Source organism: Synchiropus splendidus, chromosome 12 (genome assembly GCF_027744825.2).
Source record: "Synchiropus splendidus isolate RoL2022-P1 chromosome 12, RoL_Sspl_1.0, whole genome shotgun sequence".
In the NCBI taxonomy this organism is placed as follows: domain Eukaryota; kingdom Metazoa; phylum Chordata; class Actinopteri; order Syngnathiformes; family Callionymidae; genus Synchiropus; species Synchiropus splendidus.
In genome coordinates this window covers 14,906,038-15,047,863 of record NC_071345.1, presented here as the reverse complement: position 1 = coordinate 15,047,863, position 141,826 = coordinate 14,906,038, and the positions used below count along the sequence as shown (strand labels likewise).

Below are 141,826 nucleotides of genomic sequence, written 5' to 3'. Positions count from 1 at the left end.
ATGTGAACATAGAATTACAGACGACATGCAGTTAACCAGAACCTTCAAATAAAGCTTTAATTTAGCACCTTAATCAATAATAATAATAACAATAATAATAACAATAACAATAACAATAACAATAACAATAATAATAATAATAATAAAACAACAGCCCGGATTCGAACAAAATGTTTGAGTACAGCGCCATCATGTGTGCTGTGATTGCAAGTGTGCGGCTTAAAAATGGTCATGAATGGTCATAAATCCGGCTGTGAGGTGTTTGTGCTTATCCTGTGTCCTTTATTTAGGCACAAAATATTTGACCGCTGTATCGAAATTATTCATACATTACTATGGTCCTGCAATTGTATTTGTCTTCGGACGCTACCGTCAATAATGCATCAGCAAAACAAAAAAAAACAAACCTTTGACTCAAAAATACTTTTAGACTGTGTTGTATCGACACATCTTCACTCTTTTAAACATCTTGTAATGTTGAATTACATCTTGAATTACTACAAGGACAGCAGTGAAACATGCAGCAGGTGGCGCTGCGAGCTAAGCACTGCTGCCTTACTTGTGCACTTGACAGTAGGATATGTTCTATATCAGTGAGATAAATCTTTTGTCACTGTACAAGTTCTACTGCAAGTCAGACTGCAGTTTCTTCTGTCCAATGTATGTTTTAATGCTTTGTTTACACAATGATTTAGCCAACCAAATCAGTATAGTAGCACTGGGCTGTGCGGTTGCGAGTTTCTCCAAACATAACCATGGAGTACTGTCTTGATGAAGACAAACACATGAGTTTCTTGTAACTTTTATTTCTGACTCATGAAGCAGAGTTACAGTTGCCTCTTACTTCCACCTTCCACTGATGGGTCAACCTTGAAAACACACCAACATGGAGATGGATACAGCAGTTATTATCGTGCTGAGCCATAACAACACATCTAAAGTGGCGGCGGGAGGTGAGAGAGTCAGGGGGGCACACAGACACGAATACTATCACCGACCGAACGTCTCGACTTAAAGGAAAGACAGATAAGCTCAGAACACTCCCAACACTTTTTCGTTGCTGCCTACTGAAGACTGTAGTAGAGCTAAGGAATGTGATGCTTCAACAGAGAGAGGGACTCGAGTGTAAAAGAGAACAGTGGGGGGTACTTTGGGTGGTCCCTTTTCTAACATCCTCTCCGGACAGGAAGCCTCTACTCCCTGGAGTGCATGTACAGCAGGAGGTCAGCAACACGGTGGCTGTAGCCGAACTCATTGTCATACCTGGAGGTAGAAAAACAGAGCAGGGGTTGAATGGATAAGACCATGCTGCGATTGATACATAGAAACATGTTCCGATAACTGACCAGGAAATAAGCTTGACAAAGTTGTCGCTGAGGGAAATGCCAGCCCCGGCATCAAAGATGGAGGAGTGGGTGTCGCTAATGAAGTCAGAGGACACCAACTGAGCAGCAACAAAACAAGTTCATTATTAGACACGTAAAAAGTTGATCGTCAGCTCTGGAGCTGGAGTATTCAAACATGAATGTGTGTGCATCACCTGTTCCTCGGTGTAACCCAAAATGCCCTTCATGGGTCCCTCTGCAGCCTGTTTCACGGCGGCCTTGATATCAGCGTAGGGAGCAGGCTTCGACAGACGGCAGGTCAGATCCACGACGGAAACATCAGCCACTGGCACTCTGAAGGCCATGCCAGTCAGCTTCCTAGAAACAGGTCACATGTCATGGTCCAGCAAGCCGCCTCCTCATCTGGTCTGTAGACCGATGTGACCCACCCGTTGAGTTCAGGGATGACTTTGCCCACTGCCTTGGCTGCGCCAGTGGAGGCTGGAATGATGTTGGCGTGGGCGCCACGGCCATCACGCCAGGCCTTGCCACTCGGCCCATCCACTGTCTTCTGGGTGGCTGTGTAGGCGTGGACTGTTGTCTGCACACAAGAGCAAGGTGTAAAGATAAGACTTAACAGAGTCAACACTTAAAAGACATGACAGTGACCAATCATCATGATATTATTATGATTATTATTTTGTCTTTACTCACCATGAGTGCCTCCTCAATTCCAAAGTTATCATGGATGACTTTGGCCAGTGGGGCCAGGCAGTTGGTGGTGCAAGAGGCGTTGCTAGGAACAGAAAGATTGCCATGATCATTCATGAGGACCATAAAATCACCCGTCTGGCGGAGAAGTCTAACCTGACAATCGTCATGAAGCTGGGATCGTATTTATCCTCGTTCACTCCCATGACGAACATCGGTGCATCGGGGGACGGTGCAGACACCACCACGCGCCTGGCTCCGCCTTCAATGTGGGCCTAATGATGTGGACCACACAGAAAGATGAGCAGCGAGCTTGGCTGAATTTAGATTTAATTCATTATTTTTTTTTTTTTATGGGAGACATACGCTGGCCTTTTCCTTGGACAGGAAAACACCGGTGGACTCAACAACATACATGGCCCCACAGGCGTTCCAGGGGATCTCAGCAGGCTTCATGCTGGGGACAGAGTAGGAGGAGAATTATTTCTGGATTCATTATTCCCTTATTAAAAACGACCATTTTTAATAAGGTGAATGTCATGTTCTTCTTGTCAAAAAGATTTTAAAAAGTGTATGTCTAAAAAATGACATACCATTTGTATGTGGCGATTTCCTGGCCATCAACAATAAGCGTAGTGCCCTTATGCGAGACCTCTCCTTTGTAGCGCCCGTGTGTGCTGTCATACTTGAACATGTAGACCTAACATAGAGGAAAAAAGTGAGAGAAGTCTGGACATGACTGAAAAAGAGCGACAGCTCATGACAAGTTCTGAAGATTAGCAAATGTTTTGCCAGTTCCATACACCCAAAGCACTTCAAAATGGCATGCACTTAAAATGCTTTATTTTCTGTGTGAAATCAAACTGACCATGTAATCTGGATCGATGAAGGGGTCATTGATTCCCACGACTTTTATGCCTTTTTGAAGGCAAGCCCTCAACACCAGCCGGCCGATACGACCGAAACTGTAAAGCGAGAGATGTTATTCACTACCATCAGAAGACACACATTTTAGTACGTGCACTTAAACATGTAAAGTAAACATATTGAAATTAACACACTTGATTCTGTGATCAGGAAATATTTTTTTGTATCTCGACCAAGAGAAGGGAAAAAAAAGCAGTTTGAGTCTGTAACTCACCCATTGATTCCAACGCAGAGGTCTGACATGGTGATAGCTTCTACAGTGGATTGGATTACCTGCTACATACACACAAGAAACAACAGACATTACCACAGTGATCCTCTTTCATGTGCCATAAAAGAACTTATTCCACTTGCAGGGCAAAACAAAGGCAATATTGTCAGTCTGTCCAGATGAAAGTGACTTATTCAGTTTGTCGGTAATGGTGGAAAAAACGAAGTACTTGGTGGGAGCACGTGTGCTAACTTGTTCCGCAAACTATAGCATGGCATTTTATGAGAGAGAAACAGGTATATAGATCATCCACCAACTTGTCAGAGGAGTCAGGCATTTCCTTCTGCCCTCCTCACACAAACTTCCTCTCTCGTCTCCGCCCACTTTTCCTGTCTCACCCAGTCATTCTGTCAGCAAGTCCTTCATCTTTAAGCTCCTCCTTGCCACCAGTCAAGAGTTTTCTGTGCATGTCACAACTGGGAAATATGACTCACTATGTTCTTTATTTCAGCACAATAACATATGTCACATCTTTAAAATGCAACTGCTTTAGCAAATTGGAAGCCAACGCAGTTTGTGTTTTGTGTCTATAATGCTGACTTGCTGTTTCTTTTGACCTTGCCATCAGTCCATAATCTGTTAAGCTTCCCTTACAACCACTGTATTGTCTCAAAACAGTGTCTCACCCTTGTGGTCCCTCCATGCTGCTTTGTTTTTCCTTTTTCCACCACCATCATCTGACTTTGTTTTGCCTTGTGTTTCATGTACAATCAGTGCAGTCTTTATGGGTTACCACAGTTTTCACGGCCGATACTGACTACCATTATTCTCATATTGTAACAACTTACAGGGCTTATCGGCATTAAAACAGCCAACAAGAAAAATGCATTTCACTTTGCAACCTGATTTAATCAGTGGGAGCGGTGCTGTACGTGGGGGTGTGTCGCTCACAGGTAGAGGCAGGCATTCTAAATCACCCTTCACAGTGGTTGCCAGTAATTTTAGACGAAGGTAATCTCCTTATCTGCTCTGTATGTGTGCATCAGGGTGCGCTCACTACAAGTCACTTTCAAACTGCTTAAAGGGAGTAGCCAGATCATTTCAGTGTTTTGACACTACATGCTTTTAACAGTGCTTCAAATGATTCTGATCCACTTGAGCACCCAGTTCGTTGACAAGTACACAATATCACAGCTATGAGGCAGCAGTGTTTGGAGCTAAGCAATTTTGTTAGCATCAGCCTTCAGTCTGCGGCGACAAAAAAAAAGAAGGGTTGCTGAACATGAATGGTTTTGCAAGATTTTTGCTTGTGGTTTCACTTGTGATTTACTTTTGCACACCTTCCGTGCCACACTCTAGTTTGTCTGTCTGGTCTCTTACTGATCCCCCAAGTTGACAGACTTCACCTTCAAATCAACTCATTGTATTAATAGCTATCGTTGATCCAGATATCGCCTGATCTGGTGCACACCTCAATGACGCACATGTCCCAGTTCCTAAAAATGACAACGCAAAAGATCTGATAGCTGCAGGCATCAGAGATCTAAAAACCTGACTGAGGCGGTGATTATTGTTAGTCTAGCAATTTTCTGACGTTCCTCAATTTAAATATTTAATGTGGCTCCTGAAGATGCATATGTCTTTTTAGTTTTTTAAGGGGATAACAATTGTATAAACAGTACAACTGTATAACAATGTTGTACTGTAAAAATTATTCTAAGCTAATTCTGTGCCTGTAGAATCTAAATTAAAGCTCCAAAACCGATTAAGAAAATTTAAACCGATCATTTAAATCTATCTATCTATAAAGGCTCACAATTTAATTTACACTGAAACCTATAACTCAAGCATTATATTCACTTTTGGCATGTTACTCCTGAAACATCCTTTGTACAAGAACCTATGTCTGCCAGAGTGTTGTCGAAATATACAGTATAAGGGATTTATTTTGTAGCTCAAACACGGTTGGGTTTATACTACTTCTTTACACTTTCATCTGTTTAGTCAAAGATGGTAATTTGACTCCTTCCTAAGCCTGTTTTTGAGCCTTGGATCAAACTTTTTTTTCATTTTACAACTGAAAACGGATCATTAAAATTCAGCGGCTGTCCCGCTTCTGTTCTTTCCCTTCCATTGTCTGGTCCGACTCATTAAACACGCGGTGCCTCCCCTCTGAGCTGCGACCCAGTTTGCACAAGCCGGCATCAGTGGGGGCACAGCAACAGGGCATGTGTGTCCTCTGTGTCGAGGAGCGAGAGAAAGAGCATGACATAACATGCCTCTTCTGGCAACATCTTGCTGGCCTCCCCTCTACGGAATAATAGTAATTTGAAAAGTTTGCCAAATATGGGTCCGTTTAATGGCAGGCATTCATTTATCTACTCGACAATTTAAAAGTGGTCAAATCTAAGCAGTCAAAACGCAGCATTTTAACACTGCTAGCATTAATATTCCCCGTCTTCAGCCATTTTAAAATGAACTTGTTTGCACTCTTCAAACTTTTCCTCTCCGCTCTGTGCTTCCTCCTCGCTGTCTCTCCTTCAGACACTCCCACTTTTCTAAACAGTGTTTTTCCATTGCAAAGGGCTCATTGGAAAGATGCCAGAGTATCCAACTGAGTCACGGTTCCTGATGTGGCGTCCTCTTGAGGAAATCAGAAAGTCTATCACGGGAAGGATTTAGTTATACTGGACACATATATCCAGCAGACACATATGACATATGTAAAATAAAACTACTGCCAATATGAAAAAAATAAAAGCATCAAAATGCAGTAGTGTTACATCACTACAAACTGGGACATCTCTCAGCAGACTGCTAGTTCACAACAAGGTTACCTTTCACTTATCAGGTATCAGTCACAATGGGAGTTGGCAGTCACAAGGCCCGTTAAATGTTTTTTTTATGAGCAGGATGTTTATCCACTATAGAGGGTTTGAGATGGTGATGCTTTTGCATGGTTTCAGAACATATATTCGACATACATTCTGGCGATATGGAGTCAGTTCACAAGTGTCACTAATACTAATAATCACCCTTTTGTAGCACTCAGCTATTTGACTCCAGTAGAAAGAAGCAAGCCCTTGACAATGAACTAACAAACAATTTATACCCCGGGGCAGTTACATCTTCTTTTAGAAGTCTTGCTGAGTCATTCATTGTCTCTGACACAGCTCAGTGCAGTCACGTATTATACGTGGCATCTGCAGGAAAAAAGCGGACTAGAATTTAGTCAGTAAACTTGTGAATAGCCGTCTGCAGTAAGAGGACCTTGTTGAGCTTCAGTTTCTGCCTCATGACAATAATTAGAAAGTCACGAGACCATGCAGGAGCGCTTCATGTTATTCACCAGTAATTATACTCTACTGCTCTGAATACCGAGAGCTGTGTATATTGTACCTGAACAATATTGTAGATTGAGATTGATATAAGATGTTTTAGAATCGTCTTTATATACATTGCTGAGTCATACAACACATCTGTGTTTCATGTACTAAAGTTGCACCTCTGCTTTAAATGACAGTAATATTTAATTAAAATTAAATATTAAATAGTGTTTAAACTGCGATCAACAGCGCGAATGTTGTTAGCATCAGTGCAGCAGCTCCAGGCCTTGGCTGGAGTGATGACCTTCAACAGTCACACTACATCTGTGGGAACCACACCTTGCTGGCGTGAATAACGCATAATACAGAGGTTGAAGACTTCACCCAGTGACCGTAGGGTGCAGCAATTGACACGGTTGATACACCTACACCGTGGAAATGGTCTTTACAAAGACCATCAACAGGTTCGTCGAGTTCAACTGCAGCAGGATACTGCGACACTGCGCCGCCTCTCTGCCCTTCACAATCACGACACCCCCAGTTTCTTTTTCGACATGAAATACCTCTGATGTAAGAGCTAGATGTATCGCTTCGGTACATCTACTTCTCGCATCGAATATTTCAAAAGCAGGTTACGATGTCATTGCGTAACCGTCTTCATCGTGGAGACACTTAGCTTCACCTCCATTCACTAACATCCTTTCATTGCGGCTTTGCTGCACGATAACGCGCTGCAGAAACCCCGGACACGCAGTCCTAACTATCCTACACTGCTTTTTAGCGCATATAAAGTCAGTTTTCACAAAGGGAGGCAGATTTGTACTCGTTGTAATTTCGGCGAGGTTACGTAACAAGCAGCCTAATCCACTTCCGCAAAGATGCTTCAATGGGAGCTGCCAATGTCACGTTACCCGCTCATACAATCCAGACTAAAGTTGAATGAAATACCCCCCGAGAATTACACAGAACTATTTCAAACTCAAGTACTTCAGCATAGGAAGTCTTTTTCAGCCGTTAACGTTCCCGATTGTGGTTGAATTTCGACATTCGATAAATGATGCAACAACGTGCAGGTTATAAAACGAGGAGGTTCGCACAGCGAGGCCATGTCCGCATCCATTCTCATCCGGTCTCTTTTATAACCCACAATTTCTGAATTTTTATAGCTCATATCTAGCCATTTTGTCGCCGCACTACTCGCAGAGGAACTATATCTTGTACCTGCATTCCTCCCTCTGCACCAGTGTGTGTCACTCCGCCGCAGAAAAGAGCATCTTAAATAACCGTGCTCCTTACACTCCTAACTATACTCAACAATATACAGTCAAATAAGCTTGGGTTATAGTCGCATTATATAGAAACGTTGGCTCCATGTGTTAAGTGCATATTTGGTTGAATGGCGAGCCATTTGAATAGACTATTAATATCAATCTAGTTGGTACAAAAAGTTGTCGCCGTAGCCGTTAACAAGGTGTAATTCGGCGTGAGTTGGCCGCTTACCTCTCAGCGGATGCTTCTGTCGTCTGTGTGCGCAGTTCCCTGCACCGCCTTCCGCTTATATAGCAGTCACGTGCCTCGGGGAGCCTGGTCACTATGGTGACGTGACGTGGCGCCATCCTCTGCTGCGGGAGTCCATTCTGGACGAGGGTCTAGTCACGGCTGCAATGGACGGCAGTGGAGCTGAACTTCACTGTTTCCATACATATTTCTCAGGTTCACATGTGTTTCTTTTGACGTAATCTATGCTGTCGGCGTGGAGACGAGACATTTTAAAGAGCTTTTATGATGCCCAAATAAATGTTTGGCATCGCTGGTCTTCGCATGTCAGCGTTGTGTAACTTTTCCAGGGTGAATTCAAGCGCCTATAGACACACCATGCGTGATGCTGTTCGGTTAGATGCAGCAGGATTATGTAATAGGTCATGACATCACAGAGAATCGCACAGAACTTTCTCCGTCTATGGACCTCCGCTTAAAGCATCGTCTCTTCGCACGTGCCTGATGAGAGCAGGTTCCGTGAGGCAGGATGTCACGTACACGACCGCCACGAGACAGTCCAGCGTCCCTCGCCTTCATTCACTCCTGGCGTTCATTTACTTTGTTTTAAAAAGAAAAGAAAGTCGATTTTCGATTAAATTGCACAGCTGCTGTGCAGGAAATTTAAATGCACTGACAGCTATCAACCCTATTTGAAAGACAAGTTCATTTCCTTGTATCAACTTAGTGGCATCCATTCAGCCGCCCATCGCTACGCCGCCATTAATCGGAATTTGTACGGTGCTGCCACCTAGTGGACATATGACTTTCCTACAAATGTTTTGTGTCAAAACATGACAATACTTTGCATAGGCGTTTTGTTTGGATTAAAAAACGAGTATACCGTGTATTTTATCTGTTTTGAAAAAAAAAAAAAAAAAAAAAAAAAAACTATTCTAACTGAAGCATCGCATTCAAGAACTTTTTTTTTTTTTACCAGATGCCTACCCATCTGGAACCATTGGTGTATGGTGTATTTTGGTTGTTCTTTAAAATAACAATTAATGAATTCCATATTATCTGGTAGGTGGTATGTCAGGTGCAATACAGACTTGCAGGCAGTCTCTATTTGTCTAGCGAGGAATGACTCAGCATGTCCTCTGGAACAGGATGACTCCAGTGTCTATTGTTTATTTATTCATGGACAGGTCGATGCTTCTGCAGCATTTACAGTTGTTTTTTTCAAGTAGAATCATTTTCAACATGCTGCAAAAAAGGATTGTAACATCTTCAACATATTAGTCGTGGAAAGGGTTTTTCCTACTTGGCTGGTGAACAGACGATGCCAAACGATCCCGTGTCATCAGCATTTCATCTTCCTGAGAACAATTATCTAGGGTTGATCAGGTTTCACCTATCAGTGTACTAACTTTTAGTGGCCACTAGATGGCACTGTCTGCTGTTTAATATTTGACTTTGAACAACTATTTCAATGAAACCTCGCGTCATTTTTAAACCAAGAGCGCTACCTACCATCTTCTATTAAACCTCGCCAACCCAGTCCCTAGTACAGACCTGGGCAAAGTGCGGCCCTTTGACTGTATTTATGTGGCCCTCCTGGAGTCAGATTGAAACTATAAAATTGACATTGTTGTTGTCCCTGACATTTTTGTGTGTGCATTGTTTTTATTCATTATGATGCAACTGAAATATAACTTTCTTGACGGCCCCGCTCAACGGTCACAATATATAACCTGGCCCCTGAGGAAATTTAATTTCCAACTTCTGACCTACAGTCTTCCACTGAGAATAAAGATTTTTCTTCAGAGATTCCCAACTGGTGTTTACTTACGAGCTTTCCCTTGGGAAAATAAATAAATAAATAAAATCAACATTTATCTGATTACATTTTTACTTGAAACAGTCATATTGTGTTATTTTCATTTTATTTTCCAATATGTATATTTAACTGAATAAAGTTTGGGTTATGGCAAGTCATAATGAGGTGATGACGGATCCCAAATCATATCCAGTTGAGAACCATAGGTTCTCACATGACTTCAAGTTTGACCTTCAATCTGGAACTGGAACCTCGCAACCTCCCTTCACTCTTGAACAAGACTTCAAAATGTACCTTCCGTCCCAACATCGAGATATACTGCCTGACGTTTTGAGCAAGTTCTTCAGTGTCCACCAGAGGGCGAAGTTGTCCATATTACATGATGGGGATGTGGAGGGTCGAAATTGCTTTGCACTCCGTAGAATCCCCAGAATATTAATTAAAGGGAATATTTTAGTAAAATTGGATAAACATGTTTTATTTAACTAAACCTGTCTAATTATTAATCATTTTTATTCTTGAACAAATGAGATTATTTAAGTTTATATGTCCTTATAAACATTATATGTCCACATAATTTTCCTGAAATACATAAGAATAAAGGATGATTATTTATGAAGAGGTGAAATTTCTTGCAAACACTCGGCTTAACGCAATGACCGGCTACACGACCAGTCACTCATGTCTCGCACCTAACAGGAAATGAAGGTATGACTGGAGGTGTGTGGGCGTGTAGACGTGGATACACTTCAACTCAAGCTTCCCTTTATGCAGAATATAGAGAAAACAAATCATTTGTCATTATAAGTCAAACGTCTGCAATAATTTCCACATGTTCCACTTATGTAAAAGATGTAATAGCTGCAACATCATTCCGTAATTTTCACGTTGACATGACTCCATAGACCCGTGATTAGATTTCAGCTCGTTTTTCTTCACTTGCTCTGCTCGCAGAAAGTGATTTAAGTCGGAGCGAATGCTGTGAGCTCGAACAGTTCAACACACCAGGCCTGTGGTGCCATTAAAACAACCTCCTGACCCCCTCAGGCAGCGAGTCGGCCCTCTCCGATAATATTTTCATAAGCTGTGAATTATAAGTGTTTAAAGGGGCACTAATCACAAACCCACTCTGGTGCCAAAAGCTGCTTTGGATCAGCCAACCACAGAGTCTGGATGGAAGAGCGGTGAGTCCGATTTTAGCCAAAATTCATTACGTCAATTATTTTTTTATTGCATATCTGCCTTTCAAGGAAGCGCTCAGTGGAAAACAGAATGGTTCATATGAATGATTCAACAGTTTTCTATGTAGCAGCTTTAAAACTCCAGACAACACTCTAGAATGGTAACAAACCAGAAGTTTACTAAAGTCTTGGCTCAACAGCTGGTGGTTGAAGACTAGCAGTTGCCAAAATGTTAGGAAGCTCTGGCTTGACTTCCTGGGCCGTCTGGGTGAGTTGATCCAGGGAAAGTGAATTATTTCTGTGTTGTGAACATTAAGATCCTCGACAGGATGCTACGTTTCCTCCAGGGGTGTAGCTCAAGGGCCAACTCTTAAGTCTGTGGTTGGATAATAAAGTTAAGAATGTATGGCTGCACTGATAGGTTTACCTCGGCTCAGGACGTAAAGGAAACACTGATTGCAAGTCCATGCTGCTTGTCTGCCCTCCACCTCCAGTTAGGAAGCAATTTCTTCGTATTGACATGGAGTTGTAATACATATGTTGATTTAAGAGTTCACTTTTTTGTCCTGTAAGTCAGAAGCTATTTTTGAAGGCAAAACTGTCCTGAACAGACCACAGCAGCCTGTGGGCCACATGACTTGTCCCTTTGACTATATTTATGTGGCTCTCCTGAGGTCAGAGTAAAAAGTATGGGGAGAAATTGTAAAAGTGGTCTGCTTTTCTTTTTCTTTTTTCTTTTAATACTAATCATTAGTTCAGTCTTTTTGTCTTTTCTTTTCTCTTATTCTTGAAAATATAATAATAATAATAATAATCTTCTAATGTGTGCAGTCATAAGACTGACTCCCATTTGTATTTTTTAGGGGTGGGATTCGATTAAAAAAAATATATTAAAAAAAATAAATATATATATATATATATATATATATATATATATATATATATATATATATATATATATATATATATATATATATATATATACATATATATATATACTTAATTAGAGAATTTCTGATTAACTAATCTCAACTAATCGCAGTTTAATGGTATAAGAATATTTGCCACATTAAGCCACATTTTTCAGTTTGAATGAATTTGGTATATTACTGAATGAAATGATGGACCAATACATACAGTTAAACAACAAAACAGCACAATAGCAAAATAAATCTCGATGGTGGCTATATTCAAGTTTTTATATCACCTTATTTAAACTAAAGCTCTTTTAATGTCTTGAAAATATTCTTATAAGAATTTCAATGTTATAAGAATTTCAGGTACTTTCAGAGTAGTGGAAACTCTGGCCATTGTGTAGTGAAAAACATCCCTGAACAAAAGCAAACAGAAGCTTTTGTTTGCTTTTGTTCAGGGATTCCTCCATGTTTGTTGTTGTTGTTGTTGTCATCCGAGTTGCGACGTGTCTTGTGCAGCAGTGTGATCAGTGGACCAGGAACTCCTGCACTTACTAAGGTTCTTTGTTGTCTGGAGAGCAAACTGTTAAATAAAATAAAATAAAATGGTTTTTTGTTGTAATTAATTAATCGTAATTAACTCGTTCACCACAATTTTTTTTTATTTAGTAATTTTATGTAAATTAAAATACCATTAAATTGATATATTCATCATATTTGACTGCTTCATGGTGCTTAAATAGCAGGAGTGCTATAATTCAGAAATCAATCTGGGAATAAATTAGGAAGAAATAAATATAGAGATCACAACATATATAAGTAAATACATTTTAAATTGAAAATGATTATGTTAACTTATATTTCCATTGATTTGTCCTTTTATATTGCCACATTTTTGTTCAAACTTTGGCACTCCTGGTATCGCTATTGTGCTGTGCATCCACTCCTGTCCGAGGCTCAAGGCAGACTCACACACTTCTCTCAGGAGTCATCATTCACCAAGTAAAACATAATGTGGCAGCAAAGTGAAACAATTATGTGAACAATAGTTTGTGATCTTAGATAACAGAGTATTTTTTAATTTTGTTTGGTTTTGGGTGTTGCAGTCAGTGGCCCTGTCGTGAATTCAGAATGCTCTTGAAAGATTAGAACATCTTACTTCATGTTAAATTCCGCTCTTCTCCCGGTGGATCTCCTGTGAGCACTGTATGTCTTATGTCTACTGCATCTTTCACTTGGTGTTTACCTTGGCTGGGCAAGGAGGAAGTGGAAGTGTCACCTCATCACAACGGAGTCTTGTTGTCCTCGGAGGGTCAGAAGGATGTCTGTTAATCTGATCTGAAATCCTCCACCTGGATCTGGCAGGTTTTTACAAACACCGCTGGCTCTGCCTTGACTCCAACAGCTCGGCCTGAAAGTTCACAGTGACTGATAGACGGCTTGTATAAATGATCCGGGCAGCCTGGCCCTTATTGTGGAACGGCCCCTGCAAATACTCGCCCATAAATCTTTTACTCAAATTCCACTGTGCTGCCACGGTGATGGATTTGTATTCTGGTAATTGGATTCAAGCACATTGACTCGATAAACGAACTGCGCAGTTATGAATATCAATCTTTAAAATATCAAATTAAAGAACAAAATGGAATGAAGGGCAAAAAGAAGAAAAAATAATTTTGAAGTATTAGATAGAAGAGTATTTCTTTTGTGAAAACCCAACAAACAAGCTTTTGGGTTCAAGCATGGATCAGCAAAATAGTTGGCCTTTTTGAATGTGGGTGAAGTCATGCTGCACTGATGCTCATCTCTGTGTTCTCGTGTGAGAAGAGCACAGAGGTGATTTATTACGAGTATAGTGTGACATCATCACACATCGCTCTCCGACTGTAGAACAAAGAGAACTTGTTTTTTTTTAAGGGGTGGGGTTATCTTTATTTTTCAGTCTCTGGTTGCACATGTGCTGAAGTGGGTTGGAGGAAGGTAAGGTAAGGTGAGGTCCAAAAGTGAAGGTCATTTCATCTTCATGAAACATCAAAAAGATTAAGTTAATTTATTGGCTCACATTGACCTAAAAATGCATAGCCCCCCTTCACTGTTTTTATTGTATTTATTACAAATTGTGTAAGACATTTATTTTTAATAAAGCCACTGAACTTGAAATGCTGTAGACCTTTTACTTACAAGATATTCCAGATTTCATAGTAGTCCTTTAGTGTGTGATCAGACGCAAAGCTGTCACTTGCTGCATTTACATGGACTACTGTGAACCTGATCTGGATGAAAATATTGCACATAAACACGTCTTTCTGAATGAAATGAGTTTCGTTGATCTGGTTAGTGCCCTGGTGCAATTTGATCGTCTCTTCCTCCCTGTGATGCCCACTGAATTTGTCCTCCGTCACAGCGATCCCAGCAGTACGACCCTCTCCAGATCTGCCCGCCTTAAAAGCGAATGCACCACAAACAAAACATCTGGTGAACATTCATTTCAAAATAATGCAAAAAAAACAAATTTATTAAACAAACTACAGATACCAATAACTTGTAATGTAACATTCTTGGTGTGGCTAAGTTATGGATAGTGGTTTGTTATAAATGGATTGAGAAAGTGGTGTGGAAGAAGCTATCATTCATGTTTCATTCTGATTTAGTTGGATGCAGTATTGAGCCCACACCTCTGAATATGAATCAGAATACTTTACGATACTATCACCCATTTTGTGTCTGTTCTAAATGAAGCTTAAAGGAAGTGGTTATCAACACCAGAGTGGTGGTTTCCTCATGCAAACAGTTGTTTACTAGTACTGATAAAATCTTTAAGTTGCATTCAAAACCGATACGAAATGTGTGATTAATTTGCCATTGATCACAAGTGAACTCTTTAGTGCGACAAATTGAGATTAAAAAATCTATCAACAGGCCTCACAAAAATTATTTGGTTATGTATTATATTATTTCCTCCAGAGCACAGGTTCGTACAGAAAAGATGAATATTGACTTTTTGAAATTTAATCAGTATCATCACAGCTCTAAAGAAAAACATACATTTTATAACAGAAAACAATTAGAAAAATAATTGGGGTTAAGGGTGGGAAGCTTCTTAAGTACGTGTCCAATAGCTTTGTGTCATTTTTGGTCATGTAAAAAAAAAATAAAAAAATTTGAACCATTTGTTTTGCTCCTAGTTATATCTTGGAAACATTCAATCTGATTTTGAATCAGAGGATGCATGTCGAGTTTCGGTTTTCACCGTTTGACTGTGACTTGTCATTGCACTTTATTACTTCCTTCTCCTTCAGCTTGCCTCCTCAGTCACTCCTTTAATTCTTTATCCTCTCCTTTTACTTGATTTCCTGACAATCTTAAGGCAAGAAGGGTCAACGAGAGGTCACCCACAGTCTCCAGTCTCATTTGTGTCCGCACCATATATCTGTATGTGCTCCTGTCAAGCTTCCTGCTCTGTAGTTTACTGATCGTACCAGTTATATTTATTGTTTGTCTTTTTTGTCTAGGTTTTGTTAAGATGTAAAGCAAGGATACATACATCACACAGCGGTGGGGTGAAAGGTCAAGGCTCAGCCTTGTAGAAGGATGTAAATCAGTGGACACGCGTGTGTATGCGTGCGTGTTCACTCTGTCAAAAACATCAGGTGGCTCCCTGAAGAGATGAGCAATCCTTTGGATATAGTGAGCTGGAGGAGGAGGAGAGCGAAGGAGGAAGATGACCAAACTCTTACCAGAATAGATAATCATGACTGACTGTGTTTGTGTTTCAGATCATTTAAGCGTCAAGGTAGCATAATGTTTTCATTTTTCATGCCTCAGTCCTGGTAGTAAATAACACCGTCCGCACTTCTGGTTGCTCAAACTCAGATCCCACATCAGAAGAAATTCATCACTGAATTATTTGTGTTTTAATTATCCGATGACATGATTCCTGAATGTTGTCTGAGTCAGGGACGATCTGTTTTCCCAAAAATGCCAGACGTTTCCACTTAAATCACAAAATACTTAAGTGCTTGTGTTTCTTTCATTTAACCTTGAAAAACGGTGTCCAGCTTCAATGTAGCAGAAAGAATTGCAACCTTGTCGGAGTTGGGACTAAAGAAAAATGTATTTTCCATGAAAGGAGCCACCGCAGGAAGGAAATGCTTTCTCCCCCTTTTTCAAATTACACTGTACATGTGAGGAAAGCGCTTATTCTACCACTTTATTGTACTTTAAAAAATGGCTTTATAAATTATTGTCCCTTGTAAAAGATAAACTGGAGCATTAAATATAAAAACAAATTACATGTTAATGACTGAGTGTATGGGATACAGCTCCCAGAAGAGCTGCAATTGACGATAATGATGACTTAAACACACTTTGGTTCGATGGTGGTGGCTTTTCCTACAAATCCAGGCCATTTCTTGATGATTCCGATTGTGACTTAAGAAACTCTTGGTTTATTTATAACTTAAAATCTGTCAAACTTACCAGTAGTATAAGTTCCAAGAAGCTAATATCCCTGAAATGTTTTGGCTATATAATAAGTTAAGTTAGCATCATCGATTCAATTCAAATGACCTGCTTTGGTCAGAAGGTGGCAGTAGAGTCGCGGAACTTGCTCACACACAGTACGAAAAGATGGGTACAGCAAGTGTTAGGTGGTTCTTTGTTAACAACTTTCACACAAATACAAATAGAGCCATTTACAGTCGATGTCATAAAAAGATATACAGCGGCTAACGCAGAGCATTATTAATTTAGCTTGAGTTAAGCAATTGAAGTAGTTTCATTTAATTGAATGCTATTTTTATGAAGACGCATATAAAGGTTGGAGGTTTGCGCTGTCCTTGTGCCTTTGTGGTTGAATTATTGTGGCATTTTTGGTTTACTCTTACAGCTATTTTTGCTTTAGTTTGTAGCAATTTAGCAATCAGACTGATTTCTTTTTTAACTATTTCATTTATGTAATTTTATTTCATCATCCTTTTTAATAACAGCAGACGTTCACACCTCCCACTCATTCTTTCTTTCATTTCATCCATGCTCAGGCCGGCTTGAACCCCTTTTCATCGTTCCTCTCCTCATCCTTCCTTCTCTCTCGTCGCTATCACATTTGCCAGTAAGCAAACTCCAGGATTTGTCTGGAAACATGCCACGCAAGAGACGCACTCCTCCTCTGAAGGCTTTTATTATTTCTGTTCCATGACACATTTCCCACCTTTTCATCCTCTTTCACTTAATTTTTTTCACGGTTATTGTAAATGTCAGACACTCTGTCTCTCTCTCACTGACGTGTCTCTCTTTTTTCGACATGCAGATGTCATATGTTTGTGTTGGACCTCTTTGGGCTCCTTGACATGTATATGGGGCAAAACATATGATAATGTTTGGCCAGACTTCCTGCTTGCTTATATGTCCAACTGCAATATTTCACTCTTTGAGTTGCAGAGAGCCTATTGGCTTTACATGGGAGACAGAGTGAGTGTTTTAGATCCTGTCGGTGCTCATACCTGCCAAAGCAAAAGCCTTCACACTCAAAAATATATTACAGGTTTGATATTTCCACAGGTTTCTTACCATTATTTCAGACAGAACACTGAAGAGGTTTTGTGAAAAGTAAAAGGTAAATATGATGCAATAGATGTCGAGCTAAAGGCCAGCGGGCAACATCTCACCATGACGTAATGGAAAAGGCACTGTAAGACCCATAATGCACAGTAACATTTGAGGTTATTTAAATAGGTGTGAATCATGATTCTTGTCGTGAGTGAATATGAAAATTTAACTAGAAAAGCACTCAGAGAGCGCAACCTCCACAGATAAAAAAATCCTTTATCAAATTCCTGCATCCAGACGGTGATCCATTACTCCTAAAAAGAGAACATAACCTTCATAGCGGAAGTAATAAATGTTTGGCTTGAGTTGTGGTCACAGTTACAAGCCAATAGTGATCGTTCAGTAACACCCTCTGTGACTTATTTAGAAGTCCATTATGGTCCACTATGTTGACTAAACGTAGATCGCCTAACTTTAAAACGGCTGACCGCCTGCTCGGTGTTTTGTTTACTGTGGAACTAACATCAAAATTTGCACAAGAACTCGCACGAGATGGTACGCGTTCTTCAAAAAGACGACAGTAAACCTGACCATAAGTATGAAAATAATGTTCAAAATAGCACCTATGATCTGCTCGAGGGTCTAAGACTCATTGGTGGTCAGCATAGGATGTAGCCGGGAGCTAGACCATAACATGCTTTAAAAGCTTTTAGTAGAAAGTTACAATAAATCCAAAAACACACAGGAATCCAGCGCTGAGAGGCTAAATGGGGAGGAGGCCCCGGAGCGGACCCAAGACACACTGTGGCTTGAGTGAGATCACTGCCCTTGGTTGTCCCTGAAGTTGCCCATGTTTCTCAGGCAGTAGGAGTCTGACCCATGACCATAAGCTGAATGGCAGGAGTGTAGAAGGCAAATGTTAACATATAAGCTGAAAACACTAATTGTAGTAGTGCATCATTTAAATGTCAATGACCTTTTGCTTTCCTCCAGAAAGGGATGAATCTGGCTCCTGGTAAAGAGACGTCATGGGCTCTGTAGTCTGCTTTGTGTCATTGAAGGACCCACATGTCCCTGCAATCAGCAGTCAATCTATCTGACCGTTTAAACACGTCAGACTTGTCCTTGAATCGCTCCACATAGTGTAGTATTCGAGCGCCAAACCACCAAAAACAACAAATTACGTTCATTAACTCAGAGAGATGATTAAAATTGCATGTAGAACTGACCAGAAGCCACATGATACGCTTAATTCTAGCAGCTCCAATTATGTCTGGGCTCATGATAACGCTACACAACTTTGCTATCTGGCGAGAAGATTGTGGTTTATTTTAGATTCTGTCACCGTGATGCTGTGGTTTTGTCCATAAACTCAGTGTTCATCATCTGTCAGCACAGATGATGAACACTTAGTGTCGACCAACAACTTCCTCTTGCTGCGCCGCACATCACCTTGTTAGTCTTGATTCTAAACACTAAACCAAACCTGGAAGTTCCATCTGTGTGATTCACTCCAAGGTTGACTGCTGGATCAGGTTGCTCCTGTGGCTTCCTCAAGCATATATGTTTATGCATGTGTGTATTTCGTTGCTTGCACGCTACATGCATGGATGTGTCTACACACGTGCACGCTGTGTTGTGTACGCACACGTGTGTGGCTATGAACTGTTGAGTCTGCGTGGGTTTGCGGGTGTCTGCTTTGCTGAACGAAGGCCAGGTATGGGTTGAGAAGAAGGATTGATGGTCCAGCAGGGACTCGGCAGCTGGAACAGAGAACACCAGACAGACGGACGGATGAAGAGAAACGGGGGAATAAATCACACGCAGCAGGAGAAAGGAAAGGTGACTGGAAGTGTGGAGAATGGGGTGAAGAGAAGAGACGCTGGGGTCGAGGTAGAAGAGCCACGGGATACAGGAAAGGAGGCCAAAGCAGCCAGGAAGGTGAGGGTAAAAAAAAAAAAAAAAAGATTTGGTCAGCTAAACAATTCTTTAGAAATGATGTGATGTAAGATTTAAATAATAGCACAGTAGGCTGAAACGTGTGCTGTCATTCAGAGATGCCAGCAAACCATAGGAAATATCATATAATACTAATGTACCTGACCACAACCGTTCCTGACTCCTGACTCTGCTGAGACACACACAAAACCACCTAAAGTTCCTCTTCTGTTCCTTACTGCCACATCCCTTATTTTCTCTATCACACACACCCGCACACGCGCACACACACACACACACGCACACACTGCTGACCACATCCCCTCCTCACTCCTCTCCTCCCAACCTCAGGTCGTGTGGTAATGAGTGTGTGATGGAGCCTCGTGGCCAGCAGACTGGCAGAGGTATTTTTAGCACTTCTGGTGGTTTCCATCACTAAATACGCTCCGACTTCATATTTCAAGATTGAAACCAAACCTCAAAGACGACCTCAAAAAGAGCGGATCGTCGGTCGCAGTTGGTTTAAGCCATTATCCATCGCTCTTAAATGTAGCAGGGACTCGTGGATTGACGGGGGAGGAAGGTAATTGGTGATAACTGGAACGAAAACAACATGGTTTGGATGAAGGTGACCAGACATTAAAGTAGCAACATGACCTCAATGTCACAGCTGTGCATCAACAGAGAAAGTAGCGAGTGGAAACATCACCACATCCAGTCGGGTCAAAGCAAATAAAATTCTGTTTTTGTGACAACTGCCTGTATTCCGAGCAATTTAACACGCTGGAACAGAAAAAGGAACTCAATTCAACCTGACAATTGTATTTGAACTGCCAAGGCTGTTAAAATCAAAATGGCTGGTTGCATCAGACATTGAGTTTTACGGCACAAGACTCAAAAACCTGTTTCTTGCCAAGCTTCAATTGCCAGTCACGGTTGCTGCCTTCAATTAGGCTCAGGTGATTATTTTACTACCACATTAAATGCGTGAATCATTGCATTTTTTTTCCATCTTGTCGGGGGAAAACAGCACTTCTTTTTTACTAGTATACAAGTATCAATTTTGTAAATATACTTTATTTATTTATAGCTTTTTTTGTTGCAATAATTGTTTTATTAGTGAAGTGAAATAGAACCTCTTTATGTCACTAAACTAAAGCATGAACAGTGAAGTCATTCAATTATTTGTTTGGCATTTAGTTGTCTTTAAAGTTACCCTTTGTATTGTACTCTTACTTGTGGCTTTTTAATTGATACTAATGCAGGGTTTATCTGCTTTTATTTTGAAGTTTCCGTTTATTGCCCACCGTTTCCTGTAATAGGTAAGCGCGCAATTAACAGGTAACAGACGCTAAAAGCAGGAAGAACATGCTCGTGAGTAATGGTTGTTGTGCTATTTTTGCTCAATAGCGCTTGTTTTACCGGATTGGCGAACGTTATGTTCGTTATGTAAATTATTCCGCTAATTTGTAGATAGCTTCCAGACATGTTGGGTTATTCACTAACAATTTTAACTCTGTATTCATTGAAAACGTCTCTTAAATTATCACTAGTATGACATCCATGACCTTATTCTCAATGACTGAATATAAGTATTTAAAAAAATATATGTCATTAATGTAGCGTCACAAATATAATGGGTGTCTGTAAAGTCTCTTGGCAGGTTTGGCAGTTTACAATGAAAAGATAACTTTAGTTCTAGTGTATTCAGCGTTTATCAAAGTTTGGAATCACATGTGCTAAAATTTGTCCATTTTCCTTCCACATGGGATCAATTACTGCAAATGTTTACTTCGACCTTTTGACTGAAAATGTAGCAACATGACCTTCAACCAACCATCATTTTCATCATCTTGGTGACTGCATATTTGTCAGTTCCATTGATCAAACATTTCCCGACGGGTGGATGTTATGTTTCTCTCTAAAATACAGGAACAGTCGAATTGAACTTCCAGAGAATCTTTTGCATCTGTTTCATTCAGTTGAACGAGGGTAACACAACACAACAACACAAATTAATGCGCGGTTGAATCACACATACGTATGATGCTGTATTAATGCATAACAAAAAGTAGTGCTTTTTAATGAACTAAAAATAATATGGCATTTTTATGAATACATAATAGTGGATTTGAAGGAATGGGACGATTCCTTGGTCACCACGTCCGCCGGATATCCCTCCTTTGTATTTCTTTCTATGGGGTTATGTTAAAGATTTCATGCATGGAACAGATGCAGGACACCACTTACTTGTAGCAAAGTATTTCGGATACCAGAACAGATGTCTGCTACAGCAAACATGGCAAGAAATCCAATACTGTCTTGATGCGTAACTAATTGTGGTAACCAAATAGGTAAATAAAGAAATGTAAAACAATAAAAGACAATTTAAGTCATCATGTCAATGTATTCCAACTGTCAGTGAGTACATCTCTTTCTGTCACTGCAGGTGAGTCACCCTCTGCTGAGCCACTCAAACCTACCAAGCAAACGTTTTGACATTAGTTTGCTGAGCCAACTTCCTGTCAGCTGTTGTTATTGTGCTGCTGCACCAGCCCACGATGAACATGTCAGATCAGACCTCAGCCATGAAAGGTGAGTTTCTTAACCCCCTGATGCATTGTTCTTGGTTGTTGACTTGTCCAACTATTTATGTATTGAAAAAGCAGGTCTCACTCACACAACTTAGACACAATTTCCCTCTAGTTTTGTTATTTTAAGTGATTTTTCATCCTAGGAATTTGAATCCTCATCACCAATGTGGCCCAGATCATTTCCGTTGGAGGAAAATATTGAAAATAAATCTGATCATCGGTGCGCAATGTCCAACAGAGCGCTGCCGTACTTGTATTGCGTTTCATCATCTTGTGTGGATAGTCACAGCAATCTGTGCGCCAGAACAAACAAAACTGTCCGTACTTTCTCTGAGGTTATTACAGCTCTGCCGTGGTCACTTGCACTGATTCCGCGATTAAAAAAAGAAGAAGTCCAGCCTTAACCACATTTGGTGCTGATAACAAAGCTCGTCATGCATTGCTCACTCAGTTTCCATAATCATCCGTCAGCTGCAGCCACTAAACAGTATATTTAACTCGCACGTGCCGAACAGAAAATCCCAAAACACAGCCAATGCTATCCCGAGAAGAATAGTGATAGAGATTTTCCGAACATTTGTTTTTCCACTTTAATGCAGATTATTGTCTTCAACTATTCGAGCTGACTTGTTAGATCTGAGTGGCAACTCGGAAAACCCCAAAATTTAGGCACTGACAGACAAAAGTTGTACAAAACTAACTTTAAATTGCCCATGACGAAGAGGTGACAGTTTAAAATCCATACGTGTTTCTAGTATGAGCACCCTGACTTTGTTGACCCGTACTTCAAACCAAATTTAATGACTGAGAGAGCTGATTTAATTTCCTTTTATTGAAGGATGAGGCATAAATTTCACTTAAATGCTTGAAGCAACATTATCAATACACTATGTACTTATTATGAAATGTTCCATAAACACTACAGTACCTGCAAGCCAGATGCTTGTTTTTTAAAAAAATCTTCAAGAGTAACACCACCAATAAATTTGAAATCTTAGCATGGTACCATGCTTCCTGATCTGCTGCATATATCCAGCATGGATTATTAATACCAAAAAAAGAGGTTTTGGGACTGCATTATATACCAGAGCCAAGATCTAACTCTTTTATTTTCGAACTTCCACATTTTTCCTGCGTGTTCCATCTTCTTCTTTTCTATTGCTCCTGGCAGGTCGGCATTTTTCTCCCGGAACATCTTTCGTCTCTCACAATGGGCCTCATTGTCTACAGAGGAGACGTTTGCTTGATGATGCGTTCACTGACAAGTGGCACAGGCAAGTACAGAATGTTTTATTGTTTCACAAGTGTAACCAGAAGCTGCGTTTTGAAAATGTACAGTGATCTCATACAAAAAGTGGTGGAAAGTACATGTCAACAGCTTGAGTTCTGTGGGATGCACAAAGGTTGCTGTGACTTTAAAAAATCCAGACAAAATAAGTATTTTATTAAGACTTTTATTCTTCAGTTTTCAACATCTTGACTGACATGGAATAGAGATCTGGCTGCATGCGGATTTATTTTGGGGTGCACAAGTAGGTGCACAAACATACTAGGGATGTAATGGCTAACAGTTAAAGATGGTTTACCGCAGTAAAATCCCAGACGGTTAGTGTTACCAGATGTGAGTCTACTGTTTTTTGTTCAAACATATCAAAATATATCAGAACTGTGAGTCAGTTGGAATCCAAAATACATGTGAATTTAGTGTTTTCTCAAGTCTCTGTGCTCCACTGATCTTCCGCACCCAGTGGTCTCTCCTGCAGGGGTCCAGCCTAACATTACAGCTGCCAGTTTAGCTCCTCAAACACAACATTTAGGTATTAAATCAGTCAACTATATACTGTTGAAACTACAAAAATCTCAAGTAAATTTGGGTGTTGTTGAACACAGCTTGCATGATAAAAAAAAAATCTACTGCTGTTTTTGGGCTGTTTACTGAACTTACACGAATCTGTCTGCAGTTGAGAGAGCAAAGAGCAAGAAAAGAAAGCTTCAACATGCAAACTATATTTTCTATTCATTAAGTGAAAACTTGTAGTCAACCATTTACAAACTCTTAGACTGGTACGGCTGCAGTTCTAACTAAACATCATCAATGTCAAGATTGTGATACTTGATTCATTACTGAAACACATAAACAGCAAATCGCCTCCAATAAACGTGTATAAACCTCATTAATCTTCGTCCAAATAAACAGAGTTTGTGGAGTCCGTGTAAGTCACAATGAGACCTCACTTATCATGCCTGAGTTGTCAAACAGCAGGCTGAAGCAGCTTTCATGTTGAATATACATAATGTCGCTGACAATCTTCTTGTCAAAGGGCTTTTGTTAATGTGTCATTTCACAATGGTGGGTATCTGTTCTATCCCTAAAAGACAACAGGCAAGCTGACAGTGAATGAGTCTGAGTTCATATGTGACAACATGAAGGCTTGTTTGTAATGCCACCGTTCTAATAAGGCAATTCTGGTAAACGAGAAGAGCATTTTTGGGGCGAATATAGGACCCTCCTCTTCGATGACTTCTGCCTCAGAGTAGATTTGTCTCTTCAGTTAGCTGGTTTTTGCGTTGAGTTTCTTTTGTACTGGGAGCAGATGGATATATTATCAGTTTTTTCTCCATTGTACCTACAATCTATATTGTTTAAGTGGTGAAACAGAGTATTTGTCCGATCATCTCTTGTCTTTCTTTCTGGATGAACACGGACCTCTGCACAAACCGTGGTAGGGCTATAATTGCCCTCTAAATTAAAAGGAGGTGGTTACGAAGCAGCACCCAAGCTCCACAGGGTGTGTCCAGTTGTTCTGGTCAGCTGCGGCCAGAATGGTATATTATTTTTCTCACACACACACAACATGGGGGAATTGTAGAGCAACGACTGCAGAATAATTGACAGAATTTTGGCTCTTTCCCCGTAAGATTGCAGCAAACAATTGCCGATCGTCTTGAATTTCACATCTCCGTGTGGAATATACGCTCGCTGTCTACTTAGGTGGGCTACTGACACGGATCTCACTCTATAGGTCCTGAATTATGGGTTATGTAAGAGGACTCCCAAAGTTTCTATTTCATTTCTTGTCTTTTTAGATTTCAGTTTGAATTGTTTATGGAGTGGTCTATTTGGTTCCAAAACAATTGGTGATACAGCTGGAAATGTTTGAGAGAAAAACACCACACAGCTGCATATACATTTTCTACCTTTAACTACCAACTTGTAAATCAAAACCTATAATACTTTTGGTCCTCATGTTTGCTGTGCAATGATGCTAGCAACTTCTTGTGACATTCACTCTGCCTCATAATGGTCATCTACCCTAGCTTTGCCACTATACCACCACGTCTTTGATTCGTGTGAAGGCTAGGAGGGGGAATATCTCAATTCCTCTCTGCACTTATGAAGTGCAGACAGTCCTGTATGCTAAATTTCCAGCCTCATTCCTCAGACTGATGCCCCTTTTTCCACATGAACGTCAGCCAGAGCACAATCCTGCTCATATTGGGGGGGGAAATGGGCCAAGATGCCCATAGTAATTCACTTCTATATTTTAAAATGGAAGATTATTATTCACCACCGCGAGGCCTTGGATTTTCCTCAAATAAACTTTGGAGCCCAGACTTCATGCTTTTAGGCTTCTAGATATGGTGTAAATATTTAAAAGATTTCAATCAATCTTTGCTCTGTTAACATTTTCTCATTTATTGATTGGAATATACACCGTACATGTTTGTTTTCTGTAGATGGGATGAAGATACACATGACACACTCGAGGGAACTTTTGCCAATCATGACCATTCACTTAGAAGTCAATTATGATTCACTAATTCCCCATGTCGTGTGTGTGTGTGTGTTTGTTTGTAATGCCTCGTGGAGACCAATCCTTGAAACAACACTATCCTCGTGGGGACCTTATGTCTTTGTGGGGACCTTTTACCGGTCCCCACAGGTCTAAACCTCAATTTGAGGATGAAGACTTCAAAACAATGATGTGATGGTCTCAGTTTGGTTCAGAGTCCTGGTTAAGGTTAAGCCATGTGTTTTGGAGGGTTAAGTTAAGGGTGAGAGACTGGGGAAAGCATTATGGCAATGAGAAACCTCACAATGTCCCCAATAGCAATACAAGCATATGTGTTTGTGTGGCAATATCACTTCACTCAGCCAGATTTTGAAGAATAAAATGTGTAAAAATAATAATGTTCTCTGTGTGCTGCAGCAACTTCACACAGACATGTTCGCTTTATTTTTTATCATAGTTTAATCCCATAGCTTCGTACTAAAAATATTGCTTAGAATCTCTCCCACCTCAAGCCACCCCCCCCAAAAAAATACAAAAAAGAAAAAAAGATATATTTTTTAATTGTACATGTACATGATTTTCAACTTATGCTTGCTCTCATGAGTCAAGAAAAAGCTTGCGGGTTCTAGACACATTTGGATCTCAGCATGATGCCTTGGATTTGAGGCTTCACTTTGGCCCTATTGTAGTAGCCTCTCGATTGAGAACAGGTGAGACGGTAGTCAGGAAAGTGAGAGTAATTGAACTCGGGTGTGATAAACCACAGATAAGTTTCTCACACCTGAAGACTCTAAATAGAAGCCGAGCGCTCGATTGGTCTCTCCTAACTTGCCGTGCTGCACACCCTGAAGCATGTGATCTGTGTTTTTAACAAGTGTGTCTTCGACACTTGGCACCTGTTTTAAATTCGACTCATAATCCCAGGCCACTAACACATTACTTTCACCCCCTACGGTGCCACTTCACGCCTCAGCCCTCGCTGCTCCTTGGGCTGTCCCATTGTTTACTCACTCTGCACAGCTGGCAGCACCATTGTTTGTCTTGAGGAGTTTTCAAACGTGAACATTTTCCGTACGGTGCAGACATCTAACACCAGTAGTGTCACTGAGAGATCGTCATAAGAAATTCTGAGTGGAGGTCTGCCATGGCTTTTACAGAATGATAAGAATTTTAAGACCGATTTGGGTGAAAGTGGGTGTGTCAGTGGTGTCAAACCGGTCCTCAAAGGGCAGCAGTGGGTGCAGGCTTTTGTTCCAACCAACCAAGGTTACACCATCTCACCCATCAGGTGTCTTGTAATCCGGTGCTGTTTCAGCTGACCCCTCATTGGTTCACCTATATGTGCTTGCAAGGTTGGAACAAAAATCTGTACCCGCTGCGGCCCCTCTGTGGATCAATTTGACACCTGGCCAATGTCTGTTTTACCCCCTGCTGTGCCTTATCACACCTCTGTTTTCACAGCTGTCTCATTTTTCCAGTACTCTCTCCCACCAGCAGGGGATGGTATACCTAGAAATATGTTTGAGAGATGAAAGATGAGTAGTCACCTGTGACAACTGGCTCTGTCGTTTGTTGAGTTCCATCGTCCGAGACAGTGTCTTCTATCCTGAACAGCAATGGACAGGTTAAACAGACTGTTTCCCCTGACCACAAGCCTGGTTCCTTTGTGTTCAGATCTTGGATTACAGAACCAAACAGGACTTGAATCCATAATGTCAAAGTGAAAGTAAACATTCCCATCTTTGCCATTGATTGTTTCTGCCGGTCATTTCTTGTGCTTTGCGAGTCACTGTCTTAGGCGAATCAGTTCTGAGCCAAAGCCTGGTCCATTTGTTTTCTTGTCAAAATGTTAGACCAAGCGTGCTCTGTAGCACTCGAAGAATGAAGATCTTTGTAAACGAATTGCAATGTGATGTAATATACTGAATGAAATACCACCACCAATGAGGTTAGTCATTTAACTATGTTTAATCATTGACATTGACTTGAAAGCACATGGATGCACCTGGACCTGGCCATAATTTGTGGCTTAATAATTGTTGACACATGGTAGGGGGTGTAGGACTTGGTGTTCCAAAGATGACATCATCACAAAAGCGATCAAAAGTCGACTTGTGGGCGGCCGCATAAAGCGTGCTTGAGAATTGAAGGGTGTTTGAAAGTGCACAGTGCTCTAGCAGTGACCACAGACTTCCATCATTAAACTGAGAAAACGTCTGAGAGCATGACCAGCGATGGCTGAAGTGGAAGCAACTGGGTGATCATGACGTTTTGCAAAACTGGAGGACCTCCAGTACATCACTCTGGTCAGGCTTAACCTCAAAGCAAGTCAGGAGGAGCTGGAAGGGAATCCGAGCTGAAAGGTTTGATTGATTAGACTGGATCAGGTGAAGACACTGAAATGCTGGTGGCACGCTGAACTGCTCAGACTTTACAGTGAACTAAGGAAGGAGCACCTGGTGCTCGAAAGGGTGTTATGCAGTGCAGGTGTAGGCTTCGTGCCTTCAGTGAGCAACTGTGGAGTCATTCCAGCTGCCTATACAGCATCAGATCGAATGGTCGAAACCACATTATTGCTCCACTTTACTGCTGGACCGAATCTCACTCCAATATTTCCATGGTGACTGGTGTGTACGTGTGCAGACACATACACACTCGCATTTTACAAAAGACAAATCATGCATAAACAATTAGATGTGCAGGAGGACTTCCAGCAGGCGCACACGCTCGTGAATCACACGCGTGCAGTTTTCGCTCTGATATAAATCGTCTGCCCATTCTTTGTTGGAGAGTGGAGCAATCTTCCAAATTTTCTGAAAATAATCTGCCGCAATTTATAGTTTGTTTTCCACCGGGGGCCATGATACTGAGTCCTGGATGGAAGGCGTTGCACAGCCAGGGTTATTTTGTCTCGCTTCCACTCACACTATCGGGTGATTTAAGGAGACACAGAGTAAATTTGGGATTCATTCAAATGGTGTGAACGTGTGTGTTCCTATTACTCACATGTCTGAGAGGTTGTATTCTGTGTTTTTATTTGATCCTCTCTCACAAGTTGTTGCTTTTGTTGATTAAACCAGGCTGCTTCTGGTCTCTAGGGTCTGTTCGAAAACAAAACAAAAATATATGGCCTGTAATTAAAAAGCATATCTGTTGTGATCGCGGCTTCATATTTTACTTTTCCTGCTTTGGTGAGTGCCCCTTGCTAGTCACAAAAGAAACTCATTGGCATGGACGCATTAAATGTATAGACTTGTGGGACGTAGCCAAGCGATGACGTCATGGCAGTCGCAATATGATTTAAAAAAAAACCTTTTTATGGATTAAGAGAACTTCAAATGAAGGATTCAATGGCTTTCCACCACAGTCAAGACAACTGCATTAGCAAAAGACTATGTATGTCAAGAAGATCAAATGTTGAATGTTGGAAATATATGAACTCTACTGACCAGTCCCGGCATGTAAACCTATTAGAATCCAGGTTTGATCGTAACGTATGCAGAGGAATAGTGTATCACCAAAACTTTGATGTGAGATTGAAGAGGTACGTCATCATAGCTGTTAAGAATTCAGGACCCTCCCAAGATCTGATGGACCTAGAGATGGCAGTATCCAAATCTTTTCTCGCTTTCAATACACTTGCATAGTGGAGGAGGGCTACAATTCTGTCTCATTGATCTCCTATGTTTAGGTTCCATTGTCACAGGATACACGCACAACAATAGTCAGGCTGTTTATGTCCAGAATTTGCTCCTACCTGACAAAGGATGGGAAGCGTCAAATTATTTTATCATAAATATATTCAATATTTACACTTACAAACTTTGCTAGAGCTGACTGCTCCCAACTTGGACATTGAGGTGGAACAGAATATAACAACAATAAAACAGTGTCAAATGCAGTTCTGTCCTCGTCTGTTCTTCTGGTTGTCTGGTCAGCACTTTTCTTCACACATACAAAAAGACTTGATCCTTTCGTCTTCCTTAGCATATACAAATTCCAGATCCACTGTTGTAGCAAATTCTTCTCTGTCAAATCGTGTTGCTTTTGTGATGTTCTAGTGGGCCCAGATTGCTAAGGAGGCTCGTTGATGAGGCCAAAGTTCAGAAGGGTGGACACAAAGCAATTGAATCCATCCTCAGAAGTAGAACACTTTGTCATTAATGATAACTACGCCCAACATGTGCTGCAGGAAGGATACCAAAGATATTTCCTTCCTGCAGCTGTGTGACTTAATTACCATTATTGTTAACAGTAGCCACTCACAGCAAAGAGACAGTTTGTTACGACCGGTAACAAGTCAGTTCCCATACTTTGTAATAGTGTCTCTGTCACGCATGCCACGCCATCTTAAATTCATAACAACACATCTACTTTCAAAGCCTTTTTAAAGCCTTGCACCCTCTGCTATGGCACTTTGAATTTTGACAGCCATCTGGGAGACAGATGTGGCACAAAAGCTGTGAACAATATACTTAAGAAGATAGCTGACAATATTATATAAATATTGAACAGCTCTATTAGTAGGGGAAATACCCTATGATGTTCACAGCACTCATATTCTTGTATCCCGTGAAATCAAGTCCGTCACGTTTTAACAACATTTTAACTACTTAAAAACCGGTGACGCCATGTCTGAAGTCATAAATATCTATCCAGACTTAAAGGGGCCGTGTTTTAATAATGAAACATAATCTTAACCTATTATTGGAATTTATCAATAACTTGAGCCAATTCACTTGGTTTTGCCCAAATTGATCGGACTACAACATTCCAGAATTGATGGAGAATGTAACCCAGTCCAAGGATTACTTAAAACTCGACAGAAATTGTCTCTGCTTCTGTATTTTTCAGAATTTTGAGACTGTTTTTCATTGCAATGGCTTGGTGGACTCAGCAGTCGGCAGGTTTGACTGAATGTGAGGTAATCCCTCTAGCCGTGTACGAGACTACAGTTAACTTAAATTATTTTTGTTCAGTCGTCGGTAAGTGTAAGCTGAGTCTTTTCCCGTACAGTGACAGCTGCCACTCAGTGGGTGTTAAAGTGTTGCTAGTCAGTCAGCCACTCCATCGCTCATTCTGTCAGCTGTGTTTGCCAGCTTGTCAACAGTCCAGTGAGCTTGTCAGTTAACCAGCCAGTTGAAAATCACCACAGTGGTGAGTCGGTGAAATCATTTTCACCTCCTGCAGGTTGGGACACTTTTCCTGAAGGAAATCTGATTAAGCATGAAATAGAGAACGAGGAAAGTGGAGGGCTGCATGAACCAGGTTTATACAAATCTGTGCATGAGTGAATAAACATAGATATGTGTCCGTGTGTTTTGTGTGTGCACGCAGGCAGATCCTGGTGTTTTTCTCTGTAATACCCCCAGTTTCATTTCAGGATTGGTTGGAGTCCAGGTGGTTGGCTCTAATGTAGTCCAGATGGAAGACGCGGTGCGCAGAATGGCCCGATTTTTCCAGAGTTTTTAGTTGAACCAGGGCTTTGCTAATAAAAGCATAAGAGATTTTCACAGTTCCGCAGACAAAACCTTGCATTTTAATTCTCGAGAGGAAACAGAGACCAAGCAGGACCGCAGTGTTGTACTTTGTTTTTATTAAAGGGTGTGATTGACAACTTGGAGGGAATTTTCCAGCATTGAAGCAGTGGTCTGATTGGGCCGGACAGAGCTCAGAGTGCGTGGACCCGGTGTGAAGCAAAGCAGCACCCTGGCATAATCCAATGGACTTCTAAACTAACCAAAATTTTGAGATTATTTTCCCAGATCATATTTTTGTTCTATGTACTTTCCATACTTGCATTTCTATCTTCGCGCAGATATTAATAAAAGGTTTGAGAATATTTGATCTATTATGAGTTATAAATAAAGCTACACTTATAAAGACCAACCACAGCGAAACCTTACGTTTGTCATTGCTGCAAGCCTGATGTGGAAGTTGGATTTTAGGGCACAATCACCTGCAGAAGAGTCACCAGATATGTGGTTTTCTTTTGGTTGGCTAGTGGGTTAATGTCTCGCTCTGTTTTGTATCCCAAACTGCATTGAGCCGTTATGTCAAATAGAAATCTCTTTAGCACCCCAGGGACGTAAAACTATTAATTCATTTCTCTCAACATTCTAAAGAACTTTCTGGCGTTCTGCTTTTGGCTGTTGACGGTGTGTGAGAAGTGCAGCAGACAGTGTATATCTGGCCCATGTTTGTTGCTGGAGAAAAAAACAAGTCTATTTGGTATTTTTAGCTGAACTTAACAACACACAAACTCCAGTCATGACAGCTGTGTCTGGCTGACTTCCAGAAATCTGATGGCATTTGGATAAGTCTGTAAATGTGGAAAACATAATCAAGGATAGTTGCTTCTGCTCACAATGTTCTCATCTGACAGTTCAAGAAAAACAGCTTTTGTCGATCCCGCTGTTTTTCTCCTTTAAACCCTTTTTGATATATGAGACAATGACGGTAGTTTGAGGTTTAAATGAGCTCTTGTATATCCATTGCTGTATTGTTGGGCAGTTGTTCAAATAAGACCCTGGGCACACAGAGACAAAGTCAGTTGTAATCTCACAAGGCCTTTCATCCACATGAACATGGCTTTTTCTGTCACTCCATCCGATTGAAACCAGGCACCAGAATGTAAAACTATGTCACCTTCTGTACAGCTTTTTCTGCAACTTTCTGAAAAAATATGTGAATTTACCGTCCCAATATCAACAGACTATTCGTAGTGCTGCTTTTGTCAACAGAATAGTCATCATCGTACCTCTATCATGTGAAGGACGAACGGACACTAAATACTGTATATGATGCACTGATGTTGTTTAGAAAATAACTAATACCGGTAACTAATGTTTTGTTGACATTGACCTTGTTACTTTATTTTAAAACCAACAGCAGAAGATGCATACATTGCAATTGATTATTTGCATTTTATGGAAAAACAAAATCTCATCTGACAAAAAAAAAGGCATCCGCTTATTTTTTAAGATGCAAAGTCACTATATTATAAAACAATTTATATTTCATCCTCACACGTTATCAAACAAGGTCTGCCATTTATTGGAATCACAATCACAGCTTAGCATGTGAGTCGCCATCATTCTCAATAGTGAACTCACTTAGGGGACTCAATGAACCCTGATGCTGTGCAATCCGGTCAACTGATCACAGTGGTTGAGCTCTACAGTATTTTTACAGGCAAAAGAGCTTTATACCACCAAGATATTGTGCCTTATCACATCAGATCAATGAAATTACAGCTTCTCGGGTGTTGTAGCTCTGCCTCTACAAAGCTCTGGGAACAACAAAGAAGTGGCAGAGGAACCATGAGGTTCAAAACAGCGGGCTGAGAGCTTCAGTGTAAATAAAAGTGGCGATGACCACTGAACTAAAAACACTCACATAAACATGAGGACACGCATCCCAGGCAGTGACTTGTGAAAACAGCACAACCCCGACATCATTCTCTACTAGCACCTGTTTCCATGTTCTGGTTTTTATGCTAGCTTGTTAGGCGAGCGCTCAAGTCTCTTCGGTGGAAACGTATGCGTCTATATGTGGACCTAGCCGAACTACAAGCTAACACACGCAACAATTGCCTCTCACAGAGAGGATGTGGTGTAGATACTAAGTTAGCCACTCAAGAATCCTCTTCCTAAAGACTGCTAATAAGCGATCTACCCGTGGATCAAAGTGGTCCTTATGCTGGTCTTATTCACATCTTCCAGGTTTTTAAAACTGACTAGCAACAAAGTGCTGTTATTCAGATGTCATGGTACTAAGGTGCTGCAGTATTTACAGTAGGTCCCTGACCTGAAAAGAGTCATCATCCATAAAAGGAAACACAATGCTGTGCTCCAGTGAGACTCATGCCTGGGAGTCCAAAGCTGTCCATGCAAAACATGTACTTGAACCCTTTTGCAATGGCTAATTCTTTAGAGAAACAATTCAACTTCCTATGGAGAACCTGGCCATAACTCCTCTTGTTTGTTGTGCATAGAATAGATGGGCCTTAAAAAAGACACCCCACCCCCCTACTTCCACAGCACTTCCTGCTATGTCTCCTTGGGAATGTGGGGAACCGTCAAACGCATGACTTGATGGTCAAACTCCCATGACCCTTCCTGAGTTAGCCCTGAGAGTAAAACGTTTTGCGATGTCCATGAAATTAGACAACAACTTCTTTGTTCTTTTAAATCACGCAGTTTACCAATTAGGAAGAAAAAAACAATTCAAGCAAGCAATTGTGGGAGTAAATAATAGAAGACAGTTCATCTAAGCAGTCAACATGAAAGATTACTGGTCACACACTTGTGGTTTATACTATCATTATATTGGTCTTTTGGTCACTTTGTAATTACTCATAAGTGCATATTTTCCAGGCATGTATTAATACTGAGTCTAGACAGCAATTAAGGGAAAAGTCTCACAGAACAGAACTTGTTGTGTGTCATGCTGAAACCCTCTCACCAGAATCACTTTTGCTGCACGTTGCCACCTCACAAAAAAGGTTATATGTAATCCCTATAACAGAACAGGATGCTGTTGGCTGCAAACCAGGACATGCTGAAGTCATACTCAGAAAGAGAATAAAAAAGTTTGCTTGTTTGTTTTCAGCGGAGGCTTTTTCTTTGATTTACTCGACTTGAAATGTATAAGTTCCTTCAATATGTCTGACCTGCCAGTAGAAAAGTATAAAAACTCAAGAAGTATTTAGCTTGACAGTTAAGAATGTCATGGATTATGGATTGAACAACCAAAATAATGGGTTCCTGCATTAGTTGATTGTCAAAGGTGCTGCCTCAAGATCTGAATAGAAGAACTTACCTTCCAACTACAAGGTTATTTCGGCTAACAGCTACAAAATTGAACCTCTGGACTAGGTTTTGTGTTACAATGTCACACGCCCCAAAACACATACACACTCACACACACAACAGCAGCTCCCACGGTGGTATCCTCTTCAGGAGGAAATGTCTTTTTAACAACCAATTAAAGGTGATCCCGGCTGCAAGCTAACAAGACAGGAATGTTTTCGGAGGAGCTGTCTAGGGGGAAAGGTAGCGAAAGATTCATTGCCAAGGGACAGAGATGAGATTGAACACGGGAGATGTGGATGCAGAGCTCAAGTTAAGAATTTGGCACTTTCACAGGTGTGCTCAACAGGGGGTTTGAAGAGGAAGGAGCTTGTGTACATGCACATGTGTATGTGTCTGGTCCGCGCAAGAGTGTTTGGAGCTGCCAAACTGGCCACCTGTCTTTCCCTCGTTGTAGTTTTAGTGTTTCCTTTCATCCGGCCCTCGGCAGCACAGCTCCCACTTGGAGCAGTTAGCCTCCCGCCGTGTGTGTATGTGTGTTGGTATCGGGGAGAAAGCGAGTGTGTGCTTCCACAGATCAGGTCCCAGATGGCTCAGAAAGACGAATGTTCCTTAAGGTGCGTTCCGCTCTTTCCTGTTCATTTTATATCTTTGTTCTTTTTTGTTTTATTGAGACAGTTGAGTGGAGGCAGGAAGTTGGCCAACCGGCCGAGAGCAGGAGAGCTCACCAGAGGAAACTCCTGCTCCAGTGTCAACAGGAGGTCGCAGTTCAGGAAAAGCTCGGCTACTATCCATCTTTAATTAATGGACCTTGGTTGCCTGGGTACCATCTGACCTGAAAGCGTAGATAAGCTGACAGGACAGGAACAGAACAGGACAGCGCAGGAAGAGCTTCTGTTCTTTCTGATTTACAACTACTATTATTGATTCACAACAAATCCACACTCGCGACTAGCTAACTCGTGAGCTGAATGGTGTTCATTTGTAATTGAGGTCACTGAGGGCTGTGGCCCATCCCAGCCACTTTGGGGTGAGATGTAGGGGACATCCTGAACGGGGTCGCCAGCCTGTCGCAGGGAACACATAGAGACATTCAGACTCAGTCACACCTATGGGCAATTTAAACTCTCCATTTGTGTACGTATGTTGTTGCACTGTGGGAGGAAATCGGAATGCCCGGAGGAAACTCACACAAGCAGGGGAGGGACATGCACAATCCGCAGAGAAAGGATACAGGTTCGGTCCAAGAGCTGCCTGGAGGTGGAAGTGGACACCCTCGCTGTGAGGCTGCGGTGCTAACCACCAGGCTTCTTGCTGTTTCCCCTCTACCCTATTTGAAAAGAGTACCGAGTCTGGTTCACTTATCACTTATTGACTTATATATATCATGAATGACATTTAGTAACTTAAATACAGTATACCTTTATACAATAATGACTTTGATCACACATGCTAAGCATAGCATTGCACCACAGCAAAGAGAACAAATGGAACAGTGGAGCAGGGATGCGCCACTAGTAATGCTTTTATCAGCTTATCTTTTTTTGATTCATATTCTCTCATGCCACTGTGGACAACAGTGGAGGAAAAATAGGGCGCCCTCAAAGCATCTTGCCTAAATCTAGGGCCTCCCATCTTCAGTGCAAGGCATCCCGGGGGACGCCCGACTAGCCACTACACAACCTCACACCTCCAGTAAACAGTTCAGTTCAGAATTTCACTGCTAAGTCATCTCAACCCATAGTGCCTAGTGTCCTGTTGGCATGAAGTTGTTTCCGTTATCAGCCAAGAGAGCGAGCATATTCCCTCAAGACCTGCATGAGCATATTCATTATGCTCTAAGAATCTTTGGCAAAGTTATTTCCAGTCAGATCCCTTATAATGGGATGAAAGCGGAAGTGCATGGCTACCAAAAAGAAAGTTCAGATGTCAAGGGGTTAAGCATGTCATTTAGGATGCCCTTTGAATTGCAACCTGAAAATAGGCAAACCTCCCACAGGCACATCGTGGGGTGCTGAACCATTTATTTTGATGAAGCAGTGAAAAATATTTGTTAAAATCAGCTATCAAAGTAGTCTATTTGTGTGCTCCTTGTGCCATGGTACTTCACCACAGGTGATCCACCAATCTCGTGTAACATTGTTCAGCATAGAAATAATGATAAGAATATAAGAAATTAACCCTTTTTGTGGTAAAACATCACTAGCACATAGTAGAATGTTCCCCGGATTCCGAATATTTGGAGAGATTGTATTTCCACATTGACCACAGTCAACATTCCATTTTTTTCGGATTGACCGCTCAGTCATGAAAAGTCTCTTGTTAAATGTGGTGACATTTCCTCGCAGGTTTTCACCAGCTGTTAATGTTTAATCTTGTTTTTTTAAATGATTATTCACTCCACCGTCACTTTCATCCATTATGTGGATAGTCAATGTGTTTAAAACTGAAGTGTGACTTCTGCATTTGCTTTGTTACATGGATGAAGGTTTCAGTTTGCAAACAAACTGTGCCTAATTACAAGTGCTCTTTCTATGAACTTTAAGTGGGGGGGGCTTCCGACATTCTCAGCTGCTTCAATCTATCACTTTGTGACAATAAAACAACTTCCCGCTGACCGAGTCGCGAGTGCATCCCAGTTACATGTCTACAAGAATTTGAGGGACCTCATAAAATAATGTGAACGGAAGGAGCCGGGGCGTGTCCAGTATAAAGGAGAGGATCAAACGTGTATTTTTATGAACCCTGCGATGGGTCAACTCAGGTCCAGCTTCAAGAACAGCTGGAGACGCTGAACGAAGAAAGACATGACCTGAACTTCTGCCATGAAGCAGGTGTGAACAACGGGAGGTTGTTGGTACGATGAAGAGATGTTTAATATTTGATGGCATCCCATCATTTCTGATGGAACACTGCCTGAACGTGGAGCAGCTATTGTGCTCCTTTAAAGCCAGATTTCCATGGAGGCATCCTCATCAGAGACCGTTTTATTGATAATAAGTCTGCTGATGGTCCAACCTCCGGTTCACCTAGGTCCAAACCGCCCACTTAAATATGCAAGAGCAGTCTACCCCTCAGCTGATCTGTTTTCATCGATGTAAAAGACAGAGCTCATTAGACAGCTAAACTATAACACAGATCCTGCGCACATGTGAGTGCACGACCGCACATGTCTGTCTATCCGTGCATATGGAAGTTCATCACTGCAGGAGTGTGTAAATGGTCATCTGTGTGTGTATTAAATTGTGTGTGTGCGGAGGCGTAGGGGAACCTGATCTGGACTGTGTGGGAGGAATGGTTCCTTTTTCCCCGAGCCGAAGCTCAGACAGACGGCCTGCTAGAAAGATCAGACTTTCAGACTAACCGGACTGAAGTCATTAGGACACACTAGACACACACACTTATTTGAAGGCACTAGCTTCCTTTTTAAAACCTCTCAACAGTAAGATTATCTATGTCTCATCGGCTTGCAATAGAATTAAGATCTGTGAAACAAGACGCACGGCGCTTTTTAATCCTCTGTGTCAGGAACTGGGAAGCAACTGGGACCATTATGCCGGTTCTGTGCTGCAGACTCAGTCTTTGATTTTCTTCTGATTCTTCTCTGGGGGAAAATGCTGATTTTCAGGTTTAATATGCCACAACTGTGCAGACTTAAAGAGGGAAAATGGAAAACCGCAAGTGCTTCGACTGAGTCTAATATGAAGCCTTTGGTATCCCTAGATCACACACCCCCGACTTCATTAGACAATTTCATGTTTTGAGGAGACGGATGGAAGTATAAGAAACGGCCTATAATCTGACCTTAAAACATCCGGAGCAAGTGGGACATTTGTTAATGAAGATGTCTTTAGAGTGCAGAAGTGGTGGTTTGCTATCCTGTCATTAGTCTGCGTCAAAGGGAAGGAAGCGCTTAAATTCCACATCTGAACTGTGTGAAAGAATATGTCCGAATTCGACCGCCGATTGGATCTGCCAAACAAAACAAACACTACCTAGATGAATGTGACGCTCACTGGGAGGATAATTGTTGAATAAATGAAGCTTGAATGCACAAAAACAGTGTGTGCTTCTTTAAAGTGATCATTTGACTCGCAGCCCCTAATTTAATGTAATTCCATTGGACAATTGCATGAAGCTGAAGCAGCCTCACTGCAATTGCAATGACAATTAAATCCTCGTCTCACAGTGTTGCAACCCAACTGGCCTGTCATCATTCAGTCATTGTCTACTGCCTCAGGAATGTCACTGGGAGCTACTATTGGTGGGACACACAGGTCACACAAACACTGTCAGACAAACAAGAGGCATCAACTAGTTACTGTGGGACTGCTTCCACTAGCCGCTGCTTCACCGTGATGTGACGCCTCCAATTCATATTTGTGCTTAACAAAGTGGTAGACTCATATTTCACATGATATGAGAGTTGAAGTATGATGTGTCACATCATATCTGTAACCGTTTCTTTAAGAATATTTTGTTTTGCTTCAACTCAACCATCTTCCATCCACTTTACTACTTACTTGTATAGTAGTAACAAGATAACACCATCCTAGCCTTCAGATGTTGGATGACACATGTCAAACATTGGAGGTTATTGGTCTACAGTGCCAACAAGACAAGAATACAATGCTTAAAAATGACTTGGATTTATTCCTATGGTACTGGGACATGGAACTGCAGCCAATGTGGCAGTCCTTTCTTGGTAAATATGACCCATTCATATGGACCAGAATATATGTGATCGACAAATGTTCATATTTACCGCCATCCTTGAAACTTTTTTTGAAGTCACATTAGCCAGCAGAAATGTTTTCCATGGTCACTGGTATGAGCTGACCAAGTTATGTAAGCCAGGGTAAGGTTGGGTAGGGGTGTCTGGCCTGCAGAACGTTGCGCTCACTGCCTGCTGTACCATGGCATCATATTAGGTGGGTTCTAAGTGGAGGCTGACAGAGTATGTTCTCTATAAAGATGAACGAATGTCAGTGAATACAGCAGACTTGGCAGTGCTTTGAAAATCCTCTTGAAGCAGGCTACACACGCTGGTGTTTTAGAAAATCTCCAGAGATGGTTTTTTTTCATATCTGTCTGAGACGGATTGATAGTAATGTGGTGCTGATAATCTCAGCACACCACACACACCAAGATCTCGTCCCAGCACTGATCAAGAACCTCATTCTCAAAGCCAGAAATCATGCTTCATCATGCAGGAAAATGGGGGGCACACATCGCAACACAGAACAACAGCAAGTAGAGGGGATGATGGTGGTCAAGGGTGTTTTAGCAGAAAAGTCATAAAAACCAAAGTGAACATAGGTGTTGCCTTGATATTCACTTCTCAGGATTAAATGGGAGTGTTTTTATTCTCATCAAATCAAAACTCACCCCTTTGCTTCCTTGTTTCTCAGTCGACTCACTCCTTGATTGAATCCACTCCGTTCCACATCACAGTTTAGATCAGACGGCCACACCGACAACACTTTTAATAGCAAATATTGACTGTTTACTGGGTTCTGACCATTTTCGGATTCCGATGTCTGCATCACAAACAATCTTGGATTTATTTTGGTGCTTGTTGCATTGAATCAGCACGTCAGTCTCTTGATTTAAGTATAAGAAAACTGCTGGTGTGAGTAACACCACATCAGGCTCGATATTTGCTTTAACAGCAACCCTTTTGATGACTTCACGACAAGGACAAGCCAGACATACTAAGCGACAGAAAGTGTCGCTGGCTGTTTATGAGCTCTGGTGTTTGTGAAAACACACACACAATAAATCAGCTGTACTTTTCTGTCTCCTGTTTCCACTCAAACCTGGCAGGGGTACGGTGATATATAAACTTTTAGCGGCTTGATTCACTTCAACAGGCGCATTAATGGAAAAATATCCCAAATTGGCAAAGCTGTAGCAAAAAACAGCTTGGTTGCATTGTTGAAAAAAAAAACACCATTTGGAAACATCAAACCAGTGCAGAACGGGTCATTTACTTTTTATTCTACGTTGGAAAATAGTCGAGATTTGAATAGGAACACTGCTGTTTTTGTGGTTTTAAATCACGGATTCAGGAGCGTACTGACTTCACCAGTTGAAGATGAAGTCTTTGAAAGAAGACCACCATTCCAACATTTTGGTTAGACTTTAGAATGGGCAACACATATTTCCACAAATAAACTGCTTATTCCTATCTGTATTTGCAACATATTCACCTCTGCTTAATCATTCTAAAATACAGATTAGTGTTTTATTAAGCCTGACCATATTTTACCCAGGAATGGTTTCTGATCATTCACTCTGGACAGCACCATTATTAACTGATTATTAACAGTCAGTTAGCATGTAATTAGCTTTTTAATAGTTAATACGTAACAAGTGTTACCAACAAATTGTGGAGTTACAGGGGGCCAAACAAATTATATTTATTTGAAATTCAAATTTAAATTAATAACACTTTATTTTATGATATTAATTTCTACTACAGTAAAAGGAGAGCAGTGAAAAGCCTAAGCCTCAAATAATATTACGACCAGAGTGTATTTTCCTGTTTCTGCACGGACTGAAAGTCAAGATCTGTTCTTTTTTCTGCAAAAAACAGGTCATATTTTGCTTTACTTATTTGTAGATTTTTTTAATTTTTTTTTTTTTATAATCTTTGCAACATCAAATGCCCCTTTGTCAACAGACACAGCTCTGATTGACGGGACGGAGAGAGGGGTCTCCAGCAAACACCCTGGAAACTCATCACCATCCCAGACCAGGCAAGTGGCACTCGGGGGAAAAGAGAGGAAAAGCCGAGCACATGAGAAGAGAGAAAGAAACGAGTGTGTGGAAAGGTAAGAAAGAGGACAGCGAGGGGACACAGGCAGATGTTCAACAATTCATACCTGCAGATTCACTTCACCAGCGCATCCTCTCCTCAAACCCCTGGAGTCGCTCATCTTCTACTCTAATCTTTCCAAGACTTAAAGAAAGAATGCAGAGATGAAGCATGGGTGATGGAGAAGAGACTTAAAAGAAGTCTGTGTCGTTTCAGAGCGTGAAGCTAATGAACTCAAAAACACTCCAAAACATATGAAATAATTTTATTCTCAGATATACAAACAATTCACTTAACCATTTTGGCATATTGTCCAGCATAAAACATCAGAAAATAAACACTCCAGCATTTAGGTCTTTGCTTGTCCCAAGTGTGACAAATCCCTCTGTGTGTGAGTCGGTACCAAAATAACACAAGGTCAGGAATGTAATGTTAAATAACATATTTTCATTATATAAAGTTATGTCACATAAATACACATTTATATTACAGTTAACACATTAATAACAACAACAGAGCTCTTGATGAGTACAAATGTGCCATAATCCTTTTTTTCTTTTTTTTTGTTACAATGGTTTCAGCTTCACGGATGCTTTACTGAATGTTGGAGTTGAAGGTGAAAAAAAAAAAAATTCATGTATAGTGCTTGTGTAGAAAGATATTTTTGATAGTCCTGGAAATACTGTTGAATAAAAAAAAAAGAGGCTGAAAAGTCCAATGAAAAGTCTTCAAGTTTAAATGTAAAAATATGAAACATCACAGCAACAGCAGTCCCCTTGGTGTTAACTCCTGATGGCTGTTTTCCGGTCTCTGTCTTTGTTCTGCAGAAGAAGGAAATGTCCTGTTAATGTTTTGCCCAAAGTCATTTTCATTGTCTTTTTCACTCAAGCACAAACCGAGCAGTTATAGATACCTGATTTTGTTTTCAATTTTAAAACTCAAATTTGACTGCTGCCCTTCTTTGTTTTGCGGAGGAGTTCTTGGTCCCGATCTGCACCAGTGTTGTTGTCGGTGAGCGATCCTCACTGTGTGTTTGTGGTTGATTTTAGCCCTCTATGTGGGTGGAAGCCCTTTTTGTCAGGCCGTCTGAAGGCCAGCTTTTACCTGTCAGCCTTCTCAATGTTGACATATGTTGGGCAAATGAATGAACTCAGCGAATGAATGGACACCGTCCATTCATGTAATTAGAATTACAGGCAAAAGTGCATATGTTTTGGTACCTTTTAAACAACGCTCCAATCTGTCCAATCTTTTTCCTCCTGTTGTGGGCGTAAAGTTTCCCCAGAAGTTGTTTGTGCTGCCAAGTTTGTGATTCAGGAATGAATATAATAGACCAATCAGCAGCCTTCAATTTCTCTTCGGAGCAACTCTTCGCCAGCTATTTTTTCTTGCTTCCTATTTTCATTTCGTATTCACTCTGTTTTTTAAACCCCCCAAAAACAGGAATCCATGAGCTACATTGTTTCACTGTCTGGCCCAGGGTGGATGGTTCATCATAAATCTGTGCCAGATGTGAAGCACCAAGAAGCTTTAGTCCACATTGAATCCATCAGTGTCTGTTTCCAAATTATTAAATAAAATAAGTGTTATTTTTATTTATATTATTTGGTTGATTTAAAGCCAATCTGACTTTTAAAGAAGTATATTGAAGTCTCTTATCAAAACTGTGATAGTCCGCTGCACCCCGATCCGCTCTCTGAAGGCCCCGCTGTGAGTCGCCCCAAATCACCTCTTGCTGCGTTCAAATGTGTCAGGAATCCTCCTGTTAAGTCATTCATTCTCACTGTGAGATTACCCAACGCTTCTTTCATTTCAGGGCATAGTGACATCATAGGCTGATGCATGCGACATCAGTGCTTCCCATTTATCTGTGGTATCAGAGCAGCCGTGATTTTCTGGCTGGTGGAGAAACGCTCTGTATCTGGCCAGGAAAATAACATCACATTTTCCCTCCTCACCTAACCTCCGCTACCATTCGCTGTTCAGGGATCAGATTGGGATTTATGGAGCAGACCACTGAGTGATATGCAACACATGTCATCTTCCCACTGCGAGGTTTCAGGAGGATGTCGATTCGCTCAGTCATCCTGACATATGAGCTTTTTTAATCTCATTTGTTGTCACCTGCCTGCCAACGAACACAGACAAATATGACTTCATTTGTCTGTAACCAAAGTCGCAAGTTAGGTCATAGAAGTAAGAGAAACCGATCAGTGCCCTCTCCTGAGTTCTCCCTCATATCCCCCCTCTCGCCCACGCCCTCCTCACCTTCCTCTCATCAGCCCAACACCTGTTCCACATTTCCTCTCAGACGCAGCTCAAGGTGTAGGTGTAGGAAAATCTTTGACTGACATCGATAAAGGTGGGCTGATATTTGGAGAGGTATCCAGAGGTAATGAGAGCGTGAGATCATAGGATTTGGACTGAGTATGGTCCTCCCACAGAACAGACCCAGAAGAAACACAAACTACTATTGCCGATCTTTACTCCAGCTGGAAGGAGAAGCACCGCTCATTATTAGTTTGCAATTATCTCGACATGCCTTTGCACTTAAAACAAAAAATTGTTTTGCTTCTTCTGCCAAGAGGGTTATGTTTTCAATGCTGTTTGTTTGTCAAACATAACCACATTTGGGAGCCATGGTGTTTAATTCTGTTTTAATGGAACAGACAAAAGAATTCTTTGTTTATTTCCACTGTTTATTTCTGGTAATTTACACTGGCAAGGAGCAGAAATAATTTAAATATTTGTACTGAGTCTTTCCCTTCACTTCAACTGTGCAGTTACCTCATTCTCGATTTAAGGTGCAAGTTACAGTTGCTAGCATTGGATTGTGGAAATTCTACTTCCTGAGTTGAATAGAATAATGTAAAGTCTCTCTTTGTTACAATTCGGAGCTCCAGAGTCAAAGTGAGCGGAGCTACATGTTTATGTGTATAGGAAGACGAGAGGAGTGAATCTAACCTGGAAGACAGATGGATAAAAACACGGAGACGGCTTTTGTTTTGCTATATATAAAGGTGTTCTGCAGGATATAAATGCAGGACAAAATAGCCATATTGGTCTCCTCGTGTCATCGATTAAAAATGAAGCTAAGAAACAATAACTGTATTGTATGCCATATTTTTTTGTTTCATTTTGGAGGGGTCAGGGGGTGATAATAGATGTTTAATCTCAATTAATCGCTCTTAATCTGAGTTAACTTGCGATTAATTGTAAATTATTATTAATTTGTATTTGTTGTAAATGGAACTTATTGGTAACAGAGTGGTAATGCTTCCCTCGTGCAAACATTTGTTCACTACAACGACTCAACATAACAGATACTTTCAAGGACATTCTTGAGAATAACCTCAGAAGCATTGAAGAGGCTCCACAACATGCTAAAAGCATAGCATTGTAAGGACTATCGGCCACTCTTGTGTTGATTACATTTTTAAGTTACAAATTAATTTGCATTAATCGCGAGTTAACTCATCGTCAGTACGATTAATTTAGATTAAAGTTATTAATTTATTGACAGACCATATTTTTTTATGGTGACTTCTTCCTGATAAAAAACTGTAGCCCCGCCCACATCTGCCTCTGTACCTGCAGCACTGCAACAGACGCTCGGAAAACATGGTTCTATGGTCCTGCAGCCGTAAAGTTAAGAGGATATTAAGTATAATGAGCTATTATAGAACAATACATGATGTACATGTACGTATTTGAAATGGTATCCTTGAATCCAACATTTTAAATGTCACAGATAAAGGAATAAATGTATGAATATATAACATGACTAGCATTACTGACAAGAACAAGTGCTTAAAAAGTTTCTCTGTGCACTTAAAGCATCGTTGGAGCACTTCCACCCTGATGCTTAAGCTGGTGTGCACAAATACAACTTTCATTTGATCATCCTGGTGTCAAATATTGAAATGTTATGAATTGCCATTAATTTTAATACATTATCATTATTGTTATTTTTATTATTATTACTTTTTAAGGAAATTTCCTCTTAGTATTATAGAGACAGAATTTATATTGTAAAAATCAAAGGCTGAAAGGCAAAAAATGTTCAGCTCAGTAAATCATGGTTCACAATTGTCTATGGGACACCCCTGTTTCCTGCTATAGTACAAGCGATTGGTGCATTTAGGTTCAGTGGACATTACAAGACTGCTCTGCTAAAGATGATAAACTATCATCCAGTAAAGGTTTTTACTCGGTCACTCATCTGCAGCAGTGATACATGAATCACCACAAATGTCTGCTTATTTCTGAATCAAAACCCAAGTCACAAAAATAACTTCCTGCCAGTGTAACAACTTTTCTATACACAGCAGTCTTGGCTGTCTGTGGTGTTCTCAGAATGAATGCCAGAGTAAATTATTACGCGTAGTCTGGGCTGACGTAAGTGTCGCCCCGCTGCTGAAAAGGAATTAAGAAGCCATGATGAAAAGGAAGGTGTCAGACGGTTTGATCGTTTTGCGACGAGTAGAGAAACCTGAGTGAATCATGTGGCGGCGCTTCAGCTGAGTGGCTCAGTCAAAACAGAGGAGGGGGTCTTCGGGCAGTCATAACAACGGCTGCACGACTAATATGATGGAGTCGGGTTTAAAGACACGTACACCCCGCGGCCTCCCTTTGGGCTGATTTGTCCGTCACTAATAAGATTACCTCAAGACGTTTATTTTAGATTCCGTGGGACGATATTACCACGCTGGAGAAATATTATTGTTTTCCGACAGTGACAGAAGCCTTGAAGGTTTGTATAAAGGTAGCCGAGCCTTCCAGGGACATCTTTTCATCTCAATCTTTGATGCGACTTTCCTCAAACTCACTACACTAATAACTTTATTTTCCAAGCTCTCCCTGTCTTTCTTCGAGTGTTAATCTGGTCTGTCAAGTATGAACATCTAATTTGGTTTCAAGCGGGAGAGAAATGACTCGCTGGAAAAAAAAAAATTCCACTTGTGTAATGGTCCACAGACCGTTGAAGCAGATCGGCGTCCAAGCATTAAATGAAATTGAGTATGTATATTTCATCCATCGGCCAAGAATGTGGCGTCAGCATCTAATGCAAGTTGTAATTACCATCATAAATAATTATTGTCTGCGCATACATTGAAATGGTGCAATGAATATCACATCAAGTGGCATCCAGACTTTTAAATGAAGCTCACTTGCACACTGAACACGCCTCAGTCTGCCATTATGTGGCTTGGACACGCCAGACGTGTACTTTTTGTTCATTGTGGTTTCATCACGGTGACTGCCTAAAAAACACTTGATTTTGCTTAGACTCACACGAGCCGACCACACTCAATAATGGCCCGCACGTTTTATAACCTGTTATAATGATGTTGAACAAGACGCGTGTCATTTTTTACTGATCTCAGATGACTCAACTCTGCCGTGTTGCTCCTTTAATAGCTGCACCTTGCACCAGAAAGCTTGTCGCCAGCTACGCCAGGTCGTCTTTTGAGCTGGCAAAACTTTAGTGTAGGAAAATACAGACGTCTAGCCCCTTGTGATATCTGAATACTGCGACTAATGATGGTGTTGGTCCAATATAATGAGAAGTCAGGCAAGATCTACTGTATTTGTTTTATCACTAGGTCAAAAACAATTACATCTACATTCGAATTAACTTCATTAAATAAGGTCGTGCTTAACTTGGAACAATAAGCTTTTGATGTTTTTTGACGTTATCAATTCTAACATCATGCCCCTCTATAACATGCTAAAAAAAGAACCCCTTTTAAATGGCATGAAGATTTGAGTTTCCAGACATTAAATTTGTTTTTTTTTTCTATTTATGCATTGAGGAAAAGATGCAGGAATGTGAGGCTATAAAATATCCATTGTCCATACAGAACGTGAACAGGCAATGCTGTCCTTAAACACCTCTGCTTTAGTGACTTAGAAAAAAGAAACTCATGTCAGTTAGTCGCTGTTGTGTTTGTAGAAACAAGTTAACAGTAGCATCATCATTGTCTTTATTGTTGTGCATTTTCGTGATTTGACAATGAATCACTTCATAATATTTATTATGACTGACTGTGTTCGTCAAAATAACTTTCTTTTCTACCATGTCATAATTTATTTAGGTAGAAAATTTTGACCAGCTGTTTTGTTGCTAGCGGGAATGATACGTTTCAGCAATGAAACGTCCCAAAACATGGAAAGTCCATGTAATTTGCGTGTCAAGAAGTGAGCCCAACTATTTCTCGTGTTATACCAAGTGGAGTCACCGGGTTTAGCATTTTGGCCCCATATGTAATCGAGTTTGCCACACCTGCTTCATGTGATGTCAGAGTTGGAAAAGCTATTCACCCATAAGCTACTCATTTTAACATGTATACAGCATCCAATACCCAGATGTTTGTGCTCACTATGTTTTTCTATTGGACTTTTGGTTTTGTTGTTACTTTAGAAGGATCATTGGAAACGTACATTTTGATAGGAGTTCTGGGTTTGGGTACTACTATCTTAAATATTTGTCGATTTTTTTTTCACGTTTTGTCAACAGTAATATCATTATTAATGGTTGTTGTTTTATGGTTCTGAAACAGTTTCAGTCAGCTGAATTGAAAGCGAAAAGGTATATGGCAAAGCTGTGATACTAATATCTTTGAAACCACTGTAGGAGTCAAGGGGACGCTAACCTTTACCAGAGGTTTGCAAGCTAAAAACCGTGTCTTGTGGACGTAGCCTGAGCTCAATATGCTTTTGTTTTAAATTGCTGCGCGAACTGAGTTTTCCCTGAAGAGTGAATGACAACAGAATGATGGCTTTGCTAATAGATTTTGTTAGTTATCTGACCCGACTCCTTCTGCTGGTGTTAAATTAGGCTTTAACTGCTTCCATCTGTGCTGAAAATATACAGACAGATCCATGCATGACGGCACACACAAATACACAAATCCGAGTTAACACAGACGTGGGCAAGAATATATTGCCTGAATTATATTAGGTATCTTCGATTCCCTTCATTAGCATACCTCAACATGAGAGGGAATGTGGCCCGCTCCCTGGCTCACCAGCCATGTAACATTAACTCCAAGTCAACACCAGCATTATCAATGATTTGGAGTCATCTGGTTGTCGTCCATGACCTTAAATCTTCAGGCACAAGTGATGTCATGGACTTTTCCACCAAGATCGCACTCATAACCTGAAGCCTGAGCAAACCACAGTTGGTCATTAGTGTGCCTGCACATGTCCCATCCAGCGTTTAAGCCTTCAGAGGTGCACGCTTCACTTGGTCTCTATAAAGAGGCAAAGTGAAATTTCGGCACAGTTGAAAACCAAATGTCCAAACTGGAGGATAAATAGCAGCACTGATTAGTAGCCGGCAATTTTCTCTCCCTCTTTCTTTCAGTTTCCACGACTTCCTCCCCGCCATTATTTCACCGAGTGTTGAAAGCCCGGTCCAGGACTCCCTCGCTGACGACTGAAACGTGTTTTTGTTTTTTTTCTCAAGGGGTTAGAAATTGTCTGGCTGAGAGGAAAGTTCTAAAATGACATGGTTTTGATAAAAGTCTGTGACTGCGGTGGCCTACACGCCCTGCTGTGCATCTATGGCCGTGCGTGCGTGCGTGCGTGTGTCATCTGTGTGGGTGTGAGTGTGTGAGAGAGCCGGGAGGGCGTTTCACTGCCAGTGGTTTCCAGGCTTCTTTAAAATCTCCATCAAAGCTGAAAGCCAATGTGTTTCTAATAGTGGCACTCGAATTAAACACTGGCTGCTCAGGCCTCAGCAGAGGATAAATCATTTACAGAACAATTAGCTCATTTGTTGCTTTGTGCAGTGCTGCCAATGACTTCCAGACTCTCACACACACACTCGCTGTGTAGCTGTGTGTGAACTCAATTTGCATGGTCAGATTGGAAATATTGCGCGTTTTATTTCAAAGAAAAACAATATTAAACGTATTGGATTCCACCTCCCCCACCCTTTCTCTTGTATCCCCTCTTCCACGTGCACAAACACACATTTTCGTTCGTGCAGAGAGAGATAAATCCTTTCCACTTGCACGTTGCAGTTTTACTTCAACTGTTTTTCCACTGCTTCCCCCCATCTAGTTTGTTTTCTACTGCACAGATATTGAAGTAGAGTTTGTCATGTCTATGACCTTCAGTTACATTTGTGTTATATTTAGCCAAAAGCCCTGACCCTCATCTCAGTCTTTTCCTGAATCCGATCTGGTCATTGCCGCTCTCTGAATGTCCCTGATGTTCGAGTCAGAAAAAATGTGCTTTTCGTTTTTCTGGAGCAAATACTTTTTTAAAAATATATATATATAATTTAAAATAGTTTTCAGAGGACTGCAGTTTATATAGATCTTGTATAGATCCCTCAACTGACAGTAGCTGCTTGAAGGCAACAACGCCGCCCTACTGTCACCCCATCTCATTTACAGGAACCACATGGGCGGTTTTATCTTGCAGAAATAAAATTTTCAAATAAGCTTCATCAGGATTCCAATATTGGAAACTCTTTGGCTTAAGGAACTTGTCAAACGCAGGTCTTCAAAATAAAAAAAAGTTTCAGCTGAGTGCTTTTATTGGCAAATCACCCACCGTATCTGTTTATGCCAATGAACGCACTTGACACCCGTCCATATCTCCTGGCCAAAGGAAATAAACGGAGGAAGCCATAAAAATCCGCCGAGTGATCCTGGGGTTCGACTGAGGCCCCCACATACGAAGCAGACGTACACATGTGTTTCAAGCGAGTGCAACAGCAGATGGCTGTTGACTTGTGACGTGGAGATAATTTAAGGTTCTGCAGGTTGAGTAAAGACACCTGACGGTACAGAAGCAGGATGTGCGCGTCAATCTTTCCGACAGTGAGGGGATTTGAGAAACCCACCGCTCACCCTGATCCTCCACCTCATCGTCTGCTCATCCCATTCCCAGATGGAGCTATCGTGGGACATGTCAATGAGACTGTCATTCGTGGGTCTCTGCATAGGTCTCAGTCGCCCCTTCGATCCTTTCTATTGATAGTTCAAGGTTTCACAGGTGATCACCTAATGCAACATTAAAATTATTTTGAAAATACAACCCAAATATACTTCACACCATCACTTGAATAATCATTAAGAATAGAAATTGTTTAAGTGGAACTAGAGACCAATTTGAACAATATATATGAGAAAAATACTTTTCAATTATTCAACATAACACCCGTGATGTGTGGACGAATTAGACTTCAAAGTCCAGCACCATTGTTAGTCCGCTCTGCTTTTGACTTGTGAAGTAAGACTCCGTTTCCCTCTGTCATTAAATCAAGAATAAAGCCGCAGTGGTGCAAAAAGTGAAATGTGAACCTCCTGCATCAGAGGTGGGACATCATGATGATGCTTAGCAGCGCGTGAGGTTTAAAAACCTACTGCATGTGAGTGTCCTAGGTAAATGACAGTTTAAGCATGCTGTAAAATCCCGTTTATTTTTGTTATTGCAGACATAAATTCTTCAATATTTTCTTGTCAGTGGTTTAATGTGAACAGTATTTCAATTAGTATGTGTTTATTACATCATGAGCGGTGGCTGTTTATAGAAGACGGCGTTATTAAGTGTAAGGTTTTCGCTGCGTAATCTCACTGCACCAAAGGCCAAACCAAGCCAAAGTAAATGCTGTGTCTTATTCCATGGCTCCTTCAAATATAGGAAAGAACGCTATAATGACCCTATTTCCAATCCCACTGAATATTTAATATGATATGGATTAGCACGCTGAGCTGTGGTCATTACCACTAACAGGAGTGTTTATTTTGAAACTGCTATACCGTGTATGCACATAATAGGAGGAAATGAGGGTATATTTTTCTCACTTTTCCACCTTACCACATTGGAAATAGCATAATTGGAGCAGTTGCTCTGGCTTCACCTGACAGCTGTGATGATCCTCTGTGACCAAGCAAACACAGGAGGAGAGCTCTCAGGACACCAGGGCTCACTTCACCTTCACCATCGTTTCCTTTGGATAATAACTGTCCATCTGTCCCACTCTGAAACGCCACTTTCACGCGGAAAAAAGAAGCGAGGCTCGGGTTGTAACAATCAAGGATGAGCTTATTTTTCACTTCCCTGTATGACTTTTAAATCGCCTGCATTTAATTAAAGTTACCCTGCAGTTACAGAAGTCAATTGTTGATTTAAAAATCTATGGTGTCACCTGTATTAATAGGGTGGGTTTGTAGGCTCATAAACTTTTTATTATATTAGTTGTTAATAGTTCGATTTTCACAGGTACATGTGTTTCAAGAGTGCACACCACAGCAGGTTTTTTAAACTTACATCCTTCATCATGGATGTTTTTGGTTCGGAAATCATATTGTACCAAGTGGTGCACCTGGAATTGACACTTGGAATGTTCACTGTGAAATAAATGTTAATTAATGACTATTTTCTGTTAGCAATTTATCAAAATCATCCCCGAGAAATCTGTTCTCTTCCAAGGTTACAGCCCAGTATGTTTTATTTTATTATTATCAGTATGTATTTGCTATGTCAAATTCAGGATAAACAAAATAAGCTTTAACTCGCGAGAAACAAACTCTTACTGTGGCATTAAACCAGAGTTAAAAAGATATGATTTATGTGCGTGCTGTTGCGACGAGCAAACCACATGCAGCTGAGTGGATATTTCACGATATTGGGTTCACAATATGAACTATTGTTTAAGGCACAAATGCTCTTACTTGTTTTCATTTTGCGATGAATCTTTTGCTGCCTTTTGGTGCACGGCAACCATCAGGTCATTTTTTAAAAATCGATAATTTCACTCTTACATTAAGCAAACAAGTCACATTGGTTTCTCTTTAAAACCTTTACTTTTTAAAAATTTGTCATGACGTTGTCACCCCATAAACTTTTTCCATGTTCATACTGAGATTAAAGCTAGTAACTTCACTGGTAAATAGCGTTCCAGAGGCCTTTTAGAATCACTGCAGATGATATAAAATGCAATATTTGTCTAATAGTAAAACTATTAAAAAATAGTGAGAATTGTGTATAAAAGCATAGGCAAAAGGCTAATCAGTTAAAAGTTTAGAAAACTAAGGAGGTCAAACTTGCTATTTTTCTAACCTTAAAAAATATTTCTATAAATGTTTCTGCTGTATCTCCTTCCTGTATGTCCCTAAATTGTCAGGGAATTGAACCAGGTGATGGTTAGATGTCAGAACTCGCATTAGCACCACATGGAGAAGCTAGAATATGAGCACAACACAAAACGCCTAGTGGAGTTGACTTAAGTATTTACGTGTGTGACTCTGACACGCAACAGCTCCAAAAAACTGTTATCTGCGCAGCAGGCGTTTACAGGTCAGTCATGCATCGGCAGCTGTGAGTTGACAGCAGCAGATAGTATTACAGCTTTCCTACTGACAGTGCTGACCTCCACGCGTCTGATCGATATGCAGATGCGCAGAGCTGAGGGAGCGGTGGGAGAACTAAGTCGGCTTTGGGGAAGAGGTGTAACAGAGACATGGGCACGAGAGCCGGGGGTAGAAAGATGGATGCCAAGGAGGAAGGAGACAGAGGTGGTTTGTGTTGAGAAGCAGGCTAGTTATCTCTGAGCAGAAGGTGTCTGGGTTTGGACACCGAGGACGTCTAGACTTTCACTCTCAGGAGCAACAGGGAGGAGGGGTGGACGCTCACTGCTGAGACTCAGGTTATCCCCCTGCTAAAGGGTCTCTGGGTTTAGACACTGAGGAGAGTATTAGTTTTCACACACTGCTGGGGTAATGGGGGGGACTGCCAGATGTCAGCTCTTTACCCATAAATCCTGCTAAATGGGCAGCGGCTGTAGGTTCGAGAGGGAAAACTGAGTGGACGTCAGCTCTCTATCATCCATGCGCACAATCTGAGGTCACAGCTGGAGTCATCCAAACTTGCCGGCCGAGCCTCTTCCATGCCTGTTATTCCTCATCACAGGGACAGCTCTTCTACGCGGGGACTTCTCCATTACGTCTGCTTCCTGCTCTGAATCAATCAAATATGAGTTTGACTGTTATGCGCTCATCACTGCGACAACAGTGAGCATCTCAAGTGAGCCCATGAGGGATGCACTTCATATTTGTGGCCTTCATCTGTTTAATATTGAAGTGAATCTTTAAAAGGTTGGATATTTACTAGCTGGATGACCTGTGAATGTTCATATCCCTCTGTTTTTTGCTCATGTTATTGATCTAGAACAAGGAACACTTTTCAAAATGCATCGTGCTCTTGGTACCATTGTGTTGTTCCCAATCTTGTGGAGTTGTAATCTTATTTGTTTTATTACTTTTTAAAAAGTAGTCTACAATACACTTCAGTGGAAGTATTGTAATACTAATGTGAATTTTCACTTGGTGTTTAAAGGTATCTTGTGATTAAGCAGGCATTTTAAATGGAAGTCATTGACTCATAAACTTGCCCCGGCTGCATAAACACACTCGTAAATCTAAAACCATATTTGAAAAAAAAAACTGAAATCAAAATTTGCGTTTTTTTGCCTGGTTTCGTTCCGAAATACCCCGAAGACAGCCTGACCCTTTTGCACTCATTACTCTTCTGTGCTGTCCAGCGACTTGTCGTATCCGCCCTGGACTTTCAAGCCACCTGCTCAAGTAAATCTAACTCCCAGCAGGACAGTAATACAGAGTCCTTCACCCCCCCAGAAGAGAACTTTAAAGAGGTTTTGTTTTTAATGTCCCACAGGGCCAGTCAGGTTTACAGTCACTGATCTCACTGCAGCTGTAAACACCAAATTGACCTGACAATAACCGCGCTGTTTTCCAGAAAGAAGCTCTTGTGATAGCCGTGTAGCATTGCACCTTGTATTCAAGGTTTTTTTTTTTTTTTTTACATTTCATTTCCATCCAAATATTAGTGCATTTTGGGGTCTGCTTACCATTTTTCTCTGGTTGCTGAGGCAGAATGTACAGATGTGCTTTGGCTGCGCTGATTGGTCAGATCCTCTTGTGGGGGAGGAGTTAACGTGAAAGAAAGGTGGCGAAGGTGCGTGACACGGCTGTCCATCATGTAGCCCCTCGCCCAGGAGCAGGACGTTTCCCAGATGACTGATGTAGCTGCTGGCCAAGCGGAGCGTTTCGATCTTCGACAGCTTCCTGTGAATTTATGGAAAGAAATTTCCCTGTTTAGTTTTGCATCGTCAGATGAGCTGTATCCGCGGATCTTGCTTATGAATGTATGGAATGGTGAGGTCGGCATACCTGTCCGCTGGCTCGGTGGGGATGAGCGTGCGCAGCGCCGTGAACGCCGTGTTGACAGAATTGGTGCGATCCCTTTCCCGCGCATTGGCGGCCGTCCTCTGGCGAATCTCGGTCTGGGGCGCTGAGCCTTGTTGGCCGAGTCGCCCCATGATGGCGCCGACAGTGGCGACCCCTCCACCGTCACCGCACAGCTTCCTCTTCCTGTTCACCTTGATGTGAAAGGCTGACGGAGACGAGGAGGACAGTCTGAAGTTGGAAGAGTTGGTGCGCTCGTCAGAGCCGGAACCCTCGCTCCCGTTCTCCTCGTCGTCTTCTGAGAGAAGGGCGATGTCACCATACAGGAAACGACCTGCTGGAGGTGCCGTACGCAACATGGCGAATGTCATATCTACCAGTGTAGCAGTTGGCAGCTAATTGTCAATAGCAGAGGAGCTAAGCAGTGCTGAACGGTAGCTTGACAGATAGCTCTGGCGATGCTGAGACAGGGTGCAGCAGTCAAGAAAGACGTCCTCCTGGCTCTCTCTTACTTCTTTAACAGCTTGGTAAGATCTGTTACAAAATCTGACATTCAGTAAATGTCTACGATCCTGTGTGACTTTACCCCTGCTGTGGTGACCGACAGGTGGCTGGAGCTTCCACGTCTCTTTCTCACTTCACATCCCAAGCATCAGCTTCTCTTTGGGCTAAATCCTCTGCGAGTCAGCGATCAATCTCACTAGCATGATGAAGTTCAAATGTCCACCTCTAAACCTCGTCTGTCCTTCAGTCCCAACCACGTCCAGCCAGTGGCAACAGTTGGCTTCCCCAGTCCCTCCCTGGCTTTTGCTCCACGTGTGCCTTCTGTCTGAGTGTTTCCGTCTGCCCCCCTGTTTATATTCAGTAGGAGGGCCTTAAGAGTCTCCTGCTCCTCCTTCTGAGCGGTCAGGCTCCCCCGGCTGCTGTCGAGAAGCGAGCCAGGGAGACCGGAGGCAAGAGGCAAACCATCAGCAGAAGTTTGTTTTGGCTACGCCATTCTGTGTGTGCTTCTGGGGAAATCCACACTTAAACAGGACTTGCATCACCCCTGTTTACATGGTGTGTTTGGTGCTCACTGTCTCACACACACACACACACACACAGGCTGCCACGCGCAATGACTCTCATAGACTGATCTCCCAGCCATTTATATCCATTAGGTCACTAATCCAGGAGTGAAGTGACATCATCACACGAACTACCTAATTTATCTGCTTTGTTTCTACCTCCCTTCACGAATGTATTTTGATTAATAGCAGTACTTTAAAAGTCTTAAACTTCAGTGCGTAGCAGCGGCGTTAGTTACGTGCCATGGGGTAATTGGATCAGCACCAAATGGGGGCATTTTTCTACTTCACTTTCAAAGCTTTTCAAAGAAAGTAGAGGGCTGTTATAAGTTCATTTTAAAGTACCCACATCAACAATACACATATAGTTTCTCACGAGTCCGACCGTGTTCATTTATCTATGTCTAATCTGATAGATTAAATTATATTCCACAACAGACAAGACGTTTTTATAAGATATTGTATGTATTGTATTTTTCATGTGTTGCTATAAACACATACAAAATATTTTCAACACTTCACTGAATTGAACCCGCTGTTGTTTTCTCATCATTTAAGGAAGACTTGCATGATTGAGTAAAGGTTAGTTAAATGTAATGTTGAAGTAAAGAGCAATGGTTTGTGACCACAAGCCATTTTTTTTTCTAAAATAATTTTCATGTCTTTATCTGTCAGATATGACTGATTTTATTTATTTGTATTTTGACCAAATGTCTGACAGCAAGAAGCTGAAGCTTGAGTCATGAATCAAGGCTTTGGCTTCCCCCTCATCCTCCCTGCTCTGCCCCCCACCCCCAGCTCTGGGCTGTTTATGTCCAAGGACGGCAGGCTCAGAGACGGCCGGCCGCAGCACTGGAAGCTGTGGGTTCAGCCCGAGCTTGTGGCTAAAGCCGGCAACTGCGTTTGCTCAGCCTTTTATCTGCAGGAGCAGTGACGCTCAAGGGTCTGCAAGTCATTTCGCCTCCAGGGACTGACATTTTAGAGTGTTTTTGTGATGAAGGGGGCAGCTCGACAGTTTGTAGTGGGAGAGTCGCGACTTTACTCACTTACACTCCCTTTAAACATCTGTCTTCCTCACGCTGAGGAGAAGAAACTGAACCAGACAGCAAAGGGAGCGACGACACAAATGGGAGAAAAACAAGCTCTATCTGTACATAAACACAAGATTTATGAACAGGCAGGAAATCCAGTTTTCCCTCACTTTTAACACCTTTAATCAAAATCTAATCTGCTTTATTTACTTTACATCTGGGTGATTTTATGAGCCGTGATCTCGCAACTTAAGTTTTATTTCCAGAGAACTGACTGACCTTGGCTTTCCTTTCCAGTTTCAGATGTACAGCGGTTAAAGGTTGACAGCAAATGTAAAACTCAACTATGAGAGCTGCAATCCTCAGTAGTACAGTACTAAAAATTCTAAACCTCAATGCCGTTGCCGGTATGCCACTTTTGTGTAGATTGGCAACAGAACGTGCCGCTGAAAACTAATCGCACAATGAATAATCCGTCAGAGTTACACAATGTTAAAGTCAGCATTCATCACTCTCCACCTCCGCTCTTCGACACATACCTCTTCAATCCCCTGCAGTCTCAGCACAAGTGTTTATGTTGTGGTATTGACAGATGCCTGAGCCGCCTGTAAGACTTCATGCATGTGTGTTTACTGGGTGCTTGGTGAACCGGTTTACTGGATGTATTTATACCTCAGTAGTGTGCATTAATGAGCAGAATGAGCTATCCTATGGAAGCTCTGTTTGTTTGTCTTATGATAATATTTTCAGTATTGATGGTGATGAATTGGAGGAACAGTGGGACATTTGAAAGTCTCTCTCTGTAATCATTCATCCTCTGTTTTGGCGAGGTTATTTTAATACTTGCTCATTGTTTTCTGGTGTAGATTTGTAGTCAGCCTCGAGTTATATTAACTTGCTATATGAAAAATTACAAACTTCTTCAGTGGGGGTTTCATACTGGACAGTCATTATTATTATTATCACCTCCGCCAATGAAGTTTCGCAAGTACTGTATGTCAAAACTCCAAAAGTTTGGCAGAAGTTTCCCTGAAGATTTCAGGAGAAATTTACAATGCCGAATGAAAGAGATGATTGAATTTTGGTGGAGTTCCAGTTGACCATGTTATTAATTTTAGAGGTTTTATAATTAATTAATCGCAAATGATCTCTTTCTTATATTGACAACTGAATGATCTTAGTTTAAGATGAGTCTGGACACAAGTTTAAATCAGGGTGCTCCAGCGATTTGGAAAGTTTTTGCTGAATATAGTGCAACTTTTTCTTCTCTCCTAAAGCTTTTAAAACTTGAATTTTCCATCCATCACAGCAATCACATTTCATCTCCTTCATCACAGATGTTTTGGTAATGACCATTGTATAGTGAGGTGCCCCTGCTATTGGGGCGCTCAGTCCGTATTGTTTTGAACACTAAGTTATTTTTATCTGTTGAATTATCCAGTGAACTGACGTTGATCTCTTGACATTAGTCATAGCTCTATTTACATTTGTTTGTGTGGATGTATTTGACATAGACCTAAATCTGAATGGTTGGATACTCATATAGTCATACTTGGTCCTGTTGATGATTTATTCATAAACAAAAAACAGTTTAGCTGATGTGATGATCACAATGTTTAAAAAAATAATTGTCATATCACCTTAAGGGTTGCAAAACAAAACTGAAAATGCAAAAACATTATGTTCTTTTCTGTCCGGGACCTATTTCTGGATTGACACCGAGCTGGTTTCAGAGGCCAAGTCAAATTTCAAGATTCAGAGAGCCAGAAAACTACTCCCATCAGTGACGCGGTGCTGCTGTGGAAGCCGAACTCACCAGTGGTTCGTGGCTCTTAAATACCTCACTGTCCGGTCACAATGTGAATAGGGGCAGAAAAATGATCCTACTCCAGATGTCCGGGACCGGCACTGACTGTGAATGATTGTTTTTGGAACTTTGAACATTAGACCACGGTTCTGACTCTACATCACACCTTGTCAGTCATGGAAACACCCTGTGGCTCAAACACCATCTGAGACCGCTGACCTTCACCTATCTTATGGTTTACCTTCACCCATGTGGTCCCCAGTATCCGCAAACATGCCGGCTTAGACTATTTCTTAAATTTATGATGGTCGCAACAACATTCATAACTAAATACAGTGTAGGCAGAAGAGAATGTTCTCAAAAAGTTTATTTTTTTTGATAAAATAGATGGTTTCATCCACGCGGTTTAGCACCCAGCAACAACAGTCATGCATATTGACCTTTATTTGTAATTTGATGTTAAAAATAAAGCGATCCAGACTTTTCCCCGAATGGATAATATTCTGGCTGTTGAATAGAAAGTGTTGAATTTACATAAAAATGTGGAACCAATACTGTCTCGCTGTCATATTATCACAAACAACCCCCGGGTTATATCGACTATTGTAAATATACACCCTAACTTGGATGTAACGCCGTGAATGGCCAAATCCACTCACCCACTGTGGTCCATCATTTTATGCATTAGCATGATCTTCTTCTGATTTGCATCTCCCACAAGTGTGCGGTTGGTCTCACACAGTATCCAGTTCTCACATTTATTGCCCTCAGGCCAGAAAATATTTGAGGGGGTAATAACAGACAAAAAGTCTTTTCATAATCGCACACGGCCGAATTAGCATGAAGAATTTCCATGAAACGCACATTACTGAAAGGTAATGTTGACAGTGGATGTTAAGTGAGGTGGCTATACAACTTTTGGTGCCGATGACTGACAGAGTGCTGCGGGTGAAGTAACAGATGGAGAAGTTCCCAAATGGAGGCAACATTTTAATTAAATTGGCTGCTGCTTCTATTTGATACCCAATCTTAATGTTTTTCTTTCTTTTCGCCAGCGTGGCTGCCTCCTTTATTTTTGATTGCATTTGGCTGTATTTTTTTTTGGTTATGAAATCGTTGGTGTTTTTTTTTACATTATTATTCATGCACAGAATGAATGAAACACATTGTTATGGCACACAATCTTTATTTTCTTTCATTTTTATTTAAAATAACATTACATAAAGATGGAATTTGTCATGAATACGCTATGATGCTATTTATAAGCCAAGGAAGTATTATTTAATAGTATAGTAATTGTATGTTACTGTCTGAAGATCTTCAATATTTATTGTCACTCTTGCAGACTAAGACATAATACTGTGCATAGTAAACGCCCCTTAATGAAAAATGCAATCTTCAATAGCAATAAAAAAATAAATAAAGTAAAACATTATATAAATATCATGAAGATAAATTGAGAAGGTCATGAAAAGTAATTTCATACTCAACGTGCCCTTTGCAAAGGTCATCCGTTACATTTAAATAATAATAATAATAATAATAATAATAATAATAATAATAATAATAATAATAATAATAATAATAATAATGACAAGAGAATTAGCATTGGAAGCAATTCACTTGGGATGGCGGTGTCCAAGTCTTGCTTTTAATGTTCTTCCATAGTAGATACTGGGGTTAAATCCCAACTCTCAAGCCAAGTTCAACACAACTTTGGCAGCGTTGCCAACAGCCATGCGGGTCAACGTGCCACAACAAGTGTCGCCATGCTGTTTGGTGTACCTTGATGTACAGTAGACCAGGATTGTCCAAACCTTTTCCTCAAACACTTGATCATCAAAGGAAGGGTTTTCTTATTCAGAAGTTAAAAATAAAAAAAAGTTTAATGTGACAAATTCATTTACTTGAGTTAATGCACTTCATGACTGAGGCTGTGGACCTTGTGTATCTGATAAAAACCGGCTTCCGACCAAGTGCTCAACCCACGATAGCATAGGAGAAACAGACAACCCCACCCGGAGCAGTCCTTCTTTCTGTGATAGTTAAATTAAATGTCTAATTTTGTACTGTTAAATGAAACCACTTCTCCCACCTGCAATACCACTGTCACACTAAGGGCAATACCACTGATAGCCCTGGGTTTTAGTGTGCAATAACTGATGCAACTTGTTTGTTGGAAATGGTCCTGATCTAGTTATAGCAATGGAGAAAAATAAATAGCCACATATGACATTTCTTCAAGTGAGCCGTGTTAAAGAGGCAGCAGCAGCACAGTAGTGAGCAGCATCTGATAGTCATTACCCTCCAGCTCTGGGCCCTCCCTCCTCCTCTCGCTCGATACTCTTCTCTCAGCTCAGACGTATTATTCATTAGTCTGATGAAAAACACCCACCAACCTCGCCAGACCCCGCTTCCCTCTCACACACACCAACACAAAGAATCACACACACCGCCCCCACAGTACCCACATAGATGAACCGCTCTGGCGTGGGTCAGGGACCTGTCAAAACTCGGAAGCGGGTCTGGACTGAGTGTGGAACCACAGACTCGTTGTCTAGAAGAGCAGTGGAAGGCAGCTTTATCTTTGGAAAGTTGCGCTGGTTCAAAGCGATCGGAGGAGGTGGGAGATCAAAACAGTTCTGGATTTGTTGGTGTACCACCGAGCAGGCGTCTGGAGAGTTTCATTAGGGTAATTGTCTGCTTTCCATAGCACGGCGAGTGACAGCAGGAAGAGCTGGAAAGAGGGTGGACGAATGGCTTTATTTGGTAGGCAGAGGAAGAATGGAAGGAAGGAAATGAAGAAGGGAAAAAAGAAGTCAGAGAACTGGCGGCGGCCTGCCAGCGCTCCAGACTGGATGCTGAATCGCATGGGGAAAATGGTCGGAAGTGCTCGGCCCCCGACTTGCGCCCCCCTCCATCACCCCGATCCCAGCCTCATTCAGCTTCCACTCCAGCCACACTCTACTGTTTCCCAAGAGGGCCCGGCTCTACAGCTGGCCTTATTAAACTGAGAGTCAGGGAGACCGAAAAAAAAAAAAGGAGGAGAAGGAAAGAGAGGTCACACAACTGGAAGACATCAGCTGAAGCTGTGCTCGCTCTTCTGGTTCTTTCCGTTCATATCCTGTTTTATGATAGAGTGATAGACTTTCTCACAAACACGCTGGCGGAGCACCGGGTTCAAGCACGTAGTGAAAAGCTATTGTTTGATTGGACATCCCCTGAATGCTGTAAAACAATGAAACAAATGTGAGGAAATTAAAGTCTGTGTGACTTTTATCTTGGTTAGTCCGAGTGCGGCTGAAAGCTGTCGTCATAAAACCCAAGCCGGCTGCAGCAGGGTGTCACTGCTGGTCTCTTTGAATCCCAAACTATTTGTGAACACAATGGGGCTGTAAAAGAAGCCCCACGAAGGATCCAAGCTGCTTCGACTCCAGTGTGTTGCTCTGCTATTATCGGTTTTCTTGGACATTATGCTGCTTTCATTTCATCCCCCCTTTATACTGCTTCAGTGGGACAGCACTGTGTATGTTTAGCGCTAGTCATCGATGAACTTGTGTCTGTGTTTTGGCTGAGGGAACGCACTGAGGAAACCCCACACAGCTGTCCAAGATCCAAACAGAATCCAATCTGGATTTGACCCTGACTTATGACCTTTACATTTCTAAAAGCAGTGTCAAGTGTTTATTGACTGATTTTAGCTGTAAAATTTATCTTCAAACTCTGAATTAGAAGAGTTAGAGTTCTGAATTTTGCATCCAGTTCCTCCTCTCAGACTTGGATTTTCAACATTGACCTTGCATTTAAGGGGATTTCACTCCAGTCACAATACACACTGACTTTTAGCTCTAGTCATGTTTCTTTAGCGTGGCTCTTAATCATCTCATCTTCAACTGCTGATCCGTTGCTGGTTTACTGGATTAATATTGTCATCAGAGACCACCAGACTTCCTTAGCTAGAGATGTAATCTCACAACATCTGGGTGTGCCCAAGACCTGACAGAGGTCTGGCCATGTGAACCCTGACTTTGGGTCATGACCCAGAGTTCATGGCCATAGGACCAAAACCCATTCAGAGATTTGTGTATTTTTGTGAGGACGGAAAATAAACTGGATGATTTGGATGGTGTCTTGAAAGAATTTATTTTCCGAAGTTCTTGGGCCCTTGCTTTGCTCGATAAGAACAAGTGGCCACTATAATGTACCAGTTTTGTTTTTGCTGTCATGTGAACAGACAATCTGGAAGATCCTTTCTTGCTGGGACTTTTTCTTACCATAGGGGGTCGGTCACAGAGGAGGACTGAGTCCCATTTGACTTCATACTAAAGACAACGAAAATCTCTTCCTATGGTTGGAAAAACTTAGCTTAGGGAGTCCAATATCTGCAAGGTCTGTTTGGTGTTATTCGCAAAACTAGTGTGACCGTGATGTCGACAATGTGACTTATGTTTTACCTTGCTTGTGATCTAAATAAGCAAGTCCTACAAAATCCTTTCTTAAAAATGATAAACACCTTAGTAAAAAGGTAATTCTCCACTCATACCTCAAATCCCAAAATGCACTGCTACCTCCCTTTGTTTTTCAAGACTCTAACTGATCAGTTATCATGGGCCTTTGACTGCATTTTCGTTTTGGCCCCCACTGTGGTTGATCCTCTGGTTAGTGAATTACACAGAACAGTACTACAAAAACGAAGGAACACAACAAGCAAGAAAATACTTGATAATCTGCCCTTATTAAATGAACATGAACTCTTATTGGTGTCACCATCAGAAATTTATAATCTAAATTCTAGAGGGTGTTACAGTCGTAACTTTACAGCTTTACCTTCGCACCTCCAATAACAATGTTGGTGCAACTTATTTCTGGTTATCCCCGGTATTCTGCACATACTTCACAGTTTCGCTTCAGTGATGACCAGAATGCATTTCCGGATCTTCAATCCTTTAAATATGATGCGAAAAATCCCTCAAAACGTGTAAACATGTCGACAAATCGTAGGTTTATGGAGGCCATAAATCATGTACCACATCTGCTTTGTTGAAACACATCATGGATTGATCCCTGAGCTCGATCCTGATTCTTTCAGAGCTCATGTCAAACACAGTCAAGGAACAGGAGACTTCACAGAGCAAGTATTAACTAAGCAGCTCAGAATGTGTATTGGATTGAGTGAACTCTCCGGGGAAGTTTTGAGGGCTTGTTGCAGTTAAATCACACAACGTCATGAGTGTCATCGATTCATGAGGAGCGGTCCAGTATTTTGGAGTAAAGCAGCTCCTCTCTAATCGCATTATTCTCTCCGAGTTATTGACATAAATGCAGCTCCCCAGACTCTGCAGTTAAACTCTGCGGCCGGTAGCTCTGGGTCTCTGCTCCAGAGCCACAGCGATGGAGGACTCAAAGAGGAATCATTTGTGATGTCATCGCCACTAATGAGGTGGCAGGAACGATTTGAGTACCTGAGTCACTCAGCACCTCACCTCGCTCTGTGTGTTTTTAACTTGCGCTAGGACCCACTCACTCACTTTCTCACTGGCTTTTCTTCCCCTCCTAACCGCCACCGCCCACGACTAAGAATTCCTTCTTCCTTTCGGAGTATTTCCTTGTTATTCAGATTGTCTTTCATTCAACTGCAGCGCATTTATTTAAGACATACACTCGCACTCACTGTCCCAGATTTCTACAAACCAATGCAGTCATTTAAGTTAAGGCAAAGTTGCTCAAATATTGCCGCCTTTTTTATTCACCATTACTGTCTTTTTTCATCAATATCTAATATGTTTGTGTGATCAGTACTCTGTCCATGTAGATTAAAACTAAAGGATCCAAAACCATTCCTGGATTTATTGGCATTCACAATAGAGAAAAGTATACTTTATATGAAATATAGGTCCCATTTATATGGGTCAGTAAGATCCTACCGTGCCCCATTCTGCAGTCGCTTTTTCTACTGTTTCTACATTTATAAATTCTAGAACTTCCCACCTCCGTCTTTGGAACTCCAAGTCTGGTATGCTTGCAGAAATGTTTTCCATGACGTGGAAGAGGTCACATGACACTGCCATGGAACAGATTAACTACTGCTGTTTCTATTTGTGAACCAATATCTTTTTTTATTTTTGCTGTACTGTTGGTGGACGCCACCACACTGAACAGAGAGCAGAAGCATGAGTGCACGATCAAATATTATTAGATGACTCAAAAAGGTCACCAGATAGCCGTGTTTTGCTTTGTCTCTTGTCAACCAGCTGAGATCGTGACAGCCAACAATTGATCTCGAGTCTCGCAAAAAATGGTGCAGATAGAAGGGAGTTCAAGGTAAAAAAAAAAACTAGACCTGAAGTGGTAGCATCCAATAGTGGGGCTTCACTTCACTTCAAAGTGGCTCACTAAAAATGTTATAGGAATTATAACAAAAAGTAAAAAGTTCATCGAACTAAAGTTTACGGAGAAGTTCAGTCTAATCTCTGTTTAACTACCCCATTTAAAATGTAGACTTTTTTGTCCCTGAATCAGAATTGTTAGGAAGCAGGATACCCCAAAAGAGAGCCAACTGTTTGCCTCAACCTAGCATTACCATCTGGCCCTCCAAAATACTGCTGGCTTGAAACCTGAACCAACCGTGTGCACCTGTATGGTCACTACATGAAGACTGAAATCCTCATTTCACTAGTATTTTATGAAGACATTCATCCTGAAAGCAAGTGTCATGGATGATCACCAGAGTTTGGGGACAATGACTGTGTCCCTCAGAGAGAGTTTGCTCAAAGACCTTTGGAGGCAAACCTTTTGATGGACTTGTTAAGTGAAGTTGAAGTGAAAGGTGTGCGAGTCGTGCTTTTGTGCGGACGTGCGTGTGTTTGATGTAACAGTCTCGTAAAGGAGCAGCTGGAGAGGGCTGTCCCTTGAGAACCACAGCAGCAGGCCTGTAAACCACACACACACACACACACACACACACACACATTCAGACGCGCAAATGCAGTCTTTAATACAGTGATTTCAAGGCAAAAGAGCTGCACGGTCACGCTATAATAGAATCATATTCTAGATCAGACATCACATAAGGTCATCGAAATAAATGAGCTCTAGTAGGATGTCGCCCATATTTGCTTTGCATATGGATCTACTGAAAAACTGAGTATACTACTAAACCACTGGACCAGATGTGGAGTTATTAATACACAACAGGGGTGGAAGAGTCGGTCGTATGACGTCAGTAGCTTCGCGAAGCTCCTTGGTATTGTGGAACACCTGAACCACGACACGGGGGTGTTCCAGTGACTTTGGTAGTGAGTTATGGTTTATGTTTATGAGTCAGCAATTTCCCCGATAAGTTCAGCTGCAACAAATCACCAGGTTCCAGCAAACTGCTGATCTTTTCATACGCCGTCTTGATTGTGAGATTTAGACGGATGATGACATCATGCCGCAGCTGACTGGGAGTTGTGGCCTGTTTCCAAGGAGATGATATAACCAGGTCCAGATGAGCCCCTCCAAGGATTGTCTCATTATCACACATACATGCGCCGCAGCTGCATGAAAAGTGCGTTTGTGTGCGTCTTCGTATACGGGCCTGCGCTCGTGTCTGTGACCGTTTAAACTCTACTTGCAGTCAATTACCAGAAAATGAGTTGAGTGGAGCGTTTTCTCTCCAGAAAACTAATTATAGGGTTTTGAAAAGTCCAGGGTTGAGCTTGTTGCGTGTGGATGACCTGCAGGGGTGGAGTCCATGTGGTGCCACAGCACGACAGCACGGACACCGACGTGGAGGTTCCAACTCTGTGCCGCTTTTGTAGCTTTTACTGGAGTAGTATCAGGATGACCATGTGACACAATTGCTAACACTTCTGAAAACTTGTGGTTGACAGTGTGTTTGGGAAAAATGCACAAAGGCTTTATTCACACAAACTTCACATCCAATTAGACCAGAGTCTAAGTTGGTGAGCTGTTTGTTAGCAACCACAATGGCTTCATTACTGCGGTAACTGCTAAAATCACAGAACTTAGAGTGTCTAAATATCTAAATAAAGCTGGAGTCTTCTTGGGTTTTCACATATAAATTTTATCTCTGTAACTCCTTAAATTTGATGTGACTACGTTTGCTTGCGATGTGGATGATAGTTTGAGGATCTGTCAGTTAGGATCCCGAGAGTCAGTTTAGGAATTTAGGAAGTGTGGTTTTCGTCCTGGTCTCGGAGCAGTGGACCAGCTGTCCACCCTCCGTAGGGTCTTCGAAGGTTCATGGGAGTTTGCCCAGCCAGTTCACATATGCTTTGCGGACTTGGAGACTGCAGTCCAAAGTGGTCCTTGGGGTATCCTGTGGGAGGTCCTCCAAGGGATGTGGGGTACCGAGCCCATTAACACAGACTTTATTCTGTGGTAATAAGTCTCGAGTTGGCCTTGGGCTGCCCTTTGTCACCCGTCCTGTTCCCAATTTTTATGGACAGAATTACTAGGTGACGCGAGGGTCTTCAGTTTGGCGGCCTCAGTTGCTCATCACTGGTTTTAACAGATGACGTGGCGATTCTGGCTCCCTCTGACCAAGACATCCGCAGAGCTATTGCAGAGTAGCTGAATATAAAGCAGCCACGATAAAAAAGTTCCTCAGTGTAGAGGGGTGGAATGTCCACTCCAGGACGGATCCATCCTCCGGTGAAGGAATTGAAGCATTTTGGGATGTGTGCGATATCACAGATACCACTTTCACCTACAGTCACCAACTTTGGGTAGTCACCAACAGAACAAGATACAAGCAGAGAAAATGAGTTTTCTCCGCATTGTTGCTGGCTGTCCATTATTTCCACCGAATACGTACAAGGTGTGGAGGCGCAGAGGCACAGGTGTTTTTTTTATTTAGAATCAATAGGGGTCAATCAGTCAAGTTCCACTCACTTGGAAGTGGCGCATTCCTCAAACAGGGCTCTGAAAAAAGGATCGGGTTGAGAGCATGCACTTCACACATGGGTCAGACTGGCCTGGTAATCCTATCGTGAGGCTACTGGTCTCTTTAAATGTACCAAGCATCGCATGATCTGGAAAAGAACCACGCCGGATTGGAGTCCAGTATGGTCCGTGGCATTCCAGTTCCACATTCGGTAGAAATTCCTGGTGAGAGAGAGGGTGAGGTGCACGTAGATTGGAGGAGAACAACAAGAGAAAGCCATTTGAGGTGGCCAACTGGAAGGAGACCCCAGGACAGATTTAGCAAACATTGGAACGACAATGTTTCTAGTTGGCCTTTCATTATTCCCCCAGAGGAGCAGGAGGAGGGATCTGGGGAAGAGAAAGTCTCGAACCTCACTCAGATACGCAGTGTGGATGGATGAGTCAACATGTGTCGAAAACTGAGTTTGTTTGTTTGTCATCTTTCTGGCTGAACAGTAAATCCATCGCTGTGTTCACACAAACTTGCCGGTTGTAAAGTGGAAAGGGAAAGTGGGACCTGGAGAAAAAGGGAAATAGTGTTTCCGACAGTAGCCCAGACCTGACAGGTTCCTTCATATCCGACTTTACTCAGTCCCTCACTGGGACTCTACACATGGTAAAATCATCACAGTCCCACATCCACACACACGCTCTCCCTCATACACACAGAAGACACACATGGTCCCTCTATGTCCGTCAGGAAACGGTTTTAACTCATATCTGAAAACACTAGAAACACACAGAGGCAGGCGGAGAGACGCTCGGTCACCAGAGGCTTAGATGTGGACCAGCTGGAGCAGAGACATAAACAAGATTTGAGTAATGATTTAAAGTAGCTGCACAATCAATATCCTCTTTCGGAAGTGATTGAAAACATGCCTTCACAGCATTCGTATGAAACTCATTAGCAAGAGTTCAGTGAAGACGTTTTTACAGCATTTTTGGCAGATTTTTTGGGGGTTATGTCTGGAAGCTCAGGATCCCAGTTGGAGCTGGTACAGAGACAACAGGGAAAGACGGAATTTCAATGAGGTCACAGAAGTAAAACAACGTTGGGTTTGTTGTTATTGCTCTCACTGGCTTTTGGTTTTTCCCCAAATGGAGGTCGCAACCTTTCAGAGCTGCTTTGTGACCAGCTGACCAGGCTGCAATTTGGTGGTGCAGGCACCAAATGGGTTGGCGGATTCTTGTTATCTCTACTGTTGACTCCAGAATGTGTAAGTCGATCAAGCCAGTGGCTCCACGATGTCATCTGTTTGGGACTCCTGTTTGTTTTTTTGAACGCACACACAAGCTCACCCAGCTGTCTTTTATCAGCGAAAAAATATCTATTTGTTTGCTACTTTTCTTGCAATAATTAACACGCAACTCCATTCAAAATGCAGATAACTAGTCTTATAAGCTGCTAATGTGAGTGTTAAAGAAAGTTTTCCTGCATTTAATAAGTTGTGCTGTTGTAGAAAAAGAGCTAAAATAAGTTTTGCTAACCACAGGGTGTAGACAAAATAAGTTTTTATCTTGTGACTCAAGCTACAACATGAAAGTAATAGAATTTTTTAGGTAGTTTGATAGTTTTAAATGTTCAATTTTTCAAAGTCTTTGCGTTTGCTTCGCTTTTTTTTACATTTAAAATTGTTTAAATAGCTCTTTAATGTCGATCCTCATGCAAACATATTGAAACAAAACAAAACAACAAACGCACAAACAAACAAAATCAAAGAATGTGCGAGTCACCTTCTTGTCATTTAGAACAGTGGTTCTCAACTGTCTGACCCTCCTTCACCCTAAACAACAACCCCTGACACAAGTCAAGAAGATTTCATTCATTTATTTATAGAAATATTAAAGATAAGGTTTGAGCCTCACTTGTTTCACAAAGTGACAATTTCATGATAGTTAAATGAAACTTTTTTTTCTGCCCACTTTGTTGACTGAGACTGAGTTGTGCCCAAATTCAGGGCACATAGAGACCGAGTACAAAACCAAGACTTTGTGTGACTTATGCTCCACTAAAGGTTCCAAAATTCTGAGAGTCATATTATTTGCATTCTAATCTTGGAGTACCGAGAAACAAAACAGTTTTATCATTTATTATTTGTCCGTTTCCCACATGTCCTGGAAAACCAAGTTCAGGCTGATGCTGTATTAATTCCCATCTGTTTTTGAGTACTGACTGAATATATATATTTGGACTGCAGGAGGAATCCAGAGTGCCCGGAGGAGCCCCACACTTGAAGGGGGGAAAAGTGTGGGAGCTGTCTTCTTTGAGATCTGTGTGGCTCTAAATAGGCAGAAAAGTTGAATGCTTGTGTGTCTCCACATATTAATGCAGGTTCAGCATCTTCATCACAATGACAACACCAACTAAAAATGTGGGCTTTACTCGTCCAGCCTGGTAAAATCGGAGCCTCATCTGAGCCCGGTTGGAGCCGAGTCAACGAAAGATGTAATTTTGCCTGCTGCCACTAGAAGGGGTGAAAGATGGAGGGTGAGGAGAAGGGGGAGGGCGTCCGCCTGCCCATAATAACCATCAGACATGACTCATTCAGCGTGGAATACCACAGCAGCCACAGACAGGTCTCTGGCAGACAAACAGGAGAAATTCGACCCGGCACACTTTGTGAATGGAACTGAGGAGAAACTGGGCTAAATTTAATAGAACTGCGCTCATATATAAAAAGCCTGTCTCTGAGTGTGTTGCTCAATTCCTCATTCCCGCCAATTATTGTTTTTGTTATAATTCTACTTATCAATCATGCAGGACTCCGAAAGTAAAGAGAAAAAGTCCAAACAACATGTCACTTTGTCAGATCCGTCAGACTCCCACCTACAGAGAAGACCACTTGAATTGAAGACTAACATATGTTGGACAGCCATACTGTGGAGTCCATCCAAGGCTGCAGTAGCTTTAAAGCCAGAAGTCTAATCTTGGGCATCGGAATAACGCGGGAACAACATATTGTACAACTTAAAGTGTGGCGAGGGAGCAAACTGCGAGCGCTCACGTTACATGAAAACAGCGGGCAGGAAGTGTTTTGCAACAGTGGAAAATCTTCAGGTCCAGTTCGACCACCAGACGGTCACACTTCATCTGGTCGGCAGGCTGCGGTCTCGGGATGGATACCTTCCCTACCGTACGGGTTGGATTCGCTGTCATGCATTTGCCCATCGCTCCCTCTCTCCCCCCACCCGACACTTTTTTTTCCTTCCTCTCAGACGAATCTGTCTTCTTTCAAACCTCCTCCTGCCTACCTTCGCTCTCTCTCTTCCGGCTCTCACTTTCCTGTTGCAGTTTTTCTTTCTTTCCTCCTTAGCTACCTGACCTCATCGTATTTTTGTCTCCCTTTTCCCGCCTCTACCGCTCCCCCCACAAACCTCCGCCCCCCTCTCTCACTCTGTTTGTGGTCAGTCACACTTAATCTAGCCTCATCCATCTGTTTCTCTTCATTCGTTTAGTCGGGTCTGTTTTCGATTAAGATTACATCAGGCTTTGACCTATTAGTGAGTCGTGATCCTTTTGAAGTCATTCTGTGGTTACAGGTTAAGCTCAAAGCCCACCACTCTTCGTATTCGGCATTATATCGAGTATTCTGAGGAGGGAAAAAAAAGAGCAGTAGGTTCTTAAAACCTGCAGCCTGCGACCAAAATGACTTTTATTTTTCCCAGGGACCCGGGATCATTAAATCATCGGAGCAGGGCTGCCTTGAGACCCACTATAGGAGGGCCTGCGACCCATTTTGGGACCCAACCCATCATCTACGCTAGCAATCTGTGAGCTGGAATATATTGTTCGTTTAACCTCATATCCTGAGGATTGTATTTTAAAGGTAACTTTCCCCAACTATATTTCTGTTCCGCGCTATGACTGCAGTTCAAAGTCAGCCTCACTAAACATGATGCAGCTGCCTTTTTGAAAGAAACCAATTTTTTGGATGGGGAACAGATGAGGAACAGATGAACATTACCTATTAAGATTGCACTTATTAAACCCCTCTTTATGTGAAGTTTTAAAAAGCCTGTGGATTCTAAAATAACGTACAGTATTAATCCGATACACACGACATGTTTCCAAACATCAGCACTGATCCATTATATTGCCCCCCTTCCCTCCACCCCTCATGCACCGCCATCCCTCAGCTTTGATAAATCAATGAAGTAAAAGCTTTCAGTTCCAGATGTAGATCAAGATATCATCTGCAAAACCCGCCCGTGTCCCTCTCCTTTGATTGACTGAAATGGTAAACTGTACATCATCATTACTCAAAGGTCAAAGGAGGGCTAAGTAGCCAATTGGCCGAGCGCTGACGCTAAACTGACATCTATTGGCCGAGATGTGGCAGGAGAGGATGTTAAAGTCATCTAGACTCATCAAGCTAAGTGGACGCAGTTGACTGAGAGGTCTCGAACCTCTTCACGTCTGCTTGTGGGCAGGGTTTTGTGCCAGCAAATTTTCAATTAGCACACTGGATGAGAGGACATCTGGCCTGCTGAGTCAACATCTGTCTGACTCGCGCGTATAAATACGTGCCAACAGACGTGATTTTGGTTTAGAATTTAACCATGCGTGTCTCTGTTGTTAACAACCCATCAGTCTTTATTGTTGAGCGCTGCATAGATGCGACGCAATAAAAAAAAAAAGATGCCCCAAAAGTGATTTATTGCTGTTATTTGTACGTAGTTCCCTTTTTGCCCAGCCCCCACAGGATTGTGATCATTTTACATGGTAGCAAAGATGGAGTTTATCAGAGAAAAAAAAAAAAAAATCAACATCCACAAATCCATCCATTTTATTCCTCTATTCTAAGGTAAGGTCACAGGGGCAGCATCAGTAGCTAAGCGGCCCAGAAATCCCACCTTTTCTGAGTGAATACTGAGGCGTATACTGTGAAGAAACATACTCTTCAGTGGGTCCTGGGCTAAACTCCTTGTGAGGGAAGTCAAGTTCCTCCTCGAGTGGCCTCTTTCAATGTCCAGAAACAGCTATTCTTCAATCCTCTAATGTCCTCTCTCTTGGAGCTGCATTTTTTTTCTTTCATGAAATGCATTAACTCCTCCACCTGGGGTCGGATTTGTTTCAGCCACTTGGACACCAGAGACTTTCGGCCTCATACCGTATCCTTTACACTAGAAGGTCTCCACATCATCGGCAAAAAGCATGAATGAGATAATGATGTCACCAAACCGCAGACTCTCTCCAGCCGGGCTGCTTTGACTTATGACCAGCAATATGGACCAGGCTCTGACAACAGTCACATTGGGAACTGAATAATGGCGAAGCAACAAACTGACATAAAAGTGACTGAGGTCTTTAACGCTGATTCAATATGTGCAACAAAACAAGTGAAATGGAAAACCAAAGAACAAGAGCTCTTCTTGGAAACAAAAAACAGGTTTATAACTTTAAAATCTGTTTACAATAAAAATATAAACATAAAGACATCAAAAATCATCCCAGAAGAATTGACCTTGTTAAATCGGATCTGCTTGTACAATAATTCTATTTATGTTTTACGAGGTGCTTGGTATCGTTATTATACAGTTGTGGTTCGGTTTCAAAGCCATCATGTTTTCTGCTATAAACTCTTCTCTGGCAATCCCTCTACACAGCAGATGGATCAGCACCAAACCCTGGTCTGACTGCAGACTCACTGGTGAAATGGATTGTACCATTTATTAGACTGGAATGAAACTAAATAAGAAACTATGTAGTGATCATCTAGACAATGGGTGTGTTTGCCTTCACAAAAATAGCCTTGAAATATTGCCTCTCCAGAGCTCATATAGTGTGTGTTATTACCCATCTTTAGCCCATGATACGTAGCTGTAAATATTTCAATTAATTCATGTGCTTTGGCAAGGTCTCTGTTTGCTCTGGCGCCTCCCTTACAACATGATCTGGAGGAATCCTTCCTGTTGGAGGAGACAAATGTCATTGTTTATGCAGTCAGCAGAAAAAAAAAAGGTTTTCTTTGAAAGATTATTAGTGACTGTCATCCTGTCACGGTAGCAAAGAGAAGACACATCAGCTGGGCGGTGTGCCGAACTTGGCCCAGCATCACTGATGGTCAGCTTATTATTGTGATAACATTCTTCTGCACATCGCAGTCACCTTCCTGTAACAGCAGCCACACAATGCTGGAGCACTCACTGCACCTTTTCACTTTGTATCTGGCAAACAACAACATCCCTCTACTTCCATGGCACGAGGTTTGCCAACACCTTTCAGATCAACCGCTTGTGTTGGTCATCATTTTCCGTTTGGACCTCATCTTTCTTTCATAGCCAGCTGCCTTAACTGTTCTCTATTTTGTGTGTTTTCTTCACTGAGCGTTGGCCAACATAAGTTTGTGAAATATCTTATACAATGCTGATTTTTGTTTTTACAGGTGGTGCATTTTCAAAGGAGTTGGGTGTGTTGTTTAATTTTACTTATTTATGTGTGTCATTTTTAGTCCACTTGCTGTCATCCATATTCATGGGTGTGATTCTGCCTCCTTCACCCCCCTCCCACTTCTGTCCCTCCCACCTCGAACCACCTGATTCAGATCACTATACATCCACCGTCCTAGTGGCAGTCACCTCCATCCATCACAAGTCTTGTTTGTCACTAACTGATCCAAGTGAATGAAGGTAGGTGAGTTTGCATTTTGATACCTTTGGATTGCCTTGTGTCGCGTACTGTTTTGACTTCTGTGTTCTCAACTATGTTTGTGTGTTTGTGATTTTGAAGACGTGGTGTCAGCGGAGATGTTGGCAGGTGTGCTAGGTCTGGGCATCATCCTTTCAGCTTTACCAGGTGGGAATCCCAAAACTATATGTTAAATCCATAAAACAATCCGTACAAGTTTGATGGACAGTTAAGTGGAACTTGACAGGATTATTTTGCATATTATTTTGTCATTTAAGTGTCATCTATGTGCACATTATTTGCAGGATGAAATGAATCATACGGTCCTGCAGCCAGGTGTCCTTGCCTTCACACTCACTTTGTTATTTATAAGTATTGATTGTCTTTTGTGCAAGGTGGTCACCCTTGCAGGCAGGTCAGTGTCACTCTGGCTGCACTTAAGTGCTGCTTCAGTGTTATGTTAGTGTCGCCCCGAGATGTTCAGAACTGTAGTGGGTCATGGTCATTTGCTGATTATTCTAAATGCATTTTTATAAGGGATGCACTGACACATTTTTTTTTTTTTCAAAACCAGCTGTGTGTAAATACTTTTGATACATTTGAGTACTCACCAATGCCGATACTGAGTGCTTACACAATTACACATATAGTTACTTCGATTTTTAATAATATTTCCATATATATCATCATTTGAGCAGCATTTCTCAGGATGTTTTTCTTTTCCATGGGTGATGGTCACAAGTACAAACACTAATTTAACATACACTGACATTTAAAAAGTTTACGCTGTTCTAAAGTGGTATCGGTTTCATGGTATCGGGAGCCATTCTATGAGTATGAGTACTAATTTTCATTTGTAATTTTCCTTCTGCAGGTATCCAGAGCAGGTGGAGTGTGTCGTTTTCAAGGAGAGAAATCTGTGTGTGGGCAGGAACGACTGTCACTCTGCCATGTCGCTATGACCATCCGTCAGGTATCAGTGGAGAGCTTGGATCAAAGTCAAAGCGGCCATGTTTGGGGTGTTATTGTCTGTCCTATGATATCTTCAAAGTAGAATTGCTAACTGTCTCCATTGTGGAATTTGCAAACTAGTCTTGAGGGATAGGGACATGTACCACTTTTCTACCAATCCAGGTTAATGTGTTTGCAGGGAAGCCATTCAGGAAACAAATCCATCTCATGAAATGCTGGACTGAGCTGCATCAAAAAACGATTTCTGCTTGTGTTGTCCTCCTAGGCCACACTGTGAAGCGAGTCATGTGGTTCCGTGTGTCCAGTGAGGGACGGAGGGATTTCAGCCACCACTCGGACCCAAACCAGATCAGCCTGTCCTACAGAGGACGCACACGGTGAGGAAGTAAAAAAAAAATCGGAACCACTCTCACGTGGGTTTACAAGCCGAACCAAGTCAGAAGGTGCTGCAGAAAGATGAGACATGTCTTCTGGGATTCTCTCTGACCTCTGCTAAAGATACGTTGGGGGCAACTACTACAGCTGCTCAGTCCAGATTCGAGGTGTCCGGCTCAGTGATGCAGGCCACTATTACTTCAGGTTTGAAACTGACCAGCCAATGGGCAGGTGGACATCTGCAGACACCATCAACCTTATTGTCACAGGTGACTCATGACAGTTAAACTCACCATGAAACACGTGACATTTGGTTTACCTGAGTAAATATGTCAGATTTGCAGGTCCAGCTGCATCCGGTGCGGACAGCCAACATGTATGGATCGGGGGAAACTGTGTTTGTAGGCTGCCAGGCCAGTGGTTGTGCTGCTCCGGGGCGAAGCCTTGCTCTGTACAGGTGAGTCAAGATGCAACCATGGTACAGAAAAATGTCAGTCTGATCCAATTTCATGAATATTTAGACCTTTGTCTATATTATTAAAAAAAAAGCTTCAACTAGAAAAGCTCTTATAGAGCAGAGGTCTTTCAATGCAGTCATTATAAGGTAGGTAGACCTGAGAAAGAGGGACCACCCTGATGTTACACTGTCATAATACATTACATAAACGGAAATATATTGATAGCTCACACTTATTTACTAGTATTCTTACAGCTAGTACTATATGTATACCCATACGTGGTGACCTGGTCCCCCAGGTAAGTGTCAATGCGTTGACTCTTCTGTTCGCCGAGTGTAGCCTTGTTGACTGTATTGTCCTGACAACTATGAGCCATGCAGAGCGTGATGTCATCAACACGTGACAGCACGAACATACTGCGTTTTCCAAGCCGTATTCATTCACAAGGTTCATCATTTGGTGGATTAAATGTCTTGTGTGTGCTAGAAATTGTGATTAAAAATCTGAAATTTTGTTTACTGAAAACAATAATAATAAAAAACAATATTCATGTTTTTATAGCTTACAAACAAGTATATCGACAAAGGTGCTTCTCTCTGTTATGTGGTGCCTTCACTAATAATATCAATAATAAATATTATTTTATCACATGTACATCACACATGAAGCAAAGAAAGTAGTTGGAGCTCACACTTCAGCTTTCTCACTCAGAATCCTTCAAAAGATTTGAGGATGGAATCGTGGACAAGTGCTCGAGAATTTAGCCTTGTCAGTTATCTTCCTCCTTCAACAGCAGAGTCACTTCAAACAAACTTGTATAGTGTTGCAGACTGTTAATTCAGGCACTTTCGAGTCTGTCTCTGAAAACACTTACGGTATGATTTTCAGCGTGTCTCCCAGTCCCAAAAAAAGAAGCTTGGACTGCTGCAGCCATCAAGAGTTTAACTGCCACTTGCTGAGAAAATTTATGTCCAAATGTCATCGGTTGATTATGACCAAGCGCCGTGGAGAGCTCCAGTGGACAACATTTCACCACTGGCACTTGTATTTTGGGGGCATTGCTCCTGAGTGTACCATTAATGGTAACAAAGCTTGAATGTCCTGGCTTGAGACCCGCCATGGTGACAACACGGACTTGTGTAACGGCGGCTGTGAATGATGTGCGGTGTGTTTCCACCTCTCAGGAACGGCCTGAACCTCGGCTCCTATGAGAAGTGGATGACAATCAGCCGCTTTGACAAACAGCACGCTGGCGTGTACACGTGTCGACCAGTTCCACCTCAGAATGTCCAGTCCCCGCCAGTTTCTGTGTCCCTGGGCTGTAAGTGTTGCTGAGCACACGTCAGGTTCCATCTGAGTTTGAGCAGAGTTGTGTGTTGTGATTGCACATAAATCACGTTTTAAAGCATGTATTCATTTGTAAATCTCTTATCCTGATCTTCTTCTGCAGATGCTCCTCGCTTCACCACCATCACGGTCTATCCACCCGGAGAGGTGACTGAGGGAGGGGAGGTCACACTGACCTGCAACAGTGAAGCAGCTCCACCTGTGGAGAGCTTTGCGTGGTTTAAAGGTACAAAGGATTTTTTTTTTTTAAACTCTGTTGTACATGATTTTCAATTTATAGTCTTTCTCTTGGATTAATTTCATTGTATTATTAAACATTTTTCTGTATTCATTTAAATAAATGTATTACATTTAATTAATTTCATTACATTTAATGATAATTTATATTTTTTCTTTCGTTTTTGCTCTCACAATTGTGTTCTTTTATTTATTTTATATTTCCCACAGTTAAGAAAACGTTAATCAAATAGCATTGATTTTGTTATTATACATCTTCTTTCTGTCTAAAAATAAAGAATATCCTCCAAAACATTGTAACTTTAAAATTATTTTACGATTTTTTTTTTTCGCTCTCGCTTTTTCCCTGTCACACAGTATTGTATACATAAAAAAACTTTTATTTTCATGTTGCATTTCCCTTTAATATCAAATAAACAAATAATTGCATGACTTAATCAGTCTTTTTTAATGCCGGTTTGTTTTCTTTTTCTTTATTTTGTTGTTTTGTTGTGCACTGTTTTTGCGTCCCACCTTTTTGGTTTTCGTACCAGTACTGGTACTGGTTTTCGTACTGTATATAGAATACAATTATTTTATTTTATTCTATTTTATTTAAAATTGATTATTTATTGTTTTGGTTGTTTGTCTTTAATAGACTTTATTTAGAAGTAGTCTGTTCTATTTCTTCTACAGATTTGGACAGTGGCAGTGTCCCGGACAATTTTCAGTCTCAGCTCTTCCTGTCCAGTCTGAGATACACTGACCAAGGAGAATATTACTGCGTAGCACGGAACTCGCTGGGAACTCACCGCTCCAAATCTTTGCTACTAAATGTCACATGTAGGTTTATGATTTTGTCAGAATTTTTGACTGTGCTCCTCATAACAATAAAAGCTTTTCCATATCTCCATACTCTCAAAGATGCTCCGAAGAACACCCGCGTGGTGCTGAGTCCACTTGGTGACATCAGAGAGGGCTTCTTTGTCAACCTGAGTTGTGCCAGTCACGCCAACCCCCCCGCCAACAGGTGTTTTACTCTGTTTTAGTACTGGTTTAGTAGCGAGAAATATTCTCCTCATCACAAATTGATGTGTTCTGGTTATGTTTTCTATGCCGTTGGTTTTGTTGGTTTGCATGAACTTGAAAACATATGGATTGATTTTAATATGTTCATGTAGTCAAGACAGTCAGAGATATCAGGTGTCGAATATTGACTCGGGTGTGCACATTGAAACAGAGAAATATCTCCAGGAAATATCTCTAGTGAAACATTTCATCAGGTTGTTAGGATTTTTGAAAGCCAGTTGCTAAGCCAACAACTGCCATATACCATTATCTTATGTAGTGGAATACTTCAATCACTCCAACTATCTTCATTGTGTTTTTGTCGAAATTAAAGTCAGGCCACTCATACAGTAAGTCATTGGCGAACGCAGAACCATAGGATGGTCTCAGTTGGTACCAAATGTTAAGACACAATATAAAGTTCAAGGATTTGTTTCAACTTTAGTTTTAAGTTGGTGAAGTAGTTGTGTCCAAATTTTACTTTGGCAAGGGTCTGGCATCTGTGAATGCTTCTAGTTTGAAACCGAATATATTATCTCAACAACTGAATGGAAACTCCTGAAAGTAAAAAATAACTGTGATAAAGTCCATACTGTATATTATAACCTACACCCTTCTTACTGGATCACAGTTCATTCATTCATCAAGTTTACTTTTTGTGAATGTTTATCAGTTGTGACAGATACATTTTCCTTTGTAATGTTCCCTTATATATAATAATTCAAACCACCAAGACTTGAAACTTTCCCAAGTCTACAGGGACATCTGGAAGAACAACGTTGATATGGCTTTGACCTTGACCTTCATACTGTTCGGGTTTAAAAAAAAAAGAGAATGACATTTTGTTCACTTGAAAAATACTTGGGTTTTACATCATGCACATTTCTATGTGGGTCACTGATGAAAGATGAATCTCTGTTCTGTCTCCTGCAGATTTGCTTGGTTCCGTATCCTGGGCGACCAGGTGCTGGCGAGGGGAACGTACCAGAACCTGACATTCCCATCAGTGCGAGCCCACCACACTGGTTATTACTACTGCAGAGCCTGGAACCGTTTGGGATCCCAAACCTCTCACACTGCTACCCTCACTGTGCTGTGTAAGCCATGTGTGGTTGTTTAAGTCAGCGACATTGTCACTGGGTTTGACATTAAAGTGATGGGAATTCTGGTCTCAGACCACATGAATCAGCTGCAGAGCTCTAATGATGCTCCTCTCAGTTCAGTCGACTCCTCCTTCTCCCTCTCTTTGTTTGTGCTAGCAGACCCCCCAAAGAACACTTCAGTCCTGGCTCGCCCCTCCAGCGTGGTGGATGCGGGCCGACCGTTGACCCTGACCTGCAGCAGCCAGGCCAACCCAGCCGTGGACAACTTCACATGGCACCGCTTAACTCCGGACGGGGGCTCTGTACAATGTTAGCGTCGTAAAAATGTGGTTCCACTCAACGTTACAGTTACACAATCTTCAACGCGCGACTCTTGACTGAATCTGGTTCTACTTTCAACACCGCCAGCATGGGCGACCCGCTCCGGTCCTGTCTACACGTTCTCAGAGGTGGGCCCGGGAGAGAGCGGCCAGTACTACTGCGAGGCCCGGAATCGAATTGGAGCGCACAACTCGCCTGTCCTCACCGTTCGAGTCCGAGGTACTCACCCCGTTACTCAAGCACACCAGCAACTCATGTCGGCGGCGTGCGAGTTAGAATCCCGTAAAACAGTTGAAGTTTAACTGATGACTTCTAGAAAGTGTTTTGTGGCGAAGCCATTGTTGTTCATCTGTTGAGAGACACTCCTCGGCAGTCGCTCCACTGGGATGTGAACCCACTGTTGAGTCATACAGATTTTCCACTGTCGCTCTCTCCGTCTAGTTGGGAGATGAGGTGTCACTAAAGACTCCACCCTTTGACATCTCTGTTTGTGGATCGTACGTCTTAAACTCTATCTTGTGTGGATGCTTTCACTGGCTATTCCACGTTTGTGCTGCTGCTGGTTTGTTGTGGAAAGCTACCATGGGAAGTATTCATGGTTTGGATGCATTAGCTTTGGAATTGGAAACTAGTCTAGATGCTTGCAAACGGTGCAGAGCTTCCCCTCCTTCCCTCTGTCTCTTGCAGCTAAGTACCTTTTTCTTTCAATTTTCCTGTTGTCCTTTCATCACCAGGTCGACTGAAGGTCATAGCCCTGGCGTCGGCAGTGGGCGTGTCTGCCGCACTCATCACCCTAACTGTGGCTGTTATGATCAGGTGACAGGAAGTGCCAAATTGTGTATAATTTATCTTCTTTTTTTTAGTTTTACAATGCAAAATCACACGAGAAGGTATTTCACACTGTATACAGGTGAAGTGACTAAAAAAAAGAAAGAAAAGAAAAATCCCAGAATGAAAGAATTAATTGAAAATGAAAGGACTTTTTCCACGAGTCCAGCTCCTCATTTAACTGCTGCCTTCACATGTTTTTTGGGTGAGTCATGGCTGCCAGCTGCTGAAGTTAGTCATGAGATGAAGATGTTAAATGTTCCCACTCTGTAGTTTAGTTGCATCTGCGGCTGCTGTGATTCATGTCTGTCTACGAAAACATGTTGTTAATATTTTTACCCTGCAGCATATGTAGATGACGTACTCTTTTATAAAGTCATAAAGATATTCACATTTTATTCTTGTGTTGACAGTAAAAACATGCACAAAGTTGAGATGGAGTCTGCTCAAGCTGCACTACAGGTAAAAGTAATTGTTCATTTTGGTGCTATATGGTCACGTGACACTTCTGTCTTTGACACTGGCTAACTGCACCGATTTCCTCTCTGTGAGACCAGCAGCCATTGGATACAGCTGACAGAAGGTTTGATGAGTCAGACCGGCAACCTGTCCCGGTGCGAAGGATGGCTGACATACCAGTGAGCAATGTGAAAACACCTTAGCAGAGACCACTGATCCTGTTCCCCCTCTGAAACGAAAGCGTGTTTTGTTGCACAGGAAGAGCCGGAGGAGTCAAGTGACAACGCTCATCCCGCCATAGTTCCTCTTCAAGAGGCTCCTCCGGTCGTAGAGGGTCACTTCGACAACCCTGTGTCTCACCACAACTGCGTGCAGCACCCCAAAATGTCCAGGTAAAAAAAAAAATATATAGTATAAGCAGTCAAAATTCTTATGTTTGATCAGTACTTGATTGAATGTCAAATTACACAAAAAAACTAAACTCACAATAGCATAAAGATAAAGAGCTATTGTTGCATACCTATTCACTGTTTTTCTTCGACTAAAGCCTCATGGGTAGTTTGTGTTTTTACTAGGGAGGAAGTGCAGATCCACCATACGCCACTAGTGGGCGATCGAAAACCAAAAGACTCCCCTAAAGTTGTTTACAGTCTGCTGACCCAACCTCTTCGCTTCTGACCAGACACACATGAGCAAGCCACAAGTAAGTTTTCGGGCTTAAAAAATGTCAGCACGGTGAGACCCAAACAGTCATGTAGTGAAGTGTGGATTATCATGTGTCAGTCAGTGTCCTGTAGTGACAGGTCATGTTTGGTTCTCTTTTTGAGGCTAAATCTGCCTTAAGGAAGTGGAGGCAGCGAACCAGAAATGGGTTCATGAGCAGAGGGTCACTGATGCATTGAGGGATTCATCAAGCATCTGCTGAACCCCTGAACTTTAAATTCCAAGGCTTCGTGATGCAATCACTTTTAGTCACATGTTAACGCTTGTATTCTGCGAAATAGTTTTGGTTGGTTAGTGATGCAAGAAATGAGGAATTACTGTAAACTTGTCAGATTAATGTGGTTCACGACCAAACACAGTGGCTCACCAAGTGTCAAGAGATAAAAATCGATCTTGTTTCACAACACTTTTTTTTAGCAGACTACATTACTTGCTGCCTCAAAAGTCAGTCTGAAGTTTAGAAATTGTTTGTAGTCCTGTGTTTTTTTTCCTTCCAAATCTTCCTGTCAGAGTCAACCTCACAGTCTTCGTCGGTGAATCAGTCACTTTGCTCCCATCCAGCCGAAGCGGACGGGAAGTCGAGGGGTGGGGTGGGGGGCGCTCTCTGGAGATGACCGTGCTGTTCTGGATCGCCTGTGCTTCATCAGACCATTGAGGCCACATGTGGGCCCGCTGCTGGCTGGGTCTCCGCTCAGCTCCTTCCACTGCATGTACCTCCCTAAAATCCTCTGCAGCTAAACCACAGGACCGTCCGAGTGTTTTGTAAAAATATGCCTGCATCCTGATTCCAGAAATAAGGTGACACGTCACTTACCTGTCGGCTGCACGATGGCTGCCTCACCGCTGATCTGTTTTGTATTCAGTCGGGATGAGAGAAATAAAAAAAAACCCATTATGCCTTATTTTCCTTCATAGCAGTTTCCAGTCCCCACAAAACATTTTATTAATAATATTATTATTATTGAATATTTCAGTTGTGTCAGTGTCCGATGTTAAATAATAAAATATATGCATCTTACTTGATTATTCATGAAGTATTTTATGTGTTCTATGAAAGAATAAATGCTGTAAATGATGACGATGTGCAGTTGTCTCCCATTGAAATTACTCATTGATTTTGTCACACTGTATCTTCCTTGTTGACCATTTCAGCATTTGCTCCTTTCACTCAGAAGAGCTCACTTTTTTCGCGAATTTCCCGAGTAGTGGCGTCACCCCTTGCGTTGTCATGCTTAGCTTCTCTTGCGCACCGTTGATTCACGTCGCTGCTTCTTGAACAGTGTGAGCCGCTCTAAAGCTGCTGACTGTGGCACAGCAGCGCCACTATGTGGACAGAGTGCGCAACCGCAGGTGAAGAAAGCGGTATTTATTTGCAGGTGCGACCACTTTCATTCGTCACATGGGGAAAGAAACGCGTTGAAACAGGGTTTACTTATATTTTATTTATTGACGCACACATGCAACAGTCGACTTTAGTTGTTATTCTTCTCCGCCACTTGTGGTCGCTGTTTCCGGTTAATCCGCCTTACACTTTCATCTCGGAGAGTGTGAATGTCTTTAGTCAACTGTAATGTCACACATCAGTAACAACTGTTCCAGGAAGTGGTCAGTTTAAGCAAATCAACCAGAAGGGCGGTGTTTCTGTGAAAGGTCACATATTCTGCTTTTAAAGAGCAGGAGTTTCTCTTAAGAAAATGATTTTATATATATATATATAAAACCAACATTGATGTGTGTGCAGTAACTGTGGCTTTACCAAGGTTTTGAAAGTTCTCTCATTCATCCATTGCTGCTGCAGTCTTGGCAGAGCCACATATATGCTTGTCATGGTGGCTCAGGAGCGCAGACCCAAACGCTGAAATCGCTGCCGAAATTTAACAAGGTTTAATACAAAGAAAACACAGAAAGCAGGGCACGAGGAAACTCAGGGTGTCTGCAACAAAACGCGGAGCGAGGGAAACAAACAAGGGCGGGTAAAAAGAAAAACTGGTACAGAAAATAGGCGAAAGTCAAGCCTAAATAACTGGGACAACAAAAACACACTGAGAACAAAAAGCGCTTGGTGGTGGAATACACATTGGGGAAACACATGGGGAAGAAAGCCAACAACAGAAAACAAAAGGTGAGCAACAGAAACACTCACACAAAGCACGAGGCCAATAGAAAAGGCCAGAAAACAAATATGGAACAAACCAAGAAGGCAGCAGAAAAGATAAGCACGAATAATCTAAATGTTATCAAACACGCTATGGAACAAAGTCACGAGAGGAAGATCTTTACTGGAGGACGCGGAGCAACCATCTGGAAACGCAGACTGGAATCAAGGTTTTGAAATCAGTGGAGCTTGATTAGCAGATGGGTTTCAGCTGCGCTTCTGTGAAGGTGGACAGAAAAAAGGAAAGGAAACAACACACAAGAAAACCAGAAATAACAAAATAAAAGCAAACAGAAACAACCAGCTGTCCAACAGAATATATTTGACATTTGGACGATCATATCGCACTTTGTATATAAACAGCTGAAGTCCATGCAGGGCACAGTTTGATTGAAAATGAGTGATATGCGCTGACCCAGTCATAACTGATGGTGTGTTGATGAAATAATTTAAAGATAGGGGTGAAAAATGATGCCCACATATCATGGAGATCTATTAATTACTGATGTGCCAATGAGCAAGTACCAATCCCGTTAAGGGTTTTCACCATCCAGTGCTTTGATCTCACTCCTTTCTGTCTCACTCACCAACACTATCGGCGTAGTGCAACTCCTGTTTCATATGTGCCTTTCTTCATGTATTTCATATCGTACATGAGTGTGCAGCTAAAAAAAAAAGATTCTGAGTCGACTGACTCAACATTCTATAATGTGACTTCAACATACAAGTGTTTCAACATTCCATAATATTAAGAGTTTCATGTCCTGCACGAGCTACTTGTGTGTTCATGCAAAATGTGTCTCAGCTCTACTGTGAACTGAGAATGAACGTGTGGCTGTGAAAGGAAGCATGACTGGTCCCTCACTTCTGCTTCTGAGAGTTAAAATTGCAGTCCAGAGCTAGAAGACCAACAGTCAGATCAGCTGGGTCTTTGTGGGACATGATGAGAGGGAGGTGGCTTCCACTGTTGCTGGTATTGACTCCAGGTAAGAATCTTCAATTCAATATGACATTTCTTTCTTTTATTTTCACTGACATGTAGCTCTGTTGTAGGAGTTTTCAGTGGCTGGGGCGTGTTGTTTGGACCTCAGTGTGCTCTGCGGGGATCCAGCATTGTCATTAAATGCTCCTACAATTATCCTTGGGGTCATATAGTCAAATCTGTTACATGGTCCAAACGTATGTTCCTGAATGGCAAGTGGCAGAAGGTTGCTCTGCCTGTTGAACCTGGCAAATATGAATATGCTGGGAATTATGAAGGCAACTGCGATCTGAAGATCAAAAACATCCAGTACACTGATACAGGCAGTTATTACTTCAGTTTCAAGACCTATCGAGATCAATGGAGCAGCCAAAATGATGCACAGCTGTCAGTGAGCTGTAAGTATCAGACTCTGCTTATGATAACTTTTTTTGCCTTCACATTCTTTACTTGAATCTCTTTGGGGATCAGATTTGACGATTCTGACAGCAGTTCTGGAGCCCAGCACTGTGACAGAGGGGGAGCGTGTCAGTCTGACCTGCAGGTCAGGTTGTCCTTCTTCATCAGGCCAAGTCTGGTTCAAAGATGGAAAACCTTTCTCTGGTTCAAACTTCCGAGCCAGCAGAGAGAGCAGTGGGCGGTACCACTGCGCTCTCTCCAGCGTGGAGGGAGCCAAATCTGCCTCTGTGGAGCTCAATGTCCTGTGTGAGTGAAAACCTCTCTCATCACGTCAGACTCAGCGACATGTTGACATATGAAAGAGGACTTGAACCATTCAAAAATGACATCACAGCATGATTTACAGTCATATTAACGGACAGAAATCCATTTAAATCCTGTGACATCTCTGTCTCCCATCAGACACTCCGGTCAACGTGGTGTTGAGGAAGATCTCGACGGAGGACACAGTGAAGGGAAGCTCAATGACTCTCAGCTGCAGCAGCGACGCCAACCCTCCTGTGAGTCCGGACGGGTACAGCATGTACAAGGACAATCACTGGATCAGCTCCGGACCGAGTCTCACCATCCCGGTCCTGGAGCTCAGACACAGTGGACGGTACCACTGTCGAGCCTGGAACAGTGTCAGTCGAGCGGGTGAAGCAACTGTGGCCTCAGCCGACGTGGATCTGGATGTCAAGTGTGAGTGTCTCATCTGACTTCTGGTCCAGTTCCACTAAGTTCAGGAATATTTAAATTTCCGGCAACACTCCATATTTTTAAAAAAATCTAAGTCACTGTTTCATAATGGTACTTAGATACTGGCTTTTCATTCTATGTACCACGTTGTGAAGACATGAGGGGATGAACTGTCTGATCAGAGATGGGTATGGGGCTAGAATGGGGCCAGCTTACATTAACATTAAGTAAAAAAAGTATTGGCTAAAAAAAGAATATAGAATGTATATTGAAAAACGGGATATTGGCTGAAACATTTTTGCATTGAGGTAGAAAACTAGAATGGTATTAACATAAAAATAAGAATACATTTCTATATTTATTTTCGGGCAATATTCTTTTCTTCAATGCCAATATTCTTTTTTTCATCCAATATTTTTTTTTTCAATGCCAATGTAAGATGGTCTGATTCTAGCCCCACAGACTGGCTGAACAGGAATGCAAATGTAATGTAAAACTCTCCTCAAAAGAGTCAGCAGGACAGAACATATAATGCATGATGCTGTTGGCTGCCTCTCCTCCCTCATTCTTAGAACTTGCTTCACCTATTTGTTATGACGCTCTTCATCTTTAGGCTGGAATAACAGGGCTTCTGTACATGCTCACTGGCACCAGCAGCACATCTAGATGTCATGCATGGTTCAGCAGTTCTCCTCTGATACTGAAGCAGAGAAGCTTTTTTACGTGTTTCCGAGCGGTGCGTCGACAGGATCCACCTCCAGTGATGTTGCAAGGACTTGTTTCCGCTTCTCACTCTGTGCAACACGGCTCTGAATTTGATTCAGTCAGCAAAAAGAAGTTCATTCAAGTGCACCACGAGTGCAGTGACTTTATACTAAAACTGAGGACGAGGTTGGTTTGCCTGGGGAGTAATTCAGGCGAGGACTGCCACTGCACATACAGATATTCATGGTTCTATGATCCAGTGCTGACAGCCCCAATTTTAAGATTTAAACTGTCTAGATTCATGTTGAATCTGTACACATAACTGCAAGGATCGGGCTGGATGTTTCAAAGTTTTTTTTAAATCACATTTAGCCTTCTTCGTCATTAATGTTTTGACTTCACATTGTAGAATGAGGCCCACATGGGTTTGAAAGAGAGTTTATATGCGATTAATCTAAATGAATCACATTATTTTTTAATTCAACCAAACGTGTTAATAAAAACAACTTTCATTTAAATGTCTGACAAAATGACAAAGTTCCGCTTCTCTCCCAGTCAGTCCAGTCAACGTTTCCGTCTCAGTGGATCCTGTTATCGTCGAGGAGGGCAGCGGAGTGAATCTGACCTGCAGCAGTGAAGCCAACCCTCCAGCAACCCGCTACACCTGGTACAAGCAGACGTCCTCACCCGAGTCCGTCCCTCTGGTACAGGTGGGCTCAGGATCGACGCTGAATCTGCCCTCAGTGAAGGCGTCCCTCCTGGGTCACTATCTCTGTCGGGCTGGAAACCATTTGGGGGAGAGGAACTCCAACCTGGTGCGGCTGTCCATGTCCTCCAGAGCTTCTGGTGGGTGTCACTTATTCTTCAGGAGATCAAGCACATCTCACAGGGTGACTCTCCTCCACAGGTCACCAAACAGTCTTCATCCTGACGGGGATCGGAGTTGTCCTCCTGATCCTCACTGTTCTCTTATTCTGGTGGGTCATGTCCCCACACACTGATGCTCTCTGTCCAAAAAATTCCCACACAAATCAGGACTTTACTCTTATTCACCTCCTGATTGGGTCAGATGTCAGATCTAAATAAAGTAAAGTATATTTGCATCGTAATACATTGTAATACTACAGTCAGATGTTTTGGCGTATCCATCAACCTGTTCATGTCATATGCTGGTGAGGGAACTTATCATAAAGGTTGTCAGTGGTCGACGATTAAAATAGTTTGCTGATGAGGACCAGCTTTCTATTTTTTTTAACCATGTTAAAAACAGGGCAGATGCCTCGCCTGGCATTGTTGGACCGTGCTATTAGAACTAGCTCATAACGTGATGCGAAGAAGAGGTTTAAAATAAAACACCTACAAAAAAAAGCATTTTTGGGAAATGAAAAAAAAAAGAAAAAAAAAAGCAGGAACAGAAAAACAGAAAATACTTCCTGACCCTTTGCAAATATTCCGAGAAAAAAGAGACATGAAAACAACTTGTCTGGCAATTTGTGGCCGCAACATAACATGAAGAAATGATTGGTAAAATTGACCGGGAAAAAAAAAAACAACTGTCGGGGTTATTGTCTTGAAAAGAAGGCGCTCATGCATGTCTGTGCAATTCCAGATAATAACCAGCCTCACACATTCTTCAGATCCTCTCAGCACCTGCGACCTCTCACACACCCAGCTTATGTGGTCCCCTGATTACCAGGAACTTCTCCAAAACATTTTCATCACACGATTGTGCAACGGGATAAAAGACTTCCTCTGAAATGGTTCTGCTCATTTGACTTTGTTTTGCAGGTACAAACTTAAAGGCAAGGCCAAGAACAATGTGAGTGAAGTCACTATACAAAAAAACATGTTTCTACTGTGGTCACTGTTGCTCATGGTGGCTGTTCCTATGTTATGTTTTAGTCCCATATGCATCTAATACTGTTAGTGAAATGAAATGTGAAGGGTACACATTGGGCTGCACCGAGTCATAATACTGTGTTTCCAACAAAAAATGCAGCTGGACCCTGAAACCCGACCTCACCCAAAGTCAACTTTTATCAATATAAATCTAAGAAACCTTTGTTACTATGTAACCGATTTGCAGTGATGGGGAGGCTACTTATGATGATAAAACTTTATTACTACACAGATCTTAGCATACTTTATACTGTTGTTTGACCCAACTGCATTTCTTCTTTAGCGTGAGCAAAATACTCTTCCTTATTGTTGGCACTGATCTCAACATTCAAGAATTACTTTGTTGTTTGCTGTTTAGCCCTAATAGAACAAGTTTGCGTCCAACACTTGGGTGTTTTAAACTCACCTCAGATGCTGCTGTGGTTTTTCTTCTAACTCTAACGTCACGTTTTCTCCCTCAGTCACGTCACAACACCGACGTAAACTCCAGCTCCTTCACTGTGGACGACTCCCACAGCAACGATTATGTCAACGTCACCTCTGCTGGCCAGAAACAGTCCGACCAACCCGGCGCTCAGGAGCCTGGTCCTCACAGGAAGACTCGAGTGAGAGACGACAAAGAGCGACTCGGCCCGGCAGAGATGAACTAACAAATCTCCCCTCGTTCCAGCGCGACTCCTCTTATGAAGCCGACATCACGTACACCACAGTGAACTTCAAGCCCAGAAGCTCTCGATACGCTCAAGGCAGAAACGTCCAGAGGACCCCACAACAGCCTCTGTGGGTTTGACCTTGATGAAACAAGATTTATCATGTGACGTTGAATTGAAGTCAGATCAGCTTTCTGTTCATGATCCAACATGATCTCGCTCTCTTTTCTTTCTGCAGGGCCAAAACACCTGACGCTGTCATTTACTCCACTGTGGGAAAACCAGCACACTGAGCACATCCTCATTTTGCTGTGCAGTTGTGTTACTTTAAAATATATTTAAAAGTCCAAAGATGTATTTATTATAATGCATTTGAAGTTTTTAATTCACTTCATGAATGGTATTACTTTGTTGTGCACTTCATCTTTTGCTGCTTTTGTGTTTTCAACGCACTATTTAGTTGTTGTTTTTTTTTCTAGGCATGTTGTGGCTTCATCTTCTGGTACGCACCCGAAGAGAGTGTGTTCCTGGCCTGCTGTCCAACGGCCACGCTAGACATTGCCAACAGGAAAAACTGCTGTATTCAAATGTACAAAACCACAACTTATCGTGCACAATGAATGAATGAGCAGCTGCAGCAACCAAACCGAACATCCCAGAGCTGTAAGTTGTTGAGTTGTAGTGACCATGATTTTTTGCTCACAATCGATACAATTCAAGAGAGTCACCTTGCGGTACTGGAAGTCAGTTTCACCTCCATCCTGTAACAACCGGATGAATGGCATTTTCTGGAGGAGATCCGATTCTCATGGCTGGCAATGAGGGAAAATATCATCAAACCTGGGATCCATTTGTCAACCACTTTAAAAGGGGCTCATAAACTTTGGAAAATGATCCTTTTGGACATTGCCTGTTTTGTGAACATTAAGGAGTAACTGACCCTCCGTTTGACTTCATTTCATCTTTTCTTTGTTTAATTTATTTTTATCTAGTTATTTTGTTGTTGTTGTTTCAGTTTTGGGCATTGTGCTCTTTTTTTCGCTGGTGTTTCTTGTATGTTTGGTGAATAACATTGCATAAATAAAATATCTTTTTAAAATAAACATGCATGATTCATCTTTTGAATATTTCTTCATTCACTTCAAAAGACCCAGAGAGAAGCAATAATAAGTAGTGTACAACCCATGACTGATAATCAATGACATGTTTATTGTAAATAGTAATAACAATTTCTAATATGTTTACAATGGCATCCAAGTCATGTGACCAAATGACACAAGTGGTATAATTGCACCTGGCAAGTGAGGCACAGCAGATCTTATAAAAACATCATCAGTGAAATCTAAATTTTAAACATAAACATTGACAATTTATTATAATATTTCAATAGCACGGTCCAGTGAAATGACTAGTAGAGTAGAGTAAAATAGTCCAATGGCACCCAGGAGTACGATGTAAGTGTTTCAAACTATGGTACAGTGGCTTGAAAAAGTATTCTTGAACTCTCCCACATTTTGTCACTTTCCGACCAGAAACATGAATATATTTTATTGGCATTTTAGATAAAAGATCAACATAAAGCGTCACACAATTGTAAAGTAGAAGGAAAATTATACATATCATCATTTTTTTTTTTTTAAATAAAAAACTGAAAAATGTGGCGGGCAAAAGTATTCAGCCCCCCTGTGTCAATACTTGGTGGAACCAGCTTTCGCTGCAATTACAGCTGCAAGTCTTTTGCGGTATGTCTCTACCAGCTTTGAGTGGAATTTTTGCCCATTCTTCTTTGCAGAACAGCTCAAGCTTAGCAAGATTAGATGGAGAGCGTTTGTGAACAGCAGTTTTCAGATCTTGCCACAGATTCTCGATAGGATTCAGGTCTGGACTTTGACTGGGCCATTCTAACACAGGAATACGTTTTGTTTTAAACCATTCCATTGTAGCTCTGGCTTTATGTTTAGGGTCGTTTTCCTGCTGGAAGGTGAACCACATTCTCAAGTCTTTTGCACATTACAGCAGCTTTTCTTACAGGATTGTCCTGTATTTGGCTCATTCCATCCTCCCATCAACTCTGACCAGCTTCCCTGTCCCTGCTGAAGAAAAGCATGATGCTGCCACCACCACGTTTGACAGTGGGGCTGGTGTGTGGAGAGTGATGTGCAGTGTTAGTTTTCCTCCACACATAACGTTTTGCATTCAGACCAAAAAGTTCCACTTTGGTCTCATCTGACCAGAGCACCTTCTTCCACAGGTTTGCTGTGTCCCTCACATGGCTTCTGGCAAACTGCAAACGAGACTTCTTATGGCTTTCTTTCAACAATGTCTTTCTTCTTGCCACTCTCCCATGAAGGCCAGATTTGTGCAGTGCACTCTTATTGTCGTCCTCTGGACAAACTCCCCCACCTGAGCTGTGGATCTCTGCAGCTCCTCCGTTACCGTGGGCATCTGGGCGGTGTCTCTGATCAGTGCTCTCCTTGTTCGGCATGTAAGTTTTGGTGGACGGCCGTGTCTTGGTAGGTTTGCAGTTGTGCCATACTCTTTCCATTTCCAGATGATGGACTGAACACTGCTCTGTGAGATGTTCAAAGCTTGGGAAATCTTTTCACAACCAAACCCTGCTTTAAACCTCTCCACAACTTTATCCCTGACCTGTTTGGTGTGTTCCTTGGACTTCATGATGCTGTTCACTGACCAGTGTTCTCTTTGCAAACGTTTGAGGCTGTCACAGAACAGCTGTATTGATGCTAAGGTTAGATTACACACAGGTAGACTCTACGTAAACATGAGGTCAACAGCTGATCATTCAGCAATCATCAGGCAACCTCTGAAGGCAACTGGCTGCACTCGGAGAAAAGGGCGCTGAATACTTTCGCATGCCACATTTTTCAGTTTTTTATTTTAAAAAAAATTGAAAGTCATGTATAAATTTCCTTCTACTTCACAATTGTGTGTCGATTTTTCATCTAAAATGCCAATAAAATATATTTATGTTTGTGGTCGGAACATGACAAAATGTGGGAAAGGGTATGAATACTTTTTCAAGCCACTGTATCTTGAAATACATTTTTTTTTAATGTGGAAAAAAAAACCAATTACGAGACGCTGCTGTTTATGAAAAAACAGCGTGTGAATGCACCGTGCGCAACGGCGGGCGGAGGTCCTTCTTTGTAAATTCTGAGTCTGGTGCTCTCCTGTGAACTGATAAGGAATGTGTCTTCAATGATGCTGTGAAAGGAAGCATGACTGGTCCCTCACTTCTGCTTCTGAGAGTTTGAATTGCAGTCCAGAGCTAGAAGACCAACAGTCAGATCAGCTGGGTCTTTGTGGGACATGATGAGAGGGAGGTGGCTTCCACTGTTGCTGGTATTGACTCCAGGTAAGAATCTTCTTGCATTCAATATATTGTATCTTTCTTACATTTGCTCTGTTGTAGGAGTTGTGAGTGACTGGGGCGTGTCGTATGGATCTCAGTGCGCTGTACGCGGCTCCAGCATCGTCATTAAATGCTCCTACGATTATGCTCCAGGTGATATTGTCACATCTGTCGAATGGTTCAAAGGTCTTCGTCACACGTTGCGTAAGGTTGCTCTGCCTTTGGGATCTGGCAAATATGAATATGCTGGAAACTATGAAGGCAACTGCGATCTGAAGATCAGAAACATCCGGTACACTGACGAAGGCAGTTATTTCTTCAGTTTCTCAACAACTGTCAATAGACGGAGCAGCCCACATTCTTCACATCTGTCAGTGACAGGTAGGTATCAGACTCTGCTTATGAACTTTTTATTTTGCCTCCACATTCTTTACTTGAATCTGTTTGGGGATCAGATTTGACAGCAGTTCTGGAGCCCAGCACTGTGACAGAGGGGGAGCGTGTCAGTCTGACCTGCAGGTCAGGTTGTCCTTCTTCATCAGGCCAAGTCTGGTTCAAAGATGGAAAACCTTTCTCTGGTTCAAACTTCCGAGCCAGCAGAGAGAGCAGTGGGCGGTACCACTGCGCTCTCTCCAGCGTGGAGGGAGCCACATCTGTCTCTGTGGAGCTCAATGTCCTGTGTGAGTGAAACCCTCTCTCATCACGTCAGACTCAGCGACATGGCGACGTATGAAAGAGGACTTGAACCATTCAAAAATTACATCACAGCATGATTTACAGTCATATTAACGGACAGAAATCCATTTGAATCCTGTGACATCTTTGTCTCCCACCAGACGCTCCGCTCAACGTGGTGTTGAGGAAGGTCTCGACGGAGGACACAGTGAAGGGAAGCTCAGTGACTCTCAGCTGCAGCAGCGACGCCAACCCTCCTGTGAGTCTGGACGGGTACAGCATGTACAAGGACAATCACTGGATCAGCTCCGGGCCGAGTCTCACCATCCCGGTCCTGGAGCTCAGACACAGTGGACGGTACCACTGTCGAGCCTGGAACAATGTCAGTCGAGAGGGTGAAGCAACTGTGGCCTCAGCCGACGTGGATCTGGATGTCAAGTGTGAGTGTCTCATCTGACTTCTGGTCCAGTTCCACTAAGTTCAGGAATATGAACAGGGTTTCTGCAAGTTGTTGTTGTAGCATGAGATGTCATTAAATAGATTTTGTGGAAATTCAGGCCAGAATTAAGACAGATATAACTTCAATGCCCAGGTATTAAAAATATGTTTAGATGGAACAAAAAAAAATTCACAATATATTTGGATTATATAATCATCTAAATCTAATTTTTATTGCATGACGGAAGTGGCAACACTTGCATACCTCTTACAGTCTGGCGACTGTACGCACTGTCTTAATACCAGCATTCAGTTGGTGGTTACTTGAAGTTAGTTTAACTTTTGCCACTGGTTGACATGAGTATATGTGGACTGCAATATATTGGATGTATTGAAAGGGACGGTTCTACACTCTGGTGAATTTGTCTACTGCCATAGGACATTGACATCCTTTATTTATGCCACAGTGGGAAAATTCTAAATACACATTTTACTGAGGGCTGCCAATAGATCGATGACACTACAGCCATAGCTGATTGGTGATTCTTACAGAGGCACTGAAGAGGCTCAACAGCATGTTGACCGCATGACGCTGTCATTTGTTGACAGGAAATGGCCCATAAGTGTATTTTTGCAAACTCTTTTTCCACTGAAACTACATTGCGGAAAGAGGATGTTGTGATGGTGCAATTAAAACCACGGCTACAGGGTGATGCTCTGACAGGCCTGATAGATGATAAAAAAATAGGTCAATTCATAAAAAATAAAACAAAGTTTATAAGTGCTGGAGGGTTGTCTCCAAAAAGGTGTCTTCTTCAAGAATGCTTTGATCGCCGTAGGATTAGCGCTCATTTTTATAGCTTCAATATTGTCACTAAGGTAAGTTTGGAAGACAGGGATGCAAGGTTTCTGTTGAGAAAGTTTGCAAGTATAAATAGGATTTGCTCCACAAGATGAAATGGTTAATAAGAAAATATACACCATGAGTCGGGAACCAACCAGCTCGCTAGCCAGATGTGGCTCTTTTGAGATCCTTCGCCAACAATACCGGCTTCGTCGCCATGTAGATACGCCACGTGACACTTGGTGGACTCTGGTGGTACAACAGCTAAGTTGAATTGAGCCTTGTGGAAAGAAGCGTCTAGCATAACTTAAATAAACTTGTCAATAACAAGACCGGAAGCAGTAGATCAGAGGGACAGCACATATCAGGTGTTTAGGAGTGACAGAGGCTAGACAGAGATGGTTTGGACATGTACAGAGGAGAGAGAGCCAGTACATTGATAGGAAGATGTTGAGGTTGGAACTGCCAGGCAGAAGGTGGAGAGGAAGGTCAAAGAGGAGATTTATAGACGTGACGCAGCTCATACTTGCAAAGGCAACTCTAGAAGCATCATTCAACAATGGAGATGGAACTCCGTCATGCTGCCAGTGAGGAGAGGCAGGATCCAGCGAGTGGCGGAAGCAGCTGCAAGACCTACGGACCCAGATCATGAAATTTTATTTTGACTGCATGTTTCAGAATGAAGCTAAGGGGGCAGCTTGAACATTTACTGAATAGGTGACAACAAGTGGCTATCTTTTAGTTAGGAGAAATATATCTGTAACATGCAGCCGTCATCACGGGTCCGTCTCCTTCACATGTCCGGCTGGAATCCACTACTTGAGTTCCGCGAGCAACGGACATCAGTCATTGTGATGCTTTTCACTGGATTCTTCTGTGAAAACATGTTGAAAACCATCATGTTCATCACCACCTCCATGGCATGTGCTATCCCTTTGTTTCGATATTTCCACTTCATTTAAACGTCACGTGAGAGTACATCTCCAATAAGAGATAATTTTTCTGACGGCCTGGCAGCTCACTTTTAAGTCGTGGCGGTGCAGCTACAGATTGAACATGAGATACAGCATGTTACAGCATGTTTTTCCTGTCTGATAAACGCTAGCAATGTTAACAAGCTAATGTTGAGCTAATCCGTTTTGCTCAATATATTTACACTATACTGTGATAAACACAATAAAGTGAGTAACGGACACTTACAGGTTGTTAGCATCTCAAAAATAAGTTCCCCACATTTGATAGCACACCCAAGACCGGTGGTAAACACAAAGCATACCTTACGAGCCGAATAGCAACATCACCACTTCAGGATCAGAAGAAAAGCCTTTGGTAGCTCTCAGTTCTCGCCAGGCTGTAAATGCATCTCCTATATTGACTCTTGTCCGGGATCTTGCCCTGACGGTTTCACGCTTTCTCTTCTTGGACTTCTCACTATGAACTCTTGCTTCTGCCATGATGTAAAAGAACTGTGAGTGCGGTGGGGGTGGATTAGGGGCTGTGAGGCCACTCACAGAACACGCCTGGGGCGGCCCGCCCAGAGAAAGTTACATACTCCAGGGGAGTGTTTAACAGAGACCTGGAGAGTCTGACTCCAGGATTTTGGACTGTTCCAAATGAAACCTGTCATCTCAGGAAATCTGAAAATAATCTACTTATGTGTAAATGTTACACATTGTTGCTTTAACAGACTGAAATCCATTTGAATCCTGTGACATCTCTGTCTCCCATCAGACACTCCGGTCAACGTGGTGTTGAGGAAGATCTCGACGGAGGACACAGTGAAGGGAAGCTCAGTGACCCTCAGCTGCAGCAGCGACGCCAACCCTCCTGTGAGTCCGGACGGGTACAGCATGTACAAGGACGAGCGCTGGATCAGCTCCGGACCGAGTCTCACCATCCCGGTCCTGGAGCCCAGACACAGTGGACGGTACCACTGTCGAGCCTGGAACAATGTCAGTCGAGCGGGTGAAGCAACTGTGGCCTCAGCCGACGTGGATCTGGATGTCAAGTGTGAGTGTCTCATCTGACTTCTGGTCCAGTTCCACTAAGTTCAGGAATATGAACAGGGTTTCTGCAAGTTGTTGTTGTAGCATGAGATGTCATTAAATAGATTTTGTGGAAATTCAGGCCAGAATTAAGACAGATATAACTTCAATGCCCAGGTATTAAAAATATGTTTAGATGGAACAAAAAAGAAATTCACAATATATTTGGATTATATAATCATCTAAATCTAATTTTTATTGCATGACGGAAGTGGCAACACTTGCATACCTCTTACAGTCTGGCGACCGTACGCACTGTCTTAATACCAGCATTCAGTTGGTGGTTACTTGAAGTTACTTTAACTTTTGCCACTGGTTGACATGAGTATATGTGGACTGCAATATATTGGATGTATTGAAAGGGAGGGTTCTACACTCTGGTGAATTTGTCTACTGCCATAGGACATTGACATCCTTTATTTATGCCACAGTGGGAAAATTCTAAATACACATTTTACTGAGGGCTGCCAATAGATCGATGACACTACAGCCATAGCTGATTGGTGATTCTTACAGAGGCACTGAAGAGGCTCAACAGCATGTTGACCGCATGACGCTGTCATTTGTTGACAGGAAATGGCCCATAAGTGTATTTTTGCAAACTCTTTTTCCACTGAAACTACATTGCGGAAAGAGGATGTTGTGATGGTGCAATTAAAACCACGGCTACAGGGTGATGCTCTGACAGGCCTGATAGATGATAAAAAAAGGTCAATTCATAAAAAATAAAACAAAGTTTATAAGTGCTGGAGGGTTGTCTCCAAAAAGGTGTCTTCTTCAAGAATGCTTTGATCGCTGTAGGATTAGCGCTCATTTTTATAGTTTCAATATTGTCACTAAGGTAAGTTTAGAAGACAGGGATGCAAGGTTTCTGTTGAGAAAGTTTGCAAGTATAAATAGGATTTGCTCCACAAGATGAAATGGTTAATAAGAAAATATACACCATGAGTCGGGAACCAACCAGCTCGCTAGCCAGATGTGGCTCTTTTGAGGTCCACAGTGGGATCCTTCGCCAACAATACCGGCTTCGTCGCCATGTAGATACGCCACGTGACACTTGGTGGACTCTGGTGGTACAACAGCTAAGTTGAATTGAGCCTTGTGGAAAGAAGCGTCTAGCATAACTTAAATAAACTTGTCAATAACAAGACCGGAAGCAGTAGATCAGAGGGACAGCACATATCAGGTGTTTAGGAGTGACAGAGGCTAGACAGAGATGGTTTGGACATGTACAGAGGAGAGAGAGCCAGTACATTGATAGGAAGATGTTGAGGTTGGAACTGCCAGGCAGAAGGTGGAGAGGAAGGTCAAAGAGGAGATTTATAGACGTGACGCAGCTCATACTTGCAAAGGCAACTCTAGAAGCATCATTCAACAATGGAGATGGAACTCCGTCATGCAGCCAGTGAGGAGAGGCAGGATCCAGCGAGTGGCGGAAGCAGCTGCAAGACCTACGGACCCAGATCATGAAATTTTATTTTGACTGCATGTTTCAGAATGAAGCTAAGGGGGCAGCTTGAACATTTACTGAATAGGTGACAACAAGTGGCTATCTTTTAGTTAGGAGAAATATATCTGTAACATGCAGCCGTCATCACGGGTCCGTCTCCTTCACATGTCCGGCTGGAATCCACTACTTGAGTTCCGCGAGCAACGGACATCAGTCATTGTGATGCTTTTCACTGGATTCTTCTGTGAAAACATGTTGAAAACCATCATGTTCATCACCACCTCCATGGCATGTGCTATCCCTTTGTTTCGATATTTCCACTTCATTTAAACGTCACGTGAGAGTACATCTCCAATAAGAGATAATTTTTCTGACGGCCTGGCAGCTCACTTTTAAGTCGTGGCGGTGCAGCTACAGATTGAACATGAGATACAGCATGTTACAGCATGTTTTTCCTGTCTGATAAACGCTAGCAATGTTAACAAGCTAATGTTGAGCTAATCCGTTTTGCTCAATATATTTACACTATACTGTGATAAACACAATTAAGTGAGTAACGGACACTTACAGGTTGTTAGCATCTCAAAAATAAGTTCCCCACATTTGATAGCACACCCAAGACCGGTGGTAAACACAAAGCATACCTTACGAGCCGAATAGCAACATCACCACTTCAGGATCAGAAGAAAAGCCTTTGGTAGCTCTCAGTTCTCGCCAGGCTGTAAATGCATCTCCTATATTGACTCTTGTCCGGGATCTTGCCCTGACGGTTTCACGCTTTCTCTTCTTGGACTTCTCACTATGAACTCTTGCTTCTGCCATGATGTAAAAGAACTGTGAGTGCGGTGGGGGTGGATTAGGGGCTGTGAGGCCACTCACAGAACACGCCTGGGGCGGCCCGCCCAGAGAAAGTTACATACTCCAGGGGAGTGTTTAACAGAGAGCTGGAGAGTCTGACTCCAGGATTTTGGACTGTTCCAAATGAAACCTGTCATCTCAGGAAATCTGAAAATAATCTACTTATGTCTAAATGTTACACATTGTTGCTTTAACAGACTGAAATCCATTTGAATCCTGTGACATCTCTGTCTCCCATCAGACACTCCGGTCAACGTGGTGTTGAGGAAGATCTCGACGGAGGACACAGTGAAGGGAAGCTCAGTGACCCTCAGCTGCAGCAGCGACGCCAACCCTCCTGTGAGTCCGGACGGGTACAGCATGTACAAGGACGAGCGCTGGATCAGCTCCGGACCGAGTCTCACCATCCCGGTCCTGGAGCCCAGACACAGTGGACGGTACCACTGTCGAGCCTGGAACAATGTCAGTCGAGCGGGTGAAGCAACTGTGGCCTCAGCCGACGTGGATCTGGATGTGAAGTGTGAGTGTCTCATCTGACTTCTGGTCCAGTTCCACTAAGTTCAGGAATATGAACAGGGTTTCTGCAAGTTGTTGTTGTAGCATGAGATGTCATTAAATAGATTTTGTGGAAATTCAGGCCAGAATTAAGACAGATATAACTTCAATGCCCAGGTATTAAAAATATGTTTAGATGGAACAAAAAAGAAATTCACAATATATTTGGATTATATAATCATCTAAATCTAATTTTTATTGCATGACGGAAGTGGCAACACTTGCATACCTCTTACAGTCTGGCGACTGTACGCACTGTCTTAATACCAGCATTCAGTTGGTGGTTACTTGAAGTTAGTTTAACTTTTGCCACTGGTTGACATGAGTATATGTGGACTGCAATATATTGGATGTATTGAAAGGGACGGTTCTACACTCTGGTGAATTTGTCTACTGCCATAGGACATTGACATCCTTTATTTATGCCACAGTGGGAAAATTCTAAATACACATTTTACTGAGGGCTGCCAATAGATCGATGACACTACAGCCATAGCTGATTGGTGATTCTTACAGAGGCACTGAAGAGGCTCAACAGCATGTTGACCGCATGACGCTGTCATTTGTTGACAGGAAATGGCCCATAAGTGTATTTTTGCAAACTCTTTTTCCACTGAAACTACATTGCGGAAAGAGGATGTTGTGATGGTGCAATTAAAACCACGGCTACAGGGTGATGCTCTGACAGGCCTGATAGATGATAAAAAAATAGGTCAATTCATAAAAAATAAAACAAAGTTTATAAGTGCTGGAGGGTTGTCTCCAAAAAGGTGTCTTCTTCAAGAATGCTTTGATCGCTGTAGGATTAGCGCTCATTTTTATAGTTTCAATATTGTCACTAAGGTAAGTTTAGAAGACAGGGATGCAAGGTTTCTGTTGAGAAAGTTTGCAAGTATAAATAGGATTTGCTCCACAAGATGAAATGGTTAATAAGAAAATATACACCATGAGTCGGGAACCAACCAGCTCGCTAGCCAGATGTGGCTCTTTTGAGGTCCACAGTGGGATCCTTCGCCAACAATACCGGCTTCGTCGCCATGTAGATACGCCACGTGACACTTGGTGGACTCTGGTGGTACAACAGCTAAGTTGAATTGAGCCTTGTGGAAAGAAGCGTCTAGCATAACTTAAATAAACTTGTCAATAACAAGACCGGAAGCAGTAGATCAGAGGGACAGCACATATCAGGTGTTTAGGAGTGACAGAGGCTAGACAGAGATGGTTTGGACATGTACAGAGGAGAGAGAGCCAGTACATTGATAGGAAGATGTTGAGGTTGGAACTGCCAGGCAGAAGGTGGAGAGGAAGGTCAAAGAGGAGATTTATAGACGTGACGCAGCTCATACTTGCAAAGGCAACTCTAGAAGCATCATTCAACAATGGAGATGGAACTCCGTCATGCAGCCAGTGAGGAGAGGCAGGATCCAGCGAGTGGCGGAAGCAGCTGCAAGACCTACGGACCCAGATCATGAAATTTTATTTTGACTGCATGTTTCAGAATGAAGCTAAGGGGGCAGCTTGAACATTTACTGAATAGGTGACAACAAGTGGCTATCTTTTAGTTAGGAGAAATATATCTGTAACATGCAGCCGTCATCACGGGTCCGTCTCCTACACATGTCCGGCTGGAATCCACTACTTGAGTTCCGCGAGCAACGGACATCAGTCATTGTGATGCTTTTCACTGGATTCTTCTGTGAAAACATGTTGAAAACCATCATGTTCATCACCACCTCCATGGCATGTGCTATCCCTTTGTTTCGATATTTCCACTTCATTTAAACGTCACGTGAGAGTACATCTCCAATAAGAGATAATTTTTCTGACGGCCTGGCAGCTCACTTTTAAGTCGTGGCGGTGCAGCTACAGATTGAACATGAGATACAGCATGTTACAGCATGTTTTTCCTGTCTGATAAACGCTAGCAATGTTAACAAGCTAATGTTGAGCTAATCCGTTTTGCTCAATATATTTACACTATACTGTGTGAACACAATAAAGTGAGTAACGGACACTTACAGGTTGTTAGCATCTCAAAAATAAGTTCCCCACATTTGATAGCACACCCAAGACCGGTGGTAAACACAAAGCATACCTTACGAGCCGAATAGCAACATCACCACTTCAGGATCAGAAGAAAAGCCTTTGGTAGCTCTCAGTTCTCGCTAGGCTGTAAATGCATCTCCTATATTGACTCTTGTCCGGGATCTTGCCCTGACGGTTTCACGCTTTCTCTTCTTGGACTTCTCACTATGAACTCTTGCTTCTGCCATGATGTAAAAGAACTGTGAGTGCGGTGGGGGTGGATTAGGGGCTGTGAGGCCACTCACAGAACACGCCTGGGGCGGCCCGCCCAGAGAAAGTTACATACTCCAGGGGAGTGTTTAACAGAGACCTGGAGAGTCTGACTCCAGGATTTTGGACTGTTCCAAATGAAACCTGTCATCTCAGGAAATGTGAAAATAATCTACTTATGTGTAAATGTTACACATTGTTGCTTTAACAGACTGAAATCCATTTGAATCCTGTGACATCTCTGTCTCCCATCAGACACTCCGGTCAACGTGGTGTTGAGGAAGATCTCGACGGAGGACACAGTGAAGGGAAGCTCAGTGACCCTCAGCTGCAGCAGCGACGCCAACCCTCCTGTGAGTCCGGACGGGTACAGCATGTACAAGGACGAGCGCTGGATCAGCTCCGGACCGAGTCTCACCATCCCGGTCCTGGAGCCCAGACACAGAGGACGGTACCACTGTCGAGCCTGGAACAATGTCAGTCGAGCGGGTGAAGCAACTGTGGCCTCAGCCAACGTGGATCTGGATGTCAAGTGTGAGTGTCTCATCTGACTTCTGGTCCAGTTCCACTAAGTTCAGGAATATTTAAATTACAGGTGAGACTCCATTTATAGAGGTTTTATAATGAGTTAATCGTGATGAATCACATTTTAATATTTGACAATCTGTTCACATAATGTTCAGCCTCAGCCTGGATGTTCCCTGGTGAATTCTTTCCTGCATGACACAGAACAACCTTTTTGTGCTTCTCACCCGAAATTTTTTAAAACTTCAATTTCTGAAAGCTCATCTAGACTCTAGACTAGTCACTATCTCTGTCTTGCTGGAAACCATCTGGGGGAGAGGAACTCCACCCTGGTGCGGCTGTCCATGTCCGCCAGAGCTTCTGGTGGGTGTCACTTCTTCACAGATCGAGCACATCTCACAGGGTGACTCTCCTCCACAGGTCACCAAACAGTCTTCCAGCTGGCCAGAATCGGAGTCGGCCTCCTGATCCTCAGCGTTCTCTTATTCTGGTGGGTCATTTCCCCCATACGGATGTTCTCTGTCCAGTTGAATGGACCACTGAGTGTACGGTTATGGTTATTAGAATGGGGTGATACCTGTGATTTGCATGAGTATAACATCTTTTGTCACAGCTGCTGCAAACACTCCACTATCCTGCAGAGCTGCCCGCACCTGCGGAGGGACACGACCAGCGTCGCCACATCAACATCACCGGCAGTCGATCTGGAACTTTATGAAGAAATCTAGTTTGTTGCTCCGAAGTCTGTCTACTCTCCACAGTCAACTGGAGATGACTGACAACACTCTTTGGTCCCTCTTTTATGTCCATGGCTTTTGATGTCCTTTTTGTGGGATACTGTCAACATATAATCTGGTCCACTGTTCTTATCGGCTTGCTTCTGCTGGTTGACTGGCTCATCCGGTCTCTGTGGTAAATAATTCCTCCATACCATCTCTGATCCCCAGAGGTTCCTTATCCTTCACATTCCTTCACTTAGAGGAAGGTAGGTACTTTCCCCCACAAACTCAGGATCAGATCAGGCAGTTAAATGGCTCATCGACTGCTCCTTGGTCCTCATACCAGGTGGTTCCTACCTTCCATAACTCACTCTTTCACCCCACACAGTCTTCCACACATACAGGGGCAAATTGAGGTTACCTTACCCAATATCACAGCGTCTGCTGGACTCAATCTTCCATTAGACAAATGCTCATGCGTGTGTGTGTGTGTGGTTTTCTTTCAAGAACGCACACCTGAAATGTAACCAGCATCGAGAGAATCTACGAACTGAACTGAGGAGTCAGAATCACAAACTGACATCCCACAGACATGTCCTGGCAGTCGAGACGTCTCCAAGTAGTTTATAGTTGAAAATGCCTTCCACTTGAACCAGGACAGTGTAGAGGACTGGTTGAGGCGCTGAGTGATCTCGGGGACTCTTAGTGCTGTCTTCACAGACCGTACCTCCCGTTCCCAAGCCCCTCCGAAGTGTGGCGCACTTGGCGTGTTACACTTAAAGGAGGTTTTGCCATTTCATCTTTCAATTCAGGTGCCATGGTGTTGAATGCCTCCCACAGCTCCCGTTCTCCCCCAACAAAGTTAGTACCGTTGTCACACAGAAGTTCAAATGGTGTGTCATGCAATGAATGAGCAATGAATCTGCACAATGACAACAGGAAGGCATCTGTATGAAGGCTGGCGCCATCCCGAATAGACTTTCTCACATTAAGTAAATATCATTATTCCATATGTATATACATATATGTAGCGCAGTGCACCTGTTACGCCCTTGGATGGCGCTAACCTTGTGAGAATGTTTATGTTTGTTGGGGTTTCTTCACATGTTTGTTCAGTGTGACTTGCCATTGAGGTGGACATGACAATCACTGAGTATTTCGTGGTCTGTTTAGAGTTGGTTGTTGACATAGCAATATATTTTGTATTCACTTCATATCCATGTGTTTGACTGATCTGTGATGTATGCTATTTTGTCAATTTTATTGGGAATGATCGCTGTCTGTCTGTCAAAAGTCCACATATACGATCGACTCACCGATCGAATTCAGCTTCCATATTGCGCTACTGTGTATTCACCGATTGCTGCCGCAGTGTTGGCGGAGCTCGTCATCTACCGTGTGATGCTGCCACCTGCCGTCCAGCGAAGTCCATTGCACTATACTGTCCAAATGTGGCGTAATAATTAACAGTCACGGTTTGACTGAAAACGCGAGGCTTGGCGGAGCCAAGTGCCTGTCTGTTTTTCATTCAAAATCAATATGCTCGTTTATGCTTTGGGTTTTTTTTCTGCTTTTCTAGATAACTGATTACCTATCCCTTTATTCATCCCGGATGTCCTTAAATGAAGAAATTAAAATACATAAATAAATGAAAGTCAAACGGTGGTCTGAAGATGGAATTATAAATATATATGTATGTTTTTGATTTTTTGAAGCAAGTCAAGATGTGATCTCGACACGCAGAAGATGGGGATGTTGACTTCCTCACACAGTGTTTTCACCTTTCCGTCAGAACAGCCTCAATTTTGAATAACACTTTCACACTGTCATCATCTCTGATTCTGAACTTCCTCTTGACTTTTATTTTAGGTACTTCATCTTTACAGTACTGACCACTTAGCCAAATCAATCAGTCAAATATCAAATATTTTTATGCGTACCTTTCCTCATGTATTTCACTCTGTATCTAAGAAAAGTACACACCTCTGCACAGCTAAACATTTAACAAAAAAGAGATCCCCAATCTTGATCATGAACTGAGAAAGAACGTGTGACTCCAACCGTGCTGTGAAAGGAAGCAGGGCTGGTCCTTCACTTCTGCTTCTGAGAGTTAAAATTGCAGTCCAGAGCGAGAAGACCAACAGTCAGATCAGCTGGGTCTTTGTGGGACATGATGAGAGGGAGGTGGCTTCCACTGTTGCTGGTATTGACTCCAGGTAAGAATCTTCAATTCAATATGACATTTCTTTCTTTTATTTTCACTGACATGTAGCTCTGTTGTAGGAGTTTTCAGTGGCTGGGGCGTGTTGTTTGGACCTCAGTGTGCTCTGTGGGGATCCAGCATTGTCATTAAATGCTCCTACGATTATGCTTGGGGTCATATAGTCAAATCTGTTACATGGTCCAAACGTATGTTAGTGAATGGCAAGTGGCAGAAGGTTGCTCTGCCTGATGAATCTGCCAAATATGAATATACTGGGAATTATAGAGGCAACTGTGATCTGAAGATCAAAAACATCCAGTTCACCGATGAAGGCAGTTATTACTTCAGTTTCACAACCACTCTCAGTAGATGGAGCAGCCAAAATGATGCACAGCTGTCAGTGAGAGGTAAGTATCATGCTTTATTTTGCCTTCACATTCTTTACTTAAATCTCTTTGGGGATCAGATTTGACAGCGGTTCTGGAGCCCAGCACTGTGACAGAGGGGGAGCGTGTCAGTCTGACCTGCAGGTCAGGTTGTCCTTCTTCATCAGGCCAAGTCTGGTTCAAAGATGGAAAACCTTTCTCCGGTTCAAACTTCCGAGCCAGCAGAGAGAGCAGTGGGCGGTACCACTGCGCTCTCTCCAGCGTGGAGGGAGCCACATCTGTCTCTGTGGAGCTCAATGTCCTCTGTGAGTGAAACAAAAATTACATCACAACATGATTTACTGTCATAGTAACAGACAGAAATCCATTTAAATCCTGTGACATCTTTGTCTCCCATCAGACGCTCCGCTCAACGTGGTGTTGAGGAAGATCTCGACGGAGGACACGGTGAAGGGAAGCTCAGTGACCCTCAGCTGCAGCAGCGACGCCAACCCTCCTGTGAGTCCGGACGGGTACAGCATGTACAAGGACAATCACTGGATCAGCTTCGGGCCGAGTCTCACCATCCCGGTCCTGGAGCCCAGACACAGTGGACGGTACCACTGTCAAGCCTGGAACAATGTCAGTCGAGCGGGTGAAGCAACTATGGCCTCAGCCGACGTGGATCTGGATGTCAAGTGTGAGTGTCTCATCTGACTTCTGGTTCAGTTCCAATAAGTTCAGGAATATTTAAATTACAGGTGAGACTCCATTTATAGAGGTTTTATAATGAGTTAATTGTGATGAATCGCATTTTAATATTTGACAATCTGTTCACATAATGTTCAGTCTCAGTCTGGATGTTCCCTGGTGAATTCTTTCCTGCATGACACAGAACAACCTTTTTGTCCTTCTAACCCAAAGTTTTTCAAAACTTAAATTTCTGAAATCTTATCTAGTCTCCATCATCATTCATGGTTTGGCAGCACATTGTACCTGGTGCTACGGGAAATGTTCAAAGCGAGTTTACATGTTTTCCTGTCAAACTTTCCTGTTAAAGTTCAAACCAAGTTCCGCTTCTCTCCCAGTCAGTCCAGTCAACGTTACCGTCTCAGTGGATCCTGTCACCGTCGAGGAGGGCAGCGGAGTGAATCTGACCTGCAGGAGTGAAGCCAACCCTCCAGCAACCCGCTACACCTGGTACAAGCAGACGTCCTCACCCGAGTCCGTCCCTCTGGTCCAGGTGGGCTCAGGACCGATGTTGGCTCTGCCCTCAGAGGAGGCGTCCCTCCTGGGTCACTATCTCTGTCGGGCTGGAAATCATCTGGGGGAGAGGAACTCCACCCTGGTGCGGCTGTCCATGTCCCTGAGAGCTTCTGGTGGGTGTCACTTCTTCAGCAGATCAAGAACATCTCACAGGACGACTCTCCTCCACAGATCAGCAAACAATCTTCATCCTGGCAGGGATCGGAGTCGGCCTCCTGATCCTCACCGTTCTTTTATTCTGGTGGGTCATTTTGCCCAGTTGAATGGACCACTGAGTGCACCATTTTATTATTTGTTTATGTTGACCTGTGCATTTTAAAAACGTAATTTTAGGTGGTCATTGTGGCTTTCTCATATTTCCCAACTGTTGTTGCGCTGTCAATTCCTGTTTTGCCATTTCAACTTCTTTTCACACATTTGGCCACCAACAGTTGTGTGTGGTGAAAATTCCTAAACAAAGCACCACTTCACTTTTTCCGATTCAGAAAATGTTCCGTCCCTCTCAACTTTTTTTGACATATTTTTTATTCCTGCTCCCCCAAAATTGTGTAGTTGTTCATTTTTAAAAACTATTTCATGTTGTTTTCGTGTAACTCTTTGCCATTAAAAAAAAAAACTTTTTTCCCCAGAATCTTTAAAAACATTTTTTTCACCATTTTTTTCTCCCCTTTGCCCAAAAAATGAATGTCATAGCATGAAAAAAAAAGCGAGTCGACCCATTTCAAAAATCCCAGCCATTTCATAATCACCACGTGAAGTCCGGCTTTGCATGAGATCGCTTTTCAACACACACAAGTGTCAGTAGCTGTCATCAGGCGTTGTGTTAAAAGAAGTGGACATGACAAAACAGGAATCGACAAACATGTGCGACACAGCTCGGCACACACACCCAACCGCGAGCTGATTTATTTACAGACTCAACCTTCTGTACCTTCATCTTGTGCCACCTTCAGCTCTTCAGCTGCAGACCTACATGTGTGTATATCTCACACAGAGACATTTGACCAAACTAGAAGCCATGTCAGGGTCACATTCGGACATAAACCTTTCATGCTGTAACATGTGGTTCAAAATGCTGCAACAGTGCTCTTCGGGCGTGTGACCTCCGTCAGCTTCTGTCGTCCCCCGATTGTGAAGAACTTCTTCAAAACATTTTCGATATATGATTGTGCAGGGAGTTTAATAACTTCCTCAGGAATGGAGCTGTTTACACAGTATGTCTTTGTTTTGTAGGTATAAACAAAGAAGCAACACCAAGCACAATGTAAGTATAAGCTTGAGTTTGGAGTCACTGAGGCTTCTAGGCAGAGGGGCGACTGGGCCTCATGAGAAACTTTAGAAACTGGATGCCCGACTTTTTTCAGCAGGACACCCTAGATTTCCAGTCACGAGTGCCTTAAAGGGCCCTGGCCGTAAGTGCCATCATGGTTTAGATTAAAAAGGTGTCTATCCCCAGTACTTTCTCTGAATTAGATGGTAATTCGCTGATTCTCATGACACACGGCACTTGCATTTGTTGTTGTTGTGTCTGACACTGTTGACGGCAAAGCCTGCCGTATACAGAATGTATATTTGTAGTGGTTTCACAGTTGCTCCTGGTGGTGGTTCCCGTGTTACGTTTTAGTGCCATCAGCATCTAATGCTATCATCGTAATTTCCGGACTAGAATCCGCGACTTTTTTGTTGTGGGCTAAACCCTGCATCTTATACAACGACGTGGCTAATATATGGATTTTTTCATGCTAAAGAGCGTCATGCTGTCAAAATATTGAGCCTCGTCACATCAAACTGTTGAAATCACAAGCATTTTATTCACCTTAAAGTGCGCATGTCCACGGCTCCGCCAACAGAGCCGATCTCCTGGAGGACCGGAGATGAGAAGCAGCAGCTGAGACCAGCTGTGGTGTCAGAACTTCAGACAGCGCTTCAATGTCAATGAAAGATGTGAGGAGTTCATGATTCAAGGTCATTGCTGAGTTTGTTTCATGAGTCTCGATGCTGGACGTGATCCTCAGAAGTGATCCTCAGGCATTTTTAAGCACCTGTCTGTGGTGCAGACACTGCACACAGACAGGTGCATCTTACGTATAAACAAGATCGATTTTCCTTCTTAAATTTAGTGGCTGGGGCTAATATTTTGTTGCGCGATATAGTCTGGAATTTACGGTACTTCTTAGTGCTGTCAATTGAAAAGAATTACACAAGTGAGTTAATAAAAACTTTCAAAGTAATAATTTCATCCAAATATTATTGTCTCCACAGTGTATACAATGCTGCATTTTGTAAAACAAAACAAAGCTTTTGCGACTGTTTTTAATAATTATTCCCATTTAACCCAACATGGTTTTCTCCCTCAGTCACGTCACAACACCGACGTAAACTCCAGCTCCTTCACTGTGGACGAGTCCCACAGCAACGATTATGTCAACATTTACGCCAACGTCACCTCTGCTGGCCAGAAACAGTCCGACCAACCCCGCGCTCAGGAGCCTGGTCCTCACAGGAAGACTCGAGTGAGAGACGACAAAGAGCGACTCGGCCCGGCAGAGATGAACTCACATCTCTCCTCTCGTTCCAGCACGACTCCTCTTATGAAGCCGACATCACGTACACCACAGTGAACTTCAAGCCCAGAAGCTCTCGATACGCTCAAGGCAGAAACGTCCAGAGGACCCCACAACAGCCTCTGTGGGTTTGACCTTGATGAAACAAGATTTATTATGTGATGTTGAATTGAAGTCAGATCAGCTTTCTGTTCATGATCCAACATGATCTCGCTCTCTTTTCTTTCTGCAGGGCCAAAACACCTGACGACCACTCAGTCATTTACTCCACTGTGGGAAAACCAGCGCACTGAGCACATCCTCATTTTGCTGTGCAGTTGTGTTATTTTTAAGTTTATTTAAATGTCTTAAGATTAATTTATGACGACAGAGTTCTAATGTTTTTTTACTTAATTAATGGTATTTCTTTGTTCCTCTTTGTTCCAGTTGTTTACTGTGCAATAAAAATAAAAAAAAAAGCTTTTTTTTCAGGTTTTATTTTTGAAATAAAAGCAGCATTTATGTCAGATAAGTACAAATACATCAAGTGGTGTGGAAACATTCACTTCATAAAAACAGCAAGTGTTCAGGCATAAATCTTTGTGATATTGACGGTCGTTCTAAGAATGTTTGACTAAACCAGGTGCACAATAACAACACGTTTCAAACTTTGTGCATAAGCATGTTAACATTAACGTCCATTCGCTGGAGCGGTTTGAAAAAGTTGGCAAAATGATTATTGCACTCTTCACAATATATTCTGCAAAATAATGCAACACAATGTAACAAAACGAAAAAGCGTTTAAAAAAAAAGTGGCAATTATTTACAAAAGTAATCACAAAATACTGTTGAATATGAGACTGAATTTATAATGTGAGAGGTGAATTAATATTGAAGTGTTCATCAAAGTTTCTGGATCAAAGATGTCGGTTTATTTACTCAATCAACAATTTGACAACAAAGTTCTATTTTTGTGTGTGGATATCAACCTTAGACAGTTCGGCTTGACATAGTGTTGTTTGTTGGTTTATTTATGAGCAAACATGATCAAAGTAGGAGCTCCATATGTTGACATTATAGCCCCCAGCAAGAAAAACAATTGCAGTGTAACGGAAGATCTTTGGCATAAACAGAAAACCCCTCACATTCAAGTTCATTTTCACCTCTGCCATGGATCTATCTGGCTGTCTGCAGAAAAATAACTCAAAAAGTGACATTTTCAGAACATGTTGACAAAGGGACAACGAAGATTTGAGTCAGAATTTAATAGTGTTTTTAAATCAACATCTGAATTCAGAAACCTTTTTGTCAAGTGAGCAGCAGGACAAGTTTTCTTTCTTTCTCTTGCCTACTATGTGTGTCGTGCAAGCGAGCATAAAATTTGCTTAACTTAAAAGCATAAAACTTGCAAGATAATTGTGGAAGAGTAATCTTTGGTTTTGAAAAAAGGCAACGTGAGAGGAAACTTTTCAAGTTTCACTTCAACAATCGTCTCAGAGGGCTTCTTGAAATCCTTCTTTTACATACATAACAATATATCTAGAAATAAATGATGGTGGTGAGCCCAAGTAGAATAACATCAGAGTAAAAAGGAAGAAAATCTCACCAGAAAAGAATCACATTCTTCTCTATCTTGACGTGTCAAGCCTCCTGTTGACGTTAGTCCATATTAAAAATGAAGCTGGGATCTCATGTCCGGGACAATTTGTGAACCCCAGGCGAGTTTTGATAATTCTGCAGAAGAGAGATTATTTATTTATTTTACCCTTAAAATGACCTTTGAAAGTGTTTCAGATCCTTGACATAAATCCATGTGACCTCACCCTCATGGCTGCAGATATCCAGGGGAGAAACCGGGACACTCTAGTGTACACGCCAGGCTTCTTTGCCATAGCACATCCTGTGCCCCAGCTCACGACCCCTAACAGACGATAGCGACTGGTCTTGGACAAGCAGTCCTCGGCCACAAACGGTCCACCGCTGTCCCCCTGAAACACAGTTGCATTTGCAGATGACTGAAATATAACTGTAGAGGGTTGATCTACCAAATGGGGTGGGTCCGGACCTGGCAGGCATCAGTGCCTCCCTTCTCATAGCCGGCACAGAACATGGTGGTGGTGATCTGGTTGTCGTAGTAGTCGGGAGCATTACAGACGGTGTCACTGATGATCGGCACGTTTGCTTCTTGGAGGACGTCAGCCAGATGACCTGGAGGTGAACAGGCCAGTAGGTGTTGTTACTGCCTTTTAACATGAAGTTTCATGAATCAATACCCTCATTTTCAAGGGCCACTAGATGGCACTGTATAATCTTTGCCTTAACCAACTGGTTCAATTAAACCTGGCGTCAATTTAAAACCAAGAGCGCCACCTACTGAGCTCTGAAAATTAGGGCACTTTCTTGAAAGCTCAGCGACCCATGTAAACAGAATCTAACAAAGCTTACCATAATATCCCACGTTTCCCCAGCCAGTGACCGTCCCCATCTGACCGTCGATCAGCCGCTGGCCGATAGCTGGCAGGCACACGGGCTGGATGTACTCTGTCCAGAAGCACACACCATTTGTAACGCTGAGTTTGTAACCAATGTTTTACACAAGATGTCAATAACTCACATCCATTCTTTCCCTTTTCTCTTCTGCCCTGGTTCTTTTTGATTCTTTCTGTCATCCTTTGTCTTTTCATTAGACTTCCATCTATATGTTGAAACATTTTTATCTTTTACTTTGTCACAAGCTGGGTCTTGCAGGGACCACGATAAACATTGACAGTCAAGTGACCTTATTCCAAGGTCCCACTTCAGACTGCCACTGCATACTACAGCGCTTTTCAATTGGGGTGCCGTGGCACACTAGTGTGCCATGAGAGACGGTCAGGTGTGTCGCGGGAAAATGATCCAATTTCACCTTTTGTCCAGAGATAGAGGTGGGCGATATGATGACATTAAACAGAACATGTTGACAAGCAACCAAGGTGAGGAGATCACATGGATTCACTGACATTCTTTCTATACATTATACTGCCGAGCTACAGTGTGTTGATGCGCTGATCTGTCCCTCAGTCAAAGCACCGCTGCTGTGGTGCGTGGCACTCCTCCTCCCACACACTCACATGTGCAACTTCCTGCTGTTTTTTTACCTGATGCGTCTCTAATTTGAACACACACTATCATGACAGAACCTTTGAAGGAGTGATCCATGTTGGACCCACGACGCCAAAGACTGTCACCGCAGAGTTAACAGAGCTAACAGCTAATGTAACGTCTCACTTCAAAACTTAATTGATGCTCATGGACTGTCAAAGTTAACGTTGTGCTTTAAAAGTCGGTGAAAAACTAAATGCACAACAAAATAAATGTGCTCCAAAATGTGAAGAGAGAAAGAATAATTGTTTTTATGAAGCAAGTTCAAGCAAAGAATAATAAGGATTTGTCTGGAAACTCAAAACTACAATAAAATCACGCAAAAAAGAAGTGATAAAATCAAAACAGCTGTTTAAAGTAAGTTAAAAAATAAATAAATCATCCTCTCCTCTTGGAAACATGAAACCTTCTGAGCTCTAATGACAATGATGATTCAGTCCCTGTCTCTTCTGTGCCTCTTCATCTTCTTGGTCTATCATCAGGTTAAGCATGGTGTCGCCATCCTACCAGTGAAGATGAGTGGTTGCGTGAGCGCCAGCACAGCGATGTCTCTGCTGTTGTCGTCAATATTGGCGTCCACAAATGGCAGGTAGCTGCTGTGGTAAACGATGGTCTTCACCTCAGCCACGTTGGCGTTGACTGGTTTGTTGTGGATGGATCCCAGCAGCACCCGCCAGCGACTGACAAAGCGGTACCGCCTGACGTGAGGAAATAAAGTGTGTCTGCTTTGTGCGCACACCTTTGTTACACTTATATTATATTTTTCACAACAAAATAAGTGTCTCGGTTGATTTCATGCAGCTGCAGCTTTGACTCACTCAGGGAAGCAGTGAGCAGCAGAGACGATCCAGCGGTTGGAGATGATGGATCCTCCACACTGGTGAACTCCGTCATACTGTAAACTGACCTGCCAAGGCCAACTGCCCTGCCGAGCATCAACACCGCCGACAATACGGTCAGCAGCAAAGCTTCGTCTGCCACAGTCTGCCAGGACAGAGGTTTAAATTAAGAATTTCACCAGGTTTCTGGAGCAAACAAGACTCATGATTAAAAAACAAGTAAATGAACTATTATTTTAACTTTATATTGAACGTTGGTTCATCTGTGCAGCCGATCTGAAGAGAAGAAAACAACCATGTGACTGCTCACCTTGACACAGGAGCTTGAGAACTTCTCTGCTCTCACAGTCGCTGAAACAAAGACACTCAGTTTTTAACTGAATTTCAATGACCAGTCAGTGTTATCAGTGGCAAGCAGTCAAAAGAGCAAACAAAACAAGCAGGTAGAGCTGTGGGGAGGCGGAGCTTCGAAAAGGTTAGACAGCTGTAAGATCAGACTGACAGGTGTTAGTTACCATGGATACAAAGTGTCTTTCATTTTCTTGTTGTAGCTGAGCTCCTCGGTTTTGACACAGAAGAACTCGCCACTGTCTCCACCGGCTTCAGGCACTGAGGCGACGGAGTAGTTCACTACACTGCAACACAAGGAGTACTTTTATTTACTTCACTGAGTTAACAGTGAATTGTTGTTTAGAGTTTATACCCAAGCCAAAGTAGCTGGAATAGCTTCAGACAATGAAATGCAAAATAAATAACAACACAGCCAAAATATTAAGAAAAGTATTTCAGTCCAAACCTTTACATTTAACTATACAGTACCATGGAATCAAGTGACTTATAAAATAAAAAACAAGTACGTTTGTCACCTGACAAATCCGACTTCTTCACAGCTGATACTGGCGAGCAGCTCGTTGGCTGAGGAGGAACACACCTGGCGCCACCTCTTCTGGGTGGCGTCAAAGACTCTGAGGTGCTGGTCAGCAGAATTGACCTGGACTACATGGAAAAAATATCATCATTATACAGGGTGTCCATAAAGTCTCTTCACCATTTAAAGAATGGGCTACAAAGGCGATTGGAGAGGACACTTAATAACATTTGATCTACTGTACTCAGTAGTTATCAAGGTGTAAATGTGAGGGATGGACTTCTATATCTTTTTGTGATCAAATATAATAGTGATTTGTTTTTGTTGGATGGATGTCGCAACTAATATTAAAGTATCTTAACTCTCTCAACTTACCATCATAGTGTCCAGTGTCTTGTTCTGTTGTACAGTATGTAACTGAAGAAGAATATTGCATACATTACACAGGTTAAATGAATTAAAGCAACAGTCTTTATGGTCATTGTTGATGAATAAATGGAGCGATTGTGGGTGCTAGTAAATGAAAGGTGTTCTGACCTACGGCCCAGACTGCTGCTCCGATGGCTCCCAAAGTCATCAGAATCACAGTCACCACAATCAACCGACACGGGGTCAGCACACAGGTAAGCGAGATCCCCTTGCTCCCTGGACACAAAACCACACAGTAGATTTGTACGATAATGTGTGATAAACAAAACAACCTAGAGAGTAGAGAGAGAGTGCTTCAGTTGGTGTGCACATAATTGTCCCAATGTAGAGTGGTATAACAGATTGTTCCCTGCCATGACTGCAGTACAAACCATGCGAGGATCAATAGTCTAAAGTCCTTTGTGTCTCCACCAGGCACGGACAACCCTGCCGTGGTACAGTGCCATGACTGCAGCACATGCAGCTATTGTATTCCTCGCTATCTGTTCAAATGAAGGCATGTTAGTCTTTCTGTTTGAGACATGGATATATCGATATCAATCATACTGTATCTATGTCATGGCCTGTATTTACAACCAACCCGACGGCAACTACTGAAAAAGTCTAAACATATCAAGCTACTTTTGAGGGAAATAATTTGCATCACATCACCTGTTATTAATGGGATTCATTTTCACACTGACTTCTATGTCAATTGCTGAGGAAGAAAAATGCGTGCCTCTCATCACTCCCCACTCAAGCGGCCTGCCAAGTAATGTGAACTGCTCCTCTCACTCTTTGGCTCATAGGGACAAATTCATTATATACAATAAATAGAAGTTCATTTTGGAGGAAATTTTATTCCCTTTATTACACACCAGGAAACTGCTGAAGATACATGTGTTTGAACTTTCACTGTAGCAATCCTTCATTTCCTTCCTTCTTCCGTTTTCCTCCTACTTTCTCACCGTCTGTTCGGCAATGGTGTGTTCACAACTATCTCATCAAAGAACTACAATTCTAAATCAGCGAATTGCCTTTTTGTTGTAGCCAAAACAACAATTTTATTTTCATTTTTCATTTTTCAATCAATCAATCACATCCCGAGTTCACCCATTGCCATCCCGTCCGCTGAATGATATTGTAATCCAACCAATAACAATGAGGTACAGCTAACATAACACAGGGTTTCCTACTCCCAAATGTCTCTGAGCCAACATTAGCTTCCTCATCGCACAACAAGCACTGCATTGTGATCATAACTCCTCATGTCTGCCTCGTCTGTGTGTCCATGATCGGAATTCCTCTCAACTGACTTGTTATTTCTGGGAAAAGGACTTGTAGAACACACAGCAGAATATTTCTCTGTCTGACACTCAAGAACTCAAAAATACCTGTACCGAATGTAGTCTGCACTAAAAGTTTAATTTAAATTTTTGACAACAATAAGCATCAGTTAATTGGTCTTTCAGCTTTCAGTGCACAGTAGTAATGTTATAAAACACTTTTGGTTGCAGTCAGTGGTCAACCTCTTCCTGTGGTCATGTGACCTGGAAGACTGCAGCAGTGTGAAAGAAAACCTTCATATATATTGCTATCTTGCATGTTGTTGGCTACAGTCAACACAGCAAACATACACTCTCACAAACCATTGTTTAACACAGATAGTGAGGTTTTTTTTTTTAAGTCAAAGAATCAGTAATATTTTGCACCAGCTGACATTGAATCTAACACCTCAATAAAGGGCTCATTTTAAAGAAAACGGTTTCTTCAATTCCGTTCCACTGAAGCTCAAAATGAGACCAGAATGCTGATGCTGCTCCAAAAAAAGAACAGAAACTTTAATTGGGAAGACAACTGTGCACACACATCACAAACACGCATGTGTCAAGAGCATGACTCACAGGACTCCTCTACACTGAGCGTCAACGTTTTCTGTCATACGTCTGTTAAATACCACAGGACACAAACCTTTGAATATATAAGTATATAGTGACTTATACTGATATATGCTCCGCTTGAGCTGTACAAAAAGTATTTTCAATTCCCATGCATTACAGTTTACCTCTAATGAAAGTACTGTACATGCCCACCAAACTAAACACCTGGATGCATGTGATGAATGTTATATATGTAGCTTTAATTTTGGAAGTCAGAATTGTACATGAATTATACTTTAATATACTTTGTAATCTACAAATATGGTCATTGCAGAAACCACGCAGCCATGGTTTGAATCAGTGAACATTTCAAACTTGACTGTTCAAAAATAATGGAAGGATCTACTCTAGTGTGTAAGGAGAACTTTACATTGACATCTGTTCACTGATCTGAACTCTCTTTAGTGCTGTACACATGAAAAAACCTCTGCCATAATATCTCCACAGGTTCATCCAAACAAGTGGATTTGAAGACCAACATAGAACTGCTGGAAACCATTCCTTGCTTCTGTTGGGGTAATGAGAGGTTCATCTAGCTCGATGGTTTCAACCCACCAGGTCTATATTGAACAAAGAAACAAGCGACGGCATCATAAAACAGAGTGGACTCCTCTCTTCCTCTCACACACACAGGGAGCAGAGGAAATGAATCACACTGGTAGCAGTTGTCATGGTGTTTAAATTCAAACAAACAGCACCTAAGTCATGGTGCTTCCCTTCTTGTCCCTGCATGTATTGTCCTACATAAGCCAGGCCCGGGAAAAACAGCAAAGAAACTTCCTATAAATAGATGAGGCCCCACCCAATCTTACACGCACATGATAAACCACATCATATGTGCCACTCCTGCCAGACTGCCAGCACGTCTGTAATTACACACACACACACACACACACACACCAAAGACCACCACACACTGATTCATCTCATTTGGGCGGACTCACGTTTTCAGCCTGAAGGAACTTTACACAAACGTCTCAGTACTTGACCGAGACACAGAAGCACAAGACCTTTAAGATCCACATTCCTGGTCGTGAATGTGAGGAGTACACTGCATCGAATTTGGAGCTGAAGAGAAACTCTTTTCTAATTGAGGTAAGCATTTATTCTGCGGCACTCTTCTCTTTTCGCCTAAAAAGTTAAGCCTTAACATAGTCACTATTTCAACATACCGTTGAGAGTTGCATGACTCAGAGCATGTTAGACAGGTGTGAAGCAGTTACAGCACAGCAGTGGATACACTTATCGATATACAGTGTCAACCGATTATGTTCCGGTTGCAGCATCACCGCATCCTTCCACAAAAAATACAAAACGGTCCTATGTCTGTCACAGTGGAAGCACTTCAAAATAAAACAAACTTTACAAAATGATTGCATTTTACTGTACTTATTAACCAATCAATGTCGCAATGACCTCAACCAGTCTTTGAGTCCAGAATCCATGATGCCAACACAGAACAAAAACAGTCAGTTTTTCAGTTCAATGTGGCCATCAGCCATGGGTTCTCTGCCCAAAACAAAAGTCAAAAGATGTCACTTATCAATCAGTGCAGAGCTCTACTGAACCATATTTTTTTATCTAGTATATGCATAACACAATAATTGCTTATATATTTATATTCATACACAGTCAGTGTACTGTAGTTTCCTCCTACACAATCAGTAATAATAAATAGATTGAATAAATAAATCACAAGTTTATCTGTAACAAGTGGACATCATGTATGTTTAAGTTGGTGAGGAAGCATCATGTTCTACAGCTGAAAACCCCACAATCCTCACCTTAAAGCACCAGTTTCCAGGTTAATGTGACAAATAAAGATAAGCTTGAAAATAAGAAGGAGATATTGTTGATATAAAAAGGTTGATTAAGATACAATTCTGTGTTGTGATATATCACATTCAACTACGTTCATTTTGAACATTTACATTGTTCTGTTCCTAGATTTTTTTTCTCCACTTCATTCATTTGCTGTATTTAACCATAGGCATGTTTCTTTATGAAATATCTGTATTACAATGTAATGAATGACTACACATCAGGAGTAACTAAATGAACTTATCATACCGGCTACTGCGATGTGGTGCATTCTTCAGCCACACCTTTTTCTCTGTGGTTTGACAGACGGGGAAAAACATCATACTCCTCATCAGTTACCAAATTTGTAGGAATTGTGATGACGTTAATATGTTAGATGAGTTAAGTGTTCAGACAGAAATCTATAAACTTCACTAGTTAATAGTTAACCGTTCAGTGGTCTCAACTCTGGTCACACATGCACTGCCAAGCACAGCATTTGACTCAGTGGTGTATGAGGGTGTGTGTTGAGAAAGCATTTATTGGAGAATGATACGTACACGTGCACTCACCCATCTTCCCCTCCTTCACCACTTTCTCAGCATACATCTGTGCAGAGTGAGGGAAGACTGGGGCTCACAATGAAAGGCTTAGAAGCGTCCTTCCGTCACGGGACGGATCCTTGAAGGTGGCGGCCCAAACTCCAACAGTAATCTGCCAGATTGCACAGCAACTTTTAATAAGGTTTAAGATGAAAAGTCATGTTGTCACAATGAGGATGTAACACTGGGAAGCTCAAGAAATGGAATAACAACATATTAATATTTAATCTTGTCCAAGCTGATGATCAATATAACTTGTACATGCCCAAAACTTAATTTAACAGATGACCCTGTCGGCTACGCTTGTTAGTTGAAAGACTAGACTAGACTAGATATATTTTAACCAACGACTACAATGAAAAAAGAGGTTAAAAACAAAGTTGTTGAGACTCACCTGAATCCACTTGTAGCAGGTGTAAGCACCCCTCCCTATTAGCAGTTAAAGCTGTGAATTACTGTCAATTTAAATCTGTAATACCGAAGAATAGAGTCGTTTTTCGTGAATTTTAATGGGCAATTTGGTTAAATCGCAGCTTTTCCATCAGGTCCTCTGTCACAGGTTACTGACCTCGGTGCTGGGACGCAAGATGGCGGCGTTATCAGCGACAAACCTCTCTTAAACCAAACGAGCGGCGCCCACCTTTTATATAATAGTCCACAAACATTTTAAAAATAGTAAAAGGAAGGACTTTTCGCGAGTTACTCCAACGTCCTGTCCGTCCGCGTGAGACTTCTGCGGTCTACTGCGCGGACGAGTGGTTAGGGGGTCTTTGACGTCACACGACGTTTACGATTGGTCCGAGTGGACAGGAGGGAGAACAAGGCGACCACGCGCACCTGAGCAGGTGAACACACGGTGCCACTGTGGCGATCCGGTATATTAGGATGGCATAGTCATAACCAAGCGAGTCACAGCAGGCGAACGTTATTGCAGTCTGACTAACGTTAAAGGAACATGTTGGTACGCAAGTTCATCCTAAAAAAATGTATATATATATATATATATATATATATATATATGTGTGTGTGTGTGTGTGTGTGATTATTAAGTGAAGAAGTACAGTGTTCATTGTGAATACACAATGTTGATTAACAACTGTCTTTTGCCATGTAAATGCAATGCATTTCTTGTATTTTTCTGACAAATTGTTAATAGATAATATTATACATAATAATGCAAAAAACAAAAAAACAATTGTCTTTTGCCCAGACCTACTTTTAGGCCTGAATCCATTCCAACGGTTTCCCAAAACAGAAGTATTGACTCCTATCTTAAACAGACAGAAAACAAACTTTCATCAGCGGTTCCTTCTTGACAGACTTAAACAGGAAGTTGGACCCAGCTGAAACAAAAGAAGCCCAAAAGTGAGTGTGACGGGTGAAAAGGAGACGGCGCCGAAACAACAGAACACATTTGGAGGGATGGAGCAAAGCCTCTGGCTGCTGCTCACTCTCTCTCTGAGAGGTAGGTACGATGGAGAAGGAGATTTATACTGATTGTGCAACATTCGCTGGCTTCACCGGCTGTTGGAACTGCTTTATTGTCACTGTTGTGGTGCATCTGATATCGTTGTGTAGACAACATCGAGTCGTCAATAATGTGAAGAAAAATAGAAAGGCCAAATCTATTGAAATAACCGTATCTTCTGTGAAAACATTTCAGGTACTCTTGCGGGTGATTGGTTGGTTCATCTCCCCTCCAAACCCGTATGTGCCATCACTGGTTCTTCTGTGGTTCTGCCTTGTTCCTATGACTACCCCCGCAGCTCCAATGAGCCCGGCCAGGTGAGTCCCCCTCACATGTCTCACTCAATAAAGAAGCCATTGTTGGAGCCCATCTGCATTCAGCTGCATTCCCGCACAAGAGCTCGAACTCTCTTGTAAAACCTGCCAACTCAACAGTTATATGTGGGTCAGTAGCAGCCGGACATGCGGCTCCAACCAGGTTACACACATGGATAATGTTAATTCTGCCAATAAAGTCACTAAACGTTCCGGACATGTTTTTGTTAGAATGAAGCCAACTCACCACACATTACACTTCTGTGATTCTCAGTTTCTTGTTGACAGTTGTTTGCTCAGCAACTAAACATATAAGTCATAAAAAGAAATAAGACAGCAGTAAGAAACAGGAAGTACATTTGTTAAGAGAAGTGAAAAATGACCGTAATTAGTGGTTTCTCACTCTGCACTTGCAGGAAGTGGACAAAAACTGCAAAGCCACTCACATGAAACTTCCTTAGTTGATGGACTTGCTTGACACACTTAAGTTATAATCTTACCTCTTGTTAGGCTGAAGGAAAAAGATCAATTTAACCCAGTCACAGTCGCAATGCTCAAGTAAAATCTGACCACAACCAGGAGTGCGGCCAATTTTAAGATAAGATAAGATAAAATAAGGTAGCCTTTATTATCCCATGTTTGTGTGTATTAAGTAGCACGCAGGGCTGAAGCACTGACTTACATAAGGTGTGTTTAACTAGGTTTAAGTGAGAGCCAGTGTGCTCCATGGTTAGTAGCATGGTGCAGTTTGGACAGACATGTTAACACAAAACACAATTAGCACAAAAACCTAAATAAGGACCTTGTATAGCCATATTGTTTTCGGGTCAAGTACTGCAACAACAAAAGTGCTTCATATAACAGAGATTCACCCATGGAGGTGTCCGACAAAAAGACACAATTTCTACTCAGAAAATAGCAGTTTTCTCTCCAAAGTAAATGTCAATTTCATACTAACTAACTGGGGTATTATGTGCTTTGAGCTCCTTATTCTGTCAGCGCTTTCAACAAGTCGGTATAAACTTCTTGTAAGTGGTGAACACCATGTTCTTTCACAAGGATGAAGAAATTACGCAGACTGCCGTTTCGTCAGTGATGTGGTGTCTGGAGCACAGCCGCTGCATTACAGAGAGGTATTGTGACACTACCTGCTCTTAGAACAATCTCAATCCTAAAGTTGGAGCTGACTGAGTGTTCCTGTCCACCTCAGCTATGTGTTTCACAGCGATGGAATATTTCCACATCCATCCTACCACAACAGGGTGCAGTACCTGGGAGATCCTGGATCGGAGAACTGCTCGCTCAGGATTTCAGACCTGAGGCAGTCGGACACTGGAACATATGTGTTTTACATCATCACAAATCACACGACTCAGAAGATGCCAGAGCAGAGAGGAGTCCAGCTCCTTGTGGCAGGTAGATATATTCATAAAATTATATGGTACAGAAGATACAAAAGGTTTTTCTCTGTCTTTGGCTGGCTCCAGACCTGATTTTGGATTTATAGTAGCCCGGAGTCTCAATCCACTTTGTGACTTTTTCTTACCCAATACTATTGCTCCACACAATAAATTGAATCAGACAGCAGATGGCAGTAGCGTCACAGAGTTGCCATAGCACACACTCTAAGGAGACGCAAAGAAGATGAGCTGCAGGGAATGTATGAGAAAACGTTGGTAAATTCACATTTTGACTCCTCGTTATATTACAGTGTTTCGGATGTATGTTGTGTTTCATTAGGTCAAATTGTCCGGTTTCGTACAGCATCACTGAACTCAGCGTTTCATTAAATAATTTTGGTGTTATTCTGTTAACAAACAGACCACAGAACCTAATGATAATAACAACAAATGTCCTTACACTCCACAACTAGCTGACAGATGTCAATGAAAGATTTTTTTTTTGGTCATATTATCCATGTCTTTATTTTTTAATCTCTTCTCCTCCCCTTCATTAGCTCATATGACAATTACTTCCTTCTTTTGACTTTATTTAATCCTCATTTCCTCTTCCAGGGGCGCCAACATCAACTTCTACTTTTCTCTGCAGACTCCCCGATTGGAGTTGCAGCTGCCGCAAGTCCCTCGAGTGACATCACTGAAGGTCACACGTTGCGACTGTCCTGCTGTAGTCCAACCGCTTCACCTGAGACCCTCTTCAAATGGTACAAGGACACTGCTACTTCCAGTGGTCAGACGTGGGACATCAGTCAAGTTTCCGAGGCAGATTCAGGCCGTTACTATTGTCAAATGCAGACTGGAGAAAGCTTGAGGAACTCGGCTCCACTGGATATCAATGTTCAATGTAAGTATGTGATCTATTGTATGTGATCTGCCCCTCCTCCCCACGACTTAAAAAAAATATATAAATGAAAAACAGAATGTCTGCAAGGAGAAAATTGTTATTTGAAGGACACATTAATATACTTTAATTTCTTTAGCATAATGCATTTTGAGTTTTTCAATGATCCCAGTCAGTTAATAATGAGGAAAATTACTTACTGCCTCTTAAATGAGCAGATCCTCCTCGGAAGACCATCATCACCATCACCTCCTCTGAACGGCCAGCTGAGGGACATCCTGTCACGCTGACCTGCAGCAGTGATGCTAACCCGCCTGTCCGCTGGTTCACTTGGTACCAGGATGCAGCCTGTCTCCCCCCTGCCACCTCTTCTAATTATGCAGCCACCACTTCTGCTGCGACAGTGCAGAAGTCCCTCAGTAGCACGAACATCACCACAGACAGAAAGGGTCACCACTGCTGTGTGGCCCGTAACAAACATGGATCACAGTTGTACATCATCACCCTGGAGGGTTCTGACGGTGAGCAAATTCAAATACCCATCAATATGCCTCACATACATTATGATTATGTTGATGTTTATGATTGTTCTGCTGCCCTCAGAGTCGACCGACGGCTGGATGATTCTCACCGGGGTGATCATTGCCATCCTTCTCACCATCGTAGCTGTGTTTGTCTTTTACATGTTGAGGTTTGTATTTGGAATATTAACACTAAATATGATCAGAATGTAATTTTAATACTTATTATTTTGCGGCATTTTAGGAGGAAAAAGTCATCCAGCCACCAATCGTACGTCCTCACTGAGACAACTGTGTCTTGAAGTGGAGAAAGTGAATTCTTTGTTTCCCCCCAAACGCCCTGTAATATAGAAAATTGATTATTTATTGCCACTGTGTGTGTTCCCCTGGGACTCAAGTGCCACAATGACATATTTAAAAAATATTAGTTAACTGTGACATGAAGAGATCCACTTGTGCAGCTGGTCATTTTTGGATGAACTGATAAGGTACTAAAACTGTACGGCCCCACCCAGCACAGGAATATTCTTGGTTCATTTTTGGGTTCTGTCAGTCACGTTATTGTTGGAACGCAATGACCCCTATGTCAGCTTCATCTTTCATTTTCTCCAGTGCTGACTGAAGTGAAAAAAGTAACACAACTTCAGCTACTATTGAACAGGAATGGGTTCTGGAGAGCAGCTTTGTCATTCGTTTTCAATGTTGCTGTAATGTATGAATATTCTTGACGTCTGTTTGACTGAAACTCGCCTTTTATTTTGTGTTCATGAACATGTACAGTATGGTCTTAACATCTGAAACTCAGACCAGTTTGGTGTAAAACCGTGTATGATAAAAAAAACAAACATGTTTTTCACCTCATTATGTTTATGATGCATGTTGTGGAAAGAACAGCGCTTTGACATGTCCTGTTTGCATTCATTCCTTCCCTGCTTTCTAGAATGAACTATCTTCAAAATATCTCTAATGTGGTCCTCGGAATTGATCAGAAATTAAACCAAAACCTTTCAATGTAATGCAGGAAGAGTTTCTTTTTCAGCTAACTTTAAGGATGTAAATGGAATCCTCATGGTTGTAACTCTCTTTAAAAGTGTTGCTGCTCCCGGAGGAGGATGATAACGCTGAGAGAAACAATTAGAGAGTCACGTCTGTGAGGCTTGAAATAAGCCAGAGACCAGAGAAGGAGGACGAGGTGGAGGTCAATGACTTTGGAGGCAGAACACTTCCTCTTGATGTGATGGAGCCTTTTATTTCACGACTGTCATCAACAGCAGGACCGTAGTAATAAACCTTCAATGGCTCATTTTATTTTTGTTGTTGACTAATATTATCATTACACAGTTTTGAATACTTACAGTTGTTTTTGGCAAGTGTGTTAAGAGAATATATATGTTATTTATATGAGATAATTAAATGGGGAGGCTGACTTGTGGAATGTGACAACTTCGGAATGAAGGAATTCGTAAATTCGTAATTGGAGAGTCGTTTGTGACGTCATCCAACTGACGTCACAACATACAGGACTTGATAACGTAGTACCAGAAGCGACCGCAAGATGTCACCAGACGTCTCTCCTGTGGAGTGAGATGCGGCATGAGATGGTTTTATTAAGGATACGTTTTCGGGGGGCAATTTCCTTTCCATGGAGAGGAAGCCTGTTCAACCTACATGGAGACATCCTGAGCAGGTGATGGTCCAACTATTCACAATGACTTCCTCACCTGAGAATACAAAGTGATCCCTGTGTCCACACGTTTGCTCAGGCAGGACTCAAACCCAGGTCTTTCTTGCTGTGTGGCTGCCTCGTTAATCAATCGATTTCTAATTTATTTATTCATTTGCATGCGTTTTTACCCGTTTTATACATAGCAATTTTATGACCAAAGTCATGAAGATAAACCGCGTATAAGTAAGTGAACACGCGCAGCACTTCTTCACGTGTGTTTGTCAAAGGTTCTGTGACGCTACTGCCATCTGCTGTCCGTTTGAACTCACTGCATATAATAGCGATACATACAAGGATGTACAAGTAGGATAATAAAATTGGTTTAATAAATGACTATGTTGTGGAAACGTGCCTTTGAGGAGGTATATCATGAGCGTTTTTGTAGTTGGCCTATGATGAGAAAAATATGATGATTAATTATTTGAAACAACATTTTGAACGTAGAACCTTATAAATAGTTAAATACATTTTATGTCTTATGAATGGTCTAATAATGCGCCTCAGTTCAGACTGATAGGTAATGTGTGCTCTTGCATACTAGCTGATCTATTTAGTTTGAAGCCTGTGCTGGTATATAGGGGCCAATGTCCCAATACCAGCTCAATTTAAATCCACAAAAAAATGTGCATGTCTTTAGCTCCTGGTGATAGAAACATAATCTCTTTCATTTCCTTCAAAGTTGGCTTCCAACTTGAAAGCAGCTAGATCACATCTGAACACTGTGCTGGATTGTGGTTCAGGTCTGTCCTGCTCTACTTGTTCCTGTGGCATTCACAAGAATCCTGCCTCTAAAAAAAGACGTTCAAAACAAAGGGGAGGATGAAATGCAGATGAATAAAGTGTGCCACCATCAACCACCAGTTGTCTCTGCTTTGGATTAGTTATTCATATAATATCTCTGGCAACAATTTCTTTAAGGTTTTTCCAAGGAACTATTCCACCAACCTGAAGGGGAATTCCTCTCCACAAGGTTAGTGTTTTGTTTGTTGAGATTTTCATTAAAATAAGTCTAAACTATTCAAGGTGTAATGTATCCTATTTTTTGAGAATCAAGGTATGACATATAAACCAAAGAAAACTTTTGGAGTTATATGTTAAAAATAAAATTACACTTTTTGACTAGAATATTCATACAAAATATATAAAAATTCACTGTGTGTGATAACATTTCATGTGTGAACATTATAATCACAATAGAATACTTCAATAGTATATTCTTTTTACACACAATTTCTAAATGCATTTCTAAATGTGAATAGTTTAAAAAGTGAAACAAGGGCAGCACAAGTACGTCTGATCAGGAACTTCCTGGTCACTCACATAGTTTGTCGTTGCAGTCGAGGTGAAAGCTGAATTTAATTTTTCCATTTGACAGATCTTTCTGAATAATAAAGGCAGGAACAAGAGCAAAACAATGAAGAAGATTGGGAGCCTGTTGCTTCTTTCATTTTTCATCGCTGCTTCCTCAGGTAATGAGTCGATCTGATTTTCAGCAGCGAACTCCTCTCTCCATCACTGTCTTGTGTTGATCTGTTGATGTTCTGTTGTTTTTTGCTGCTATACTTCGATGAAACCAGCAATAGTACCAAATGCATTTTTTGCTTTCATACTTTGCCCTTCCTTCATTCAAATGACTTTTCAGTTCCATCTGTCTGTAGTAGACAATGTTTTTGAGTCATCACAAATGTCAAACATGAAGATCCATGTTGCAGCTCAGAACACTCCCAGGTTCCTCACACATCCGATAGACGTGTCAGTGGCTGTGGGTGACCCTGCGGTGTTCAGCTGTGGCGTCCCAAAGGATTCAGTGAAATTTTCTTTCAACGTGTATGGAAGTCGCAGTAACCACACTCTCACCTGCCCCGACGGCCGTGTGGAGGACATTCCTCAGGTGAGCTGTCGGTTCTGCGTCAAGACTGAAGATTTATTATTTTTCAATAAGCCTCAAACCCTCACACATAAACCAATGCGGCCTAATTTTTAATCTAAACATATTATATTGATATATATCATGTAAGATAGTGTGTGGTTTCATGTCCAAAGTCTTTCCATAATATGTTAGTTGTCGGCTCATGTTCCATCTTTTTTTTTTTTTAAATACAGAGTTCTTGTAATTCAAAACTTACGATTTGGAAATAATATGTTTTTTTAGGCTGTTATTTCTTCACCTTGTTTTTCTTTTTCGATAAAGACGTGTGCTTTATGAAAACATTTAAAAAGGTTTTTTTTATTTGCTTTATTTATAAATGAACATTTAATTTTATTTTACTTCTTTACTTAACATGAACATGAACACATGAACTACCCGCTTCGCGTTGTCATTTCTGTGATAGGACCAGTCTTGTCAGTGACTCAAAATTATTAACTATTAATTATTAATTTATACAATATTTTGAAGCACAAAATCATCCTTTCTCCTCTCCACCGACGTTCTCAGGCTCTTTTCGGACATTGTGTGGTGAAGAAGGGACAGTTGATGGCGGTGTGGACCATCAAGGGAACCTCATATTCTGACAACAGCACTAAATTTGTGTGTCACCTGCCAAATGTTCCTGAAAGCCCGACTGCTATCCTGCATGTACATGGTGAGCCTGGTCACATTTGGTCACCCTTCGATCTGTTTAAAGACAATCTATTTTGTGGCCAAGTAGGCGTCAGTAAGCGACATGTGGATGATGCTTTTGTGGATTTCATCATACCAGAAAAGAAACAGTTGAACAGATGAAAAAATTCTGACCAGTTTTTCCACATCTTTAGCTCTCTGGAACAAGATTAGACAGTGTATAAGTGCACTTAGGTGATCTATAATCTTTCAAACAACCACTTAGATGTGCTTCTAAATGTCAGCTTCACTGATACAGATTAAGCAATCCTGGTGATTCCCACGCTTCAATTCCTCAGGCAGTCTTACTTCACACAGTTGCTTTGACCTTCTGTTAGAAATAAATAATTGTATTTCCAGTCTTCACATGACTGCAATGATGCCTCTTAGATAACGGGAAGAGCTTCTACATCCTCATCGGCTGCTGCATCGGGGCCTTTTTTGGTGTGCTGCTGGTGTTCGGATTGTCTTACACAATGCTGCAGAGGTCTGAAACGCTCCAGCGGTGCTTCAGTAAGTAGCCATTAGAACCCATTCACAAGGAGCCTTTATCTCACACTGACCAATCACATGCCATTTCTCTACTCAGGCGGAAAAGAAGACGACACCGTCTCAATCATCGAGAAAGACAGCGTCCAAAAGAATGTGAAAAAAGAAGAGTTTTAAACTTCAAACATTGAGTCCATTTGGAGCCATTTCTATAGTGGCTCTGAACTAGGGGCTATTTTATATTTAAGGATTTACTGCTTACTCTGGATTTATTTTAGTCCCTTTACTTGTTATAATCAGTTAGTAATTTTACATTAAAATGACTTGTCTGTATGACGCCATCGTTGTGAGCAGATGTTGACAGATCAGTGTTCTTGTGGTGTAACACAAAATAAAGTTTAAAAAAAATAAAAACTTGCTTTTTTTGATCCTGTGGAGGAAGTGTTCAGTGGTTAATCCCTGGATCACTGTAACACAAACCTCTGTGTCAGTCAGATGAGAAGTATTATTTTCCACAGATGTCAGATGTGAATATGTTTTATGCAATCAAAGGTCAGCTGCCAAGACAGAGAGAACAGGGTGTATCAGACAGCATAGTCCACATGCCAGCCTGATGCCTAGTCACGTCATCTTCAGCCAGTAAAAACGAATGATTATTTCATTTGATTCAGCTCAATTGAGTTTTAAAACGTACAGTTTTGTTGCTGCCTCTTTGACAAGTTGTTCCTTTGAGAGTGACAAACGTCAACACAGCTAAACTATTTGTTTCATTTGGTTTGAATCAGACCTGAACCGAGTGATGATGCCTTGGTCCGCAAGTGGTCGAAGAGAAACAGTGAATTAGTTACTCAGAAATACTGTGTCTTGGACAAATATTAGAACCATGATCTCATTACTTTTGAGCCTAAGAAATCAACTTTATTTCATACTTTAGTTTGACCATCTTTTCAGTTCAACAATTCGGGTCTTTTTACTATTGATTTTATTTAACTTACTTACCTGAAGTTCGTGTTTGAAACGTAGATTAACGTAAGTATCGAATGTCAGTCACTTGCTGTGACTCAAAACGGAAAACATGATTCTTAGTTTGTATTTTACTGCCCACCAGTGGTTAGAATGGCACATTACTCCAAATCCTCCAGTACAACAGATCTGTATGTTGTTTGAACTGTCTATTTGTAACATAATAAATTTTATTTCTATACCAAAAGTGTGCTATTGCACATGCTGGAGGGGAGGAGGTAGCAAAAGCATTTATGTTGCGCTTCAATTTAGATGATAGGACTTATGCTTCTACTAATAATACTTAGATACCAATAGAGATTGATAGGACGAGTGATCCCTCCATCATAAAAACATTGAGCTTTAAACAGACATTCACATGTCAGCAATAGCAACAGCCTTTTTTTAAAGACCCCACTGACATGTGACAATATGCTGGCACAACAGAAAGTTACCTATCTACTATTGAGATTCACTATTCAGTTAAACATTGCTACCTCCTCCATTAAAGATCTTACAGTTTGTTCTGAGTTCCTGTCAATGTTTCTTGCTGATAAAAAAAAAAAAATGAACAAGATAATCCTCTTCTACACCAGGCGTGGCGTAGTAAATTACCAAAGGGATAACATTATATACTGTGAATGTTGAGAATGGCCATCAAGCCAACAACCAGAGCAAATAAAATGACGGGTTAATAGCATAGGAAGACCTATTTAGAAAACAATGACAAATTATACATTAAAAGATCAGACTCTGTAAGAGTGCAACTATACAATGAAAAATAAATATATATATACATGTATTCTTAATAGATATATACTATTTATGTGCTGAATATGTATAAAAAAAAAAAAAGAAACAAGGGCAAAATATGAAAAACTAGCCCATTTAATTTAAGGGACAGAAAATATTCATAAAGATTTCAGTTTCCATGACATGATCATGGTTTTCTTAATGCATAAATAATAAAATTGATACATAAATAAATTATATTCCTTGGTTTAATCGTAATAAACCCTGAAATACTTTTGTAATGAACAATAAAATTAAACTATTTGAACACTAACTTCAAGCTGTCAGACATATTTGTTGACAGTTTTATAGTCTAACAAGACATCACTAGGACCGGAAAGACACAGGCGATAGGCCGCAACTGGACCCCTGGTCGCATGTTGCCCAGTCCTGTTCCACATGACTCCCACAGGAGAAACCTTGTCAGCAAAGGCTTTGTTTATGGTTAAGCATTCTGAGTATGTGTGGGCCGAGGGATATGTGTGTGTGTGTGTGTGTGTGTGTGCCTTCAATCACATCTATCCTAGTGAGGTCCAACTTCGGAGAAAACACCTTCTTGTTGGGTCCCTTTTCTTGGACCCCAGAAGGGTAAGCCTCAATTTTAGGATGACGGCTTCAAAACAACTCGGTCATTATCAATACGTTCTAGTTTGGTTCAGAGTCCTGGTTAAGGTTAGCCATTTGTTTTGGGTGGTTCGGTTTAGTGTGGGAGGCTGGGGAAAGCAATATGGCACCGAGTGGTCCCCACAACAATGTGTGTGCGTGTGTGATACAGTGCCAGAGTGAGCTCACAGATATGCTTTGTTGAAAGTGTGTTTTCAAGATGACCTTTACTCACAATGCTGACACCTTCACCAGAGGACACAGAGGTCTGAATTAAACATATGTGTGTTTCTACCTAGAGCACCCCTTGAACATATTGAATGGGGCTGTTAAGTTAAGATTATGTCTTCGTAGTTAGCATTTTTAAAAAGGTGACTGAAGTAACTTGAAAATGAGCCCATCAAAACGTCGACGGAGGCCCTGTAACATTACAATTTGGTATTTAAATTCAGCAGAAGTTGTTCTGTGCTCAATGAGACAGTGCCAGATATATTATCACACACACCCACACCCTGGCAGACACACACACACACACACACACACACACACACACACACACACACACACACACACACACACACACACACACACACACACACCCTCGCACACGCACACGCAAACACACACCGTATCTCTCCTGGCTCAGTGTGATCATGAGTTGGGGTGTCGACCCACTCATCCAAATATATTGACACTCACCTTCAACACTGTGATAATACATGTCCTGTTGGTGTTACATAGAATGGAATTACCTGGTAATATAAAGGTGATGTATCATACCTGAAAATTAATAGATCCAGGTTAGGTCCAGATGTTCACCTGATCAAATAATCAAACAGAAGTGGTGATTCATGTTGGTAGATCAGCAGATTCTACAACCCAAGTGTTGGTCAAATACATGAACATTCTGCTGAGACAATGATCATTTGTGTGACTCATGCACGTGTGACATTAGTAGTTGTCATCCAGAGAACTCCTCGGACACACAGACTGTGTTTATGGAATAACACTGACACTCGTTCCTGTGTGTTCGTACATAAACTCACCTTTATTTATGTCTAAATAAAGAGGAGGAGTCGCCGCTGCTTCTTCAGGTGAAATTGAAAGGACGCACTTTTAGTTAGGCAGTGTCCGGAATCGTCCACACTCTTCTGGTTGCGCCGTTACCTGTTACGGTAAGAGCTTCCTGTTGAAGGTCAGACACAAGGTCAATGTAAGATTTTGAACTGGCTTGTTTTATTGATTATGAGTTTACCTTTTGAATGAAAGATGGTGATCTGATGTGTTAAATGCAGAGGCCTCTATGCACTGTTTAGAAAAGCATATATGTCTATTGTAATCAATGTATAAGACAAGAAGAATAAAAAATAAAGGACAAGCCAGACGTGATTCTCCTGCAAAAGGCCACATGGTTTAGATACAAAATTGAATTTGGGTTTTATCAGATTATGGAAATAAACAACAGACTCAAATGTGGAGGAGGAAACAGAAACTATGCAAGTGCAAATCTTTAATATACTGTATCTTAAGAGGGTTGTGTCCTTTCTGAAAGTCTGAATAATTTTGAATATAGAATTTTGGTTTTAAAAATGCAAATGTCAGCAGTTCAAGGTCCTGGCTACTTTTTAAAAAGGAGTTTCTATTCTCTGTTGTAGATGTTATTATATGCACCTAAATCAAAATTACGTGGAGCTTCTAAAGCCTTTGACATTGTGGTGGGAAACCTGTTGCCAGCAAAGAGCAAGATGGGCTGTCGTCTGCTAAGTTTCCACCCGTGGCTAAAAAAATGATCTGCTGTTTACTGTCCAAACACGGCGGGTGAATCCCTGCTGGTTGCACAGTGACCTCTCACGGTGCAAGGACAACCATCCTAGGATGACTGCTGAAGAATGTGGAAAAAAGAAAACAGATTGAACTCTTTCTCAACTCACATGTTGTTGTTTTCTCCCCCACCTTTCTTGTGTGTGCCAGGGTCAAGTGGAAGATGGAGCACTTTACCCTTGTGGCTGTTCTGGCAGGTAAAGGAAATTAAATTAATCCTAAAAATAGTGACTTACGTTAATCATGGCGTCCTTTTTTTGTACAGTTTTCTTCACTTTTATCGCAGGAGCCGAAGCAAGTAAGAGCATGCAACTAGAGCTATTTCACTTTTTACATTTGACAAAATATTTTTTGTCTGTGGTTTAATTTGAGTATTTAACAATCATTTTCTTATTGTTACTCTTGTTACAGATCCATTCGTTTATAGTAAGTACACTACTTCCTTGAATTCCTTTGATGTCCATTTAAAAAAAAATGTTTATAAATGCGTTTGATCAGGAAGCCAAAGTTAGCAGTGTCCTAACAGCTCATGGATCAATGGGGAATAATGAAAACATGACGCTGCTTAAACTGAAGCTAATGGTTGAAGACAAAAGAGTGCTTGTCTGTGTGACTGAGATAGGATTCACTTGTATGTTTATACAACTGTAATAACTATGTTTTCATTGAAGTGAGTCAACATGCATGCCATTTCTTTTGAACAGACTATGAGCGGCTAAGAATCATAGGACTGATCTGCTCAGGCATCCTGGTAGCTGGAGGATTATCCGTTTTACTCTGTGAGTTAATCACCTGCACCAGAACAGCTCATTTCAATATCCAGCTCATAAACACTCCAGAAAACCGCATTTAAATGAGGAAAAATGGTTTTATAGTGATGAAAAATCATTTGGAATGAACTATGTTCTACATTTTTTGCTGTTAAGAAGATTATTTTTCTAATTGAAAAATAACTGATATGAAAATTGTTTGCCATTAAAAGAAATAGGAGATGTACATATGTTCGGGCAGAACAACGACTGACTGTCTTCTCATTAGGCAGTAAATTAGTGTCTAAACAGAATGAGACATCAGTCTCCCTTTTATTTCACGGAAACTAGCCTGGCATAATGCATCTCTGTGGTTAGTTCCAGCATACATAAATTGTCCCCGGTCTGCACAGACTCCTCCTCGCAACATAAGGGAATCTTTTCTCCTCATAGAACAATCCATCTGTATTGAATGCAAGGGTGTTTTTGGAAGATTACAGATCACATTTAAGATCTCCACTTGCTGGAAACCAGCCTGTAAAATGTCAGAACGGTACAGCGTTCTGTCGACATGCATCGGCACTAATCCACTTTTCTGTCTCACCACAAATTAGTTTTAGACTTAAAGTTCTTCCAGTACATACTAATTCGATTGGCGGGCTGGACATGTGCCCTCTTGTATGACTATTGCGTCATTGTATTTTATCATAGACTTAGTAGACTTTGTAATATGGAAAAATGTAGTCAGTATATCCAGAGTATAGTCACATATAGGGTTGTTTCTCCATGAATGCAAACAGATCTATTGACTGTGAAGCCAGTCTAGCTAATGCTTGAGTGGTCAATGAAACTCACATGTGTTTCTCTTCTCTCTTCTCTCAGATAATCGGTGTACCAAGAAGAACGTGTAAGTTTTTATCACTCACCCCAGTATCACCTTCTATTGTCTGTGCCCCACTGTCTTGCTAACTGCTGCCCCGCCCTCCCCTCTCAACTTCTAGCAAAGAAGTAGACGACAACAGTGACATCTGATATCGTACGTGATAAACTGGTTTTGCAGGAAAAGACGTTCAACAGGCGGAGCAACATGAGATTCAAGGTCTAGTAAAAATAAACAGTGGATTTGGCAACTGAGAATGCTGCAGCAGGTTGTGGAGCATCTGAAATAATCTGAAGATTTGCAGTGTTTGAGAGGGCCCTGATAAAAGCCCTTTAATCCTCCATTGTCTTTTGGATTGACAAAACACAACCTGAGCAAATTTGTATAGAAGAAAGTAAAACAAATCTGTAAACAATGTGTACTGCTGCAATGGTGTGCTCACATGTGATGTTTTGTCAGTACTACATGAATGGCCGTATCCCTACGTATGTCAATCATGAAGCAATTGGGTGAGGAAACAGGTCCAAAATAAATAGAATGATTCAAACACAATCATCCGGTGTTTCCACTGCCACTTTGCTATCATTTATTTCCTCTCACGTTGGATTTGTTTCCACGTTTCTGTGATAGGTTCATGTACATATGTGACTCATACATACTTTCTCAACACAACAAAGAAACATCAACAAAACAAAAGACAGAAGACTCTACAGTTTGTGCTCTTTTTTTTATTTTAAATGTACTTTAATTTATGAGAGCTTGTCATGGTAAAAACAGGTTTTTAATCTATGTCTTGTGTGACTGCAGCAGCATGTCATTCTTTAAACTTTGGCAAGGAGCATCCATTACCAATATTAAATCATATAATGCAATTCAATTATATTTGATATGTATATTTATTATTATATTCATTTATATAGTATTGTATTATATACTATAATACTTATTGTAATATTATATGGTACTATACTTATTTATTATATTATACTACTATATTAATTTATTTATATTTTTGGCCAGTTTTTCATCTCTCCACTCACTATTTTTTGTTGAATTATGTTTCTGGTTACACTCAATGGAATAGCTCTATCATGTAGTTATGGTTCTATTAGTCGGCATAACAGCCAAAGATATAACTCCCTCCTACTGCTCTCAGCAGTCAACGCCCGATCCTGGATCAGCCTTTCACATGTTGCCTTGCGTCATCACTCTCTGTCATCCCGGCGTACTTCCTTTGAGAAGCCGACCCTGGGTCAGTTGAAACGCAGACTCGCCACTTAGTAGTTAGACACAGCCCCCTTTTCCTAAAAGCGAGCCAACCTGTTGAGAGCGGCTGCTGGAGGGTGTTGTCTCTCAGTCCGACTCGGAGTCTGTCGACCGTCTCCAAACTTCCTCGTTTCGTCTTAACTCAAGTCCAGAGAGGTAAGATTCTCTTACACACTAGTTTAAGTAAACACACGTCGGACGACTCCTCTGAAATATGAATCGTCATTTTTATTGTTAAGAAAACAAGTGTTTGGTTAGAGCTCATGATAAAACGTGTAAATGAAAAAGCAAATGCTACTATTGCTAGTTATGCAATTGTGTTGAACATTGCTTTTCATTTAGTGCACCATTTATTGATTTTTTTCTGTTCCAAAGAGTAGTTTTTTGTTTGTTTGTTTTTTACCAGTCACTGATTCTGTGATAAAAAGGTAGTCATTTTATTTTCGTTTTTTTCTCTCGTATACATTTTTCCGTTTTACATTTGGAGTCAGTTACGCACAATAATGTCACTCCTCCTACTTTCTTAATTCCTGTTGCACATGTTTGCAAATAAGATAAGTATGAGCCAGTGCGCGTGCGTGTGGGAACGTGCCAGCTGAGTACATGTTATAGCGATACATGCGTTTTCTGGTAATGACGGTTTAGTTGGCGGTTCTACCCTTTTTTTTAATGAAATATGTAACTTGCATTCCACAAGCCTGTTTTAATTGTGAATTCATGTAATTTAAATTATATCCTTTACACAAAATGTTCACCCAGTCACTATGGTGTTATAAACTATGGAGATCGACATATATTGTCTTGTTACAAAAGCAGTTTTCTTTGTACATATTTGTAGTTTGTTTTTGCTGTAGTTTTGTTTCTATTTGAGTAATATCATTAGATACACAAATAAAAAGTTTAACATTTTAGATGAGACTCCTGCTGATGTAGTGTGAATATAACCATATAATACTGCAACTGTTGAAGTATTATTTGATGTTTTTCAACTCCAAAAAAACAATAAAACTTCTGGAGGATCCTAATCACAGATGTGGCAGAGCAATTTTCAGTCTGATACACTTCTCCTTGGCCCAGTCGCATCATGTGACCTCAGTTTCTAGAATGCTGTTGCTCCGGGAGAGGACAGAAGGGAGACAGCACACACAAAGAGTTGTCCCTCCTCCCCCAGGTGAGACCGACTTAGCCCTCTGTTCTCGACTCACATGACCAGAGAGCCCAAAAAAGAAAAACAAGAGTGGGAAAGTGATGAGACTCACCGCTCATATTTCCTGACACCACTCACAGACACAAATCTAGATGCCTAAACAAGAGGACATTGATTTTAAAGAGTGGATGTGACTGTGTCCTTCACCCTAATGCATTTTCGGGGTGACTTTTGTTTACACCTCTGCAGATTATTGTGTGGCTCAGCTATGTTCCGTGTGGACAGCTAAAGCGGAATGCAAGTATGTAAGCTGATCATTGTTGAGTCATGACTGTAAGTAGAATATTAAAAAAAGACAAAGTATGTATTTTACTTGAAGGTCATGGCTGTGTTTGGTCTCGACTCACAGCTATAACATCGTGGCAAGCATGTGTGACTCACAGCTTCAGAATGCTCCACTCCCTCTTTCCCACCGTCTTTGCCTCTTTACTCCCTCTTCTTCCCACTCTTAAGGCGTCCATTTCAACTTCATCACTGTTTCTTGACTTTCTGCCTCTGTTTTATCGTAGACACTGACATGACTCAGAACTGTAGGGACAATTTCACACTGCATCAGCACGCGTGTGGAAAGGATGTGTGGACTTGAACACTGGAATTCAGGACAGCTAATTTAGGAATGAAACATGCCGCTGAGAAACAGCAGCTGACTTTGTAGTCTCATACTGGAGCCCATACACACACTCACACAGTATTGTTAGGAATGACCGTGGCTTGTTGAACAAACACCAGGGTAACAAGCCGCACTACATCCAAGTGTAACACACTGGTGATGGCCAGCGGTGCTAAGAGTGTAGAATTACTGTTAGCTGAACATGAGTGATGTAAAGACTCTTAAAAGATGTGCACTGACAAATAAAATTGGAATCTGCTTTTGGTTTTCTTGCTGAAAACAGTTTAGCTTTACCGTATGTAAATTAACCAAGACAGGTTTGACGTGTTATGTAGAATTTATTTACCTATTTGCATGATATTGTAAGTTCAATCAGAAGAAGAAGAAGAAGAAGGAGAAGGAGAAGATTAAAAAAACTAAAGAATTCCACCAATGAGTATTTTTAGTAGTAGTTTAGCGCATCTATGCTAAATAGTGAGCACTGTGTTGAATCTTCATGAAAGCATCCACCTTATATGATCACAGGATGCAGCTGCAAACAGGAAATGCAGCATAGTGAGCAGATATGATCAAAGTGACACATCGCAATAATGCAGATGTTTTGTTATTTATGGCTTATGTTTTAGAATACCAGAACAGGAATTAGACTTTGCAATTCAAATATCTACTGAGGATGCAAACATGGATGTCTGCGTGCTCTGCTATCGGTGAGCAAACATTACAAACCCAACTTGTGCGCTGCATCGACGTCCATTGTACACTCTGTAGGTTTTCAGATAAGGCAGGACGTTATTGATCCGCCAAGGAAGACATTAGATTGTAATATGTATTTGTGGGACGGATGAAAATTTGTAATCACATTTAAATGCTCTAAAGCTTGTTAGTTCTGGTTAACTCAACAGCACTATATTGCAATATCTGCAGTGAAGGTAGGGCAGTAAACAGATTTACAAAAACATTTTTAGTCACAATTAATCGCACTAAAGTTAACTCGCGATTAATGGCGAATTTGTGTTCTTTCTAAATGTAACTTAATGAAGAGTTTACTGTATCAACACAAGAGGGACCATTAATGCTAACGTTTTTATCATGTTGTTGAACCTTTTCAGTGCCGCTGAGGTTACTCTAAAGCATGTTCTTGAAAGTGTCTGTTATGTTGGGTTGTCGGAGTAAACGAATGTTTCTATGTGGAAAGGATTATTGACCACTATTATGTTGATAACATCTTCCTTTAAGCTGCTTTTAGGACATATACAAAATGTGTGATTAATTTGCAAGTTAACTTTAGTGCGATTAATTGTGATTAAAAATGTTATTCTTAGTAAATCTATTTACAGCCCTTCACCGCAGATATTGCATTGTGCTGTCGAGCTAACAAAGGGAATGAGTCAGGCCATATTGTGTAAGTGTGAGCCTCAGAGGAATTGGTTAACCACTGAGGGACTTTAACGCTGTATGAGAGAAAGCATTTGCTTCAGCATGGTAGCATGGTGGAGTGGTGGAGTGTAGAGGCTGGAGAGGTTTGGAAAAAGGTTGGAGCGAAACAGAGGAGCAGTGTTAGAGAGAGCTCCAACTGACTGGCCATTAAGAGCCTTTCACATAAGTGGATATCGGAGACAGGAAATGGAGGAGAATGGTTCATATTGGGAACGTGGAAAACAGCCTGAAAAGCGGGAGCAGTGAGGAGCTCCAAACAAAACCAGAGAGACAGTCGGAGACAAGCCGAGGAGCATGACAGAGCTCGAACAGAAAGGTCTTTATCTGTGAAGTGTCATTAATACCCCGAGGGAAACTGCTCTTGCAGTTCCTCTGCTCATAAAGGATGTGGCTTTTACGGTTTCAGACTAGCTAACCAACTAGATGATCAACAATGGAGGATGAATGAGTATTCTTCACTATGAGTTTGCATTTTAGCTCACTTTTATAGTTTGGAAATTGACAATCAATGCAGGTCAGTGGTTTGGGACTCACCCTCACTGTTGGTATTTGTTCATGGAAATACAGTGGAATACTCATAAACCGCACTTCTGATAACAGAGTAAACATCCTCTACCAGCATGTATTTCAAAACCAGGGTGTTAGTTCTCAACTGAAAGTCCTTTATGAATTGTATTTTGTTCCGTATGAGAGTACATTTGTTTGGATTGGGTGCGTTTTTTTAGTATTGTGTTTCAACATGGCCGTACTTGCTGACCCTCACTGAAGTGCTGATGCTAGGATCTAACTTCCTGTTCTTCTCTAACTGGTAAACAACAGTCAAAACACTTCCAGAATATGCACCAAAACATGTTGGTTCAAACCACATTTGTAAATAAATCTGTATAAGACTGAATCATGTGTTTGACGAGTAACTAAATTGTATTTCTAGACTTCATTTTATATGTAAGTATATAAGTATTTTTCTCCATCTACTGATCTTCCCATGGTTGTAACTGCTGCCTCCCTTTAATGACTTGTGCAAGTCCACACCCATTTGGTGTTCAAGTCAGGACTTGTGCTTGAGGGGCTTGTACAATGAGCCGAAAACACAAAAGATTGGCCACGTGCACTCGCCTCCTGGCTCCATCTTATGCTAACATTTATTCTACCGAGTGATCTTTAAACAACAGCAGGGAGTGTGAGTCGTTCAGCGACTCCAGTTACACTCGTGTTTTTCCTCCTTCTCTTCTTCACTTCTCCACATGTTGATTGTGAAGTCAGAAGCTCTTGGTCAGCTTCTCTCTCTACCTCTCTTCCTCATCTGTGCTGTCTCTTGAGGTAAACCTTCTTCTCATGGCAGTTGGCTTGGTTCCCATTTGTCTACATTCCCCGGCTTCATTCTGTGTTGCCGTGGAGAAGCCTCTGGAGACAAGAGCTAGTCTTGTCTTCCTCTGAAATAAACTCTAAATATCACCAAGTGAGTTGGATCTCTGTGACGCACTACTAAATATCATTCTTAAATTAACCCCAGAAAGGCTCCCATGCTCTCAAAACTTCAGCTGTAACTTTAACGTTTATTTAAATTTGAGCTGTTCATACGTAACATTTCGTGTTGGTTGTATCGGTGGTGATTTTGTGTGGGCGTGACAGGTCGTTCTGTCCTGTTAAACATGTAAATACCTGTTGCCTGGATATGGGATTGTTTGCTCTTCCCCGTGGGGCTCCATGTGGAAAGGAGCAGCAAGTGGAAAATCACTGCTGTGGAAGGTGTGTCATCTTCCTGTGGGCATCTCTGCTGCTGCTCTAACAGCAGGAGATAATTCACACAGATGCTATTTGAAACGTCTGTTTATTGTTTACCTTCTAGTCTTTGCTAGCTGATCCCAGATTGGTTGAAGCATTTGTGTTAGTCCTTACCGTAGCCACCCTTTTACATTTAAATGTCACCTCTCAAACATGTATGATCTTTAGTGGACTCTGATGTCATCATTTGATCTGGAACTCAGCAGAAGGTGGACAGTGATGAAGTTGGAGTGCATTGCATGAGGCGATTGACATTCATTTTTCAACTCTGATACACACACAAAACATTTCAAGGAGCAATATGAGCTCACATGATCAGGTTCAGAGTCAGTTCACCCTTTAACAGGCATTAGCTCCTGCACAGTGGCGCTCCGAACATCAAAACTCAAAACATACATTTTTGTTAAAGTTGTTCTCCTCATTGACCGTAGTATTGCTGCACTTCTTATCAGTCAGTCATGCCATAAAAGAAAGACACGTTCCTTATATTAAAATGGGTCTTTTTCGGATACATGTGTTGTGTGTGTACATCTAAGCCCCTGATAGTAAATTGAGATGAAAATACAATTGTTCTGCTTTCATCATATGTTATACCATCAAAAACCAGTCTGAAGTTGAGTTGGGTGAGATGGTGAGATGGTCCCCAAATCAGAGGAAGGATTGTTGAATATGTAATGATTCTAATCATAGCTTCAACTAGAAGAACAGCCTTGTACACTTGTAAAGTGGGCTTTAGAGTCATGAAGTATGTTTTTCAGTCTTCACTGACATCTGTCAGTGACAGTGTTGAATCTGGACCAGCAGATGTTGGTTTGCAGCAGTGTATGTCAAGCATTAACCGAACAAGGTCTGTTTGCCTGGTCAGGATTAGAGCACTTTTTCCATTGAATTAAGATCGAATGAACGTGCGTGTGTGTGAGCGTACACGCATGCGTATGTGAAATTAGCAAAGAAAATCTAATTTCTTGACATGCTCTTCAGATGTGTGTATG

The 141,826-nt window shown here is 41.7% G+C and overlaps 9 protein-coding genes and 2 long non-coding RNA genes across 22 annotated transcripts; 8 read left to right on the top strand and 3 right to left on the bottom strand.

Annotated features, from left to right (window-relative positions):
• Positions 1-786: 786 nt before the first annotated feature.
• On the bottom strand, positions 787-8,089 carry gapdhs (glyceraldehyde-3-phosphate dehydrogenase, spermatogenic). The gene is made up of 11 exons (XM_053882059.1): positions 8,001-8,089; positions 3,178-3,239; positions 2,905-3,001; positions 2,630-2,736; positions 2,403-2,493; positions 2,193-2,311; positions 2,040-2,121; positions 1,775-1,926; positions 1,541-1,703; positions 1,347-1,444; positions 787-1,263 (listed from the first exon to the last, which is right to left on the bottom strand). Exons 2-11 carry the CDS (start codon positions 3,204-3,206, stop codon positions 1,194-1,196), a joined length of 1,008 nt encoding a protein of 335 aa, XP_053738034.1. The 5' UTR covers positions 3,207-3,239; positions 8,001-8,089; the 3' UTR covers positions 787-1,193.
• A 12,654-nt stretch (positions 8,090-20,743) lies between these two features.
• Positions 20,744-23,264, top strand: LOC128768857 (uncharacterized). The gene is made up of 3 exons (XR_008416289.1): positions 20,744-20,770; positions 21,846-21,991; positions 23,162-23,264. It is a non-coding gene; the product is annotated as an uncharacterized LOC128768857 (long non-coding RNA).
• Positions 23,265-41,284: 18,020 nt separating this feature from the next.
• si:dkey-33i11.1 (B-cell receptor CD22) lies at positions 41,285-82,959 on the top strand. 8 transcript variants are annotated; one of them, XM_053882042.1, is made up of 20 exons: positions 72,010-73,209; positions 73,869-73,892; positions 74,028-74,116; positions 74,213-74,278; positions 74,985-75,083; positions 75,348-75,459; positions 75,581-75,726; positions 75,794-75,914; positions 77,100-77,236; positions 77,366-77,488; positions 78,175-78,321; positions 78,376-78,508; positions 79,480-79,643; positions 79,809-79,958; positions 80,058-80,189; positions 80,705-80,786; positions 81,212-81,260; positions 81,356-81,436; positions 81,516-81,649; positions 81,833-82,959. In XM_053882042.1, exons 3-20 carry the CDS (start codon positions 74,107-74,109, stop codon positions 81,933-81,935), a joined length of 1,989 nt encoding a protein of 662 aa, XP_053738017.1. In that variant the 5' UTR covers positions 72,010-73,209; positions 73,869-73,892; positions 74,028-74,106; the 3' UTR covers positions 81,936-82,959. The 8 variants fall into 8 exon arrangements, with proteins under 8 accessions (XP_053738022.1, XP_053738019.1, XP_053738017.1 ...); XM_053882047.1 differs by lacking the exons at positions 72,010-73,209; positions 73,869-73,892 and adding an exon at positions 41,285-41,433 and having other exon boundaries at positions 74,028-74,112; XM_053882044.1 differs by lacking the exons at positions 72,010-73,209; positions 73,869-73,892 and adding an exon at positions 41,285-41,433.
• Positions 41,740-55,112, bottom strand: scxa (scleraxis bHLH transcription factor a). The gene is made up of 3 exons (XM_053882066.1): positions 54,632-55,112; positions 54,310-54,526; positions 41,740-42,238 (listed from the first exon to the last, which is right to left on the bottom strand). The coding sequence occupies exons 1-3, from the start codon at positions 55,015-55,017 to the stop codon at positions 42,200-42,202; spliced, it is 642 nt and encodes a 213-aa protein (XP_053738041.1). The 5' UTR covers positions 55,018-55,112; the 3' UTR covers positions 41,740-42,199.
• A 2,083-nt stretch (positions 82,960-85,042) lies between the features above and the next one.
• On the top strand, positions 85,043-90,566 carry LOC128768839 (B-cell receptor CD22-like). Its single transcript, XM_053882052.1, has 10 exons — positions 85,043-85,121; positions 85,189-85,515; positions 85,589-85,822; positions 85,979-86,257; positions 87,515-87,805; positions 87,867-87,936; positions 88,748-88,778; positions 89,320-89,463; positions 89,529-89,638; positions 89,747-90,566. The coding sequence occupies exons 1-10, from the start codon at positions 85,076-85,078 to the stop codon at positions 89,799-89,801; spliced, it is 1,587 nt and encodes a 528-aa protein (XP_053738027.1). The 5' UTR covers positions 85,043-85,075; the 3' UTR covers positions 89,802-90,566.
• A 2,272-nt stretch (positions 90,567-92,838) lies between these two features.
• LOC128767904 (B-cell receptor CD22-like) lies at positions 92,839-99,728 on the top strand. The gene is made up of 6 exons (XM_053880267.1): positions 92,839-92,884; positions 92,942-93,262; positions 93,337-93,561; positions 93,718-93,996; positions 96,570-96,848; positions 99,433-99,728. The coding sequence occupies exons 1-6, from the start codon at positions 92,839-92,841 to the stop codon at positions 99,726-99,728; spliced, it is 1,446 nt and encodes a 481-aa protein (XP_053736242.1).
• Positions 99,729-102,418: 2,690 nt separating this feature from the next.
• On the top strand, positions 102,419-104,891 carry LOC128768858 (uncharacterized). Its single transcript, XR_008416290.1, has 3 exons — positions 102,419-102,575; positions 102,987-103,056; positions 103,180-104,891. It is a non-coding gene; the product is annotated as an uncharacterized LOC128768858 (long non-coding RNA).
• A 118-nt stretch (positions 104,892-105,009) lies between these two features.
• On the top strand, positions 105,010-110,086 carry LOC128768838 (B-cell receptor CD22-like). Its single transcript, XM_053882051.1, has 10 exons — positions 105,010-105,501; positions 105,569-105,895; positions 105,955-106,179; positions 106,275-106,553; positions 106,942-107,232; positions 107,291-107,360; positions 108,353-108,383; positions 109,477-109,632; positions 109,698-109,807; positions 109,916-110,086. Exons 1-10 carry the CDS (start codon positions 105,456-105,458, stop codon positions 109,974-109,976), a joined length of 1,596 nt encoding a protein of 531 aa, XP_053738026.1. The 5' UTR covers positions 105,010-105,455; the 3' UTR covers positions 109,977-110,086.
• A 59-nt stretch (positions 110,087-110,145) lies between these two features.
• Positions 110,146-120,034, bottom strand: hpn (hepsin). Of its 2 annotated transcripts, none has more exons than XM_053882053.1 (13): positions 119,656-120,034; positions 119,220-119,373; positions 115,049-115,156; positions 114,887-114,928; positions 114,510-114,639; positions 114,159-114,278; positions 113,954-113,994; positions 113,623-113,788; positions 113,312-113,502; positions 112,109-112,204; positions 111,729-111,871; positions 111,487-111,651; positions 110,146-111,397 (listed from the first exon to the last, which is right to left on the bottom strand). In XM_053882053.1, the coding sequence occupies exons 2-13, from the start codon at positions 119,266-119,268 to the stop codon at positions 111,353-111,355; spliced, it is 1,296 nt and encodes a 431-aa protein (XP_053738028.1). In that variant the 5' UTR covers positions 119,269-119,373; positions 119,656-120,034; the 3' UTR covers positions 110,146-111,352. The 2 variants fall into 2 exon arrangements, with proteins under 2 accessions (XP_053738028.1, XP_053738029.1); XM_053882054.1 differs by having other exon boundaries at positions 119,232-119,373.
• LOC128768842 (B-cell receptor CD22) lies at positions 117,578-125,037 on the top strand. Of its 2 annotated transcripts, XM_053882055.1 has the most exons (9): positions 117,578-117,954; positions 120,581-120,726; positions 120,925-121,046; positions 122,103-122,176; positions 122,254-122,459; positions 123,093-123,347; positions 123,563-123,865; positions 123,948-124,035; positions 124,110-125,037. In XM_053882055.1, the coding sequence occupies exons 2-9, from the start codon at positions 120,684-120,686 to the stop codon at positions 124,165-124,167; spliced, it is 1,149 nt and encodes a 382-aa protein (XP_053738030.1). In that variant the 5' UTR covers positions 117,578-117,954; positions 120,581-120,683; the 3' UTR covers positions 124,168-125,037. The 2 variants fall into 2 exon arrangements, with proteins under 2 accessions (XP_053738030.1, XP_053738031.1); XM_053882056.1 differs by lacking the exon at positions 117,578-117,954 and having other exon boundaries at positions 120,647-120,730.
• Positions 125,038-132,185: 7,148 nt separating this feature from the next.
• fxyd11 (FXYD domain containing ion transport regulator 11) lies at positions 132,186-135,337 on the top strand. 3 transcript variants are annotated; one of them, XR_008416287.1, is made up of 7 exons: positions 132,186-132,254; positions 133,051-133,097; positions 133,166-133,198; positions 133,312-133,326; positions 133,605-133,679; positions 134,532-134,556; positions 134,651-135,333. XR_008416287.1 is itself a non-coding variant. In XM_053882071.1 (7 exons), coding segments are annotated over exons 1-7 (228 nt in total). In that variant the 5' UTR covers positions 132,239-132,290; the 3' UTR covers positions 134,682-135,337. The 3 variants fall into 3 exon arrangements, 1 of the variants encoding a protein (XP_053738046.1); XM_053882071.1 differs by having other exon boundaries at positions 132,239-132,292; positions 134,651-135,337; XR_008416288.1 differs by having other exon boundaries at positions 132,245-132,274; positions 134,651-135,337.
• Positions 135,338-141,826: the final 6,489 nt, after the last annotated feature.

What these genes read in the sequence shown, in the direction of transcription:
- LOC128768838 (XM_053882051.1), top strand. Translation starts at nt 105,456, where the DNA reads ATGATGAGAGGGAGGTGGCTTCCACTGTTGCTGGTATTGACTCCAG. An exon ending in CATGTCCCTGAGAGCTTCTG is followed by an intron (nt 107,233 to 107,290) that starts GTGGGTGTCACT and finishes TCTCCTCCACAG; the next exon opens with ATCAGCAAACAATCTTCATC. An exon ending in GTCCTCACAGGAAGACTCGA is followed by an intron (nt 109,633 to 109,697) that starts GTGAGAGACGAC and finishes CTCTCGTTCCAG; the next exon opens with CACGACTCCTCTTATGAAGC.
- gapdhs (XM_053882059.1), bottom strand. Translation starts at nt 3,206, where the DNA reads ATGTCAGACCTCTGCGTTGGAATCAATGG. An exon ending in TCATCGATCCAGATTACATG is followed by an intron (nt 2,737 to 2,904) that starts GTCAGTTTGATT and finishes CCTCTATGTTAG; the next exon opens with GTCTACATGTTCAAGTATGA. An exon ending in TTTGTCAAGCTTATTTCCTG is followed by an intron (nt 1,264 to 1,346) that starts GTCAGTTATCGG and finishes TTCTACCTCCAG; the next exon opens with GTATGACAATGAGTTCGGCT.
- LOC128767904 (XM_053880267.1), top strand. Translation starts at nt 92,839, where the DNA reads ATGATGAGAGGGAGGTGGCTTCCACTGTTGCTGGTATTGACTCCAG. An exon ending in GTTGCTGGTATTGACTCCAG is followed by an intron (nt 92,885 to 92,941) that starts GTAAGAATCTTC and finishes GCTCTGTTGTAG; the next exon opens with GAGTTGTGAGTGACTGGGGC. An exon ending in CGTGGATCTGGATGTCAAGT is followed by an intron (nt 96,849 to 99,432) that starts GTGAGTGTCTCA and finishes GTCTCCCATCAG; the next exon opens with ACACTCCGGTCAACGTGGTG.
- LOC128768839 (XM_053882052.1), top strand. Translation starts at nt 85,076, where the DNA reads ATGATGAGAGGGAGGTGGCTTCCACTGTTGCTGGTATTGACTCCAG. An exon ending in TGTGGAGCTCAATGTCCTGT is followed by an intron (nt 85,823 to 85,978) that starts GTGAGTGAAAAC and finishes GTCTCCCATCAG; the next exon opens with ACACTCCGGTCAACGTGGTG. An exon ending in CGTGGATCTGGATGTCAAGT is followed by an intron (nt 86,258 to 87,514) that starts GTGAGTGTCTCA and finishes CTTCTCTCCCAG; the next exon opens with TCAGTCCAGTCAACGTTTCC.
- fxyd11 (XM_053882071.1), top strand. An exon ending in CCTTGTGGCTGTTCTGGCAG is followed by an intron (nt 133,098 to 133,165) that starts GTAAAGGAAATT and finishes TTTTTTGTACAG; the next exon opens with TTTTCTTCACTTTTATCGCA. An exon ending in CGGTGTACCAAGAAGAACGT is followed by an intron (nt 134,557 to 134,650) that starts GTAAGTTTTTAT and finishes CTCAACTTCTAG; the next exon opens with CAAAGAAGTAGACGACAACA.
- si:dkey-33i11.1 (XM_053882044.1), top strand. An exon ending in CATCCTTTCAGCTTTACCAG is followed by an intron (nt 74,279 to 74,984) that starts GTGGGAATCCCA and finishes TTCCTTCTGCAG; the next exon opens with GTATCCAGAGCAGGTGGAGT. An exon ending in GAGCTTTGCGTGGTTTAAAG is followed by an intron (nt 77,489 to 78,174) that starts GTACAAAGGATT and finishes TTTCTTCTACAG; the next exon opens with ATTTGGACAGTGGCAGTGTC.
- hpn (XM_053882053.1), bottom strand. Translation starts at nt 119,268, where the DNA reads ATGTATGCTGAGAAAGTGGTGAAGGAGGGGAAGATGGGTGAGTGCACG. An exon ending in AGCAGCAGTCTGGGCCGTAG is followed by an intron (nt 114,929 to 115,048) that starts GTCAGAACACCT and finishes ATTCTTCTTCAG; the next exon opens with TTACATACTGTACAACAGAA. An exon ending in GGGAAACGTGGGATATTATG is followed by an intron (nt 111,872 to 112,108) that starts GTAAGCTTTGTT and finishes GTTCACCTCCAG; the next exon opens with GTCATCTGGCTGACGTCCTC.
- scxa (XM_053882066.1), bottom strand. Translation starts at nt 55,017, where the DNA reads ATGACATTCGCCATGTTGCGTACGGCACCTCCAGCAGGTCGTTTCCTG. An exon ending in CCCACCGAGCCAGCGGACAG is followed by an intron (nt 54,527 to 54,631) that starts GTATGCCGACCT and finishes ATAAATTCACAG; the next exon opens with GAAGCTGTCGAAGATCGAAA. An exon ending in TCAGCAACCAGAGAAAAATG is followed by an intron (nt 42,239 to 54,309) that starts GTAAGCAGACCC and finishes CTTCTTCTGCAG; the next exon opens with AACAAAGACAGAGACCGGAA.
- LOC128768842 (XM_053882055.1), top strand. Translation starts at nt 120,684, where the DNA reads ATGGAGCAAAGCCTCTGGCTGCTGCTCACTCTCTCTCTGAGAG. An exon ending in GCTCACTCTCTCTCTGAGAG is followed by an intron (nt 120,727 to 120,924) that starts GTAGGTACGATG and finishes AAAACATTTCAG; the next exon opens with GTACTCTTGCGGGTGATTGG. An exon ending in TTTGTCTTTTACATGTTGAG is followed by an intron (nt 124,036 to 124,109) that starts GTTTGTATTTGG and finishes GCGGCATTTTAG; the next exon opens with GAGGAAAAAGTCATCCAGCC.